Source organism: Anser anser (assembly GCF_964211835.1).
Source record: "Anser anser genome assembly, chromosome: 1".
NCBI classification, from domain to species: Eukaryota; Metazoa; Chordata; class Aves; order Anseriformes; family Anatidae; genus Anser; species Anser anser.
Window position 1 is genome coordinate 1,867,556 of NC_139720.1, and position 137,136 is coordinate 2,004,691.

The 137,136-nt window shown below is 48.4% G+C and overlaps 1 protein-coding gene across 1 annotated transcript; it reads right to left on the minus strand.

Annotated features, from left to right (window-relative positions):
* Window positions 1–8,638: 8,638 nt before the first annotated feature.
* On the minus strand, window positions 8,639–121,277 carry LOC310879930 (uncharacterized protein). The gene is made up of 90 exons (XM_083794990.1): window positions 117,026–121,277; window positions 103,495–103,634; window positions 100,032–100,212; window positions 99,415–99,574; window positions 98,426–98,519; window positions 97,216–97,389; window positions 96,155–96,315; window positions 94,884–95,013; window positions 93,314–93,430; window positions 92,865–93,020; window positions 92,244–92,360; window positions 90,157–90,303; window positions 89,843–89,962; window positions 88,501–88,659; window positions 87,625–87,753; window positions 87,160–87,309; window positions 85,881–86,018; window positions 85,290–85,436; window positions 84,258–84,377; window positions 81,037–81,183; window positions 80,690–80,890; window positions 80,217–80,356; window positions 79,581–79,704; window positions 78,146–78,289; window positions 77,666–77,856; window positions 77,046–77,177; window positions 76,586–76,660; window positions 76,213–76,293; window positions 76,096–76,122; window positions 74,734–74,778; window positions 73,871–73,939; window positions 73,666–73,761; window positions 72,950–72,976; window positions 72,686–72,739; window positions 71,244–71,315; window positions 70,591–70,650; window positions 70,350–70,385; window positions 67,454–67,489; window positions 67,132–67,167; window positions 66,078–66,110; window positions 64,748–64,819; window positions 64,015–64,074; window positions 63,286–63,321; window positions 62,629–62,709; window positions 61,695–61,730; window positions 60,987–61,031; window positions 60,654–60,725; window positions 59,941–59,976; window positions 59,782–59,817; window positions 59,363–59,404; window positions 57,734–57,787; window positions 56,232–56,270; window positions 55,888–55,923; window positions 54,759–54,893; window positions 54,057–54,176; window positions 52,071–52,175; window positions 51,680–51,809; window positions 47,434–47,513; window positions 47,272–47,322; window positions 46,617–46,652; window positions 46,455–46,499; window positions 45,801–45,845; window positions 45,414–45,449; window positions 44,999–45,034; window positions 44,170–44,229; window positions 43,497–43,622; window positions 42,725–42,796; window positions 42,512–42,547; window positions 42,195–42,254; window positions 40,422–40,466; window positions 39,128–39,163; window positions 38,045–38,080; window positions 34,800–34,856; window positions 34,550–34,621; window positions 33,114–33,185; window positions 32,547–32,582; window positions 26,177–26,257; window positions 25,301–25,354; window positions 24,866–24,919; window positions 24,052–24,114; window positions 23,539–23,601; window positions 22,335–22,451; window positions 19,742–19,819; window positions 18,460–18,513; window positions 17,447–17,495; window positions 16,549–16,587; window positions 14,086–14,250; window positions 11,150–11,221; window positions 10,442–10,612; window positions 8,639–8,962 (listed from the first exon to the last, which is right to left on the minus strand). Exons 2-90 carry the CDS (start codon window positions 103,562–103,564, stop codon window positions 8,949–8,951), a joined length of 7,542 nt encoding a protein of 2,513 aa, XP_083651116.1. The 5' UTR covers window positions 103,565–103,634; window positions 117,026–121,277; the 3' UTR covers window positions 8,639–8,948.
* Between the last annotated feature and the right edge of the window lie 15,859 nt (window positions 121,278–137,136).

Here is a 137,136-nt window from a genome sequence, read left to right on the forward strand (position 1 = left end):
CAGGTCCCCGGTGCTGCCGAAAACCTTCAGCTCACCTTGCGTGGCGAGGAAGCAGTGATGGATGGGAGCTATTTCCAAAGGGTCCCTGGTGGTGGAGCTCCATTAAAAATGATTTCCCTTTGCTCTCGTTGCAGATAGGCGAGTGCTGATTCTCAGCAACCTTCGGCTCCCTCAGGTCGTGTCCTGCCTTTCCTCGGCCTTGGTGGGGCGAGAAGGGCTTGAGTCAGCACCGGTAGCTGGTGTCTTAATGAGCATTGGTGGACCAGGTGGTACCACAGCCCTGAAGCTTGGAAGAAGTTACCTAAAGCTTTTTAAGGTGCACGCAATGCCTCGGTTGGACTGAGCACCTCGGATGAGGTGGCTCCACCTCAACCCCTGTGGAGGAAGGCTTTGTGCCTGGGGTGTTTCTGTCCCCTTGTGCCTCCTTGGAGAGATGTGGTCTGCATCTTCTTGCTCCCCGGAGGCTTCAGATATTGGCTGCGGTCCCTGCAGAAAGCTCAGGAGACCCTTGGACCCTGTTGGCCTCAGACCACTGGCAGGCCTACATGCTTCAGACTGGGTTAGGGACAACCCTCCCACCTCCTTCCCCAATTTTGTGGGGCTGGGGATGAAAGAAAAGGGTTGAGCTTGTAGATGCATCTGGGATGGGGGCTTTGGGTGCTGACATGGCCAACGGGTTCTTTATGAAATGTGTGGGAGCACTCGAAAATAGGTGGCCCTCTGCCTCAGAGGGGGATGTCACCATCCCAGGTCTCGTTGAGGTAGAGGAGAGTTTTAAAAGGGCTGGGGGAATCCGCTGGAAATGTCCTGGGTGGCATTTTGGGCTCAGTTGTCACCTGTTTGGGGATCATTAGGGCAGCATTGCTCCTGGCATGGGGTTTGGGTATGGCATCCCCTAGGTCTGAAGGTAGGGAAAAAGCGGGCACCCCAGAAACCAAGGCACCCCTCTGACATGAGGACCTCATGGCCCTGATCACCTCCAGCAGTTTCAGGTCTTCAGGTCAAAACTGAAGCCCTGCTACTGCCAAAACCTAGGAACCCATAATTCAGATACTCGGGAAGGGAATATAGGATAGGGAAAGGAGTGGTGTTAAAGTAGATCGACTAAGCCATCTTAAAGCCCACTTTCTCCCAGAGGTGGTGGGGTCTTCTCAGGGCATTTCTGTAGTGAACTGAACTATATGAAGACTGCATTTTGGGAGGGGGCAAGGTCTGTGCAGCTGCCTTCACAGCAGTGATGCTGCTCCACCTCAACAGGTCTGTCCCTTGTGGTGGGGTGGTCGTCCCCTCTCACTGAGGGTTTCTTGGGGCTGAAAGGAGAGCGTGTGTGATGGAGGGAGAACACGGCAGCTTGTAGTTTGTACCCACTGCAATTACTTCAGGCTGTGCCCATGGGTTGTGCATGCTCTGAATCGTTGGGAATGGGTGGTCAGCTCTTCTTGGTTGGCGGCTGCAATGGGGCGGCTTGGGGACACTGGGAAAGGGCTGGCCCCCATGCCAGGAAGTCCTGTGGGACCCTGAGGGAGTGTTTGTCAGTTTGGCAGCTTTGCATGGGAAGGTGGCAAGCGTGGGTTCATCTTCATGCACTTGGGGTTGAATCTGTCCTTGTTTCGGGAGATATGGTGGTGGTGGATCCCAAAGGTCTTGGAGGAACAGGACGCAAGACCAGACCAAAAAGCAGGGAAGGACTTAGTGCTTAATGCACTGATTTCCTGGGCAGCCAGGCTAGAAACGGATCATCCCTGTGACTGCAAAGGTGCCAGGTGAAAAGCAATCAAGACCACCCTAAAGCCACACAAAATTTGAAGGAAAGGGGCTGTAACATGGGGCTTCCTCAAAAGTCAGTCCTGCTGCCCAATGACCCCATCTAAATGCATCTTTCCTTTCCTTTCCTTTCCTTTCCTTTCCTTTTTCCTTTCCTTTCCTTTCCTTTCCTTTCCTTTCCTTTCCTTTCCTTTCTTTCCTTTCCTTTCCTTTCCTTTCCTTTCCTTTCCTTTCCTTTCCTTTCCTTTCCTTTCCTTTCCTTTCCTTTCCTTTCCTTTCCTTTCCTTTCTTTCCTTTCCTTCCTTTCCTTTCCTTTCCTTTCCTTTCCTTTCCTTTCCTTTCCTTTCCTTTCCTTTCCTTTCCTTTCCTTTCCTTTCCTTTCCTTTCCTTTCCTTTCCTTTCCTTTCCTTCTTCTTCTTTCCCTTTTTCTTTCTTTTTCTTTTTCTTTTTCTTTTTCTTTTTCTTTTTCTTTTTCTTTTTCTTTTTCTTTTTCTTTTTCTTTTTCTTTTTCTTTCTTTTCTTTTTCTTTTTCTTTTTCTTTTTCTTTTTCTTTTTCTTTTTCTTTTCTTTTCCTTTTCCTTTTCCTTTTCCTTTTCCTTTTCCTTTTCCTTTTCCTTTTCCTTTTCCTTTTCCTTTTCCTTTTCCTTTTCCTTTTCCTTTTCCTTTTCCTTTTCCTTTTCCTTTTCCTTTTCCTTTTCCTTTTCCTTTTCCTTTCCTTTTCCTTTTCCTTTTCCTTTTCCTTTTCCTTTTCCTTTTCCTTTTCCTTTTTCTTTTCCTTTTTCTTTTCCTTTTTCTTTTCCTTTTTCTTTTCCTTTTCCTTTTTCCTTTTTCCTTTTTTCTTTTTACTTTTTCTTTTTTTCTGTTTTCTTTTTTTCTTTTTATTTTCCTTTTCCTTTCCAGGAAGGAAGCTGGAGCATGAGGGCAAATGCATTTCCCATCATCCTGCAGGTCACCACCAGAGCCAGGCAGGGAAACCCACCTCCATCTCCTGTGCCATCAGCAGATGATGGGGTGTATTTCTGTAGCTATTTACCCATAAAGTGCTTCGCTTTTCGGTAGGGTCGGTGCAGGACAGTGTCCTGCAGGAGGCAAATCTGCATGCCAGACATGGAGTCTTCACGGTGATTTTATTAGGGGAAAATAGGAAAGAGAAAACAACACTAAAGAAAAACAAAAAGATGAAAGAAGTCAAACTGTCTGGTACATCTCTATCGGTCTGCTTTAAACGCTGTTTTCGCTGTCCCCGGCTGGCTACCACAGCTTGCTAATCCCTGCTTTGCTTTTTGCAGAGCTCAAAGCATAGATTTTGCTGCAAAAATTAAAAATATCACAGCATAAAAATAACCTTTGACCCCGGAGAAAGGACACTGTTGGGAACTCATCTGAGGCAGAGTGGAATATGACCCAAACTCCCCGAAGTTTCTCCCCAAATTACCAAACTTGTAAAAAATGCAGGCTTTGTCACGAGCGTCCTCACTGGTACCCCTTGTGCGTCTGTCTCTCCAGGAGCAGGACACCTTCCCACCTCTCCGCAGCCTCTCTTGCAGTTGCCGAGCTCAATTTCCTTCTGTGAATCATCATTTAAGTCTGAATGTGGGCAGCTGAAGAAGATCTTATTAAAATTTCATCACCGCAACCGTTCCACTACTGGGAAAAATAAGACACAGCATCTCGTGGTCATGGTAGACCAGAAGCCTTGAAAGCAAAAAGCACGCCCCAAATACCAACACGAAACTTTTGGCTGGCTCAGGGAGGCGAAGGCAATGCCGTGCGTGGTCCTATTTAATGTCTCCATCACCATGGCTGCAGAGAGGAGTGGGACATGGAGGCACTGTAGGTCCATAGATGGGCAAAAAGGGACTTTCTGGGTTGTTTTGGCCTGTCTTTAATAACCTCTAAGACTCAATGTGCATTTTCAGGGCTGTGGTGGCTGGAAATTCAGGACTGCCCCTTCTCCATCTCACCATAACCCTGTAGCAAACAGCTCTTCCTCTCCCCCAGAGCTCATTTTTGGTGGGTTTCTCTGCCCCATGACACAATTTTAGGGGTGGTTTCACTCCTGCTGGCAGCTCAGCAGCAGCAAGTTCTTGCATTTACCTCCAAAGGGGCTGTAGAGAAGGTGCTGGTGGCTTGGAAAGCCCCATGGTTTTGAGCTGGGACCTTGGTAGAGAGGTGAGAGGAGATAAGGACTGGGAAGGCTGTTCATTTTGCAGGGTCAATTCTCGTTGAATTTGGTCAATTCTCGTTGACCAAGCCACCTTCTCAAAAACTACCAGACTTCACCTCTGACAGCCCTTTGGGCATGAAATAAAACTCGGTTCTTGATGCTTTCCCTCCAAAGGAAGGAAAACATGTAGCATTGGAGAAGAAGAAAATCTCTTAAATCCTCCAAATGGTCTTCCCCACAGGTTTGCAGCAATGCTTTTATTTTCTGTCTCTATCACACCTTCTACCCCTTCCCCAAGGAGGCACTTGCACCACGTGCATGGTATGTGCCTGCAGCTACGTGGACACCACACCTCCTGTTGGAAGGAAACACCCAAAATCAAGAAAAATACAAGAAATATGATGGTTGCTTCTCCACGGCTGGGTTATATTGCTCCTCCAGCATTTCTTTGCTGCAGGGGTCATGGCCAAGTTTTGGCCCTTTGGTTTCATGAGCCACATGGAGGTGTTTGGGGTGGCTTTAGGGGCAGGGTGGGACACGTCTCTGGGACATGGGGACCTGCTGGTGGGGCTCAGGGCGCAGGGTAGGGAATGCCCCAGGCAGGAGATGGGTGACCCAAACCTTATGGATCAGAAGGGATTTCCTGGGTTGGTTTGGGGTGAAACAGGGCAGGACAGACCAACACAGCTCTTGCAGGATCACCGGCTCCTGGATGGGGAGACTTTCTCCTTGGTTTTGCTCCTAACCCACGCAGCAATGATGCTGGGGGGCAAATCCATCCCAGTTTTTGCTCCAAAGGATTTGGAGGCTTCTTTAGCATTTCCCCTCGGGTGCCACAGCCATTGGGCTGCAATTCCACCCTTGCCGTGGACAGGGGATGGTGCTCACCAGCAGCCTCCTCACTTCTACCAGCGGCTCCAGCAGTGGCTGTGTATACCAAAACAATGATGCAGTAACGGCTCTTGCTCCCAAAATGAGCCGTTCTGGGTGCTTTTGCAAGATGTGTCCTGCCAGAGCTCAGGTCCAGCCCTGCATCAGCTCCACGTCCATTTGCCTCCGCAGCATCTCCAGCGCCTAAATTACTCCTGCTCTAAAAATACCAGGTAATTAATTTACCTAGCCGGATGCAATTCAGATGGGTGACACGGCGATGAACTTTTCTGTTGCTTTTGACTCTGGCAGGAGTGAAGACGAGGACTTCTGTCAGCTCCCTCCCCGGCAGCCTGTCCGCTCCAATCTGCCGGCGCAGCCAGAGGAGGCTGGATGATGCTCGGGGCTCGCAGCCATTTCAGGGGCCGGATCGTTATCGAATTACTCAATTACTCCGGCCCAGCCTCTTCATCTCTCGCCATCCATTTTCTTTTGTCAGGGTTGCCTAGGAACTACCCGCTGACATCGGATGCTGCGGTTGGGAAAGTTTCTCCTTCCCTCACCTCCTCGCAAGGCTCCGCTGGCCAGATGTGCAAGGCAGCGCTGAAATCCCAAATATAAGGGGCTTCAGTTATAGGCACACAGCCATATATACAGTCCCACATGCTCAGCTCTGCAGGATCCATGTGAACGGGGCTTTGGGGTCACCCGTGCCCTGAAGTCCCCCTCCTCTTTGCAAAACTAAGGATTTTTGAAGCTGGTTTTACGTGCATTAGAGCCCCAGTGTGTGCCTCTCCTTCTATGCCTGGGGCTTGTAGCCACGCTCCTCGCTTTTTCATGGCTTTTCTCCAGCGTGTGATGTTCAGGAATCTTCTGGCTTCGCCCCGCTTGGAGCAGCCTCAGCTCCCTGCACCTGGAAAGCAGCCGGCTCCCAGCAAACCGCTCGGCCCTAAAAGTCTCCCCTACCCTGCAATCAAATCATTTCAAGAAACTCAATTAGAGTGACGTGACATTTCCAAGGAAACACCAAGGATGCGTTCCGGTAATATTTTGGCCCTGCCAAAACGGTTCAGATGGCAAATCAATAATGAACATTTAAGGTTAGACGTATTAAAAAAAAATCGAGTTATCAATTTCCCATTATGCCCAAGCTCCCAGAGCTCTGATGGGAAATTCAAGCTGCATTTAATACACCTAGCAGAGGACTGAACAGCTGGATCCTGTACACTCGCCTGCAGTGTCGCTTCCCACTTGACAAGTCTTCCAAGTGCTTTGCAATCCTGAATTAAGTCCCCCAGCTCCCCCGTGAGCTGCTGCTTTGGCTGCCCTTGTGGGCATGGTTTATGGTGAAGTGTCCTGGGCCAAATCACGCTGCAGAGGCTCTGCACCTCTCCTTCAGCTACGGCTTAACCACGAAACCAGGTGGCCAAATCTGCTCCCCAAACTTGGCTTTGGGGCACTCTTGGCCAAGCTTGGAGCCCAAAGCTGCCAAGAAATTCCCCACGTGGGGAGGTGAAGCCCTATTTAAAGTGTTGGCAGTGAGCTTAAAAGGAAAAATGAACATGTTATCCCATTCCTTCAGTGTCCTGGAAATAATGAGGCCGAAAGAAAAATTCCTCGTGTTCTCAGGTGGGTCCCAGGACCATGGTCCGTGCTTCCAGGTCCACTTGCTCACCTCCGGCTGCCTCCAGAACTCACTGTGCTGCTGATTCACAGCCATAAAAATTATCTTCAGGCAATTACTCTTGCTTGTCATCTCCTCAGACTTCATGTCAACTTAGCATGCCTGCCAGGTGCCTCGCTGGCCTGCAGAGATGCACCATCCTCATCTCTGCTGCCCTAATAAAGTTGATAGCTGGAGGTGGACAAGGAAATGTGGGGCTGGGGTCCCTGAGGGGGCGGCGATGGGATGGAGGAAGACTTCCTGATCTTGTTTTTGGTAAAGAAACGCCACCTGGAGTTATTAATGAGCTGTAGGTGGCAGTAGTCCCGGGCAGGGCACCATGAATTGGGGAGAAGCTCCTGGTGGAAACCCCACATTGCAGCACACAGGGAGGGCAGGGATAGGGCAGGGGCAGAGGAGATGTCCAGGGGGGATTTGGGGACCCAAAAGAGGCAGGGACCCAAAGGAGGCAGGGACCCAAAGGAGGCAGGGACCCAAAGGAGGCTAGCATGGGGACACATCCCATGCCACCAGAGATGGCACAGCCATGTGTGGGCTCAGTAGGAAGAGGCAGGAATGAGAAACTGTAAAAATGTTCATTTTAACTGTGTTTACAGTGGGTCCCCATGTGCCCACATGGATATTTTTGCACCAGTCCAGCCACGGACTGGTTTGCATCAGGAAGTCTCATTTGGGGCATGGGGAGGTTGCAACCAGAGATGTCCCAGCTCAGGTTGACGTGGCTTGAACCTTTCTGGGGATGCATCCCTAGCCCTTCCTATGGCTGAGTCCCTTTTTCCCAGCTCTTTTAAAGCTCTGAAAAGTTGTTTGCTCTGCAAAAGTGTGGGAGTTCAACAACTTGATCCCCCGGCAAAGTCCCTCCTAAAGAGAGATTTTCATACGAGGGTCATGGATGAACCTGGGGGTCATGCACTCTGTTAGGTCTCATTCTTGATTAGAAATTTCTGTTTCTCGATGCCATGGCCTCACCTGGAAGCACAGAAAGACTTTTTTTGTTTTGTTTTGTTTATTTTTTTTTGGGGGTAGGGGTGGGGGTGGAGGTGAGCCTGCAGCCAGCGTTTTGCTCAGCCTGGAATATTTTTTTCTTTTCTGAGGGAGTATTTTTCTTGCTGTGAAGCAGCACCTGAATGTTTTTGCTTGCCAAAGTGCATTTTGATGCTAACCATCCTTTCGAGAGGAGAGGCTGAAAATGGCACCTGTATCATTTCCAACGTTTACCAATTTCCTTTTTTTTTTTTTTTTTTTAATTTTATTTTTTTTCATTTAGAGGGAATGAAAAACCCACAGAGCTCTGCTGACCCCTCCTTGGAGCATGGGACATTGTGGGCAATGGGAATCCTGCTCCTGCCTGTACTTCTGCCTGTACACCATACTGCCTATACAGGGTAGCACTGAGGCAACCCTGCTCAGCCAGGAAAACCTGATCTCAGTCTTACCAAACTGTGCATCCAAACTTTTAATAAAATGAACCGATAATTTCCTAGCCATCGCTTCCAGCCCTGCTCCACCACAAACCCTCATTTAACCACAACGTTCCCACCAAGGCTGTTTGGGGGAAGAAAGGCGATTCCCAGCACGACCCCTGCAGACACGATGTGATGAGAGGCGTCGTGTTCAGACCCCACATTTCCCGCCTGGTTGCGACACAACAGCAATTTTCTCACCTGTGGGGAAGTCACAACCTTTCACTTCTGCTGTTTCTCTGGCAAATTCTGAATATTTGAAGACCTGGGAGGAAAATTTGTGCTGTTGGAGCTGCAGAAACCCTTCCAGGGGCTGATGTGCTGTCCCATGAGTGCACTTGGAGGCGATGTTTTTAGCCAGGACCCCTCTCAGCAGGATCCATGTGGCCACCAACCCTCGAGTTTTACCCTCCCACCTGATGGACCTCCACACACCTTGAAGTCTTGGGGCTGGCATTTTGCAGGGAGAAGCCAGGCCTGGTTTCAAACCCCATTTTTTTTTTTCTTGTCATAAAATCTGGGACTCAGTAAAGGCCCTGGGGAGGTCAAGGCTAAGCTGAAATATTTTATGCCACCAGGATGGGGCTCAGCCTGCCCACAACACGGTGCAATGGAAACCCCCAGCTTCCCAACAGCCTTTCTTAAAAGGTTACTGGTTCCACGTGAATTATGAGCTTGGATGATACACAGCAGCATTAACACACTTTTATTTTACAAAAATAAACTCGGGGGTGGGCATTGTCTGGTTTTGCACAGTAGTCTTCTGAGGAGAGCAGTGCAGTCATGAGCCTCCAGACGAAGCTTTCCGGAGCAATCAGGTGCTTCGCTCTCCTCATATCGCTTTGTTTCCTGCTCATAATTAGTTTTTGATTTTTTTTTTCCCAACCTCTGTTGCTTCTTCATGCTAAATGGGTTGTCTTGCTTGTCCAGTCTCCAAGAAGTCCTGAAGACACTTCTTGCAGCTCTGTTTCTCTTTGATTTAGGCGTGGATTGCAGCGGATCACCTCCCTCGGTCTGGTTTTTGAAAGGAAAGAGGAAACAAAGGGGATGTTGGAGGCTGGCTGTAACTTGGGCTTCTTCTTGGACCTCCCACGTCTGGACTGGCTCAGGAGGCCCTAACACCATGCGTTTGTCTCTGCCTGGTCATGTCATGACATGTCAGGTACCCATAAAGCAACTATCCCGATACGGGCCAGCTCTGGACACTCTCTAGGGCCAGCAAGAAGAAATGGGCATGTGGAGGACACATGGACCTGGCCTAATTTTGGATGACTCCCACTCCACAGTGGCTGCTTCGCCCCAGAGAGGGGGGTGCAGATGTGGAGCTGCACCGGGGCAGCCAATCTCCCCGTCCTGGCTGGTCAATACATACCTGTGCTCCCCAAGGAACACTTCAGCTCTCTGGGACGGCATTGGCTGTCCTAAACTGGGCTTAGAGCAACAAATATTTGCACTGCCCTCTTCCTCACAGAATGGGAAGCTCAGGCTCTGCAAAACCCCTTCCTTATCAGGAAGTTTCAACTGGATGATAACACCGTGTGCAATGGTCTTGATTTTAAGTACAGCAGATGCCAGTCTAAAAACCAACCAATCAAATATGGACCACCTGAAAACTCCAAAAGGAACCTGAACTCATACATCCCCACCTTTAATTGCCTTTTCTTTGTAAAATGCCTTTGAAGACAGAGCAGGTAAACCTCACCAGTATTTTTTTAATTTATTGTGGAGAGCTAATACATTTCTCCTGCTGCCCAGGGGGGTTTCTTCCCCGCAGAGAAAAGGCTGACAGAGGGATGTCTTTCTAGGAAAGTGTTTCAGCTCATGCCCTGCTCGGCAGCAGTGGTGTTTGCATTACTGCCAGGGCCAGCAGGAGCCCATTTCCCCTGTGGCAAGCTGCCATGTGCCTGGAGAGTAGGAAGAACCAGGAAAACCAACCCTCCAGAGCCTACATCACGCAACAGCAGCCCAACTGGTCTTCCAGGAGTCAGTTTTGCCCATTGAACCCCTGGTGAAACAAGAAGCTCATGCAGGGGTGTTTGGGACTGCTTGCAAGCTGGGCTAGATCGAGGCAGCTCCACCAGCTTCAAACTCAGTCCCAAGCCCTTGGTGGCTGGAGAGGCCAGAGAAGCACTTGGATGGAGCAGTCTGAGGATCGGGTTCCTGCAGAAGGCATGGGGTGACGAGCTCGAGGCATGCAAACTATCAAGACCCAGCAAACTATCTGGACCCTCTTCATCACCCACAGATCCACCCTTGTCCCCTTTGCATCTGGCCTCTTCCCCTTCCTCCCCCTTCTGCTCCAAATCATCAGCATCCCTTTATCATCCCAGCTTATCAAAGAAAGCAGAGCTGCCTTTGTCCTGCTGGGGCTTGGAGCCCTCCTGCCTGGTCCTGGTGGGGCACCACCGGGCGATGGAGGTGGATGGATCACAAATGGGTTTTCGGGCTTCCTCCTGAGGAAGAGGAGGGTTGGAGAGCCAAGGGCTGCCTCACCTGCTGAGGTTTTGCACCTCCGCTCGCACTCCCTCTTGCTTTCAAAGCGGTTGCTGTTCCCTCGGCACCCCCCGAAGACGAAGGGTCGGCAGGAATTCGCCGCGGGGTGGAAATACCAGCGCAGGGCGTAGTGCCGGCAGGAGCCCTCGTCCATCGGCTGCAGGCAGGGGGCTGCAGGGAAACCCCAACACCACTCACGTGTGAGACCCGGGTGGGCAAAAGCCACCCTGGTTCCACCTTGGGCAAATGTATGGGGATGGTGCAAAAGCTGCCCCTGCCCTTTGGTTGGCACCTTCTCCCAAAAAATGGGGCTGGGGGAGGAAAGGGGGCAGCAAGGACCAGCGGTGTGGGCATTTGGCAGTGGGTTCCCAATAGTGGGATGGGCACAAAGCTCCGTGTTGTTCCACAGCACTGACTGCCCATCACAGTGGTCTCTGAGCTTTGCAAGGGGGAAATGAACCCCCAGTTCTTGGGGTGGGGGTCTTTGTAGTGATGGTTGTATTAGGGGACATTGCACAGGGGAATCTCACCGTGGTTTTTTGGGGTGGGGATAAATGCAGCTGCCTTAAGCCAAGCTCAAATCTGAGATTTGAGCCACTACATGCTGGAACCTGTAACACTTTCAGCCCCGCATCCCCTTGATCTCAAGGCCAGAAAGCATTTAGGGAGCTGACTTCGCTAAATGTCACTTAATTCAGTGTATTTCACCTGGTAATTGACTGTGGGCTTCTCGGCGCTTGTGCAGAGAGGGCCCCGTTATCTGCTGCACGCTGGAAGCTGCTGGAGAAGCAAATGGAAATTACACGTAATGAGGGCACGCAAACAAATTAGCCATCATTTAAATATTGATCATTGGAGCCTTGCATGGCTTTCCTATGGCTAACAAGTTCTCTTAATAAATGTCACGGAGCGACTGGTGAGGCAGGGGGAGGAACCGGCGGCAATAAAATTCTTAATGGTGTTAAACAACTCAGTCAAAAAGGTTGGGTGTTAGTCAGAGAAAATGGAAGTATTTGAGGTTGTTTGCAGGAGATAAATGTCAGGCCGGAGTTTTGTAAATCTGGGAGCTTTGAAAAGCCAGGAGCGATTGTAATCTGGCGGTAATAACCCTCCGACTGCAGAATCCTGTTAACATTTCGAGCGCCTATCCGCACTCATCACTTAGCCGAGCGATTTATGAGCCCTCCTGCCTCAGACCCAGGCTTTAATGGGATTGTCGGCTGGCGACGGCGGCAGCTGTGATTCGATAACGCGTGGTACGCTCCATCGATCTGAAACCGCCCAGATCCCGAATGCTGCCTTGATATAAAGTGAGTTTAAACCCAGATGGATGACGTCTTCGCAGTGCTACGCAGACGTTAGGTGAGAGTTTGAGGGATGGGCAGGAGGAAGGCGGCGATGGTTGGAGGCTGGCTTCAGGCTCAGCTGGATTTGGGGGTTTGTTTGGTCCTGAGCAGATTATATGGGCGAAAAGTTGGGGTCATTGTCAATGGGTTTGACTTAAAACGCATCCCAAAGCTCAGGGAAAGTGCCATAGTGTAATAAAGGTGAACATATCTAAACTGCAGTCACTGGCCTGTACAGGCTACCACTTGTTTTGAGGTTTGAAATGATGTAACATCAGGGGTCTTGTATGTTAAAAAAGTGCAATGTGATTTTTATTATTATTATTTTTTAATATTTTCCAAAGTAGCAGAGCTGATTGGCCCACTGATGTTTTGGCTGGCCAGCTGGTGAGCTGGCTGGCCAGCTTTCTTGTTGGTCATCCACTTGGCTGCTGCATGACCAGCCTGCAGAAAGCTCCGCAGCTGCTGGGGGACCAGAGCTTGTGCAAGGCTGCTGCAGGGGCACGGGACATTGCATTTCAGATGGCTCCTTTCTGCTGAGATGTTTCTGGCCTTGCAAATACCTATTTCTCTGAGCTGAAGCACTGGTGCCATCCCCTACCCATATTGGATTGACAATGGCCATCCATCCATGCTACCCAACCTCCTCCTCCTCGTGACAAAATCTGAGCAGTCGTGGTGTAAACATCTTAATTTCTGATTTGCTGAATTTCAAGGAATGAGACTGAACTCTCCCTCGTTTTGAGTCCTGCCCTTTCCTGCAGTGTGTTTGGACTCTGAGAGCTCCATAAGCAAGCCCCAAGTCCCCTACTCCTGCCCACCAGCCCTTCTGCACCAAGCTTTCACTCTGTCTCCCACAAATCAAGGCTCAAATCCAAGAGCTGAAGATGAGATCAAAAGGTCCATGGATGTCTGTGGTGTGAGTTTGAAAATTAGGTGGACGTGGGGAAAGACAGCTCACAGGAGTCCTATTGGGTGAAGATAATTTCCAGGTTGCTGTCTAAATTCAGGGCAGAGGTAGCCAGAAACCCCTCAAGCTCATGGTATCAATGGCTTCTGGTCAAATCCATCAGGGCACAGGCAGGCCCTGAAAAGCCACCCATGAGGGATGGAAGAAGGAGGATATCCGACTGGTAGTTCCTATGTGCCGAAGGGACTATATCAGGTCATCAGGTCTGCATGGTACTGGGCCAAGAAGTCCCCCAGAGACTCACTCCAGTGGTTCACGGTCGGAAGAAAGGTGGGATGATTGGAAATGCAGCTAAACTGCCCCATCCTGTCCTCTTCCTGGACAGTAGGCCATTCTCAACCAAGCACTAATGGATTTCCCTGTGTCCATCAGACTCATCTCCTGAGCTTCTCCACCAGGACACCGTCACAGTGAATCCCAAGGGGGTCCTGGAGCCTCCTGAGGAGCCACCCCATCGGTTGTGCCTGCAGAACAGCCATAACCTCCCTCCAGCCCATGGACAAGTAGAAGCACATGGGTCACCCCTCTACAGCTGAGCAGCCTTCATCCTCCCCAAATGGTAGCTACATCTCAGTTGCCCAGCACTGCTTCAGATCCTACTGGGGAGACTGATAATTCCTAAAATTGTGGCCAATCCCAGGCCATGCTCGGACCATTCTCTTGCCTTGTCCATTAGCCTGGTGTAGAGGTAGATGAGGAGATGCCACAGACCCACTGGTGTTCATGTACAGGCAGACCAGGACTGCATGCATCTGCAGAGAAGGACCCTGGCTGTTCTGTCTCCCCCTCTCTCTTGGGCAACACAAAGAGAGACAAATAGAGCTGGTTGTTTTCCCCTTAGCTGTAATCAGAAATTTTACCCATTAAATGGTTCACGAGGCCCTGGGCAGAAATAGTCTATAACAGCTCAAGTCTTTGGTCTCAGAGATGTAATTTCTGGCTGGCAGGAAGCTTTACTAGAAGTTGCAGAGGACGTGAGTGGGACAAAATCAGCCTGAAAACTTCGGCTGCCTCCTTCCAGCATTTAGGAATGTGTCCTTTCAAAAGTGGCAGTCATCACTGGGGCCACGTGCATTTGGCTTTTCCCTCACCCACTGCCCTTTGTAGGAGCATTGGATCACCTTGTCTTCGAGCCACAGATCAGCCCTGTCCAGCACAGGGGATCTCGTGTAGGAGCCCTTGCTGGAAATCCCTTTCCTGCTTCCTTTCTGCCCACTGTCAGTGATAGAGATTTAGCACAGGGTTCATGGTGTGCTCTAAGAGAGGTGAAAGAATTATTTTCTATGGTAGAAAAGACCAACAGCATGCATCCAGGCAGCTGCACCTACCTGCAACAAGTGAAGGGTTCATAAAAGTCTCCGATGATGTTGCCAACGTGGTCATGCTCTGGGTTTTGTTGAGCATTTCTTCCTGGTTCTCACCATCCCTTCCGGGGTATTCCTGTTCCTCAAAATACCCTTGGAGCCGCCTGCTGATTTCAGCTGCTTCCAGGCCTGTGGATTTAATTGCCGGGTCAGTGAGGATGAAATCTGGCACCATGGTTTTACAGCTAAGCCCCCCGTGCTTGGAAAAATAGTTCAACACAATGCCATGTTTTGTTGGCCGTAACCTCCAGACCATGGGCTTGTGGTCGAGGTAGGAAACCATTCCCAAACCACATGTACTCTTGAGAAAGACAAGCACTTAGGGGCAGATCACACTGTCTATTGTCTTCTCATCAAAGTCAGAAGGATATACTAAATTTATGCAGACCAGAAGCTGGTTTTAAAGGAAGCAGTTCCCAGCCAATGTGGTGCGACTCCTTGGGATTGCCATGGGCACTGCATGGACACATTTGCAGTGATGCTTAGGATGGAGCTGTGATCAAAGTCCCCTGTATAATTAAATTCTGTGGGACCTGTCGCATCTCTATGGGGTGGATCCTCTGATGTGCTGAGCATTGCAGCCTTCTCAGATAAGACCAACTAAGGAAAAAAATGGTAAAATATTGCAACCTCATCTGTATATCTGGATTCCAGTGGGGCTGTGGCTCCATCACCCTTCAGACAGGGTCTGTCTGACACCTAGTGCCATATGGGATAGCTGGGACCTTGACCAGGACTGGGCTGGCAGGCACGTTAGCGAGGCAGATATTTTATGAGTTTTGGCTTTATGTATGTACAGTGTTTATGGTTACAGGATGGCAGATCTGGTGGAGCCTGGATGTGCAAACCCAGAAACATGTTTTGAAGTGATTTGGACCAGCAGATTGAATCCATCCCAGATTAACATTCCGTGGCATGTCCATTGTGGTTTTGATGCAGCTCTGCTTTCCTTTGTAAATGTAGTGCTACATCTAAATGATGCTCTGAACAGGAGTGGGGGAGAGAGGACCATGTGCTCCTGGCTGAAGGACTGACCAGCTGGATAACAGGCAAATCCCTTGGGTAGAACCTGAGTCATGAATGCAAAGCACTTCAGCAAGGGCTGTCTTTTATAGAAACATGAAGTCTTCTGTGTCCGAGAGCATTCACTGTGCAGGATTCATTTGCTGTGATTCATGGACATTGCGGAAGCAAGTGGAGGCCAGTGCAAGGGCAGGATCTCAGGTACGGGGCCTTGGAGAGACACCAGGGAGAGATGCTCTCTACCCTGACAGATTTGTTTTCTAAATACAGAGCAGGAGGGGAAACAGAGCCCAGAAAAAGCTATATTGTGTCTGGTGTAATGTCCCATGCCAAGGGAGTTCCCAGCTACGCCGTGTGTCTGTGATTGTACTGTCTCTTTATGTCCAGAGCAAGGATGCTGCCAAGTATCCCAGCTATTTGCTTCTCAACCTATTTCTCTCTTTAGAAAGTCTCTGCTTTGTGAAATGCTCTGCTTTCATATACTATGAAAAAATGTGCTATGAAGGCTTAAAAAAAATAAAGCAAATCCATTCCTGAAGAACATGAGTTCATTTTAGAGGTGAGTTGCTGCTCTCAAGTTCCTCCTTTGGTTATTCCTGTTTAAAACATTAAATACAGCTTCAAGGTAGGAAAAGACTAACTGTGGTGGCTGCAGACAAGAGGGTTTGGTGCCATGCGAGTCAGCAATGTCCTCGCATCAGGAAGCCCGACAACATCCCATGGAGATGGGATCCAACATAGAGAGTGTAAGACACATCCACCCCTTACCTGGGGTGGGGTGCATCACCTCGGGCACTGCACTGCACACCTGGAAAGCAAACTCCTCTAACTGTCCTTTAATCCAGCACAGAGGTTGAGCCCTTGACCAAATGGGTCTACTTCAGCACCATCAGATTTGCCCTCCATGTTCCATGGACCATAAATATTAGGTGCCCATAGTGGGAGCTTAAATGACACATAGACACCCACAGTGCAGGCATTGAAGCTTTTTGTGTTAAGGGTTTGGGATGATGGAATAACAGGATCTGTTTCATGGGTATGGAGAGGAGCTCCTGTGGCTGCAGCTTTTAAATCTGGGTGTTGGGAATATTTGTCAAGAGTAGCTTTGATTTTGTCCTGCAGTACAGGGTGGAAGCAGGAGACTTCTTGGTGTCTCTCTTAACCCTGTTTTTTCATCTTCCCCTCAAAAAAAGTCCCCCTAGGAGCCAGGGTCTAAAAAGCATTCGGTGATCCAGGGGTCATTTTCCATGCTGAATCTCAGAAAAAAAACCAAACCAAACCAAAACAAAACACACTTATTCTTAACATCTTTTCACTCAGTTTCAGACTGTTTGGGGTAGGGAGAACATCCTTTACTCCACTGCACATTCACATTCATTTCTGTGTGTGTAGTAGTAGCCTTACCCCTTTCCATGAGCATCCTTCCCAACTCACCTCCACAATCTGTAAACACAAGACAGGGCAAAAGTTTATTCTCTACTTCTTCCTTCCCTATGGAAAGTTTATTCTTCCAATGAAATCATTATTTTTATAGGTAGCACATGTTTTCATGGATTATTTTTCATTTTTTACCCCTTAAAGGCATTAAAACGCCTCCTAATATCTCTAGGCAGAAACAAATGTGAGTCCATCTTAATTATGTTGGCAAGTGCAAGGGGACAAACCCAAACCCTCTTTGGCCACAGGAAGGCTCCAGGGAGTGGGGCACAAGTGGTGCTCAGGAAGCTGGGCAAGGAAAGCAAGACCACAAAACCCTAAAACCTTGTGATGTGGGGATTCTGGGGTAAAAATATCCCCAAATGTGTTTTTCCTTTTTTTTTTTTTTTTTTTTTTTGTTACTGCCATGGCCCTGCTTGGCAGTTATTCACTGCTGCAGAAGAGAGGTCTGTGTGTCAAGAAGCACCACGAAGTAGACGGGAATTAAAAGGTTGTTATTTGGCAAAACGCAGCTCCAAACTTCCCCTCGTGACCCAGTGTCTTTCACCGATCAGTGGGGAAATGGAGGTGACCGGTGAGGAAACCTTTACTGACAAAACCACCGGGGAAGAAATGGGAAGACAGAGGGTTCGAAGGAAAAAAATATTAAGAGTTTGAGCACGAGGTCAGGGCTACAGCGGAGACCCCAGGGCCCAGAAACCCACGCTCGTCTCCAAGCTTGGCGAGGTGACATGTCTCCGCTGGCTGCTAATGGGGTGATATTTGCTCTGCCGGGTGAGCATGTGCTGGTGCTCAAATTGCTCCAATTTAGTCACCGGCAGATGTCAGAGCCATGGCCCTGAGTGCGGTTCGCCAGTCAACTTACCGCATCTGCCTCTCATCTCGCTCCTGACCACCTCCTTCACCTCTTCGTCCTATGCCGCAGGGGGAAAAATAGAGGTTAGCGGAGATTTTCTACCCGGGATCCATCTCCCTCTGCTTTATGTCCCCTCGCCCCACCAGAGCTGGTCTCTGGGCCAGCAAGTGAAACCAACTCCGCTTTGGTTTGACCAAGATGTTGGTGTCATAGGGACCTTGGTTCAAGTTTTGTGACTTATTGGGAAAATGATTCCCTTTGCAGATTTGTGGCCATCCTGTCACCAGCGATGGTTTCTTTCTTTCCCTGAGGAACAGACATCTCCAGCCACGAGGACCGTGGGACACCTCAGGCCCAGGCTGGCTTTACAGTGAGTACCAGCACCTTTTCGGCACTGTCCCTGGAGCCATGGTCCCCCAGATGTCCTTGGCCTCTGACAAGTTTCATCAACCCATCTGCATCCATGCGAAGGGGCTGCTGAAATCACACCGTAGACCGACAAATGGGCTGTAGCATGAGGTTTAGCTGAGATGTAACTGCACCTCATTTTGTTCTTCTCCGTTTCTTTTCTAGCTAACACTAATCCTCACACAGTGAGACATCCGGTCTCATGGGTTTTGAGTCTACCCCATGTCCTTGGGCTAACCAACCACCACTCTCAGCTGAGAATCTTCCATTTTGCACCCTACTGCAACTTCATGTGCTCTCCACCTTGTAGGGGTGAAAAATTTTGTGCCCTAAGCTCTGGGTGCTCTCCACCTTGTAGGGGTGAAAAATTTTGTGCCCTAAGCTCTTGGTCATTGCTTGGCCTTGGCATTGGACTGCCCAGCATTGCTCTTGCCCCAGCTCGTGCTTGTCTGACGTCTCTGGGTAATGGCCAACACTCTCATTTCCTGGATATTCTCTGCATGAATTTGTTTCTCACCATTTCCCTCCTCCCTTACACCTCTTAGGGGCAGTTTGTCCTATTTTCTCTATTCAGGCCTGTGTAATAGGATGTCATCTTGGACTAAAGTACTCACAGAAAGACCAGGATCTCCCTTTTCTCCCTTCTGGCCAGCAGGACCATTTTCACCCTGTTAAAAACACTTAAGTCATTACAAAAGCTCAGTAGATTGACCATTAAATGCTCCAAGAATAAGTGCACCTTAGAGAGGAGAGGATGCTCTAGAAATGGAGATGGAGAAAAATGCTCACATGTTTTCCCATAAATTTAAGGGATATCAGTGGGTAGCTCGCTAAGCTGGAAGGAACGGTCTCATCCGTGTGCGGGGAAACAAGAACAAAATTGTGTCTCAAAGGGCTGGGTGCAGGTTCCCAGCTTTTTGGGGCTGTTTTTTGATTTCCCACTGAGTTTGAAGAGCTGTGTGACTGCTCTAACTTATATATGCACAAGGCAGCAGGGCTCTAAGGGTGTTAACAGCTACGGTTTAAGGTCGGTTTCTTTGGAATATGTAAGGGACCAAAAAGGCTGAGGTGGAGGTATGGAGAGGATCTGGCCTCCAGAGAACCTCTGGGAACCCCAACCAGACCACGCAGAAGATGTGAGCCAGGTTTGCAGTCCCAGCACTAGGGAGATGCTGAGTTTTGCCAACAGGGCTTTCTGAAAAGAAAAATTTTCTGCTCAGATCTGGTGAGAACTGGATTTGTTGATTACATATACATAAAAATATTAAAGGAAAAGGAGCACGGGAGGAGTGACCTAAATTAAAGCCTTGATGGCCATTTTTCTCATTCCCCGGTTGCTTACAGATGTTGGAGACTGGGGAGACATCACATTATCCTTCACTGACACATGGAGGTAAAGCAATGTCACCTCCTGATGCAAAAATGTTGTGACTCGGTGTTGGTAGGGCCCAATGCATGTAGGGACTGATCTGGGACATGGGTTGCAGGTTATCTTGAAATTAAGCTCTTGATTGTATTCTCTGATGAGCAATGAAAGGCTGAGCATTACCCCTCTGTACCGAAGTACTGCACTGAGTATTGTTTTACTCCTGGTCTACCAAGCACAGCTGAGGATATATGGCCCAACATATGATGTTTTCCCAAAGAAGCCTAATATAAAACAACCCAGTGGGCTCACAGCAGTTGTCCCAAGCAGAGGATGTAGGCACTGCTCATGTCTGGTGCCTGGCACTTGGGGGTAAAATGCTCTCTGTGCTCTTGCTGTTGCAAAATTTGGAGGGCCAAGAAACCCCACCTAGGGCAGCCAGGGTTCACCCAGCCCTAATGTGGAGCCCTGCGCTGCCGTAGGGTGGTGGTGGGGTCTCACCAGGACAGCAGGCGCACCCCCATACTGACCGCTTCTCCTTTTTGCCCATCCATGCCAGGGGGCCCTCTGAGGCAGAGCGGAGGTCTCCCTCTTCTTCCTCGTGGGCCCTGGAGAGGATGAGGAGAGCTCAGTTAGTGGTGCCTGAGCAACCTATGGAGATCCCACGCAATACAGCTTGGGGTTTTCCCCCTACAGCCCAAGCTGGGCATTGGTAGGAGATACTCAGAGCACTCTGGATCTCAGATGCTCTCTGAGCAGATGTGAGGGGTCGGAGCCCTGGGATCTGCCCCATCTGGGCAACCACAGGGAGCTTCCTACGGTCCCACCCTGCAGAAAGGACGGGTGCTGTGGGGCAGAAGGCAGTTTTCTCTCTCCAGATCTCTGTCTTGGCACTAATTTAAGAAAGGGAGTCTCAGCGGGAGGAGAAGGGCTTGCAGTCTAAGATAACGCCCTCCCACATCAGAAATGGGGGTGGCCTCGCTGCGGTTCAAACCTTGGGACTTTCTCTTTTAATTTGGGGAAGAGACAAGTAGCAGTGTGGGTGTAGAAAGCGGCATCTCACAGTCCCTCTTTAATCAGTGTCCAGACAAAAGCCATTTATTATCTCACACATGGCTTTCTGAGCATTCACCACTTGTAAATGCTAACATAAAAACTTCCAGCCTTTTAAACATACATGAGGGGAGCTTGTACTTTTGGCTATGATTCTTTTGATACATTTTTCATTGCCAGGTAGAGCCTGGGGAGCAAGGAAAAGAAGAAGAGTACTGCTGCTACGGTCTAAGCCTGGATCCAGTCCCTGTTTTAGTGTTCTGGAGAGGGGGTCCTACACCTTGCCCACCCTGTGGGTAGAGACTTTCCCAAAATGCGTTGCTCTTTCTCTGTGTAGGGTGAAAATTAGGTTAATAATTGACAAAACCTACATAGATGCCTTTACACCACCTGACTCTGAAGCCCCTGCAAGGCAGGGAGACCTTTGGTTGGGCCCAGGAGACCTGATCTAGTGAGGTCCAGATTCAAATGAATCTGGAAGTTCACACCAAATTGGGTCTGAGCTGTCCCAAATTCTCTCCCTGACAGCAAAAGCAATTTTCACTGGTGTATCTTTACCAGCACAGACCTGTAAAGTCAGATGCAGCTACACAGCAGCTCCATTCTCCATCCTTTAAATGTGCTCTTAACTTGGCAAAGACCACTCACTGACCATCAGAGACGCATTATTTGGCTAAAAAAATTCATCAGGGCATAACAGAGGAAAATCCTGCCAGGGTTTCTGCCTCCTTTCCTCCTTTCCAAGCAGCAGCATGATCTACTTCCCATCTGGCAGCAAACTCGAGTATTTTACAAACACATGGATGTGCATGCACATGGTGTCTGCATACTAATACACAGACACATGTGGATTAAGTCCTCATGCTTACTTTTATAAGGATACATCACTCAACCAATATCTGCCAAATATCTGCCAGCCTTGCAGGAGTTAAAACAGGGCTGTCCCTGAGATGTCTGGTGGGACGCAGTTGGTCTTTCAGGTAGTTACCCAACTTCAGCTTTTCTTTTATTCCCAGCTCTTTCGTGTTAATTTTTGCATTCTCCTGTGCAAGCCTGAAACTCAGCCAGTCCCACCAGCACAGCTGAGAAGAGTATTTTCATTTCCAGTACTCTTTCAGTTGAAAAGTTCTTCGTTACTTAATGGATGCTGTCTAAGGGTGGGTGATTAACATTAATCTCTAGTGTCGTCCCTCTTGCATTGTGTTGGCAGCAGCAAGACACTCTTCATTACCATAGAATCTGGGGGCAGCATGTTCCTGCTTATAAACAGTATTAGCATGTCTCATTTCCAAGTCTTTTTGTTACATTTCAAAAGGTGCCCAGCATGTCTTGCATGCAAAGACACCTATTAAGCGTAGGCCACAAATGGGGTTTGAAAGCCACCAGCTCCTTCCGAAACTTTGGCATCCTGCTCCCTAGATAATTAGCAACAGGAGGGGTGCACTCGATGCCCTGCTAACGTGAAATTATCAGCCTTCCTTTCTTCATTCAGAGGTCACAACTTATGCTGCAGATAGGAAAAGGAGAGAGGAAAGGAAAAAAAATATCTCTGGTGATAAATACACTGAGAGATGAAGTATGTTGACCAAGACCCCACTGAAAACTGGGTAAGGGGGGGCATGTGTGCATGCACGGTGGCATGGGGGGGACACTTCTGGGGTGCTGTGTCACATGAGGATGTGAGGTGCAACCACCTGGAGGGCAGCTGGGGAAGGGACTTCTACCAGAGCTCCCCACAGAAGGTAAATCCATGAGGTCTAGAGCATCTTGCTCTTGGAGGAGGGTGTCTGTCAGTGAATCCTTGCTAGGACAGCCCCACTAGCTCTGGTATAGGGTTTTCTAGAGAGCAGAGGGACCATGGTCATGTTTGCCCATGTGGGAGATCCAGACCTGACTACACGGAAGTGGGAGGAGAGGATTTTTCTTTATTGATGGATGTATGATATAGCTACAATGGTAAGGAGAAAACTAGATCTCCTAGAAGACAGCATATTAGAGTTTATCAATCAAGCCATCCTCACACCAGACCTCATTAGGGTTAACAGCATGCTAATGACGCTTGTTGCTCACCTGTGGCCCTGGTTTGCCCTGGGGCCCTTGAGGTCCATCTGGTCCAGCAGCTCCAGTCTTTCCAGGCCACCCCATTTGTCCTTTGAAGCCTCCCAAGCCAGGAACTCCCTTGGCCCCCTGAGAATCAGCAAGAGAGAGTGGTTCAGAGCTTTTATCAAGCACAGGTGGTGTGCTATTAGAAATTGGCCAGTCAAGTATCACCCAGATATTTCCATGGACACTGGCAGTAAAGGGAGACCCTGGACATTCTCCTTTGTCTGCTCGCATGGGCAGAGCATCAGTAGGATGGCTGAGATTAAGTTTTTGCTCTCCAACATTTCTCTTCCAGAAGCACCTCCCTGTTTGGTGACATGGACATCTCCAGCATGATACCCCCAAACTTCTAAAGCCCAACTCCCCTTGCACATATAAGCAGAGTCCTTTAGTCTGTAGCCCCAGAAAAGCCAATGATTCCTGAGGAGGAAAAAGGGAGTCACCAAGAGGTGGCCTGTAAGTTTCCTAGTCATCTGCACCATTGGGCTTTCTCCTGGAGCTGCAGTGAACAGGAAAGTCTCCCATTAAAACACAGCAGGAGGAGATGCCTGCAAGACTCAGCTAAAGGTGAATTTCTAATGTAGGTAAAAATAAGAGGCTGTCCATCTCCCCTGGATGCAATATTTTCTCTCTTTTCCTTCTGCTTCTCATCCACATCTTGGTCTCCAAAGCGAAACACCTTCTCTGTTCTTAAAGAAGCAGATGTTTTTGGGAGAGGAGAACAGGAAAGGAAGGAAGTGATATTTCCCCAGAAATAATCTCCCAGCCTCCAACCATTTGCAGCTCAGAAACTCACTGAGCCAGGGGTGTTTGGCAAGAGAAGGACTCGCAGTATTTGACACAAATAACCATCAGGGAGTGGGGACCACAACAGTTATCGATAGAAGCAAAAAACTTTTGGACCAAATGGTGGAGCTGAATGCAAGAAGGGGCTGGAAAGTGCAATAAGCCTTGATGTTTCATGCATTAGCAGAGGGTGAATTTAAGGAGACCTCCTTCTCCTGCCCTTTCCACCTGCAGTCCCAGCCTCAATGCTCCAGACAGTTGACATTTGCCCGCTGGAAAGGGTACCTATGATGCATAAAGTGTATAATTTTGTTAACTCGACCTGATGGATGTGCGATTTATTCTTTTAAAAATGGCAGCTCAATGCAGTGTGGCGAGCACTAACCTTTTCTCCTTTCTCCCCAGGAATCCCCGTGGCACCATCGTCACCTGACGCTCCTTGTTCGCCCTGTTGGGAGCCAAGATAAAATCATGGCCAATGCAGATTTGGCATGGTTGCATTTGTTGAACAAACCTGTTTTTCTTCATATTACAATGTTATTTACTGAGTGCAACCCATCAGGGTCTCTCAGCCTGTGCACTGACTCAAGGAGACTGAAAGAAATCTTGTTAAAAAGCCCCAGTGCTTGGTACGTGCAGTACTGCATGAGGAGCTTCAGGGCTGGGTGGATGAATTGGGCTGAGTCTCGCAGAGGCAAGAGAAGAGTTCCCCACCCCCAGATGTCCAAGCATCTCCACCCAGATATATGCTGGCTTCTAGGAACAGGTTCAGAATAGTCCTGGATTTTTTTTTTTTTCTCCAACAAAAATAAGCACATTGCCAAGGTGAATTCCCATCATCTGCAAAGCTTTTAGGAAACTCCCTATTTGCAGGCAGATGTGCAATTTAAATATTCACCTTTGGTCCAGGTGGCCCATCTGATCCTGGGGTTCCTGGTTTTCCAGGACTGCCAATTTCTCCCTGTGGATGCAAAAGCAGTGAATGGGCTGTAAGTACACACAGTGCCTAAAATATGGGGAAAACTGACTTCAAAATGTCAAGATGAGTAAGTGGTGCTGTGGAGGACATGGACACGATGACACTCCTGGTAACAGAAAGCCTAAATACAGGTAGATTCCTACTTCAGACCAATATAGACTTTAGGCTGCCCCGACTTCAAGCCCACCCACGTGAAAGTAGGTGGGCAATTCACTGAGTAGTACTTAATTTACCCAAAAGGCCAAGGCAGATGAAGGACAACAATAACAAAAACAACAATAATAACAACATAGCCCATTGGCTCAGATATCAAGCGCTCCCTTGCTTCTTATCAAGCTTTTCAAAACCCTTCATAAACAGACCATTAAGGGCCATTATCCCTGTTTATAGAGGAAGGACCAGCAGTGCTGACAATCAGGGCGATGTGCCTGGCAGTAATTGTGCATCAAGCCCAGGCAGTTGCTAAGCCACAGACCAGGAGAGGATTTGGGCAGGGGTTCATGAGGAAGGGTCTGTTTTCCTTTTTTTAACCCCAGATTGTCCAAAATTGGGGATCAATTCTGACAGTCCCCAGACTGTGCCCACATCTCTCTGTGCTGCAGCCTGTCGAGAGGGTCTTCTTCTGCCTGAGTTAGGGTGGCTTCTTCAAGCATGATGTTACCCTGGGGATGTGTTGGAAACACTGCTGGAAATGGGGCAGACAGAGCAGGAGGGAAAGCTGGGCTCAGCTCACCTTGGTGCCCTTGGCTCCTGGTGTGCCAGTGCGTCCTGGGAGCCCATGTAAGCCCTGGGGAGAAAGCAGATCATGGGCAATGATGTTAAATCAAGGGGAAGGCAGACAGGATGAACGTTGCGTGTGCACAGGATTAGTCCCAGTGTAGTGCTGCAATAGCTTCCCTTACCCAAAGCATCCTTACTCATCGGCCCCACTCCAGCCTGCAGCCTTAGCTCTCTGCTCTGCTTGTCCCAACCTTTATTTCACAGAATGACAGTGGTCAAGGCTGGAAGGACCTCTGGAGGTCATCTGGTCTAACCACTCTGCTTAGGGTCTAGGGTCTGCTAGACCCTGCTCTAGGATCACCTAGAGATGGTTGTCCAAGACCATATCCAGACAGCTTCTGAGTATCTCCAAGAACAGAGATTTCACAGGGTCTCACCCTTCCCCTACCTTTGTTCCTTTCCGCCCGATGTCACCAGCAATCCCAGGATCACCTTTCTCTCCCTACATGAAAACAAAACAAAACAAAAACCATATCATACGTAGCCTGACAGGTTAAGAATGCAGCTCTGATGATAGCATCGACTTGCATCTGTATTGTCCTTTTAACCACTGGGGGATCCTAGAAAATTTGCAAATCATAGAATTGTAGAATCACAGAACAGTTTGGATTGGAAGAGACCTTTAAAGATCACCTGGACCAACTCCCCTTCACTAGATCAGGTTGCTCAAAACCAAGCTGACTTTGAACACTTCCAATAACGGGGCACACACAATTTCTCTGGGCAACCTGTTCCAGTGCCTCACCACCCTCAGTGAAGAAAACTTCTTTCTTATATCCAATATAGCCTTCTTTCAGTTTAAAACCTTTGTAACCTAGGTTTAAAACCTAGTAAACCTAGGTTTAAAACCTAGTAAAATGTCTTTGTCTTTCTAACAAGCCCCCTTTATATACTGAAACACTGCAATATAGTCTCCCTGAAGCCTTCTCTTCTCCAGGCTAAACAACCCCAACTCTCTCAAGTAACAGAGGAAATCTCATGGTGAATAACATGGGAATAACATAAAGGTAAGCTCTACCACTATAGAAATGGACTACTGGTGGTTAGAGATGGTCACCTCCCCAAATTTGGTCCAGGATGTGCATTAGAGACTTGTCTAGAAGGTTCAGGCAGCCATTTCATCTTTCTTTTGGAAAGACTCATCCTAAGCAAGAATCTGACTGCAATAATGAGGAATGTGGGAGAAGAAATGAACTTGGGTGTCAGAAAGCGACGGAGCCTCTTTTTGCCTTCCAAACTAACCGCGTCCTTCCCTGCTACTCACTGCTTTCCCCTTCTGTCCCTGAAGACCTCTGTCACCTTTGGCTCCCTTGTTTCCATTCCTCCCATCGAGGCCTGCTGCACCCTGCCGAAGAGGAGCAAAATGAATTTCTGTGTTAGCAAGGCAGTGGCTGAGGACAGTCACCAGGATAGAAACTCAATAGTAAGAGCCCAGGCGGCACCTGGCCACGGTCAGAGATCAGGAGCCACCCTAAAACTAGCACTGAGACACGAGGCTGGGGTTTAGCACCTATTCTTTGCAAACTTGCAACCCACATGTGTGCAACTTGCAAGTTGACCTTTTTATAATTACAGCTCAGGAAATTGAGACACGTGGCAGTTAATGAGTAGTCCTGGGGCAAGAAAATTGAGGTGGTGATGGCTGCAGTTGAAAATAGGGGTAGAGGCATTAGCAGGCAGCATCACGTTGTGTGAGTTCCTTCATGGGATGCCCACAGTCCTGGGCACTGGGTCGCAGCCCAGTTTCAGCCCCAGCCAGTGGAGCAGAGCAGAAATCCAGCAGTGAAATTCAGTTTGGTGAATGACCGCCCTGCTCAGTGAGAGTGGCTCCGAGCACGGGGCTGCTCACAGTTGCAGTTTGGAGATCTCCCACCTGGGGAGTCCAGAGCCAGAAAACAGAGCCTCATCCAGCCCAAACATGTGGGCAATGAAGGACAGAGGTGCTCTACCATAGCACTGCACCTTGGAGGTCCTCAAACCACTTTGCTGCTTAGCTCAGCATGGGACATCAATATCACCTCCAGCATTAGGGTCTCTTTCTCTGGGGTCTCACTGTTTCAACAGCAAACTGAAAGTTACTTAAGCTGTCTTTTTTTTTTTTTTTTTTTTTTTTTCCCCCAAGGCCCACTTCTGCTAGTCTGTTTTTCTAATCTGATGATTTTGACTGCAGTTTTCAGAACCTGGGTGTGAGGTGTAATTGGATTTAACCCCACTTGAGAGACACTGATTGCACAGGGCTCGGCTCTCTTGGAGGAGAGTGAGTTGGCTGCTTAAGCAGATCAGGAGATGAACAAGTGACATTATCTACTTGGAATTAATTTACAGTAGGTTATTGAAAGGAAGCATGTTTATTAAAAAAAAAAAAGGCAAAAAAAACAGCCACCAGATCTGTATGTCAAACAGCTTCATCATCACCTCTCCCATTACTCATCCTCTCCGTGGCTAATGGACAATTCAGTGATCACAGTGACAAGCAAACATCCCAGAGATACGTGGGTGGGACGGTGCTGTCCTTGCCAGCAGGTCAGCCTGCAAGACCCATCACCTCTTCATCCCCAGATATCAAAAATTCAGCTTCCCTGGGGAGTGCTTCCTCAAACCCCTCCCCAAGCCTGGGCACCTTTTATGTTTTGGAGTAAGAGGAGCATTTGAAAGCAGGCCACGTGCTCCTTCATGGCTCTGCCGGTCGCGTCTGGAGGAGGTAAAGTCCATGCTCCTCAAGCCCTGCCTGCACGATCAGGCACGAACATCTCACGCATGATCTTTATTTACTAGTAACTATTTATTGACACAATCAATATGAAGTTCTGGCTGAGGAAATAAATGGGCCATAAAAAACACAGCTAACTAGAATTTCTGTTTACCAGGACAGATTGCTTGTTTGGAGGGCAATAAACCTTTTGGTTCAATGGTTAAATCTCAAGAGCCCAGGATACCTTCAAGTGCCTGGCATTTTTCAGATTGCTTTGAACTAGGTACAGACCCATCTGGCCAGGGATTTATACACCTGTGCCCGAGAGGATGGGCTAAAGCTTATTCCTGAGCACTGCCTGAGCCTGAAGGAACCTGACACTAGTTAGTGATTTCCCAATTAGCTCTAATAGTCCTCTTAGCACCTGAATTTATTTGTCCAGAGGGGCTCCTGTGTCAAAGAGAGACCTTTCTGTTTTTTCTTGTGCTTCCCCCATCTGCCTGTGTCCAACTCTCATTTCTTCTGCTAGCTTTAACCTGTGAGATGCTTCTTGTCTGGTGGCTCTGGGCCTGAAAGGAGCTCAGGTGGATTCAGAAAGAGCTAAGCTCATGATATGTACTGGTAGGCAGAAAAATAGCTGGTCTAAGGCTTGCCTACTCATCCAGTGAATATGTTTTTGACCTTGATCTTATCTCACAGTAGGTGCTCTATCTGTGACAGGCTGAACAGACTTCGTCCTGCATGCTAGAAGGTTTTTTTTTAGTGAGACTTGGCCATGTGAGCGGGTCTGATCTCCCTTCAGAGGCTGGGGTCAGAGAGATGATGCTTTTCAAGGCCGTCTACACCCAGGGAAAGAAAATGATGGCTGAAAGGGTCAAGAAGGAACAGGATTTAAAAACAAGACAAAGAAAGAAAATGCTCAGGCACTGGGCAATGGAAAGAAGCCGAATGGAAATTTGTTCCCTCAGATTTACACTCTGTGTTTTGCCAGGCAAATAAAAAGCTAGTAAAATGGCAGTTTAAAGGCAATTAATGGTGGAATACTGGAAATGGCTTCTGCTGTTTGGTTCTGTTATTAAAGTGTTGCTGGAACAGGCTTCATTTAACCGCAAAGACACCAGGTACCACGAAGGCATAGCAACGCAGAGGCTTAGTCATAAGTCCCGAGCGCTGGCCGTGACGCAAAGATGCCTTTGAGCAGCCGAGGAGCTCTGCTTCCAGGCACAAATTCCTGCGAAGATTTGGGCTGGAGCCAGGGAAGAGCCTGTGTCGTCACCAGGCTCATTGTCTCCACTCAGATGAGGAGCTGGGGAATTAGCTGGGTCACCCTGGGCAAGCATGAAATCCGTCTGCAGAAACATGTCGCACCCCGAAAGGAGCAATCTGTTGGAAGCAGCAGGGAAGACGCATCAAAGGGCTAATGCATTTCCAAAGCATGGCGTAGGTTGCTACCTCTGCTAAAAGGTTTCCCACCTCCTGGGCTTCGGTGCTCAATATTTGATGGGATGATACATCTGAAGTAGCTGGGAGCCTCAACCTGAGAGTTCCAACTGTGTTTTTATCCCTTCCCTGCTGCGTCTTGTGTCTAGATGATCCTGCCCGCAATTATTTGCTGCACTCCTGAGTCTACTCCCCCCAAAAACCCTGTCCTGTCTTGGTGTGGAAGCAGCAGCTTGTTCTCATGGCTGTAACGAGCATTCGTTCTCAGGCAGTGCATCTCACAAAGCCTCCAAAGTGTCTGGGCGGAGATTTCCACCTGTGGCTGGAAGGTCTGGCTGGCTTCTCCTTGGCCACCTTGGACTCATGAGAAGTGCTCAGGACACATCAGGACACCCTTTTAGGCCAAAAACAACTCAGACGATGGCTCTTTGTGCTCCAAGTGGCCAGGGCACCTCTTGTCCAGCACAGGACAGAGGCCTACACCCGGCCTTTCCTCTCCTCTTGCTTGAGGTGGCCCCACTGCTCAGCAGGCCGGAGAGCTGTGCTGCCATAGGGGTTCACCTAAGTCCTCATGCAGCCGCTGGAGGGAGGTGGGACCCTCAGGTTGGTACCCTGAGTAGCTCTTCAATGACTCTATCTGTATCAAGAGCTCTAGGGCTTTTAATTAGTCTGGTAAAGTCAAATTTGTGCTTGTATTACCACACCTGCCACAGTCTGGACAAAGGGGCCTTGGCTATTGATTAGTTTTCAGGCCCTGCAGAGCACTGAAGAATAAAGGGCATCGGAAATGGTTCTGGGAGCAAAAGCAGAAGGCCCAAGGATCTGGTGGGTCTCCCACCCTCTAGGCAAGTTTCAGGGGGACACTGGGAACACACACGTGGCTGTGTGGATGGTGTTACCACATGGGGCCTGGCTTCCTCAGTTATAGGGCGAGCATCCGCAGGCTGCTGGCCAACTATAGAGCCCAGCTCACAAGAAGATTTGAAGAACTCATGAGAAGAACTCATGAGACCCCATTTGTACGCTGAGTGAGGAAGACTGTGCACCAGGATGGAGAAGACCCAGGAACACTCATAACCGCAGATCCTGGAAACCCAAGATAGGGAGGAATGGCAGGGGATATTCATAACAGAGCTTTAAGGAGAATAATGGGTTAATCTGCCAGTATTTTAATGCATGAATTACATCTGGGACATAAAGAAAGCTTAAAGTCTTAATACATAATCAAGACTACAACTTAATAAATGTAACACAGACTGGAGTATTAATATTAAAGGATGAAGTGGGGCAGGAATATCAATGTAAAAGAGCACAGTGCTTTTAGAAAAGAGGAAAAAGGAGGATGTGTCTTGAATATCAAGAATGCACTCATTTGCCTTGAGGTCCAGCTATAAACTCATCTAGGTCCATTGAAATTCTCCAGGTAACGATTACAGGGAGAAGACACAAATGCTGTCACTTGGTTGGGAACTCCTACAGATCAAATCAAAAGAGTAAATGGATGAGACTTTTTACAAGCTGGTTAAATTATTCAGAGTGATTTGTGGGGGCGCTGGAACTTTTGTCTCCCCAGATATTAACTGGGAGGGAATTCGGCAGGACAGAAAGCAAGTTTTTGCAATGAGTTGGTGGCAATTTGTAGAAAGGACAGATGAAATCAGGGGGGCCTGAAGGAAAATGAGAACTGCTAGGCAGTACCTTGGAGGTTTTGCATAGGAATGAGTGGGTACAGGTAGACTGGACCAAGTAGTGTCTGTCTTCAAGAAAAGAGGAAAAGAGGACTTGAGGAATGATAGATGAGGCAGCCTAACCTCCCACTCCGGAGTAACTCAGGAGCAAACAATCAAGGTATCTGTGAGCATTGTGAAGATAAAGTGAGACACCATCAACCTGGTTTTGTGGAGAACAAGTCACGTCAGGATGTCATGTCCCATCACAGCTGTCTGAAATAGATGGTGTGAATCACACTGTAAGAGTACCCTAAAGCAGTCTATAAAACACTCTGAGTCCAGCCTGCTCAGATGTGGAAAGTGAACATGGCAGACATCTAACCGGAGGTCAGATGAGTTTCATCCAGGCTGTTGTATATCAAGGCTCCTCTGTCAAGGCCCCAGCTTTGATGTGAGAGTTGCAATTTTAGAAATTTAATGAAAAACGAAAACCAAGCTTTGTTATCTCAAATGTTTGTCTAGCCCCAAGCACAGCATAGCGTTCCCTGTACCAGCAAAATCCTCAGATATTTTCCAAAGAAAGATTACGTAGCTTTCCTCAAATACTGATTGACAAGATAGCAATCTCTGGCAGTTAATTACATTATGCACCAACCCCTGTGGGTACCAGTAGAAAACAGCACACCTCCCAACCATCACTGGATGGCTGCTGGTCAGGATGGCCAATTCCTGCTGGAGTCCAGCTGAGCTTCCTTTGCTGCTCAAAACCCATCCTTGTTCTCCCCCTTGCACTACCAAAGCAGGAGTTGAAATTCTTATTTGAATGAGGGCCTTTTCCTCGGTGAGCGATTACCAGTTTGGATTATGGACTCTTAAATACCCACATACCCGTGACCAATAATCATCAGGCGGCACTGAGCAGCCGTGGAGCCTTTACAGCAACAGGCAGTTGCTGAGAACCACCTGCTCATGCACGTGGAGGCATAATGGTGCAATAGGTTAAGAAAATGCTGATATTTCTTATTGCAACGAAACAACCAAACATGTTCATATTTCCACAACCAGTTGCCTTTTGGTGTTGGTCCATCCTATTCCTTCCTTTCTCCAACGAAAACAAATCAGTGGTGACTTTTTTTTTTTCAGTTTGAACAACTTTGGAGACCCCCCCCCCCTTTTTTTTTCACTTGGGGTTTCCTCCAGGTGAAATGGCAAAGTTGTAAAGCATGTAAACACTTTTGTAAAACATTGCAGCAAAACCAAAATTACTTTATTATTATTATTATTATTATTATTATTATTATTATTATTATTATTATTATTTTTCCCCCATTGCTGCTTGCCTGGAAATAGGATGTACTATCCAGGTCCTCCAGTGTAACTGCTTTCCCTCTGGCCAGCAGCAGTACCCACTAAGCACTGGGAATAGTCACTTGTAGCCCAGTCCTTTAAGGATATATACGTTTCTCATGTGATACACAACCTATGGTCACAATTCTTAAACCACCTGAACATGAACCATTGTCTTTTCGTGTCTGGCAATGCTCCCTGAAATGCTAAAGGCATTGCAAATAATAATTAAACGCACATTTCATGTGTCTCCTGATGCAAAAATTTAAACTACCTATTAAAACTTACCCTTGGTGTTGCCCCCCCCGCCCATGGCTGGTTTTCCAGCAAAGCCTCTTTGAAGATGGGCTTTATGGAGCAGCACTGAGCCACAGCTCCTTAACTTCCCCGTGACCCACATGCGTGGCCATGGGGCGAGGAGGAGTGGTGCCAGCCCTGCTCCATGCCCAAGCCTCCCAAAGGCAGAGAAACGTGCTCCAACTCACTGCAGAGCCCGGCAGGCCTCGTGCTCCTGGCTCCCCCTGCAAGGAAAGAGGTGATGAGTGACTGTGAGAAAGAGATGCCCTGACTCTGGGAGTGAGGATTGCTGTAGGATATTCCTACAGCTGTGGAAGAGGAGACAGGAGGACATTTGGGGGTCAGGGACTCTCTGCAGCAGCAGCTGGAATGTAAGATCCTTTAAACATCTTGGGTGGGCAGATGAAGGGAGCCCTACATCTCCATTTTGACTATAACTGGAGCTTAGGCAGGAATTCATACCTGGCATGTAAATACTGACATTTCAGCAAAATCATTGTTGGTTGTCATAACCCAGGAAAGACGCCAGGAAAGAAGCTGCTTTATAAAATGGGACTAATCTTTAGGGCTGTCCTGGTAGAGCACAACTTCTGCTCTCTGGTAGCCCCGTAACATTTCAAGCAGCAATTTTGAAGAGGGAACACAGAATTCTATTACGAGGAAACCGTGAAAGGATTTTATACATCAGTTCATGCATGATTTTACACCTCGGTTCTTACAGAGGATGCCTTAATGTAGGTGCTCGCTGTACTCACCTTCTGTCCCACCGGTCCTCTTGTTCCAAAAAGCCCCATGACTCCCTTGGAGCCAGCTTCACCTTTGAGTCCCTACAATTTTAAAATCCTTGTCAAATACAGCCTAAGTACCCTATGCTCTTGAAGCGACCCACCCTCAGAGAGAGTAGAGGAACCCATGGAGATGGCAGAGAGAAACACCAAAAGCACCATTTCTATAGCAGACTCCAGGCCCCCAGGGACCCCAAATGTCTGTATGGCACCCAGCGCTAAGGAAGAAAGCCATAGCTGCAGAACAGCTCAGCAGAAAGCTCAGAGCACTGTCCTGGAAGAGAGTTGGTGCCCGGTGATGGGGACTGAAGGAACACAAGCAGAAAAGGGTCTCAAAGCCTCTAAATAGGTTGTCTCCTTGCAAAGACTGAAGAGCAAGACCCTGATTGAATTACTGGTGGTGGAGATACTACCCTGGGGCTCCAAAGTATCTCAGATATTCAGCCCAAAGGTGCTGTGCCTTTAGGAGATGTTTACGTATTATTTTCTTATTAGAGAGCAGTCTGACAGATACTGTGCAGGGGATTTCATCTGACAAAAATACAGGTACCACCCATGGGAGCATCTCCATGGGTTTCTTTTACAGTCACTGGGGACCTAATCAGTGCCAGGACGTGATCTGCCCTTTCACGAAGAAGATGCCCACACTGGCTCAGGTGATTCCCATCCTGAATCCGCCCTGTGGAGTTATACAGATCCCCATGGGAAGCGACAGCAGCTCAGACAGGGATGCTGCTGTTGTAGGTACTTATATTTATTCAGCTGAGTCTCTGTCCTGGGTCAGGCTTCTGGAGCAAAACCCATTAACATAATATGAAAATAGGGATGATTGGTATATGGAGATTTAATCCGTGACTCAGTCCGAGAGTGGGAGAGTTGCGCGATTCCTCCCAGCAGAGTGATGGGTTGAAACCTGAGACCACCACGGGGGGCTCTCAAAGAGCAAAGACAGCCAGAGGGGCAGGTGGGGGACTGCCCTGCATGAGGAGCAGCTCTGGACAGGAACAGAAGAGCCAGCCGAGCCTTAAAACTGCCACAGGATCTGCAGGGTTTGAAGGAGCACGGCCACCTCGGAGGGAGAAGGAGATACGGGGCCCCCGGTGCTGCAGCAATTGAATGAACACTTCACCCAAAGTGGTCTTACGCTGCAAACACCAACTTCACATGGTCCCACAACTACAAGGCTTGACACCCGGCAAATGGGATGAGTATCACAACCCCAAGCCCCAGCCCAGCAGCGTTCTTGCCCCATCTATGGGAAGAGCTGGGTGAGTGTGTCCTCGCATCGTGTTCCCCAGCAGGAATGTGGGAAGGGAGGATGCAGAGACAGTGTCTGCATATAGCCCCCTCCTCACACAGCCAGTGCCTTTCTGTTGTACAGCTCAATCACATTGGGATGCTCATACCTTTTCTCCTACAGGTCCATCCTCTCCCTTCTCGCCTTTGTCTCCATCGAAGCCTGGCAGGCCCTGTTCACCCTGAAGGACAAGACAGAAATTAGTGGGTTGTGCCTCTCTCCTGGAAGGATGCAGCCCTCAGCCGCTGGCTCTGGACCGAAGTGCTGGTTTGCGGTGGTCGTCCCAAGCTGTTTCCTATGTGGATGTTACCAACATTGGGGAATGGATAGCTTAAAAAGACAATGAGAGTAAAACTTACGGGATCTCCTTTACTGCCTTTATAGCCCTGGGGTCCAAAACCGGTCATGGGATCACCCTAGAGAAAGGAGACATAGAAGAGATGTAGATGCCCAGTGATTTCTGAATTCACAGCTCCCATCCGAAGGAACCACGCTTGCTATGATGGGCAGAACAGCAAAAGGGGAACACATATCTGCAAGAAAGGTGAGCATTTCCCAAAAGTTGGTCCATATGGATCCAACTGGGGAATGTATGGATGCTTCACAGAACAATATTAAATAAGTTTAATCTGTTCTTAACTAAAAGATGGGTGATAAACATGTAGAGAAGACTGCAAGAAGTCCTGAGTTTTGCCAGTGACCTCTTGCTCCAGAAGATGTTGGGGCCCACTTGTCTGGATGTCAAGGCTGGAAGTGGAGCTGTGCATGGGAAGGTGGGACCCCGAGGTTCAATTCCTGACCTGAGGCCATCAGTGATGGGACAAATTCACACCTGGCATGGTGGCTTGGCTCCTTCATCTCTGCATGTCACTCAGGGTGGCAAGGTTTGCATCTCCTGCCAGGAGCAGGACCTGGACGTAGGTGGGATGGTGAAGGGGTCTGCTCGTGGTGCCCTGCTTTATGGGCAGAGATGGAGCTCAGGAAGGTGAGTGGGACTTTGGACACCCCTCCAAGGGAGTTTTTGAGGGTCAGCCACCCCTGGTGCCACCCTGGTATCTACAGGGCTGCAGTAACCCATGGACATGTCTGTGCCAAACGTATTCATCAGTGGTTGTGTCTCCAAGGAGGAGATGCCACCCGTAGTTTGGAGGGAGGAGGGTTGAAGCCACCTTCCAAATAGCTTCAGGGAAAACCTACACCTGGCTGGAAAGGTTCCCTCTGGGCACAACCCGAGCCCCTGGGCATACGGACAAGCATGAGAACGTGGCAGGCTACCTAAGAAGTTTTTCATTTTGGTCTTTGGGATTAGGACAAGTTTTCTTCACCCAAGTCTTTCACAGCCTTCCATGGCTGTGTCAGCTGCGTGTCACAAGGTAATACTTCTGTTTCATCCTAACTCAGCTAAAGGCTGGTTTCACGGTAATGGGATCACCTCCACACCCTCAGCATCATCGATTCTTAAAACCAGGGCACTGTGACCTGCTGACGTGCACCTGCTTCCAGCATGCAGCAGCAAGGAGGACGTGTGGAGGTGCAGCAGGTATGGGTTTTGGCATTGGAGGCAGGACAGACCCGGTAGGGAGGGTGATTCCCTTTTACTGGGGGCAGGACAGAGGCAGAAAGGAGCACTTCTCGCCTTTGGAAGACTTCCACATCTGATTTGGATGTTCAGTGCAGCTTGTTAATATTTCACCGTTGCTGTTAGCAGCATACAGCACTCATGTATTCATTTTTTCCCCCTTAAAGATAAATTAACCCCTTACAGGCTGTTAATTCTCCTTTCTAGTCCTTTGTGGCAATTGTAACCCCCTTGAAAAGGCCTCCATTTACACCAGCTCGCTTCAGTATTGCGAATATCCCTGTTCAGGCAGACTGTACATTGCTGCTAGAGTCTTAACAAACATGAATTAATATTCTCCCAGATTTGATAATCTTTTGCAGTCTTTTGCAATCTTTATACAGCCGTGATGGACCGTGGGACCCTGATCCAGTTCTATCTTAATATACCCTCCTGCTTGCTTTCTCCTTAGTATCTATAATGCAGATGGGGATGGGCTTGATCAATTTTGCGAACAAAAGGGAGCATAAGCATTCTGTAGTTTAATCCAATATATGGTATTGGCCCTGAGGTGCACACAGATACTCCTGTATTGATGAAGAGAGATTTAGAAAGAAAATTGAGCTGCAATCATGTAGAACAAACCCAAACCAACTCTCTCTCCCTTCCAGTTTTATCTCACACTCCTCCTTATATTTTATTAAGGTATTCTTTGGAAAACAGATTACACATTCCTTCAGCTTGGGAGGTGTTTTGGGGCCTCCTCACGAAGCAGATTAAGAATTGATTTGTCTCTGGAGCGAGTCCCTTTTGAAAGTAGCTTCCTCAGAGACAAATCGGCCATAATCATTTAATACTGCATGACTCAAAGGCAGAATCATCATGTCGGTTTTCTAAAACTCATTTTCTAACAAGCCATTTCATCCAGGAAGGAAGTTAACAAAACACTGGGCAGAAGTTCAGCATTTTCTGTGCACTTTCCAGAACCACTCTGGGTGTTATTTTCGCATTACCTGCTATGAGCCAACTCAGGCTTCTTCAGATTGTGGTATGCTTTGGGGCGAGCTGGTTCACCAAAATCAGTGGAAATTTTCTTCCTCCCTTAGAGCACAGGAAGCATTTTTGTGTGCCCCAGAAAAGAGTTGCTGAAGTGACTTTTTTTTTTTTTTTTTTGCTGTTTTTGGCTATGACTGTTGTAGGATCCTATTAAAACTATGGTGCAAGCCCCACCTGGAGCATTGCGTACAGGGCAAGGAAGACACCTACAAAGTGGATTGAACATACTGGAGAACCCCATGAAAGAGGGGGAGCATCTAAGCATTGTCTTCCATTGCATGGGTGTAAAATGCAGAGAGGAAAGACCCCAAGTTTTCTTGGAGGTGCACAGTGAAGGGACCAGTTGTTACACCCATCAGACAGAAGAAAAAGCTTTTTCCCCTGGGGGTGGCCAAACATCAGAGCAGAGGCTCAGAGAAGAGCACATGAGGACATGAGCACTGTGATCTGCTTTTGCAGCTGGCCCTGCTTTCTGTGGGGCTTGTACCAGAGATGTCCACAGGTCCTGTTTAAGCTCTGATGTTATTTTATTTTTTTAAATTAAAATTTTAAAAGGTCTCACCAGGGAGCGGTTCCCCACATGGTACAGCTCTGAGACACTGGTGGGCTCAAATTCTGCAGATTTCCTTGGCAAAGGGGTCTTAATCCAGGCATGTCGTACTTACTAGTCAGTTCCCACTGAGGATTGAAGATAGGATTTAAAGTCCCCTTCGATGTGAAGCCTTTGCACACCGCCAGGTGGGATCCTTGCTCAGCACCCTGTGCAGGCTGGGCTACGCTCCCCCATATGTAACAATACAAATCCTGTAAAATCACTAGGACCTCCAGATATCTGAAAACACATATCAGTATTTCTTATCATTTACGTCTCTACCTTGTCTGATCACTGACTCACTAAAATAAACGTCCATCTGCTCACAGGTAACTATAAAATCCCAGCAGCCTTTCACCCCATCTGCCCCAGACAGCCACAAGCCGGAATGGCCTTACTCTTTCTCCCTTGGGTCCCAGCAGTCCCCGATCACCCTGAAAACAGGAAAGAAAAAAAAAAAAAGACAGTGAGTGATTCCCTTTTTACTCACTCTTCTTGTGCTGCTCAGTCCACCAATTCGCACGTCAAGACACTGACATCTATCACAGCTGGGAGCCAGTTCCTCTGGGCACTCTGCCAAATGACTAGCTTACCGCAAGAGATTGCGCACCACCAGAATTTATTGCACCGACAAAAAAAGAAAGATCCGGGACTGGAGTGGTTTGGTTGACTCCATGCTCAGCACATCCACGGTGTGGAGCTATCCCTGGATTTTCCCCATCCGGCAGGACATAATGCCTCCAGAAATGTGCCCACGCTATATCTAGGGTAGGAAGACATCCTACATAATGTAGGATTTCCCAGATTTCCACCCCAAAACTGGCATGTTGTACTGAAATTGTATGAAATACCAACTGTTCCTCAAGGGTTTTATCTAGGAGGTGGGATGTGAAGCTGAAGGGCAGGACTTCATTGCTGATGGCATCTCATACCCCTCTTCAGTGCTCGGGACTGTTGTGGTGACAGCAGAAGAGGAAGGCTACTACAAGGGCCAGGTGGGGACAGGAGATTTTCTCTTCTCAGCACTGCACTTTTCAGCTTTTCAGGGCTTGCAAGTGGGAAGTGGCAGAAGAAGACCAAGGGACTCCTGCTCAGAGATGCAAATGGAAGGCTATGCGTTGCCTGGAAGGTGGTCTTCACCCTGCCTGTGCTGCAGGAAAGCTGCTCCCCAGACCAGCCCTGCACATTTGGGGATCAAATGGAGTACACCAGGAGTCCCTTGCTGTCCAAACTCCCCGATTTCCTTCCACCTCCCCAAAAAAAACAACCACCCAACCAAAAAAAAAAAAACAGGCTTGCAGAAAGACATCATGCACCCAGGCCCCATCTCAGCCCAGCCCTTATTGGGGGCTGCAGATGTCACTTCACACTTGTGCACACTGACCGAAGTGTCTTTCCCCCCTCCCAAGTTTGCCCTGATAAAGACTCCCCACAACACCTTCCTTCTCAGGTGCTGCATAGGTAAAGTGATTGTTGCTTACTCTTTCGCCTTTCATGCCCGGGAGGCCTTTTAGACCCTGCAAGAAGATAAAACAACACGTAAAGAGAAATACCAGACAGGGAAGGTGTTAGGAAAGAGTCAAAGAGCAGCCTCCACTTGAAGGCAGGGCTGCCTCCAAGGAGAGGCTCCAGCGTGGAGAAGCTGGTGGTGGGATGGGTGCAGGAGACCAAGCTCTCTTTTCTTTCCCTGTGAGAGCAATTTGAGGAGAAGTGAGAAACAGCACAGTTGAATCACACTGGTGGAAAGAAAAAAATTAGCCATAGGTTTCTGCCCAGCACAGGATCGTGGCTACAACTCAGGATCTCCTGGGAGATGTATAAATTAAGCCAGATTGGCCAACCTGCCCCATTTTGCAAGCCTCATACTGAGGTTTCTGTATGCTTAACATTAACGAGATGAAGCCCCAGCCTCTCAGAGAGTGTAGGGTTGCTGCCAGAGGTCTTCTCCTGGGGGGTCACCCCAGGTGTAACCCCTTTTTGTGATCCATGACCTCGTACAAATACACACAGGGGTGGCACCTTCCCTCTACAGAACAGACAGCTCATCACAGTGGTGGGCATGGACAGGATGGACTGGGAGGAGATGGAGAACAGACATTTCCCAAAGGCACGAAACCTGCTTTCTACCAGCCCCCTGTGCCCTGTGCTGCTGCTCTGACCACTGGGCTACATCCTTCTGCAAGCCCTCATGGTTAAGGGATGGCCTGGCTGAGAACAAGCCCTTCAGGGATGAGACCCAGGGTGCAACCATGTGCTGCAGTCACCCTTGGCCTTCTGAGGAACTTCATAAAGGCCTATTCTGCTCACAATAAGAGCTTTGTTCCATTCGAGACAACGGCTTAATAAATAAAAAGTTGTTTGTCGAAATAGCAGTTGTGATCTGCATCTCTCCTGACTCACCCCTATCAGCGGAAAGGGAATTTAAAACAGAACAAGGCCCTAAAACTCATGCAGGCAAGCAGACCTGACGAAGAAGAAAAGAGAGGTGGTGATATTTTAGGAGGGCTTCAGAAGCTTGTAGATGAGTCAGCCAAATGGACAAGAGCCTAAAGTGATTACGCTTGGCACGACAGCTTGTGTCTCACAGCTGCCTGCGGGATTTACGCTCATGCATCCCAACACAACCCTGGAGTTCAGGTTCCCCGAGTCTCTATTTCCCACTAAAACCATCAAACCATTGACATTTTTTTTTTTCATTATCTGTGGGGATTTTTTTCCAGCCCTGGGCCACTATAATGCACGTTAATCAGTCTTGCATGCTGTGTTAACACTCACCATCATGCCAGCGGGGCCACGGACTCCCACAGCGCCCTCGCCACCCTGTGAGGAAGGAGAGGGTTAGTGATGGCCACCAGCAGACAAACGCAACATGTGCAGTCCTAACTCTGCAAACCATCCCGCAGGGCACAACAGGAATTGAACATGCAGAAGCCTAGATCCTCCAGGGAGTCGTCCTTTCTTGTCCACTTGTATGGCCTCGTGGATTAGGTGCCTTAATGCTCCAATGGCTCTGGGTCAAAGGGCCTGGAGGGCTCGAGACCATCCACGTGTCACTGCAGGTGGACAGTGTGTGCAGTGTTTAGAGAATAATACTTTGGTCAGCCTCAATCTTCAGCTTCTCCTCAGCCCCCAAGTGAAATGCACTTGTAGGATGATCTGGACCTGATTTAGCACGATATTAATCACTCGAAAAAAAGGTGCCTCTCCTTCTCTGATGCTACAGGGAGGCCCTGGTAGGACTGGCCCAGAAGAAGCCACCTAAGGTTGGGTGACCCTCCTTGAGCTGCATTTACACAAGACAAAGGCATGGGAAGCAATGGGCAGAGATCTGAGACGTTCCTGGGGTCCCAAGAGATTTCTCACCCTCAGTTAGAGGGCTCGATAGCTTCTATGCATGTTCATAACTCATTGCTGAGCTCGATTTCAGTAGGCCTCACCACAGCAAAGGAATTCACCTGGAACCCACACCACTGACTTTCGGAAGGAAGATACCACCAGCCAGCTGCTCAGCAGTAACTCTTGCCTTTGGAGACCAGCGTGAGACTTATCTTCACACCTAGCTGTAGTTTTCACCTGCTATAGAACTTCTTCTGAGCCTCTCTTCAAGCCTGCCATTGATTTTTTTCAAACCTTACTATGCGGGACAGGTGTGCTGGTGGGTTTGTGAAGTGCTTTTATGACCTCCCAAGGTAGATCCCCTGAGATTTACCTGTCTTTAAGATGCCTAGACTTAGGCACTGTCCTGTGGGGCCAAATTCTGCTCTCTCCTATGTAGCCAATGTAATTTGAGATTCTGTGATTCACTCCAGATATATGCTGGAGTCAGAAGAGCAGAAACATTATTTCATCATTTCCTTCAGATAATAAAGCTTGAGCGAGGCTTACCCCAGACCTTTCACAGCTGTTGACATTCTCATTAAGTGTTTTGTCTCAGGGGCCTCATTGAACCGTTCTGCTAGCAGATGGGGAGTTTGTCTAAATGGATTGCAGCATAAAATCAGTTTATTCGCGGAACAGCCACAGACGCAGCAAATTGAAACATGGCCTCTGATTACAACTCCAGAGGGTCTCCCTGGGGTCTTTGCCAGAAGGGGACCAAAACTTCTCAGCAAAGTGAGGAAAAGTGAGCATTGCTGTCCCAAGGATGACAGGGGCTGTTTCCTGGAAGAGGGAAACGAGGGCAAAAAATCTGGATGTGGATTTCTGAAGGAACGAGCTTGCAGGTAGCATCCCCAAAGCATACAAAATGAGCTGGTTCCTCACTGAGCTGCTGTTATTGAGACATGCAGATGTAGAGGTGTAGTTGCTGCCTTTGAAGCTCCCATCCAGCCAGTGAGGGCACAGGCATGCAGCCAGCCAGTGCAACCTGCAGCGCTTGAGGGCATCTAATTGCAGAGGGAATGCTAATTGCAACCATTATTTAATTAATAAAGAGGGCTCTTCTGGCATCTTCTGTGATGAGTGAGCAGGAGGTGATGGTATAATGTTGCCTCCAAAAGGGGGTAGTTTGTACCAAGCCAAGCAAGAAGCATGTTTGGAAGGACCTACCTGAGGGCCAGGCAGTCCACGAGGGCCTCTTGGACCAGCAGCTCCAACCCCAACTTCTCCCTGCAGAACAACACCAAAAAGGTCTCGCTTGGAGCAAGGATACCACATGGGATGATTGCTGATTAGCTTGACTCTGATTTAAAAGCCACAGAAAGAGTCAGGAGACACTTCCATTTACTTTCTCCTGCTCTCTCTGGAGGATGCTCTGGCAAACATGGGGAAGAAGGGTGTGAGGGAGCCAGGGGAGGGCAGTGGATGTCCCATTGCCACCCCAGGATCTCAGCTACTTGTGACCTGCCTGGCAGGTTGGCACTCACCTTGTTGCCTTTGGGTCCGGGTGTCCCAGGAATCCCCTGTAGGATGAGGAAAACAAAGCAGGAGGGAAGACTTTGTTTTTGCATGTCCTTGATGTTCTCCTGTCCCACTAAGAGGGTGAAAGCGCACCCAGCCCAGGCACCAGGGCCTCAGCCCCTTTCCCCAGACAACCCTATGTCGCTCAGAAGACAAAGGGGTGATTTATGAAAAGTCACCTCCTTTCCTGGGGATCCCGACGGTCCTGCAGGTCCAGCAAATCCATTCCGGCCTCTCTTCCCACGCTCACCCTTGAAAATAAAATACTTTAAGGAGAAAACCCTAAGGGAAAAGCCCTCCTTCCCCACAGCCATCCTGAAAGCAGGAGCCAGTGTCCCTAAAGCTCTGTGTAGGGGCAGCAAGCAGGAGGAATAATCACTGGGGTGTTCCCAAGGGGAACTTCTTTGTCACTGGGAAGAGGGGACTTCAGCTACATCTAAGACCCTGAGTTTAGACACGTTGCTGTCCCCCATCCCACCTCCCACTAAGACTCCTTGTCCTTGCAGTGACAATCATTGCTTCTTCTGTACCCAGGGGCTAATGACCCCTAGCCCCCTTGCTAACACCCTCTGCCCCATAACCACCCCTTTTCTTCCCAGTCACCTCATCAGGTCACATCACTAGGCTTCAGTGGAGAGCAATGGGTCCCCGCCTTGCTTGGAACCCCATTTCTTTTGTTTTGAACTTGAAGGACATCCTCCTGGACCAAACCCTGCCTGTTTATTTTTTTTCCCCAACCACACCAATTCGTCTAATCAATGCTGTTACCACTCATTTTGCAACCAGGCTTTGTCTCTGTTTCCCTTCATGGGCTATGCATAGGCTCAGGAGAACTGGATAGGTGGGGGTCTGACCTGCAGTGGACACCTGGTGCAGTCTCAGGAGGACCACGCTCGTTCTCACCTTGTGTCCAACACCACATGCCCAGTCCCCTCACCACACACCACCTGCCTTCTGTCCTGGTGTCCCGGGCAGGCCTGGAGCCCCTCTGTCCCCCTGTGACCCAGGAGTGCCAGCGTTGCCTCGAATGCCCTGGACGCCCTGAGCTCCTGGAGGTCCTGGGGCCCCTGGCTCACCCTGTTGAGTGAATCACAAGGAATTTAGATCTTAGGTGGGATTGACGGCCTCCCAAAGGTCCTGGAGAAAGCCTGGGGTGTTTCCTTGAATTCTCATGACTGGTACGTAGATCTGGGGGCACCCCTTCCATCTCAGGCCCATCAGATAAGTCCTAGGGCTGGAGAAGGGCTTGCTAGAGTGGGGAACCCTCACCTTCACACCCACAGAGCTGTGCACTGAACTCAAACCCTGCATGCCTGCAATGTCCCAAGGGACTGCAGAAACATCCCTCTGCTGAGACCACGATTCCCTGATTTTTTTCACAGTCATATTTATCCTCTGGACCACACCTGTTCTGAACTGGTCCCTTGGAGGACACAAAGCTCTCCCTCTGTCCCCAACCCACGTGGTGGTGTTCCTGCCTCTCCAGGTTGGGACTGCCTTATCTTTGGCATCCCAGCCACCTCTGTGCTTCCCACCCAGCAGTGGAAAGATCAGCAAGGACTCCAGAGAGTAATACCCATAGAAAAACAAATGAGATCCTATCAAGAGGAGAAGACAGGTTTACCTTAAATCCTGGGGGACCAGCCTGACCAACAGGACCTCTGAATCCAATTCCTGGTTCTCCCTGAGAAGAGAAGAAGGTCAAGAAAAAAAGCAAGACCACTTCTTCCACTGTGGGTCCATCAAGAGCTTGCTCCATGCTGCTCTCTGGATACCCAGCTGAAGTCCCTCAGGACTGATCCTATGCTAAAGTGTCTAAAGAGCACATCTCCTCTAGATGATGGGAAGTCTGGAGAGATAAAGTTGCTGAGAGCATTTAAAGAGCTCAGCTCAAACAGGGCACAACCTGGAGCCCAGGAGGTTTGCTCTGCCCACCAGAAGCACTTCTGTGCGGGGTGGGTGCTGGAGCCCTGGCACAGGTACCCAGAGGTTGTGGTGTCCCCTCCTTGGAGAGCTTCAAAAGCCACCTGAACACCAGCTTGGGGTGGCCCTGCTGGAGCAGGGATGGGACCAGAAGGACCCAGAGGTGCCTCCAAGCCTCAACCTTCAGTGATTCTGAGCTTTAGAAAAGAGGGAGCTGAGTTGTGGGAATATTACTGGAGATGGTGTCAGAAGACTCCGTGTGAGACTCATACCTTCTGGCATTAGTCATAAGGTGTGTGTCCTGCTTAGAGCAGCCACCAGGACTCCCTGACAAGCCAACAGACAGAAGCCGTGTCTCCCAGTGGGTGACCCATCCCAGCCACGCTGAGCCCACATCTCAGGAGGCCACCCGGACACCTCTCCCTGAGATGGGAGGTAAGATGTCAGGAGCGAGAGCAGTCATGGAGGACACAAGGTCTCCTGGTGTCAGAAGAGGCACCCCTGACCGTGGTACCAATGCTGTTCTTTACCTTTTGACCATTTTCCCCTCTGTCTCCTTTGGTGCCCTGAGAAATGAAGAGAGAGTTACCAAGGCTGTAGGAGAGGAGGAGTGAAGTACAAGCTCCGTGCTACCCTGAATGAGAGCAAAGGTTTCCAGTTGTGCCCACCACAGAAATGCCTCTGATGTCCCCAGAGGAGGTGGGGAATATTCATGTGGCCAGGGATCAGCCAAATGCCCCAGCATGGGGCCAAAGTGAAGGAGTTGGGGTACTGAAGGAGGTGGGATACTGAAGGAATTGGGGTACTGAGCTGACCCAGTGGGCATTGGGTCTGAGCAGGGTACAGGGTTTTGGCTTCCCCGTGGCAATCCCCAGTGCTGGATTTTGGCCACCTAGCTGGTACCACTGTCCTGCTCCAGCTGCTGATCCCGACTCCTCAGCTCACCTTTTCTCCAGGCTTCCCCATCTCCCCGGGCTGCCCCTGTAAGACAAAACCCAAATATCTTCCAGCCCTTCTTCCATCTCTGTCTTTGTGCCAGGGCTGGCTTTCACTTGTCTGTCACTTGTTCAGTTCACCGATCCAGCAGAACAAACATCAGGACCCCCCCCTGAATTTTCTGCCTTCCCCCTGAGGCATGGCAGACGCGTGTTAGCATTGCCGGGAGAGAGGGAGCAGAACCACTCAGCCAGATCGAGGGATAAAGGTGGGACTGCAGCAATCCCAGTTTACATCAGCAGTCTCCCATGGACCCAGGATGTCCTCTCCACCAGTGTGTCCCCAGCTTCCTCCTCCAAATCTCAGAGACTCAGGCCACAAAAGCACTATTGCTACCTTTTCTCCTTTGTCTCCACGGGCTCCTGGAGCTCCCGTTTCTCCCTGGAAAACAACAGACAGCCCCTTCAATTGCAAGCATGAGGAATTTCTCCTTCCCTCTTTGGGCCATGTGGGGGTTGCCCTTGTTTCCGTATCACCTTTTGGCAAACTGCAGTGAGGGCCACCTCCTTTCCACTGCTTGCTGGTGGACCAGGGCTATCCTAACCAGATCCTAACCAGATCAGGGTTGTCCCTGAACCCATCCCTCCTATCCTTCACTGTGGAAATGCACAGAGAGATGACAAATTACGGAACTGGGGCCAGAGATGAGTGGTAGCTGATGGTGTCCCTGTCCCAGGATACCACAGATGTTAAAAAATGCCATGAGTCTGAAGGAGACCGGAGAAGTTCATAGAGCAGAAAACTACTGAGGAGGCACAAAACAACTAAAAGCATGTCTGAAACAGCTGTGAAAGGTTCCAGCATGGGTCCTCTGCTCATTGCCAGTGGCCAAAACCATTGATTACCACCTCTTGAACCCACCAACCTGGCCAATTTTCATCTGTGATTTCTCAGCCTCTAAATGAGACTGCCTGGGAAGATGCTCTGGGATCCCATCTCACCCCATCACCACTGGGTATCTGCATTAAAAGGTGAACCAAAAGCACTGACCTTTTGGCAACACAAGGGTGGATCTGGCCGGCCCGTTTCCTCCTTCTGTAAGAAAATGGGTGCAGGTACAACACAGAGTTGGGATTCCGCAGGAGAAAGGACTGGCCATGTCCTCATCACATGTAGCTGGGGTGAGAGGAGCCCTGGGGCTTCATGCTGTACCTTAATTCTGCTCGGGTGCTGAGGGCCTGGGTATGTCTTGAATTGAAGAAGAAAAGAGAAAAGTGTGAGAGCAGGTGGAGAATATTTCGCCCCTTGAGCCATGGGAAAGGAGTCTCGAGGACTCATAATTTTTCACCCTTAACTCCTGGAGATAGGTCTTGCGCTCTTAAATTTTGTAAAATCAACTCTTTGCACTTTCCATTTCTGGCTTATTATGTTAAAGTTGGGCATGTAATTGTGCAGGTATGTCAGAGATGTATGTGTTTGTAAATGCACTCAAGTATTCTCACTTTTACACACACATACCAGTATCTTCTATTCTTTCAGGACACCAAATACCCCTGTCTCATGCTGCTTTCTCCACGAACCAGGTAATTATATTCCCTCATTGATTAAGTTTGATTTTCGCCACTTCTGTGTTGTGAGCTTCGCGTTTCCCTTGCCAAATACGAGGAGAACACTCTGCTCTGCCAAGAAAGACAGCCTCACCTGCAGCTGCTTCTTGCTTTATTTATTAATATTTATCACTAAACTTTCACCCCCCACCCAGATTCATCATGATTCATCATGATTTTGCACGGTGAGAAGAGGCAAGTAGGGTTTCCCTTGCGTCCATGTGTTTGAAGACAACCTTGTACCAGGCTGTCTCACTCACCGCAGATCCAGATGGGGATTTCAGAGCTCCTGGGGCACCGGGGGGATGCACCTGTGACAGAGCCAACAAGGAAGGGTCACTGCTCCCTTGGGGATTACACCGGTGACTCTGCTCATATGCAATGGCCAGCCCAAAGCCACCGCGGTGAAATAGGGTTTTTACCTTGTATCTGTCCTGTTGGGCTGATCTCCTGGCCCTCACATGCCTTGGGAGTGCAGAGCCATCATCCAAATTCATCTTTTCCTGCAGGAAAGGAAACACCACCCTGCTGAGCACCCAATGCTATTATTTATTCAGGACCGTGCAATTAACTTATCGCTATTTCAGAGGAATACCTAAAATCTTGCAACTCTGAACTCTAAATGCTTCCCTGAAGCACCCATGCCTGGGTAACACATCTGCTGAGCATTTATTGTACCCGATATATCTGACTGCAATAACACAACTGTTGATGCCTGATCACTCTCCTCGGTCATCTGCCTCTTGCTGATGTTTGCAATGCTCATGGTTTTGGCCGGTACATATTTGAGACACACACAGTAAAGCTTGTACAAATAGTTACTGGCCCGAATCATAAACTGCTTGTAATTTTCCATGTTAGCAACAACAAATTATCTGCTTGCTGTTGTAAATATTATAATATTCCTAGCTGCTGGATATCTCAGTGTACAGCAATTATTCCCCGAGCCACACGATGGAGGCACTGCAGATCAGCTTTGGCAAATATTTTGATACGAAGGCAAAAAGCAATGGGGTGATCCATAACAAAAGAAGGCTGGGCACCTCCTTGCACCCCAACCTCAAACCTGAGCCCTGCCAGGAGCATGGGAAGGGGAGAAGAAAATCAGGATGGGGTGCACCCAGCACTATTTCTGCATTATTATCATTTTCAGACTCAGAGACCTAGACTGATCTCACAATTTAATCTAGAAGTATATTTTGAAACTTTCAGATGGCTAAACTTAAGGAAAAGTAAATCCTAGATAAAGGACTTGTAAGAAATGCTGGTTAGTCCAGCCCCAGACATTACGTTGGCAGGTTTGCAGGGCTGATAGCCTTATTTTTTTGGATTCAAGTAACATTCACTAACTGGCTAATAAACCCAGGAAGTTTCTGACTCACCGAAATACGTAAGGAAAAAATATTTTGGACCAATTAAAATTGAAATTCTTTACTGCAACATAGTGAGGTGTAAGGAGGAGGAATTAAAGGCCCGTTGATGATGTGCTGGCACAGATTGCTCATGAGTGCCCATCTTGGGTGGCTTTTGTCCATCCTGCACTGGGTTGCGGCTGATCTGCATGCAGAGCATTTGTAAAATGCCGCTGCTGTTTCGCACGGGTCCACGTTCATTCTGCAGACGTGCGAAGAGCGTCACAAGGAAAAGGCGAGGCAAGCCCGTGGGTTGCCAAGACCTCGCCGAGGTTTGGATGGCGACCCATGTGCATGTGATCTCATAAAGCTGCCATTTCCAGGGGTGGTGGGAAATTGCTGGGGGTAATAACTCTCCTCCATTCTGCTTTTCCTCCGCAATTTTAGCAGTTTCCAGCGCTGAGATGCCAGCAATAAGGCAAAAAAGAAAAGTGGAGAGGCTGCTGCTTTCTAAAGCAGTGATTTGCTGATGGCAGGTGGCAGTGTAAAAAAAAAAAAAGAAGAAATAAAAAGAGACAAGGGAGAAAAGGAGGAGTAAAAGAACGGATACAATTAGGACAGGAAAGAGAAAAATGGAAATAAAAGGGGGAGGAAGAAATTCTCCTGCAAAGAAAGAGGAACAGGAAAGATAGAAACAGCAAAGAAAGAAGATATCAGGTGAAAAAAAATTAAATTACTTTGGTTTTATCCACATGGAGACAGCCAGGGACATTTATCTGAATTAACCCCGAAAATGAGTAAGTTGAACTGCAGGGAGGCTGGGAGATGGAGGGGGCAGGAACTGACCAGACCAGTCCCATAGCGCCAAAGAAGTGGCTCATCCATGGAAAGAGCAACTGGGCACTGCTTCTGGCATGGGCACGTGTACCTGGGCTCATCCTGCCTCTTTATGCCAGTTAATTTGCTTCCCCCATTAACTCCTGCCAGCCAGAAATTGCACCTCTGAGATGAAGCTCTTGGGCTATTACAGAATGCTTTTCTCCAGGGCCCCATGAACCTTTTAACAGGTAAAATTCGTGATTACAGCTGCTGCTGATGGGGAAACAAGCGGCTCCATTTCACTCTCTTTGCATCACCCCGCGATGCGCGCAGGGATCTGTGCTGGGGGGAGAGGGGCTGTTCCTGGCTCCCTGCCTTCCACCCATGCTTCCTCCTCCTCTGGAGGATGAAGGGGATAAGTGGGGCAGGAGATCATCTCTATAAACCCAAAATGTGAACTTTTGGTTAAAAAAAAATCTGATCTTAGGTCTCTGGTGATAAATGAGCCTGCAGTTTTGTGGCTCTGCTCCTCTCCTCCCACTGGCTTTAAAAAAATGAAAGTGGTATCTCAAATGGGATGCGAAGTCTGCTTTTCATCCTTGGGAGGCAGGCATTAAAAATTAATTACGTCCCTGATTGCTGAGGACAGTACTGCTTTTTTTTTTTCTGCCTCAACCCCCTCATCCTTCCCAGCACCATGGCCACAGTGTTTGGGCACATGGATGCTTTTAGTTCCCTGAAACCAGACAAACGGGGGTCACTCCCTTTTCATCAAGGAGGAAAATGCTGGGTCCGTCATGGATCTGATTTATTAAATCACTCCATGCAGGGGGCATGCGTGAAACCACGAGGAGCACAGCTGAAGTCCACAGCTTCAGATGGAAGTACAGATTTCGGATGCCCCAATTCCAGGGTGCAGGTCCCTAGGGACTGAGCTCTACCTGCTTGTGAGAGCGGGGCATCAGAGAGCTCCTATCTCAGCTGGCGTCCTACACCCAGTCGAATGAGAAGTGAGGGCTTTGGTGTCCATCCTCTGCATTTCCAAACCTCTCTCCAGCTTAGCCATGGCCAGCAAAGGGAAACGGCGCATGCAGGAAGAGAAGCAATACAGAATGTGGGATGTGGGCTGTAAACTGGCTCCGCGAGCTCCTAAATCCCTGCCTTGTGATAGCAGCTGAGGGATGCTCGTTGCACAGACCACAGTCTGCAGGGCTGCAGCTTGCACACACACACGCGTGTGAGTGCTCGTGTGCGTGTGCTTGTGCCGGGAGCCCTCTCGTGGCTGCTGCCACAGCAATTGTTCCAGCTTCGTGAGTCAGCGCCGCGGCAATTTGCAAAGCCAGGCAGGAGACAGCTGAAACGACGGAGCAGAGGCAAGTTTCCAGCAGACTGCTCAAATCAGAGCAAGATTTCCTCTTGACAGGGTCTCCCCGCTTTGAGCTACCTCCCCCATCGCTGTTCCTAGAAATGCCCTTGCTAATGCTGTTCCTAGCAGAAGCTGCACTTGAGGCTGAAAGCAAACATCCAAGGGATTTTTCCACTCAGGTTGTGGGCATCCCGCCTCCAAGTATTTTCAAAAATAGCCTTCCTTCCATCACACAGCAACATATCAGATGGAAAAGTGTTAAAGCAGCACTGAGGGAGTGCGTTTGCCCTCTCTCCTTCCCTGGGGCCGGTGCCACTCAGCGCACGGTGTTGGGGTAGGGTCTCCCAGCCAAGCTGGACTGTGCTTTCAGGGTTAAAATGCTGTGAAGAATGAAGGGTGCTGGGTTTGGTACAAGTCATTGAGCATGGAAGGGCTCGCAGAAGAAAATACATGCCCAGGAGGGCAGAAATAAAGAGTGAATTAGGATGTTAGGGCTCAGACAACCACACTGCAGCAGCACCCCAAGTTAGTGCCCATCCTCTGAGCTGTGACAACTGCTGCTGCCAGCCTGGATGTGCCCTCTGGCTTTGCTGCAAATGCTATGGCGTGACTTAAAGGGCACGTGCATGTGCCCTTGGAAGGCTGCTGCACCTCCTGACTATGGAAGGAACCTCTTTCTGTGCTATCTCCTCTCAGCTGAGGTGCAGTAACTCATCTCCTGAGCTTTTTAAGAGGCAAATGTCCTGCAGACCTTGGAAGAAGAGTTAAAGTGAATCATTCTATACCAAGTTTCCTCTGGGACAGCCACCTTGGCTCAGCTGCCCCACAAAGGATTGCTAAATTACAATTCACTCTGGTAGAAATTGGCCTTTTTTTTCAGCAAAGTGGGTAATTAACCACCAAAACAATTTTCCAAGGGCTCTGGGGCGGGGGGGGTCCCGCTTCCCTGGCCATATACAGAGGACAAGTTTGGCCATCAGCCTCCTGCCCAGGTCCCATGTCCAAGCAGTGGTCTCCTTTGGGGATCTGGGGATCTCAAAGCACTGGGTGTGAGACGAGCATCCCAGTCCCTTCCAGTCTATCACTTGTCTCCCCACTGGTCTAGCACCCGGTGCTACTAGGGAATACATCCATGGCTGGTGTCCTCCTGTGGCTGTCCTTCTGTCCTCTCCTCCAAGGACTTGAGAAGCTCCATGGATTGGTTTCCTCGAAGATCATCTTTGGGGTGTGTGGAGGGCACAGGCAAGCTCTGCAGGGGATGCTGGATGAGTGACAACACAGTCTTACTGATTACCAGAGTGGAAGTTGGAAAGCAAAGACTTTTCCAGCCTCTGAAACTGATTCATGCAGAACTCCTTATCCTCTCCCTAAATTAGCTTTTCATTGCAGCAAAATAGAGGCTGAATGCACAGAATTGCAAGGGTTTGTCCACTCAAGCTCTTCAAAATGTAATCCCATTGCGCCTATTAAATCAGCACAAATAGGAATGTAATTAAAAGTCACTGAACAGGCATTTACATACACTGCTGAGAGAAGTGTTTGTCCCTTTCGAGTCTCTCTCCTTCCTTCTCTCCTCCAAGGACTCGGGAGTGTTCCCCAGGGGCTGGTACTCACCAGCAGATGGACCCTGGGGAGAACAAAAGCAGTTACTGCTTTTTCCAAGTCAAGACCTCATCCACAACACACTGTTTTTACCAGCACTGCAGTTTATTCAATAACACACTCACAGACAGCAGGACAAGGCTGAAGAGCCAAGTTACCATGATCCCTCTTGCACCTTACTTGGGAAGTGCCAATGACTTTGGGCTGGGGCATGCTGTAGGGGTCCTGATGGCTCAGAGGACTGCCGAGGGGCTCTGGCCCCTTTGCTCCCAGCTTTTCCATTGAAGGCAACCTAAACAGGGTGGTCCAGGTGAGAAGAGAGTGTCTCCAACACTTCCAGCCAGATTTAGGGGGGCAGAGAGGAGGAATGGTGCTCCCAAAATAATGTAAGTGAGCCCAGTATTTTGACAAGGAGAAGGGGGCAAATGTTTTGCCTCTTCTCACCTGGAACCCAAACCAAGGCTCTCACAAGGAGGTGATCAGTCCCTTCTCACCCTGCCCTGGCTAAGTGGCCCAGGCCATATAAGCATACTCCAAACCCCCATTCATGGTGGCAGAGACAGTGACAACATTTGTGGAGCGCCCTGACCCGCAAAGATGAGCAAAATTCCATTATTGTCATAGGTCCATGCTGGTATCTGAAAAGCCGTGTCTCCTCTAGCATATCACTGAGTACACCACAAAGTCCTGTAGCTTCTTTCAACACAGAATACATAGCACACGCTATCTTACAAAGGCCATCTAGTACATGGTGTGACCAATTTCCAGATGCTGTCCCTAATAAACCCAACAGAGCCAGCTTTGGTGTCTCCATATCCCAAATACCAGCATTGCTGGCTCCAGGCTTGCTGGCACATGTCTATTTTCAGTCTCTTGAGCCCTCTGGTGCAAACACACTTACTGGTGAGCACTTCATTCCTCTCAAGACCCTAAGATACAGTCATCCAGGTTGCAATGATCTGGAAAAGTAAGGTGTCTCACCCGAGATCACAGTAAGAGCCTGGACAGAGGGGGGATGAGCCTGTCCCGACCTAAGTGCCTGAGCAACTGGGTCATCGCTGAACCAACCACAGAAGAAGATAAAATCATCAGAGCTGCCTCCAAATGCTCCCGCATCTCTTGTGCTCCAGATACAGACAACATTTCCTACCAGTGACCAACAAGGGTTTATGGAGAGTGAGTCACTTCTTGACTGTCATAAAAGAGGATTAAAAATCCTCACCTCAGCTGCTGTTACTGTTTACTGGACTCTCTCTTATCAGGACTGTCTAGTATGGGCAAATTAAGAGCCAGGACTCATCCAACAGCTATGAGAGGTGGCCTGGATACAGCCTTCTAAATTTATTCCTGGAGGTGTGCTGTAACACACAGGAACTTGGGTCCAGGACGGAGTCTTATCACTAGAATTTGTAATTCCCACAACCACAATCTGTTACTTGCAATTGCAGAGGATGTAGGTGACTAGATTATCTCTAGCAATTAGCCTGGTTACTCAAGCAAATGAGGGCTGTGGAGTCATGGCAGGAAATGTTCCTTGGGCAATCTCAGCCCAATGTGACAGCAGGATCGGATCCATCCCTGCCAGGGCAGGAGACACACATAGAGTCTCCACATGGGGAGAAGACTCAGGATGAGTTCAACAGACATCAGGCATGGGGAATAGCTTGAAACCAGCCAAAAACCTGTGGTCAATTTTACTCAGAGGACCAGAAGGAGCAGTGCTTGGGTGGAGAGGAAGGGAGGATGAGGGATCAGCAGGACGATCATTGCTGGAGCATGGACTGGGAGCTCACAGGCATCTGGCACACATCAGATGTGTGAGCTCTATTATTGCTGCAGCAGACTGGGTGGACAAAGGTACAGATCTATGTGACTACACTTCGTCAGCTCTGCTGCTTGTTGTCACCTTAGTGGGTCCTTCAGACACCAGCACCCTAAACGGAGGCTCCGCTGCCAGGCTCTGTGCTTCTTCTGTCACCTCACTGCTGGCCAGGGCATCACGAGAAGTATCAAACACCAGTGAACCCTGTAACACCAAAAACAGTGGCTTGTCAAACTCGAGCTCCCAGGAACCACAAATGCAAAAAGCTGGGTCCTGATGGCTTATTTCTGCCCATCACCCCGGCATGCTCTGTCCCACTTGCTGGCCTTCCTGTACCAGGATGGAGTGAGCAGGCAACCAGCCCCTACTCGCCATTTCCAGGCCTTCTTTCCCAATTAGTTTTGTGTCCCTGGGATCCCTCTCACTTTTGAGGCCACCCTCGTGGTCTCTTCTTGTGCTTTATTCTGCTTTTCTCCTCTCACACATCCACCAGTCCATCAACCCCCAGTCTCTCAGGGCACGAGGAAGCTCACAGCTTCAGATGAAGGCTTCTAGCTACCACCATCAACAGCAGGGGCTGACTGATTCTTTCTTTTCCACTGAAAACCAGGTGCTTTGCAATCTCAGCAGCTTTACCAGTAGATCCAAAATCCTGGCGAGAGCCCCCAGCCTCTTCCAGATTAAGATGGCTGCAAGTCACCATAACCTGCTTGATGACAGAGGTGACCCTGAAGCCTTCACTGATTCATTTCCTTCTAGGGCCCCCTGAAGATGATGGATACTCACGCCATGTTTAGCAGTCTGTGGAAGTGTCTGCTTTCTCCTGGAGCTCTTGCTTTTCCTGGAGCTGCCCAGCTGCTGCACCAGCCCATCCAGCCCATCCCGCAGCAGCGCGTTGGAGAGATCCTTCAGCAGTGCCAGCTGCCAAAGGCACAGACCGTTCAGGCAATGGCCTGCTGTTACTCTTCCATCCCCAAGACACAAAAGTCCAAGAAAAGCCACCCCAAAAAGATTTTTGATGAGTTTCCAGTCAGCTCACAGGGCATTGGAATGGGTTGCCCAGGGAGGTGGTGGCGTCACCGTCCCTGGGGGTGTTCAAGGAAAGGTTGGACGTGGTGCTTGGGGACATGGTTTAGTGGGTGACAGTGGTGGTAGGGGGATGGTTGGACCAGATGATCTTGGAGGGCTTTTCCAACCCTAATGATTCTGTGATTCAATGATCTGGCCCTGACAGCCAACAGTTGATTTAAATATAGATGTTTATGGTTTGGGCATCTAGGAGCTGATTGATGGTGCTTACTCAGGGGCTCTCCCCACTGTAAATAAGATCCCCTACACCTAGTTAAATAAGCCAGTTCCTCACCTCCCTTGGTCACATCTCCAGAGCTCACAAAAAGGAGCTGAGGGCAATGAGCTCAACAATAAGGGCCTAGTTGGTAGATACTAAACGCTGAGGTTCATCACAGTTCCTGAGCTTGATGGCTACCTTGAGACTGGAGAGGGAGGCCACCGACCTAGCATGGCTGTATTGCACAGTGATAAGTCATGATTATTTGTGCTGTCAGCAAAGGAGCAACCCAAAGTGGCCTTTGCACTAAACAAGACGTACAACATGGCCAAAGCACCAGAGGAACCTGGGGGTCTCCTCTTCCTGGCTGTGCAGACACAGTGCTGCGGTACACTCCACAAGCCAACCCAGGTGGCAGCACCAAGCTCTGAATGGGTATTTGGCATTGCCCAGAGAAATTGTGGATATCTCATCCATGGAAGATGGAAGCCGTCATGGAAGACATCATGTCTTCTTGTGAGTGCTGGACTCAGAGGAGCACACATCATCTCCAGAAGACCAGAGTGGATAGACGGAAAAGCTTAATTGCAATCACCTTGTCAAAAGGAAGGTCAAGGTGTTACCTACCTTAATACCATTTTCTTCAAAAAGTCTCTCCAGATCCTACCAGAATAAAGAAAGATAAGGACATGACTAAAGCCCAGACCCAAAAAGCAGAAGAAACGCCCCCTGCTGAGCAGCAGCCTGACTCCAGTGCCCTGGGAAACACAGCAGGGAGAAGAGCAAATGGCATTTCCCAAAGGACTGAGCACGGTGATATCTTTCCTCCCCTTTCCAGCCTGAAAAGCTGGCTACACAGGTGGCAATGGCTAAGCCTGGAGGCATACACAGGGTCCCCTCTGCCATCCCAACCCCATGCAGAGAGGGAGGTGTTGCTAACATTAATATGCTCTAAATTTCTTTTTCTTTACCTTCATTTCCACTCCTTTTCCTGGTGGACCGGGCTCTCCCTTCAAACAAACAACAACAAATAATTAAGTCATTCCAATGAGCACCAAGAATGGGCAGAAGTCTGCCACCATCCGGCTCCATGACGCCAGACAAATCTCTGTTGGCTCACAGAGGGGTTTGAATCCCACCCTGTTGCATGGGCTCCTTTGCTCCTCTACCAGACTCAGCCAATGTCTGTGTTTTTAGGGTCGGGCTGGACCGCAGCTTGACTTGAGTCATCACCAAAGAGGAGTTTGGACTGGAGCTTTGCACCATCCCTGTATGGGGGGTTGTGGTTTGCTCCAAGTTAGGAAGAACAATCAGGCCCGGGCTATGCAATTCTGCAGTGAAGGGAGGGAGAGAGACCAGAAAACTGATCTACTTGTGCAATGCCCACTGAAAAAAAATATTTAACAAGCTCCTGCGTTTCCACTTGGCACGTATAAATGCAACCAGAGGGTGACCCATTGCTCTGGAGGCAATCCTCCTTGCCACAGACTGAATCCACTCCTCCATTTCTCAGCTATGCACAATGTGTGAAAAACAAAGTGCAGGTGGGCCCTCAATGCCACCGGTGCTGCCACTGCCATGGCTGGAAGTCGTGTGGTGGTGGCAGCAAGGCAGGGGGTGGCCAAGGTGCTCCCGGGGACGGCGGTCCCTTCTGGGGGTGGCTGTGGTCCTGGTGGCCCTCCACACCACCACGCACAGTCTGGGTCAAATATCTCTGATGGGTTTAAGTCCCAGGGATGGGTTTTCCGTCTTTCCTTGACCAGCATGATGTGGGTCTCCAGATGAGTTATCATGAGCCGCTGCCATGGATGAACTGCTGGATGAGCTGCAACAGCTTGGGAAGTCCCGTGGCGGGGCAAGGAGCATCTGATGGGACCAGGGGCTGACCTGCCTCTCTGACGGGCTTCATTTCACTGAAATCTGCTTTCTGCACTGACAGATTCCGGTGGAATGAAGGGCGCCAGGAAGGCCCCAGTGGTGCTGCATCTCCATGCCAAGGCGTGCTGGGGCAAAGGAGCTACGTCGTGGGGACATGCTGGATAAACTGGGTACGTCAGGACATCTACCTGCACTCACTAATGTTTCTTTCTGCACCATTTGCCTCTTCATTAGTGGAGCAGTTGGTCCCACCTCTAAAGATCTCTGCGTGTTGTGGCAGAAGCCTTTTCTCTTTCCATTCCTTTCTGATGTGATCTTCAAGTTGCAGGAGGGGAGGAAAGAAAGCAAATACCCCAAGCATTTTAGAAATGTATCCCATCCAGCTCCTGAATAACATCTTCCTTCCTAAATGTCATATATTTACTAAATGGAGTTGTAGGGCTTACATCACTGTTACCACAAGTTTACGAGCCCAGCTCATAACACCTGCTTTGAGAAACACAACTTTTTTGGGGGTAAGAAGAGATCTGAGATGGGTGCTCTTCCCCTCTGGCCAGCCCAACACAAAGATGCCTCCACACATTCAAGCACCTACCTTTGGGCCTGGAGGTCCCCTTTCACCTTTCAAACCATCCTTCCCGCGATCCCCCTGCAAGCCAGCAGGAACACGTTAGTTCTTCGGCCCCTCTAAAATTCAGAGTGGTTTCATCATGCTTTATGGCGTTTCCCACCTACTGGCCTGTGCTGGCCTCATTCTAACAACATCCCCGTCTTTTCCACATGAACCAGCCAGCCTTTTCTTGTAACTATCTTATTAATTCACGTAATTAAGGTAAATCTGGAGCAACTCTGCTCTTCACTTGAAATATGCTACCTAAGTCCTTAAGAAGGTTTCTCATTCCTGAGAGCTTTTCTGTTTATTCTTTTCCCCTCATACCTACTTGGGCTAATAAAACAGTATTACTCCTCCTCACAAACTGAAATTCACCTGGATTTCTTTGCCATCACAGCTTGGCCGATGAAGCAAAACCTGGATATCTTATGTAGGGTTTGGGGAGGGGACAGACCCATGATGACACTGCCTGTGGCTCTTGTTCTCCCAGTCTTTGCCTGTGACCGAGTCCTGTGGGTGAACTGGAAAGCCCAGACCTGCCTACAAAGCAGCCATCTAGATAAACACTCTGCCTCTCTCTGAACAAGCCTTTCCTCTCAGTGAAATCTGGCAGACATCGAAATTTGGCAGAAATCAATGCTGTGGCTGCCCTGCCTCCCCCCTGGCTGCCTCATCTCCTCTCCTGACCCCAGCTGCATGGTGCATAAAATAAATGACCATCTCACAAACTTCATTAAACTGAGGGATTTAAATGCATTAGATACATTTTTCATCATATTGGGCTTTTTGATTACTCAAATTGCTCCATGACCCCACCTCTGTTCCTGCAGTGGGTAGGACCTGGGGCTGCACGTGGCACTATGCTTTGCAGGCAGCTTTGCCATTTGCTTGGTCTATGGTGTAAACAGACCATAATAAGTGGGGCGGGAGGGGGTAAGGAGCTGCTTTGCTCTTGATCACTATTTGGGCATTCCGCAGATAGAATTTAGGCAGATTGGCACGAAGTCATGAGGGGCTGGGTGATATTTTCAGCGATCTTTTTCAGAGGGCTGATGAAAGGATGGAATGACTCCAGCTCTGCTGCATCCTACCGCTGATGCCTCTGGGCTGGATCCATGCCACCGTGATCCCTCCCAGCACTGGTGCTGGGTAAAAGCTCCTTCAATCCCTCCCAGACAGAGCTATTGCTACAGCAAGGGAGCTTCTGTAATAGCAATAGACTTGTGCTGGACAAGCTACTGGAGTAGCAGCATCCAAGTCATCTTATTGCCTTTCAGCAAAACTATTGTGCTGGCAGAAAACTTCAGTGTCTGACTGGATCTTTCTAATTTCTGGGCTGAAATGTTCACTCTTGTTTTCCCTGAAAACACAAGAGGACTGGGAAGAACTGCAGCTCACCTTGCCCTGGCATCACCAACAGTGCTACATGGAGTTTGGAGCAGCTTTGCTGTTGGGGGCAGGAACAGCAAGAATTTGCTTAAGGAACTTGCAAGTTTCAGGCTGTGTTTGCAGACTTTGACTTATAAAAGTAACGAAGCTACAGAAAATATGACATACATGAAATAATCACATATTCAAGACAAAGCTTCTTCAGCAAGAAGGAGACTTTACCTTTTCGCCTTTCAGGGTCATGGTGTTTTCCAGAGAAGACACCTACAAAAAATGGAAGAAACGTGGTGAAGGAAGACGTCTTTGATGCGAGCTCTCACCTCCAGGTGCCTTTTATCCCAGGTAGCCCTTACCCATGGGCACCGAGCCAGCACCTTTCTCTGAAATTAACCAGCAATGTGATCCCCTTATCTCTGGGCTCAAACCAAGCGGGAGCCAGTGTAACATCTTTGTGCTCACAGGTCAGAGATTCAGGGTGCTGTTTTGATAAGGCTAAGAGGGAAATCCTCTGTACAGCACACACTGCTGAAAGCAATAATTTCTGGCAGTGTGTCCCCCCTGGTACCCAGGATTCATGATAAATCTCGACATATCCCTTTCCTGACCAAATGTGGAAGTCAGTAGAAGAAGGCATTACTCACAATGCTTCCAGGAGTCCCAGGCAGACCAGGCTTACCCTAGGGAGATAAAACACCCCCGTACCCCCCACCCCCCAAAAAAAGTGAGTGGTGCAATTCAGCATTTCGGCCTCCAAACAGATTCTTTCATGCAAGGTTATAAACGGGAATGTGCAAACCTACAGAATCGCCCTTGTCTCCCTTCTCTCCAGTGATTCCCTAGGAGGGGGAGAGAGAGGCAGAATGAGAAGAAGCCTTGGGAGGGGAGGGGGGCTCAGCATCTTTTTGCTAGCTCAGCATCCTGTGGACTAACAAGCCCTTCCTAGAGCAACTGAGATAATGAGAACTGGAATTCAACATCACTCCTGCAGAGGGGCTCTCTGAGATTTAATAAGAGGTGAGGTTATTAGCTTCTTCCCCAGTGGGTAGGCTCGTTAGGGACTTTCTCTCCCCCAGCCAGATGCTCATTTTACCAAAGTTTGTAGAAATGCTGTGCCTTTGAGACCTCTGTCCCTCTGAAAAATGTAGCTTATGCCAGCCAGTGTTTTCCTAAGCTATTAGAGGGAGATCAGACAGAACACAAGCGCATCCTTTCCCTTCCCTCCTCACCAGACTGAGACAGGGCTGAGCATTTTGTTTCCAGCAGCGTGGGGCTGGGGAAGGTTTGCATGCTCAGCACCCCCTGGTGCACAGTCCTGCTATTTAACTTGTGCTCCAGCTAGTCAAACAAGAAGGGAGAAACAGTCCTAATCCTCCCTTTGAAGAGGAGATCCCTCCCCAGGAGAGAGGGAGGGAGCTTTCTGTGCCTTGCATACTGTAAGGCAGAAAAAATATAGTTCTGTCTTGCACTATCCTAAGCCCTCCCTCTCTCAGCTGCTCCTTTGGGCATTCCTTACGTCCTTTCCAGGTTGTCCTGTGTCGCCTTTTATGCCCTGCTCTCCAGGTCGTCCTGGGAATCCAAGTGGGCCCTACAAGAAAGGATTCGGAGAAGCAATCGATCAGAAATAGAGCCTGTCCAGCAGTTTCATAAAGTAAAGCAAACAAGAAAAATGCTTCCCCCCAGGATTTTTCACTCAGGGAATAAATAGTTGCATGTGGGAACTTCTAAGTGGGGATTCTTCCTGGGCTGGAGAAGGAACTCCTTTCCTCCTGGACAGATCAGGGGGCCCAGGTGGTAGCAGAGCAGAAAACTCAGCTGGGCAGAAAATCTTAATAATTACAGTTATTACCCTCATTCCTCTTTCTCCTGGTTCTCCAGGGGCACCAGCTTCTCCCTAAAAAAAGAGGAGCAGGAGCTTTAAAAAGCCTCTTCAGTTGCATTGAACCTTCCTTGGTGATACTAATGTTACTCCATTTACACCTGGAGGAACCAGTTTAAAAGGAGAGAAACAAGTCAGCTACTATTCCAGTGGTCCTAAGAGCAGATAAGGGCACCTCTTTGGCATTGCTTAATGCCTGGAAAGTTGGTACAAAGCCAGGCTTATGGTGATGTGAAATATCAGCTGTTGAGTAGGGGCGATGTTTCAGAGCAGCCCTAGAGCTGGAATAAATGGGATTGATGGTGACAACAGCCTGTTCATACTTATGGGGGAAACTGGGTTATTTCCACCAAACCCTACTATGCTTTGTTACAACCTGTTTTCTGCTGCACAGCATAAAGAACTATCTCCCAAAGAAAACACATGTTGATTCTTTTTTGGCTTTTGTTTTTCAGTCTTTGGCTTTGGAAGATGAAACCAAAGCTGAAATAAAAGAAAGAGAAGCCGTGGGAAAGATGCAGAAGATTCTTCATAGTCTCATCTAACCCAAGGACGAGGCAACAGGTAATAAAATGAGCAGGGGTCAGCTTGAAAACAAAGGGACTGGTTTTTCAGATTCTTTTTAACTAACTCATGCAGTGCTTTGCCTGAGGTCTGAGGGCACTAAAAGTTTGTTACCTTGGTCCCGGAGGTGCCTTTCTTCCCTGGTTCTCCCTAGAACACAGTGCAAAAATGCAAGGTTACATTTTGTCTTGCAGCAAGCTGTTTTACCCTAATTTCCTGCTCAGGCTAAGAGCCCTTGGCCTGATTCTGAAATCACCGGTGACTCTGAAGTCAGGGGGATTGTGCAGCAGTGCTTTGGGATCAGAAACACACCTGCTTTTTTTATTTAAGCCTCCTCTTGGTGATCCTATTCCACCTGATGCTCAGGGATCAGCTCAGCCCTTTGAACTGAAGAAAAGTCTTCACTGACTGCTGGTAGGAGAAGTTTTATCTGAAGCCAGTTGTGAAGCTCTTGGGAAGAGCCACTTTGATTATAAGAGGGAGCTACTGTACCCTAAAAACCAAATCAAGCCCTTCAGGGCTGGTGTGACTGCACACCATGCTAGTGCCTGCATAGCAGAGAGGCTCAATTGCAAAAAAAACCCAACCCAACCCAAACCAGACCAAAACAACAACAAAAAAGCACAGTGTTGAATAAGAGGTAAAAAAGTATGCTGCATCCATACAGTGTAACATAAACACCACTCTGCCAGGCACTTGCACAACCCTGATCAAGGGTGAAGAGACCTCACCCCAAAACCTAGCCTGAAGCACACCCCAGTGGGATCTACCTTCTCATTTGCTGTGAAAGGACAGAGCAAGCAGGAGGGTGGATCCCTTGATCAGCAAGTCATCATGGCTAATTAGAGGCCATTTGCCTGGACTTGTCTTGTTGACCACTGTTACTTCCCCATCCAGTCCTACATAGGATGTTTGTTTCAGACTGGTCCCACCTCGTCATTTGTTCCTACTTTCTGCTGCAAGGGTGTAACGTGGGGTTGAGAGCTTGGCACTGAGTGATCAAGGGGTTCAGCACGATCATCTGCCTGGATTGTGAGCTTCTACTTACATCTTTACCTCTTAGTCCGGTCTCGCCTGGTTTCCCAGGTACTCCTGGTTCACCCTTCTCTCCCTTCAGACCTATTTCCCCCTAAAGAAAACAAGGCAGTTGTTACGTTTCTCTTCTGTATTTCGTAGTCCTTACATTTAAGACATTGCGGGGCAGTCCCTAAAAGCATGCCAGGCACCGTGGCCATGCAATTGCTTCCTGGCTGAAGTCTGGGCTCAGAGCATCTGCCCTGCTCTAGGAAAGGCTGTGTTCAGTGTATATGCTTAGCTGGGCTGGTCCATAAGTGCAGCCCCTGGGGAGCAGTGCTGTGAGGCTCAGGTTCTCCGAACAAACACCACGTTGGGATGGTTTCCAACCTCTCTTGACCAGTTTTGAGGCTTTGCTAGGAGGACTCCTACAAGACAGGGTTTGCAGAATTTTTGAGGCCTCACTTCTTGCATTTTTTCAGTGTTTCTCTGTTCAGGGCCCTGTGTGTCACGTGGAGACTCCAGCAAAGCAGGACCTGCTCAGACCTTTCAGCTTCTGAACACTCCCAAAATTTTGACACTCGCCCCACGGCAAAGATAAAACCGCGCTGACTCAAGTTGCTTTGGGTGACACAGACATCAGTCATGAGATGGTGCTTTACATGTTGCAGTCACTGCATCAAATACTCACCTTTTGACCTGGTTTCCCAGACAAACCTACATTTCCCTGCAGAAATATAGACCGTTAGTCACATGGCAAGAAGGACAGAGGTAGAAAATTTTCAGATGAGGGTCCTCTGTGTTATCTAAAGGGTGTAAACATCAGACCCAGTGCTGCAATGCTGCCCTTTGCAGGCGGTAGCAGCTGAAACAGCCTAGTATGATGCAGAGAAGGGGAAAATATCTGGTCCTAAGAGGGGCTGCTATAAGCATGCATTGTCTAGATACATGTCTTCATCATTTCTGAAATCATTAATTCCATGAATGACTTTGACAGAGGGGTGGGGATCTCAAATTTGCTAGTTTTTGCAAGTTTTAACTGGATTAAAGTGAAAGAGACAATTAATACCTTCACAGGAGGAAATGTGAAGACATTAACCCTTACTAGGCATCAGTGAACACACACGGGAGCGCCTTAAACACAAAAGTCAGGAAGATAAAGCTCAGGTTTGCCTTCAATTGGGAACGGGGCTTCCTTGGCTCTGTTCCTCACAGCATCACCAGCTGAGCTTTGACTTCCTGAGCTTTACTCCAGATTTAGGAGCGATCCTCTCTCTGCATTTTGGAGGAGACCCCCTTAGCATTGTCTCCCACAGTCGGGGGCAAAGACCCCCGTGGCAGCGACTGAGATATTGCCTCTGAACCTCCCAGTGTGTCTGTTAGCCCCCCCTTTCCACACCCCATGTGTTGCCCCACTTACCCTGTCCCCCGGGTCTCCCTTCAGCCCAGGCTGACCAGGAATGCCAAAACCTGGGCTTCCCTGCAAAAAACAAACAAAGCCGATTCATGTCTCGCTGCAACACCGAAGAGCTTTTCCTCTCTGGCTCCATGTTCCCTATCTTGCCACATCCCTCTGCCTCCTCACCACACTGCTTGCCACCTCTAGGAGATGCTAATTTTCATAAAGCACTATTTGGTGAAGCCAGCGAGTGCCTCAGTTTCCCTGTCCTGGTTTTGCAGATCAGAGATGTGAGCCCACTCGGCTCTTCACAGCATGTCCTGTGCCATAGCCATAGGTACCTGTCACCATCCCACCACTATTTTGCAGCCCCTCAAGGGTCAGCCTGCTTCTTGTCCCAGCTATAACTGATGGTATTTTGTTGCTAGTGCTGTGTTTGGTGCTAGGCAGGATGCAAATGGAGATATAGTGTCTTCCAGGAGCAATTTCCAAGCTCGTAAATCTCCCTGTCTGAAGCTAGCAGGAAAGGCCAGAGCAGATCCCAAGAATTTTCACCAACCCCAGGCAGCCAGGTGAGCCAAGCACTGATAACTCCTCGTCTCTCACAGACTTCTTTGCAAGCAGCTTTTGACTTCTCCATGTGAGCACAGGTTTTCCCTTGGCTTAGAGCACAGGGGTGTCTGACACAGGAAGGCAATTGGTGAATAAACCCTTCCACCCACAAAGTATGTGTTAAGAAGAGCAAGTGCATTACCTTCTCTCCTTTGTCTCCTTGTATTCCCTTGTCTCCTCGTGGTCCCAGGGCCCCTGTTGGTCCAATATCTCCCTGTGTATAAAGACATACCAAAAGCAAGTAATATCATGCAGGAAGGCCAACCCCTGTTCATGTGGCTTGGCTACAGCTGTATTTTGCTATTTCAACCCACTCTGAAAACTATTCCCTTGGGAAATCCATCCATCCATCCATCCATGGGTTTATATTGAAGCTTTCCTTGTAGTACCTGGGCTTCTGCCGTACAAAACCCATCAGAGCAGTTACACCCCTTCCAGCCACACAGCTGGCGTCGTATGTAACTTCACACAACTGTAAGGTGCTGTGTGTGCTCTTATGGTGGTGTCAAGCACAAAAAATCAGGTCCCAGGTCACTACCTAACTGCAGCCAGCCTAAAAGAAGAGTGAAATTTTTGCTAACTAACATTAAGCGGTCTGGAGGATAAGACCAATGAAGGGAGGTGGCACAAATACCCAGGCAGAACTCATTAGCTCCAAGGGGTGAGGGAGGTCTGGAGGGTATTTCATGAATGCCAGGAGTCAAAAAGCCCAGAGGAGTTTCCCCTGCAGTAAATACTCCTTACAAGCATAAGGAAGATCTTTAATTTCTCTGCAGATTGACAATAAACTATAAAGAATAAAGAAAAACAAAAACAAAAAACAAAAACGTACTCCAGGCCATGTACCACCATGAAGACTAGACTGTAAAAGTGAACTATATGTGTTGCTCTACAAAGCAGATGTAGAATATGGACATCAATCAGGGAAAAGCTCTGTCTCAGACATCTCCCTGATTTGAGAAATTCAATTTCCTCTAGTCATGGGGAGGCCAAACTCTAGGTGAGGGGCCCCAGGAGGTGGGGGACTCTCCATCCTTGGGGGTGCTCAGTACAAGGTCCTGAGGAACCTGACCCAGTTTTGAAGTTGTCCCTGTTTTGAGCAGGAGGTGGGACTGGTGACCTCCAGAAGTCCCTTCCAGCCTCCGCTATTTTTTGACTTTGTGTCAATGCCTCCCTTGGCTGGAAATTAGCTTCTGTGAGTGGGACGAGTCTTCCACGAACTCTACCTTCTAAAACTATCACATGAAATACCAAATTTCCCCACAGACTGGAGCTAGAAAGAGAATGACAGGTACAAAATGTTAATAAAAGCAAAAGAAATATCAGCAGGGCAAGACTGTTGCTAATTTTCCAACCTCTCCTCTCCAGCCCATCACAAGGGATATATGATTCAGGCAGTAAATAGTCCAGCCTTCAATTTTCTTAGGCTAAGTTTCATCGATGTTTCAAGCAGTGCTAATTAATAGACTTACCCTCACACCTTTCTTGCCTGGTGGTCCCAAAATCTGAGGATAAAAAGAAATCACAGAAATACTCTCTTATTTGGGAAAGGACCTGCCTTTCAAAGAAGGGTCTATTCACGCTACTGCTTCCAGAGCAGGAGAATCTCAGCCTTGTTATGGGATAGGAAGTGCATTGCCTACACTGGGTCATAAAACACCAGAAAGGGCTCCGAGACAAATGCCAAGCCCAGTGAAACTTGTGAAGGGATCCCACCAACCTCAGTAGGTTTTGGCTCCAGGGATAGGACTGAAAGATCATTCATAAGCAAGGGGTAGTTGACAGATATCTGCTGTTGCCTTGCTAACACACACCTTAAAGTCCAAACGACTGACCTTTGGACAAAAATAAATGCTAATGACTGCACTATGACTCCGCAGAGCAGCCCTGAGCTGAATTTTGGGACTACGGAGCTGTCTTCCTACACTGTGTTTCCAAAACAATTCTGCCAGTTTTGCTCAGAAAGAAACCTACGTTGCCCTTGCTCATTCAAGCATCCTCCAGGACTCATCGGCGTCTCCTGGTGGTGGGTCTCAGCCCTTGGTGCAACTTCCAGCTGCTCCCACAGCCCTTGCAGAAATGCTGTGAAGCACACACAGGTGGCCACCACCCAGGTTTCTCCTGAAAGTTGCCCTAGCATTTGCAGGGACATGAAAAGGATGCTCGAGGAACCTGTTTCCACTTGAGAACAAGGCAAATAATCAAAAAAGAGACATCAGTAGTGTCTCTTCAGCAGGAACCAGAGCAGCATGAGCAAGGGGAAAAGTCCAGAACACAGGGCTTGAGCAGGGGAGAGGTTTTATCCTTCTGCTTCTCTGAGGAGCCAGTGGGCAACTGTGGCACGGGGCTGGGAATACGAGAAGTGGAGCAAGGGAGCAGAAGACAAGGTTGGTTGGAGGGCCAGGGATAAAGTCCCTTAGTTCATCCCACACTTCAGTGGGACACATCTGTTGGTCCTTGGTCTACTGGCACCACTGTTGATGATGCTGTATGGCACAAGAAGGGCTGTAATCCACTCATAGTTACCCCCATAGCTGGAGCACCTGGAAATCCTGGGTTCCCCTGCAAAGCAAGATGACATAAAATGAATAACTTGGGACAATGAAAAAAATAATCTCCTCCTTAAATCAGCTCAAAACCCTGTTTAGAAGCCAAAGACAAAACCAGAAATGAGATGCTGAGCTTTCAGGGATGCTCAAGTGACTCCCTGCTGGTTTCTTCTCTGTGTGGCCCCCCCATAAGCACACTTGACTGCACCAGCAAGAGCTGCACACACCGTACAAGCTGGGGAAATGTGGGACACCTTCTCCTGAGCTAGTCAAACATGCCCTTTCACTGTTTGACTTACTTGGTCTCCCTTCGGCCCTGGAGGTCCTGGGAGTCCCTGTAAGAGAAAAGCAAAGAGACAGGAGACAGCCTTAAGGTTATGGGAGCTAGCAGATCAGGTCAGTGCTTTGTCTAATCCAGCCCTGGGACTCTGCTCAGAGCTGGAAGCTGCAAGCACGCATACCCACTGTGCTTACAGCACCTTAGGGACCTAATAAAGCATATAACCTCGAGGTAACAAGGACTGGTCCATCACTGCCAGACCCTGGACATCCTTCCACTATCAGTGCCTGTCTCAGAATCCATACTCCTCTCCCACAAAAGGGGCTGCAGCCTGGTCGGTCAAACAAGAGGCTCAGGATACAGCCCATATATCCACTCCAGGCCAATGACTCGAGAAAGACTGGCAGCTATTTCCCCTTTTCACTACCGTAGCTATTCTTAGGAAAAAATCCACAGTCTCTTTTGATCATTGAGTTTACAATCAGCTGGGGGAGCACTTGTTCAAGCTGCAAAACTGAAATCAAGCTCAATAAAATAAATCTGTCAATGCACAGGATGGATTGGCAAAGAGCAATCAAGGGTTGTTTGTCGTGCTGTGTTTGCTGGTTGCAAACTGCCCAGGATATTTCCCACTGATGCAAGGTCTATCACATGCACAAAGGCTCCTTCAGCAGCAAGAAGCTCCTGAACCCTGTGGTTACATGGCACATAGCTACATAGCCTGGTCATCTACATCCAGCCTGCAAGAAGCCTTTGGGGGGACCTCAAATTCCCCCCCTGGATCCCCAACCTGATATTTCAGCTGCTCTGTTCTGAGCCTGAATATGGAGCCAGGGCTGTTTTCCCTCCTGCTCTGTGCTCCATTGCTGGCCAGTCTCACCTTTTCCCCTTTAACACCACCTTGCCCTTTGTTACCCTGGAAAACAGAAGATGCTTTCGTTAAGATGAGGCTCTGCTGGCAGAGCAGGCTCAGCCTGAAAGCTCACATGCTGCAGAAGAGCACGCTGAGCATGTTCCCTCCACTGGAGGTTGTGAAAGCCAGGGGGAAAGCAAATAAAAAATTAAAGAAAAATGAAGATTTTCATATATATATATATGTGTATATATATATCACATATGGGATATAGCATAAATTATATACATAGTCCATGTATTTATGCATTATATATTATGTTAAGTACCTCTATTATTTACAATTTATAATTTATATTTATAATTAAGACATTTATAATCAAGCATGCTATTATCTATACTTTAAATATACCTAATACTAAATTGCTTGCATATTATAATATACAGTTATTATATACTAAACAGTTATATCATGATCATTTACTATATAATAAAATACACATAAGCATATGTAATTATAGGTATATATCCGGACTATCCTGAACTTGATCAGACTGTTTCCTCCCAAGGAGCTCAAGAGCTCAAGATGAGATTCTTGGAAAAGCTGAAGTTTACAGCACAGATAACGTGCAGGTCTGGGGCTGAGGGACAAGTCCAAGCTTTGCTCAGAGGCTGAGCAGGAGCAAGTTTCTATATTTACATGTAAGTTTATTTATTTATGTATTTATTAAAGTCTTCGTTTAGAAAAACTTCCTTCTGATTTGATTCATTTGGAGGCACACCCTTGGCTTGATTGATTCTCCTCCCCCAGGTGGTCCTGGTTAATCCTAGATGAAGGAGAGCAGCAGTGGTCGCCTTCTGCACCCTCTGATATCATCTGAGAAAGAGCTTATAAGTGTATGGCCAACCGATTACCCCACTGGTGAGCACCCTGCCAAAATTTGCACTTTCTCATTGAAATACCTGGCGACAGACCCGTGTTTCTCAGGCCTGTGCAATTCAAGGAGGTCTTTGCTCTCACAAAGAGCAACACACAAGCAGCAAACTGACTGTTACCACTTGTAAAGACCTCACAGATTTAAGATCCATCTCCATTTTATGAAGGTTAAAAAAAAAAAAAAGACCACTGCAAAGGAAAGCAAAATATTTTGTTTCAGGCTAAATATACATTTCCTTGAATATTATTTTTTTCCTTTATTTTCTACCTCTCCTGGAAGTATGACAATAATTTATTTTGGGGTCAACATGGACACTTTTTTGACTTTATCAGACCTGAAATAAATCAGTGGCTCATATTCATTTGGCCATCAGCAGTAGCTCAGAGTGTAACCTGAGTTACCTGGAGAAGGGGATGTGCAGAGAGCCATGCAACCCAATCCTACGTGGTTACTCCTCCAAAAGCTGTTCCAACCTGAGATAGCTTTTGTACCACTTAAGCCCATGCCTGGTGCTTCCTGTGCCAGGGAAATTCAGATCCTCTGAGATGAAAACTGATTGAAAATTGCTGAAAATTTGGTGTGCTGGACTGCAGTTTTTCTCTAGTGTCAACTTCCAGCGTGAGCTGAAGCTGGATGCTTCAGGAAGATGCAAAAAGCCATTCAAAACTGAATTTAGAGACTTTTCTCCCAGCTCAGGAGAAAGTTTCCTGGTGGTCCAGAGGAAGGTGCCCAAAATGCAAATGTGAGACAATCTGTTCCTCACATCTTAATCCCTCCTCATCCCATCAGAGTTGGGATTAACCCTGGTGCATGAGATTTCATGTTCCTCCCAAAACACATTTAACAGCAGCTATTACAGTTCTGCAGGTTCTCACTGGCCACAAAAAATGGCATTTATTATATTATTGAGATAGTGCCTCTCACTGCCATTCCTGGTCTCCGCAACATCCCACAGCAATGACTTCGACAGGTCAATGGCCGCTGATGCACAGAATTATTCCTTTTCATTGCTTTTGAGGAAGGGGTCAATGTTTCTACATCCCATGATGATGGTTAGGGCTGGATGCATCCCTTGACACCTGAGTACCAAGCACAGTGACTCAGGTTCAGGGTTTCAGTACCCACCTTTGGACCTGGTACTCCTGGAGGGCCCATCACCCCCTAAAAAAAAAAAAAAAAAAAAAAAGAAACAGTGAAAACTCAAGCTTTAAAAGCCCAAGTCTTCCCTTCTTTGTCCCTTTCCTTTGAAACCACAGGTTGTACCCACCAAGGAGAAGCTAGAGGGGAGGTCCTGGAGGAGACTCTGGAGACACTGAGCCCTCCAAGGGGACTTCAGCAGAGGTGTCACTGCAGAAAGGCCACCCACCTGCTCTCCTTCTTCCCCCTTCGAGCCAGCAGTGCCAGGAATGCCAGTTCCTGCCATCCCCTGCAAGGTAAGCACAGCATTGTGCTCAGGAGAGCTGAACCCCCGAACTGCAAAGCATCATACATCCTACACTGCAACCTGCTTCCAAGCTCTCGTCTTAACCATCCTGCAAAGGAGGAGGGGAGAAATGTGCTCTGTAGCCATTTAGCTAAGATAAATGTCCAGTCAGTAACCTCAGGCAAGGTGCAAGCAATGACTGGGAGGAGAGAATCGAAAACGAGGGTATATGGATATTTTCAGTGACTATTTGAAGCACAATGGGGGATTCAGAGGAGCAGCCCCATCCAGGGGACAGGAAGCATGCAGGGCTTGGGAGGAAAAACCATTCCTGACAGCAGGAACTGCAGAGACCTTCCACTGGGTGGAAGCAAGAAGACTGAGAGGAATACAAGGGCTTGGATGGAGACGGAGCATCTATGCCACCATGCATGAACTTGAACATATATGAGCAGGGAGCAGAGGGGAATGGGGGAAAATCCCTACATGCCTCCACTTTATTTGCAGTCATTCTATCCTGACATTACTTTGTCTCAGTTATTCTCAGCTCCCTCTCGGGATGATGGATCCTGCAAGCACCTGGTATGAGTAATGACCTTTTCTCCCCGTGGTCCAGGCAGTCCAGGAACACCGTCTAGCCCTACAGGGCCTGGCAAGCCAGGTTTCCCCTGGAAAAGAAGATACGTCATCAAATCTTTTTCTTCCAAACTGTTTGTTACCAATTGTACTAAAGAGAAGATCTATTAAGTCTGCAGAAACACAAACAGAGAAATGTATTTCCTGATGAGTCTGTCTTATTGCAACTGAGGATTTACAGACATTCTTATTTATACCCAAAATGTCTCCCCTTCCTGCCCTCCCCAAAATAGGCTATGGATCATTGGCTTCACTCAGGAAGAGAAAACCAGACGTGTTTGCTTGTTACATGGGAAGACAGAGGCTGGGTGCTCGTGTTGATTTGGCAGTGGGTGCCTTCTGCAGTGGCACTTTAGGGCTGTGTTGCTGTAAGAGGGTGATCCCAGTGATGCTGCTGATGTAGAAATGGTAAAGACTGAAATAAGGAAATGTCTGGTCTATGGGATATAGCTTTGCAGTAGGGTAAAGGTTACAAAAAAAAGCACTTCTGTAGGATGATGGACAGCAATAGGCACCTTGGGAAGGATGTAAAAACAGGATATGCATAGTGTTCTTGAGTAATCTCTCAGCCTTGAATCATTTCTAATGCAGGGACTTCCCAAACCAGACATGGTTTCATTATCCTCAGTAGCCCTCCATGGACTACTTCTCTTTTTTTCCCTTCCAACAATGCAAATATTCTTGTGGGGCTTCTTGTGTGAAGAACCATTTCCTTTTGTTTGTCTCGAATCTGCGACCGGCTCTGTTCATTTACTGTCCTATACTTTTGATCCACCTTCATGCCCTCTTAATCCACCTTCACGCCATCCTCTGGACCTACCCAAGACTTCTCTGTCTTCCTGAGACAGGGGCAGGGGTGGGATGTGGGATGTTGGAAGGAGCAGGGTTGCACTCAGCTGCTCCATGGCTGATGGGATCAGGAGGGGTTCAAGGTGGAATCACTGCCACTTTGGAGCAACCTTCATCAAGCAATATTTGTTATCATCTGCCAACATGACTGACTATACCCAAGGGTTTGTCATCATGGCGAGCACGGTGATGGACGCAATTCTCACTGCTTTGCTCTGTGCCATGAGGATGAGCATGTCCTTGCTTTTAGCAAAATGAGTGGCTGTTATCTTGTGACTTTGTTGACTTTCTAACATTTTCCTTTTGGCTATTTGTGAGTGATGGGTCAGCAGGACGAAGCTGACAAAGTGAGAAATGCTTAACTGGCCATGCTTAATCTGACAGCCCTCATCAGCAGAGCAAAGCGTCTCAAAGTGACGGCTGATGAGAGCTGGCAGTAGACATTAACCCTCTACACTCACCCCAAGTGACAGCAGGTGTCCCCAGGCCAACAGCCCCTTCCCACCATGGCCAGTGAAATTTCTGCAGGACTGGCCATCGGTGGACAACTCACCGGCTCTCCCATGCCTCCTCGGTCCCCCTTGAGGCCGTTCCTCCCACGAGGGCCCTACATGAAGCACAGGACAGTCTTACCATCTGTCCCAGCAACCCTTTTGGGTCTTGATTGCCATCTGGTAAGTACTGAAAACAGAGCCTATTGGGCAGCTTATAAATAATAATAATTATTATTATTATAATAATGATAATAATGATGACAATAATAATAATAAAGGCTTGTCATCACCTGGTAAAGTGAAAGACAGTCTCAGGTACTTACTCTGATACCCGAATCCCCTGGTTCACCCTGAAACAAAAATGACAAGGAGTATTAGTGCAGTGTGGTAATTTAGAGAGGGGTTCCTCTCTAAATTTAGATCTTGGCCAAAAGCTCCTGCAGGCTGACAGCCTCAGAGACCAAAACCCCCTACCTCCAAGGGAAAGCAGAGGTTTAGTAGAGGTGTCTGTTATCTTTCATGCTTCAGACTCCTCAACTTGCAAAATCTGATGTCAAAACCCCCCTTAGGGTAGACAGGAGGGGAATTGAGGTCTCCTGATCTCTGCTGAGACTTTTTGAAACCTCCCAGTACAAGGAGACATTTTGCAACAACCATCAGTCCAGTTTTAGCTGTGCACAGCAGAAGTGATCTCAGTTATTTCACTCCAGCCACTGAACAACCTTTGTATGGACCTGGAGATGTAAAAGTCTTAGTGGCCATTGAATCTGGTCCCATGTCAGAGAAAGCTGACTGCAGCCTTTTCAGGCTCCATCATTGATTGCCGCTGTGTTGAACAGCAGGGTCGTGGTGACAGGCAAAGCCATTTTGGAGAGAGTGTCCTTTTATAACTTGATGAGAGAGTCCCATGACAGAGAGAAGAAATGTGTGCTCTTAGGGCCCTTGAGTGACCAGAGTGCCTAGGGACCCTGGGCTATGCCATGTTCCCACTCTCTGTGGCACAGCATCACAGAGCCATGCTGCAAATAATCTTGCTCACCTTGATGGAGATGCCTGGTGGCCCCTGTGGTCCTGGTAAGCCTGGTAAACCCGGCGGTCCTGCTACCCCAGGAACCCCCGGCTGTCCTTTCTGTCCCTGCAACAACAAAAAAGAGAGGGACGTGGGCTCTCTTGCAGCTCCCTTTGCTGCACTGTCAGTGTCACAGAGGCCGAAGGGTCCAGCACACCTGGAGGACAATACTCACAGGGGGGCCAGGCTGCCCGTTTCGGCCAGGAATCACCTCCACTCCTCCCAGGACATAGCCCGGTTCACCCTGTGTGCAAGAGGAGGAGGACACGTGTTCATCTGTGCTGGGAGGTCCAGGCAAAAACAGGCAGTTTTGTGACTTAGAGGCAATAAGCAAATTTTAAACAAAGCAACCCCTGAAAGGCTTGCACCTCCCTACACTGCAAAACCAAACCACTTGCTTCCAGAAACTCTTTTAGAGGTACTAGAAACCACAAGGCCATGCCATGAGTTCTGCTCACTGGCATTGCAGAAAATTAATCCTGAGGAAAAAAAAGGGGGTTGGCTTTCAGCAGGATCCGTTCTCTGATCCAGGGCACTGTGTAGCCATACAGACAGCTTGGGTCCATGCAAGGAAGGAGGAGAAACATGAATTTGGGGATGATGGAAGGACAGGAGGACCGCTCATAGGAACTGCCTACAACTGGTCTTGAAGCCTTATCTTTCTGTGTCCTAAAAGTGTGCAAACAGGCTTCTTCATAGGGGAAACTCTCCAAAATGCAGAATGATCCAACCAGCTGCTACCTGCTTCTGCAAATAACCAGCTGAAATGTCCCAAGGACCTGTGATAATAACTGAGCAGTTTTCTCCACAGAGATTTTAAATGCCTCCTAGCAAAGCTGAAGGACAAACCCCTAAGCAAAAAACGAGTGGTGTAGGAGGGCTAGTTATGAGTAGTTCAGAACGTCATATTCACATATTATGAATATGAAGTCACAGGTCACTGTGCAAATGCTTAGAAATAAGAGAACAGAGCAAGACAATAGTTTTTTGTTGTTGTTCTTTTTTTTTTTTCCAGTGAATCCCAGGAATGGAACTCACCCGGTCTCCTTTTGGCCCCATTGGTCCTGGATAGCCAGGAGCTCCCTGGAATTAAAGATAAATCACACAGCGTTAAGCAACAAAGCACCCACAAGACCATCATTGTGGGCTGTTCAAGTCAAAGACTTATAAAACTTCATTCAGTTTTTAAGTAGTCATGTGAATATGTTCCTAGAAGTGGGTTTTGGTCCCAACAATGATGAGAATCATGTGTGTGTCATTCCTGGGGCCAATGTTTTTCTACACATTTTATACTTGTACACTGTGTAATTCTGGAGCATCAGCTGGAGGTTTGGTGGGATAAAAGGGCATCTCAAACAACATGAGAGAACACTTTAAGCAACTGAACTGAGCCCAAAAGTTAGAGTTAAGTTCAAGATGATGACAATGAAATGCTGTTTCTCCACTAGAGCTGCCTGTTTACATCCTTTTGCAGCCAACAGAGATCAAAAGCTCAGTGCAAGTACACATGCACTGGTGTCTTGTGCCATTTATGATGTTATCTTATACCTGCCTGGCCCTAAGCTCTCACTTCAGGAGTGTCCATCAAGTCCCATATTTTATCAACTCTACACGGTCGCCTAGGAAAGTCTAGGGCATCTCAAACAACCTGGGCACATTGGTATCTGCCTCTTCTTAATACAGCCTTCAGAGGCAAGGGTGATTTTGGCGGTCAAACACTGTTTTCTACTAGTAGAGTCCTGGTAAAACACCTGTGATGGCTCTTCTAATGAGTAAAGCTGTGCCATCACCAATAACATTGACAGCATGCAGCAATTAGCAGCATGGCTAGCAAAAACAAGCGCACATGAGGTTTGGCTGGTCTGGCTAGACATGTTTTCCAAGCAACGGTATAAATAGTTGCATGAACAGTTTTGGTATGGGAAGTCTGTGAGCTAACGATGCAGCTGGTGATTATGCAGCAGGACGGGTATGCCACTGAAGGCAGAGTTCACAGTCATTGGCCTTTTTTCTGGAGAGGTCTGGTTCACTGAGGATTACTTAGCTAGAAATATGCCTGTGTTGTATTGCGTTATTGGCCAGATCTCCAAACATAAAGAAATCTGAGTGGCTGACTCCAGTACACAGCCAGAAGTGATAGTCCTGGCAGGGGATGCAGAACCCAGAAAAAGAAAAAAAAAAAAGAAGGAAAAAAAAAAGGAAGGAAAAAAAAAAAGAAGAAAAAAAAGAGTCAACAGACTCCTCCTTGTCTTGGTCTGGAGCTGTTTGGTGACAGAAGGGTAGAACATGCCACCTGGGGTCTCCTGTCCTGCTCAGCACAACTGGCCTTTGAAAAGCTTAAGAAGCAAAGCTTTAGGGTCCCACTGCATTGATTACATTTGCTGCATTCAATATACTTACAATATCACCTTGGATGCCAGGAAGACCCTGCAAAACAGGAGAGAGAGAGACTTGAGAGCCATGCTGATTTCTCCATTAAATGCCATTATTACAGAGTTTGTTAAAACAAATACATACCATGAGCCCTGGGGGACCAGGAGGACCTGTCCGCCCCGGCCTACCCGGCAGCCCAGGAATGCCATCCTTCCCAGGCAGGCCCTAAACACGTGGAAAGTGATAGTATGCAAGTTATGGCTCCAGATCTGCAAGCCCAAACATCTTCAAGCAGCACTAGTTTTCTGCACTGCTTCAGAGAATCCTTCGTTGCCAGCACAAACACACACATATGCATCTTTTCCTTTTTGCCTGATTTTCAAAGCCAGCATGAAGATATATCAAAAAGTCAGCATAAAAGATCTGAGAATGATTCTTTTCTAGATCTCTTCATTGTTACTAATAATTTAGTTGTATATTAATTAACCAAGTGGATGATTCATGAAAATGGACTCACCCTCTCTCCTTTCTCTCCCTTCATAACAAACCCATACGAGTCGTAGCCTCCACGAGTTGGTGAGCCCCTGAAGCTCTTGAAAGGAAAAGAAAAAATGAACAGATGATCAGAAAATCATTATCCATCAAACACAAACCAGACTGACCACGAAGCACTGACTAGCATACCCCTTATCTTATGCAACAGAAGTAAGGCTGACCACCCAGGAGACTGATTCATTTCCTCACTAAGGGACACGGTTTAGTAGTGACACTCAGTAGGTCAGGTTGATGGTTGGACTTGGTGATCTTGAAGGTCTTTTCCAACCTAGATGATTCTATGATTCTATGTATTATTTATAGCGTCTTCAGTTTGCACTGAAATTTGGAGAATGGGATGGAGAACCTGATCACCTGTCCAGAGCAGTGATCAAGATGTTTTTCTGAACTATATTCCCCTGAATCAGTGAACGAATTCTTACCTTCAGACACCAGGGACCACAAGCCTCCTCTCCTTTTTGGGGGTGTGGTTGAGCTGATGATGGGGCAGGGAGGTGTAGCTTGCTCTCCATGTCATCGAACGGCAAGTGCTTGTTGGCTTCATGTGTGGCAACCTACAGCATGGAGTTCGAGTTAGATTAGTGATCCTCCAGGTTTTGGGGCCAGGCATCAAAAATTGTCCCTCAGCATGTCTCAAGAGGTTACTGTGCTTTTACATCACCAACCTTTTCATTGAAATAACCATATCACTGTTGGGGATAACTACAGACAAACTCGTATCCTTTCCAAGGACCAGAGTTAGAAGAGGGCAATATATTTTTAATACATTCAAATGCTCTGCTCCTGCAGTGGCCTTACGCAACAAAACTTTTGAAGCTCTGTTCTGGCTTCTGCAGTTGCCTTGATTTGAAAATTTTTGTTATTCATCTCTAGGGCTGGACAGTAAGTGAAGTCAGGTTTGGACCCGTTGTCCTAAATCTGCTCTGTCCTTCCTTTCAAACTTTACTCGGGGAAAGAGATTGGCCTCATGCATGACCCAAAGGAATGGTTCCTTCCCATGGTAAGGAATCTCTTTTATTCAAAGGCCTGTGAAGCAGCTCACCTCCCCATTAGGTAATTGGGCCCCTGAAGGCTGAGGATCAGAGCAAATGACTTCTATCAGCTCTCGGAGGATCTGGGGGAAGTCATCAAATGTGTTGACGTAGAAAACGTTCTGGAGGTTCTGCTGCAGCAAGATGCTGTTGAGCTCAGCAGGGTCGGCTCCCGACACACCCACAGCAATGATGCGGATTCCTGGAACACATCACTCCCTCAGTGGAAGCAGAAATGTCTAAGATCAGTGTCCAAATCCCTCACTCCACTTGCCTTGAGAGAACTCACTGACAGCAGCGTGTGTGAGTTATAGCTAAACCAAGACACTCATGCTAAGAACAGGAAGAAGAAAGGATGAAGAAGTGAAGAAAGCCAGTGATGCACTCAAAATGCACGAGTGGTGTAACCTTCAACCCTCTGGAAATTCAGCCTCAGTCTGTACATGAAGGAGAGCCAAGGCCCTAGGGAAACACAACAGGGCAATTCTTACCCAAAGCATGGGCTACTCTGGCTGGTGGCAGCACATTGTCCTGGGATCGCCCATCAGTCACAAGAACCAGCATGTGAGGGAACTCTGGTCTCATCCCTCTGGAGGACTGAAATAACTCCTTTAGCATGTAGGTTATACCACGACCTGGACAAACAGAGAGAGGCAATATGTAAACCTACAGAAGTGTTAGGTCTATAGGGGGGACCTGTGGGGTCTCTTCCATGCATGGAGGAGAAAAGGTATGCAGTGTGGTCCCATAAATAGATTGGAGATCCTAGCAGGGGCCAATGCTTTTTGAGGGAAGACAGCAGTAAATCAGATTGGCTGAAATGGTTCAGGCTGTTTTCAGCAGTTTCAGTTTCGGAAAGAGAAAAAATACATTTAGGAGATTTGAAGCATTTTCCCTATATTTTAGGAAAAAAAATCACAGAATCCCCAGTTCCAAATTCCTTTAGAAAGATCAGAAAAGTTTTCTGAAGAACTCTCCCCCAAGCTGAAACGGTTAAGAAACCCCAAAATAGCACAGAAGTCTCCTGTGAGCAGTAAAATGCCTTCATTGACACAAACTCCACAAAAAAGAAGGACTAGAGGCAAGGTTACCTAAGAATTTGCAATCTGACCTGTCTCACGCCGACTTTCTCTAGCCAGTCCTGTCTGAATTCTTGTATTCTGACCAGCCCCATTTCTCTGTGTTGCTAACCAATACCACTAAGCCAGGATGGGATATACAAGCCTTCGTTTAACATATACAAGTTCCTTAATGCTTCGCTTTATGTTGACTGCCTGGAAGATATTTAGGTGGGCCACTTAAAAAAGATAAAGTTAAAACTAACTATCTTCAGTTTCATATTACTGCTGATGTACCTTTGGGGAAGCAGGAATACCCCACCATCCTTCCGGGAATGAGTAGGTGGAAAGTGCTGTTTGAGTTTTTAACCCTGTAAGACAAGTGTCTGCATTTCTGAGATGGTGAGCTGATGAAGAGCTGTGTTATTTGTACAACAGTGAGAAACAAAGGACATTTATGTGATGACACTCCATAAAAATAGGACCAGGTATATTGTTTTGTTGTTAGGGTAACAAGGCAATAACCATTGGCATTTACTGATTAAAATGTGCATAGAGTGGGTAATAAGGATACTTCAGCATCAACTATCCTTATCTAATGTTTATGGGTTTGGTCTCCAAGCCAGGTATAAAAACCTCCCTCAAGTATAGGCAAGGTTATAAAAAAAATGAAGAGAAACCCAGTAGCAAAACTAGGACATGGATAAAGGACACCAGGCCATCCCTGGGAATAAAACCAAATTCAGCCCTGTGTTCTCAGATTTTACAGAACTTTGGACTTCCTAACCAGGTAAATGGGTTCAAAACGTTCGCTGTCCCCTTGCCTCTGTCTTGGGTCTACCCCACATGTGGGCTTGCACTTGCACACCTGTTTTTGTGTTGCCTCCAGTGTAGTGCAGCTCCTTGATGGCTTTCAGGGCGCTGTTGCGGTCCTGGTGCTGGTGGAAGTGGAAGGCTGCCCTGGGCTCCTCGCTGTACTGTGCGACAGCAACCTGGCAAAGAAAAGGGAGGCAAGGGAGATAAGAAATGTGGAGGGATCAGACACAAAGCAAAGGTGCCATCACTCAATAAATCTCCTTGATAATACAAATATTTGAATTGCAATAGAAGTGGAACGAAGCTGTGTTTCTTAGAGACTAAAAACAGGCACAAAAACATCTGTCAGGTTGGCAGACAATACACAGGACACAATTCAGATGCTTAAGCATGGGCAAAGTGCTATTTTCTGCTCTCTAGGGCATCAGAAATTTCTGCACAGGCTGGTAGATAGAGCACAGAACCAAAGGGAAATACACTTCTGGCAGCTCACGGCTGGGTGGGAGCATCTCCTGGTGCAGCATCTCCCATGGCAGCATGCATCCCTCCTGAACTAAATCACCTTTAGGCAAAGTGCTTATCCTCTCTGAACCTCAACGTGAGTGAGCAGACTGCTGTCATTGCAGAGGTGAGCAACAGGTAAACACTTGGAAGGAAAACATGTTCAGGAAACAGAACAGATTCTTGCCTGTGTCCCTTCAGGCCCAATCTTAGGGAAATAGGAAATGATCCGGAAGAGGAAATCCTTCACTTTGTTGAAATTGCTCTGTCCAATACTTGAGGACTCATCCACCAGGAACCCAACGTCTGCTTTGAACTTGCCACAGACTGCAGAGGGAAGAGAGAATCTCTGTAAGCCGTGTGGTCCTGAAGCAGCATGTTTCTTTGTGCTCAGAACAATAAAACAAATCCAAGCATGGGTATCTTCTGTGATGCCAAGTGTCAATGAGTGAGCAGGGAGCACCTTCACCCCCCAGGATAGAGGTGAGTGCTTAACTGCGTGATACATGCTTTGTGTCTTCCATTTCCCCAGTGCTGGCCACTCTCACTTCTCAGTGAACAAAAATTAATTTTGACTCCTGACACCAGAGAAGACCATGACTCCTGGTGGTTAGACCCCCTTCATCATCATCATCAAGTCACACATAGATGCACACTCACTTGGCCCAGGGAGAGTTGTCAGCGGTGCAGACACTATGGTGGTGGCTGGCAGGGTGTCTGGGGTTGGTGCTAATGTTGTGGCCGTGGCTAGTGGGAGAGGAGTGGTGCTCACATTGCTAGGAGCTGTGACTGGGGATCTCCTTGCAGCCAAGTTTGCAGAAGTCACGGGAGAGACCATTGCAGTTGAATCTGTGTGAGGTCCTGCAGCAAGAGGCAAAAGAGGAAAAGATGTTTGTTAACCCCCTCTTAGTAATGACGCAAAGCACCACAAGGGTAGAGAAGACAAGAAACTAGCCTCAATAGCAGCTACCTGGGAAAACTACTACGTAACCTTCCTGCCTTCATACCTGTTTGTGCAGTGAGTGTTGTCTCTGGTCCCTCTGTATTTCCAAAGACTGGCCTTATGGAAAACAAATACGTCTCCTTGGAGCTCAGCCCTGTCACTCGGTATGATCTTGAAGCTGCTGATAACAGTTCCAGGGAAAGATCAGAAGCTGGAAAAAAGGAAGAAACATGCATTAACTGGGAGGCAAAGAAGCTCAAAAAAATCCCATGTCAGGAGCATCCCATCTGCTACTGACACCACCTTCGGCAAACAGGAAATTGAGAAGCAGATGAGTCCTGGGCTTGGTAAAATGGATTTGCAAACTGCAATGGTCAGGCCCTAAACCAGCTGAAATAAGGTTGTTTGCATCTCTCTGAAGTTGAGAGGCATGGAATAAAGCCTGATGTTTGTGCAAATGTTTAGAGAGGGCATTTGGTCCAGGTGCTGAGCTCTGTGACTGTCCAATGAAGGAATACTAATTATGGTTTGCAAAGGCTGGCACGTATAAAAACAGGATTCTTTTTGTTAATGAATAGAAAGCTTGCTGAAAAATAGAAATAAACATAACTTGAGAAAACTGACTGCATACAATAGATAGTTTTGCTTTAAAGTGATAGGAAAAATCTGTGAAAATGTCATAACAATGTTTTGACATTTTAAAAGTGTCTTATTTTGGAAATACTGAAAGATGAGTTTTGACATTGTTCAAAGTGAAACTTGTACCTTTTCATTCTGAAATAGCATTTTCTCTTAAAAGAAAAGAACGTTAGTTTCTAGGGAAATAAATTGAATTGTTGTAAATAACTTGTTTCAACTGTATTAAATGTTTTTCATTACCCCAGAATAAATTTTGGAAGGGAGGTTTTCTTCCTTTAAATATATATATATATTATTCCCTATTGCAGTTTGACTGAAAATCTTCTACTCCTCTCCATTTGGGTAGGCAAGTCAAGATAATAATTATCATAGGTGTGTTGCTATGCTGCCTGAAGAGATTTGCCTGAAGAGAAACATAAGCTGAGAGCTCTGCTGAAACACAGATCTAAGGCAGCCCACTCCTCACCCCTGCCTAACACCCCCAAAGAGGTAAGTTTAGCTACTTTTCCATTTCCTCTGTGCCATTGTGTAGCACCAAAACCCTCTGTTTCACACGATGGGGCTTTCCCACAATCAAAGTGTATGGTTACCGCGCTCATGGTCTAGAAGAAGCAGAAGACTTTGTTGGTGGATGGAGGCAGGAGAGACCTGGATCATACCCAGGATGGGATGCACAGCCCAAGGCTGCCAAGCACATGCAGGAAGAGGTCTGCAAACACTGGAGGAGGCAGATGGTCTTTGCTGGAGACAGTTTTCGAAGAAGAGTGAAACTGATGCTTTGCAAAGGAGAAGAGATGTGAGGGTCAAGGAGCAACTGGACGACTAAATGAACTTCTGGATGTTGATTGAGTGGATGCAAAAAACCATGGCTTTGGTGGTCTAAGAACAGTCAAGAGAAGGTAGGAAGAAGAGAGAGGAGGGCAAGATTTAGGTGAACTTCTCCAAGGTCCCTTCTGTCACACGGGGGATGAAGACTGGCTCTGGATGGAGCCCTGTTGAAATGTATAATGTATGGGGTTGGTTTTATGTAACATGACAGGGAGATCTACAGCTGGGATGACCTCCAGCTGAGTAGAAGAGGACCCAGTCTTTTACAGGGCAGGCTGGTGAGGGTAGGCAGGTAGGGAGGAGGGCATTAAGCGAGCTTAAAAAGGCAGAAAGGGAAATGGGTAATGAATGAGAATTCATTTAGCAAAAAAGCAAGTTGCTGAGAAGAAAATTAATCAAGGCAGCAAGAGAAAAAAAAAAAGACAAAATTCTTAATTGCCTTTATACTCTAATGCTGGCAGCTTGGATAATTAAACAAGAGAAATTGGAATTACTCACTTATGAGCATAAATTTGATCTTGTTGGTACTATTGAAACTCGGTGGCAAGATTCATCTGATTGTAATGTTAAATCAATAGTTATAAACCTATTTCAGAAGGATCGATTGAGTGAGGGCACAGTGGGACTGTCAGATGTGGTATTATCCGTTTCTGAGCCCCTGACAACTCTGAAACCAATGATTTTTGAATACTTACAGATCGATATTTTAACAGCATGGCACAGGAGAGGAACAGTTGCATTAGATCACTTAAGTCACCCTAGAGAGCTGAATGTTCAGTTCCCTAATCACTTACCTATAATATGTAGAGCAAAAAAATGATGTTATCACAGGAGACTTCATCCTGAGTGACATATGCTGCAAGTCTTAAGCTGCCAATACCAAAACGTCCTTGGAATTAGAAAAATTAAAGCTGATGACCTGGTAACTCAGAAAGCACTGCAGGGAGCACAGGGGAATTGCATCAGATGTTTTCCTTATTGACTTGTGAAGTTGAACTGATCCCTAGCAAAAAAGTTAGTGGCTGAAGCAACAATGACAGGAAACTTGCTATATCCAAAGAGGTTAAGCCCGCTCCAGAAAAAAATGGTATACCTGGTACCTTAAAACAGTAAAACTCAGTAAGGCCAAATCAATTGAAAAAGAAAACAAACCATACACTAAATCTGTGAGCAATGATTATGAAAGTTTTAAAAGTTCTTTACTAGATAATAAAGCTTTTAAACAGATAAGAATTAAGGCGTTATGGATGACAAAAACAGACTTTTTTTGATTCACTGCAGCTATTCCTGATGGACAAGCAGGGCCTCTAGAGGAAGAGAAATTGATAATGCCAATCAGGCTTTTTTTTTTTCTTTTCTTTTTTTTCTTTTTTCCTAAGCAATTTTCACTTCTCCTTTGTCTTCCTCTGAGGATTTTGCAATGGTCACATCGATCATCTTGTGAACCTCCTCAGTGAGACAGTTTTCTTTTTTCCCTCTATTTTTCACCCAAATGAAATTGAGATTAATGGATATGATGCATGGAATACCTGCACCCTGGTCAAACTGGGCAGCACTTGGAAATAACAGTCATGATACTAGAAGGAATCAACAGCCACTTAAGGCTGGTGTTGGAAAGAAATTTCCCCTTTATTACCCGCCCCTTGCATCTTCTGCTGCGTCAGCTGGCTCTAAGACCAAGTATTGAATTCAACACTCCAGAAGGTAAGCCAGACTTCTCCATGGTCTGTCCTCAGATCCTCTTGGGTGATGGGGCAGCTCACAATGGAGGGGTCCAAATTACAAACCATCTTCCTTTCCCCACCAAAAAATGGTTACCTGAGGACAAGCGCCACGTTAATAGGTACGTGGATGCGCCAGGAACAGCCGCCCAAGTCAGCAAAACACTGGTCTCTGCAGCTTCCTGCACCATGAACTCGGTCACTTTGGGTAAATCCACTGTTGGAAAAGAGAAAGAAAGCAAGCTTAGGGAAGGTAGAAGCTCCCACCAAGAGCCTGACTGAGCTGAAAGGAAACAGATGCATCCTTTGGGAGATTCTGATCCAGGCCCCACTGAAACGAAATGCAAAAAGTCCAGATAGAAACGATGAGCACGGAGAATATCTGCTCCACTTGCCCACAGCTCCAGCTGCTGGTGAATATCTGTCCTAGGGTAAATATCCCTTAAATATCCCTTATTAGAAATATTCCTTAGCCTGTGACCAGTTTTCAGAGCCTTTTTACCTCTTATCTATCATGTTTCTGATGAGACAAAGGAGTCCCTGCAGCACTTTAAGGGTTTTCCAGAAAGCTAAGGCAGATCCGATCCTTAGCTAGTGGGAATTGGTGGCATTTTAGCAAATAACCATCGACAAATCTTCAGCCTAGCCTGATGGGTGTTTCTCTAAACCATTTTTTAAATTCAAGCTGTTGGGATGGGAAATGGAAATTTGTGCCTGCTCACTTGTGCCAGATGCTGGTACTCCTTGAAACCCCAGTGCCATATCCACACCCCCGACCTTCTCCAAATCTGCCTATTCTGCAGCATCAATCAAATTGCATGATGCCACAGTGTCATGAGAGGTTTGCCTTTATCTTCTGGAAATGGTATAGATATTGTAATTCAACAGGTAATTCGAATACAATGGGTCACAAAAAGGGCACCTCTCAATGATTTTTGGTAGGTGAAGACAAGCAAAGCCCCAACATTTCTCAGTAATAAGATGAAAGGACCAATATACATTTTCTGGCACACTGGCTGGTGGGTGTCTGACAGCCAGCATTGCTCCCTGTCCATCCCCACCTGCTGTCACAGCCCCTGGCATTGCTGTGGCACTGCCCTTGTCCCCCCTCGGTGGTCTTTGTACTCACGGGTTTTGGCTGTGAGGATCGTGGGGCTTCCCTCCTGGCCCCCGATTACCGCAGACACGCAGACGGTGTAGGTGGTGCCCTCCTCCAGTTTGGGGATCGTGAATGAGATGGTCTCTGCTTCAACCAACTGTGAGGTTTCCAAGCCACCTAACAAAAATTGCAGCCACACCAAAAAAAACACAATGCTACATAGAAATGGCAGGGTGATTGCTATTGACAGTTATTGTTACAGCAGTTTCTGCACACAGATCTTATAGGTCCTGGCCAGGGAGGATGTTATAAGCTCATTTTACATACAGAAGAACCAAGGCGTGGGCAGCTGAGGGATCTGGTCACAACGGCATCACATATGCTGCTGGAAGGGAACCGCTTCCCTGACTCCCCAAATCCAGCTATGCCTAAATCCGACCAATATCTACTTTGCAAACTAAAACCTGGCCAAGTTTCAGGGCTTCAGCCTGTCCCCAGACATTATAGTCCCCGTCTACCCTGATCATCTGTGGGAAAAGAACTGAGCTGAGCTAAGCTCCTGTTTTCTGAGGATCTTTGTGCTCTGTCCTCATATTGCATCTAAGAGAGGAGGATGCTTACCATTGAGTGGCACCCAGGATATCTTATAGTGAGTTACCCCTGGAAGCCTCTTCCAAGACAGCTTCAAACTATTTACACCAGTGTCAGTAATCTTCAGATCCTGGACGGCCTGGATGGGGTTGGAGTCTGCGAGAGATGCTGCAGAGATGAACCAGGATGAGATGTTGCTGGGGTTTAACCTGGCAGACAGCTGAACACCACACAGATGTTTGCTCAGTTCCCCCCTGCCCCGCAGTGGGGTGGAGAGAAAATTGAAAAGTGCAAGAACTTCTAGGTTGAGATAAGGACAGCTGAATAAAAAAGAAAAAGAGGGAAGGGAAGGGAAGGGAAGGGAAGGGAAGGGAAGGGAAGGGAAGGGAAGGGAAGGGAAGGGAAGGGAAGGGAAGGGAAGGGAAGGGAAGGGAAGGGAAGGGAAGGGAAGGGAAGGGAAGGGAAGGGAAGGGAAGGGAAGGGAAGGGAAGGGAAGGGAAGGGAAGGGAAGGGAAGGGAAGGGAAGGGAAGGGAAGGGAAGGGAAGGGAAGGGAAGGGAAGGGAAGGGAAGGGAAGGGAAGGGAAGGGAAGGGAAGGGAAGGGAAGGGAAGGGAAGGGAAGGGAAGGGAAGGGAAGGGAAGGGAAGGGAAGGGAAGGGAAGGGAAGGGAAGGGAAGGGAAGGGAAGGGAAGGAAAGGAAAGGAAAGGAAAGGAAAGGAAAGGAAAGGAAAGGAAAGGAAAGGAAAGGAAAGGAAAGGAAAGGAAAGGAAAGGAAAGGAAAGGAAAGGAAAGGAAAGGAAAGGAAAGGAAAGGAAAGGAAGAAAAAGAATAAACAAAGCAAGCGATGCACAACACAATTGCTCACCACTCACCAAATGATTCCCAGCCTGTCCCTGAGCAACAGTCACCCCCCACCCCAGCCAGCCACCCCATATTAATTGTTCAGTGTGATGCCATATGATATGGGATATCCTTTTGGCCAGTTGGGGTCAGCTGTCCTGGGTCTGTCCCCTCCCAGCTTCTTGTGCACCCTCAGCCTCCTTGCTGGCAGGGTGGTATGAGAAGCTGAAAGTCCTTGGCTTAGTGTAAGCACTGCTCTGCAACACCTAAACCATCAGTTTGTTATCAGCATTATTCTCACCCTAAATCCCAAACACAGCACTGTACCAGCTACTAGGAGGAAAATTAACTCTATCCCAGCCAAAAGCAGGACAGATGTCAGAAGCAACACCCCAAGAGAGTGCAGGGCCAGGACCATGAATCCAGCCCTGATGTCCCAACACTAGGATGTTTGTTCCACCAGGACATACCTGTGCGGTGAGTCAGAGTCACCTCTGGCCCCTCGGTCTTGCTGAAGACAGCCCAGATGCTGACTTTATACTGGGTGTCAGGCAGCAAGTGGTCGATTCGGTGAGCCAGCACCCTACTGCCCAGGTACTCAGTCTTGGCAACCTGGTTTTCTGTGAAAGAAGGGATACTTCAGAGCTCGTAGCTCACTAATGAGGCTGGTGGCATCTCCTCCAAAGGAAATAGCCATTCCTTGCTGTACTGTGGTTTCAGAGCTTTGGGGATTGGTTTCATAAATAGAAGAGCATGAATATGGAAAGAAAAATATATCACTAACGGGTAGAGGCTCAAGACCATGTTTCTTAGTAGTGAGATCTTTTTCCTACCCTGGGCAGTAGATAAGAAGTTTGGAAAGGGCCCTTCCATCACCATGGCCACTGACATGGGTCTGTGCCAAGAACATGTATGTGCACCCTGTCTCTGCTCACCTTTGCCTGCTCCCACAGGGCTCCAGGTGAGTTTGAATTTGGTGGCAGCTGCTGTGGCACTCCATACCAAAGACAGGCTTGTGTTGGTGCAGGATGTCACCTTGAAATTGGAGACATAGCCAAGAGGAGCTGCAAGATGGAGACAGTATTAGATGGTGCACACCATGTTCAGCATTGCCACATTGCCCCCCTCAAGCTGCAGCAACAGAGGTGGATATACAATGGTTCACCATGGAGGGACAATCTCTGGCTACCAACTGGATCACCATCTTTCCCTATTTTAGGTGAAGAATTTGCATCTGCTGCCTCTTGTCCAAGCAACCTGGTCTCCCAGCACATCCTTTTGGAGTCCCCATTCTTTGAGGCAGGAGACAGCTGCCTGTAACAGGCGTCCTAACACGGTCCACCAGGCATCAAAGACCATGTTGGAATGTTCCTCTCCCTGCATCTCCATGTAGCAGAGTTTATCAAGGTCTTTTCTCTTCCAGCTGAACTGTTTGACAGCGTAGAATACTTTGGCCAATGGTATGGATTTTGGGATGCCTGAAAGTTCAGTGAATGCAGATTTGGTGGTTCATATTTGAAGCTTTGTCCAAGCCCAAGGCACATGAACATATCTACTGCAGAGCATGCTGACTCCAGTTTGCATTTGAAGACTCACAAGCAGAAAACCCAGAGCCTTTGGGATTCCTGCTCTCACCCATAAGGTCAGCCGGGAAAAGGACCACCACCATGGTGCCCCTGACATGAAGGAAAGGCGATGGCAGTGAGGTGCCGGAGGCATGGTGTAAAGCTTTGCAGGGACACACCAAGTTGAACCAGACACACAAGCGCTGTGTACTGTAGTGGTTATCTGAGTGCTCTGCCCATACTCACATGTCCTGGCTGAGGTCGTGATCCCTGGTCCTTCCACTGAGCCAAAGAGCACATAGAGGGAAATCACGTACTCGGTGTCATGGGCCAAGTTGCGGAGCCTGTAGGCTGTGATCGACTTGTTGAGGGACAGCTGCCGAGGACGGTCTTTGCCAAAGAATTCTTTGCAAGAGAGGGAAAATAAAATAGAATAGGATAAAACTAAAGAGTCTGGAGAATGCCATGTTTTCCCCAGCAGTCCATCTCTGTCTCAGCTGAAGTTCTGTTGGAGGATGTTGTGGTTTAACCCGGCTGGCAGCTAAACACCACACAGGAAAATTAACTCTGTCCTAACTGGAACCAGGACAGAGGACATCTGAGTGTGCTGGGGCACGAGAGAGTTTCTGTGTGGTTGTGTATTTGAATTTGGATTTGAATGACTAGGAACGAACCAAACTAGCCAAGAGGAACCAAAAGAATCAAACCAGACATATTGTGTTTATGTGGCAAAGTTTTGGTAGCGGGGGGGCTGCTGGGGTGGTCTCTGTGAGCAGAGTCCAGCAGCTGCCCCATGGCAGATCAGAGCCAGCTCCAACCAGCTCCAAAGGGGCCTGGCGCTGGCCAGAGCCGAGTTGAGTGACATTGGTTAGGCCTTTGGGAGGGAAGAGAAGGGAAAAATGAAGGGGAAAACCCTGCTGCATTACAGCAGCTGGGAGAGAGGAGTGAGACCCAGCCCTGCAGCCCCCAAGGTGAGCGCAGCAGGAGGGCAGGACGTGCTCCAGGCACGCAGCAGCAGTTCCCCTGCGGCCTGTGGAGAGGCCCCTGGTGGAGCAGGCTGTCCCCCTGCACCCATGGGTGCCACACGGAGCAGATCTCCACGCTGCAGCCCGTGGAGGAGCCCCCGGTGGAGCAGGTGGATGTGGCCTGGAGGAGGCTGCGGCCCGTGGAGAGCCCCCGCAGGAGCAGGCCCCGGGCCGGAGCTGCAGCCCGTGGAGAGGAGCCCAGGCAGGAGCAGGGGGGCTGGGGGGAGCTGCCGCCCGTGGGGGACCCGTGCTGGAGCAGTTTGCTCCTGGGGGATGGACCCCGTGGGACGGAGCCGTGTGGGAGCAGTTCTTGAAGCCTCCATAGGATCAGTATGGGAGGGACCCCACCTGGAGCAGGGGCAGAGAGGGACCGTGAAGGAGTGTCGGGGACAAAGTGTCAGGGACTGACCACAGCCCCCATTCCCCGTTCCCCTGTGCCTCTTCGGGGGAGGAGGTGGAAGAGGGTGGTTGGGGGCAGGTATTTTTATTTTGTTTTTAGTTTCTCACAGTTCTAGTCAGGAGCTGGTGTGGTTGATACAGGCTGGAGGAGAGCGGGGTCTTACCTGGTGTAGGACCCCATGCCACTCGGTACCCAGTGGCCCCAGCAACCGAGTCCCAGGAGACCAGAGCACCACTGATGGATATTTCACTCACTTTCAGCATCTGGACAGTGCTTGAAGCCACTGCAAGAGAGCGGAGTTGCCCGGTTGCATCAAGGTCCCCACAGCTTCTAAGTGACCCCCAGACAGCTCTCTGCACCAAACGAGCAGGGTGGTGGCCACAAATGACACCAACTCTGTGCTGCCAGCACATCCTCACCCCATCCATGTCCTTTAGGGCTGGTTCCCTTGCTCACGCCCTGCTGCAGGGCACCCACCTGTGGTTGCTTTTGCGCTCACCACCGGCCCCTCGACATCTCCGAAGATGGGGTTGATGGTGACATTGTATTCTGTGCCAGGCTGCAGCCCCTGGATCATGTAGTAGGTGTAGGCGTTGCTGAGGTTCACGTCCTGGATGCTGCCCTCTGCAAAGGGAAATGATAGGTGAGGTCCCTCAGGTCAGGCCAAGGAGGACCCCCCATCTGGGAGGGTGGTGGGCAATCACACAGACACTCAAGGACTATCTCGGTTGCCTGAGATTAAATGGCATTTTGTCCTCCTGGCCTGCACCTGTGCCCATGAAGTCCTCAAGCCGAGGACAGTAGGGATGGTGCTTAGCACACATCTTGGTTGAGGAGGTAATGCATATACAGATAGAAATATCCCACAAGCATTTGGACAGACCTCAGTGATCACCAACTGATCAAAGTGGCTTAGGACTTCGCAGGCCAAAGAAAATAACTGAGGTAAAAACACAGAAATTGATGTACATGGGGCTGTGAGCAGTCCCTTAAGAGGGTCCACACACTGCCCAGCTCTGGGTGACATGCTGCTGGAGCCATTCTGCCTTCCCTCCTGGACACGGGAGACAACTGATGCCACAAACAACATTTTCTCTATGTTAATCCTATTTTTGTATCATGGACTAGAAACCGCTCAGCAGAACCTCTCAGCATCACTCCAGAGGGAATCACGGACAGAGAAGAGTTAAAACCTAATCCTTGGGGGTCAGACCCCCCTTTTCAGAGGGGCAGAGAGGTGCAGGCAGCAGCAGGTTGGGATTGGGGGGGGGGGCTGCCATTTACAGTTTGGTCACTGGAGGGTGCCATGTCTCCATCTTCTGCTTCCACCAGCACCCTGCGCCCCATCCCCCTCTCCGACCCCCCCCTCCACAGACCTTCTCTCCGTATCAGGCGTTCATTTATTTTTATCTATTCTCTGTCAGAGAAGAAAAACCCACATCCTCCAGCACCTGGGATGGCTGCATGGGGACGGAGAACAGGTGTCCAATCCCAGTGCCCCTGCACCCATAACACAGGCTGCTGGGATGGGATGGGATGGGATGGGATGGGATGGGATGGGATGGGATGGGATGGGATGGGATGGGATGGGATGGGATGGGATGGGATGGGATGGGATGGGATGGGATGGGGCGGGATGGGATGGGATGGGGTGGGATGGGATGGGGTGGGATGGGGCAGGATGGGATGGAGCATGGGAGAAGGACCCCGCAGTTGTGAGGGAGGACTGTCCCTTGGGATTTTTGTCACCTCTGGATTTGGGGTGAACCAGCATTCAGTAAAAGAGCTGCTCAGCTACCACAACCCCAGAGCAGAGGTGATGTGTTGTTGCTCCTTCAGCTGAGGACATCGCTCATTGTCCCCTCAAGATGTGGCAGGCTAGGCACATGCTCCATTTCTATTTGGGACATCAAGCAAAGACTGGCCAAACAGCTGAGTTTTGGGGTGTGCCTTGATTTTTATTTTTATTTTTATTTTTTTCCAGAGAACCATTCACTACAAAGCAATAAAAGCAGTGTTATATCCTCCCCATAAAGATTTTTCCCTTCTGATGACCTTCAGAGCTGTTCTCCAGCTAACCCCCCATGGGAGATATCTCCTTATTTCATTAGCATGGGAGCTGAGCCAGAGGAGAGAGTGCTATTTTTTCAAAGCCTGTGACGGAGCCCAGGTGTCTCGACACCCATCTCCTCTTTGAACCACAGAGACATCCATCTCCCAAGACCAAAATACGCCATCGGGCCTGATTTTTTAACTTCTACTCCCCCACACCAGCAATGAGAATATGTTTGGGTTCAGTGCAGGGGAGAGGCTCCAGCTGCTAGTGCAGATCTGTTTTCAAACACTAAAATCTGAGAATGAGGATGCATTCTCAGGGGGATATGGGATGCTGGAGGCCAAAGTCAGGTCTTGATGCAACAGACACAGAGAACCTGGATCTCTCCAGACTCTTGTTGCACGGCTGGCACGAAGTGGGCAGTGCATCCAGTGCCTGGGGACTTCTCAGCTCGGGCCTCCCCAGCTCCCTGACCACCAACGCCTGCAGCCGGCTCCCCTGTTTTTACCTGCTGATGTCCAGGTGAGCCTGTAGCCTGTTGCTCCCCGGACAGGGCTCCACCTCGCCTGCAGCGTGTCAGTGGTCTCGTTCTGCAGCAAGATACTTTTCACGGGCAGGAGCTTCACTGGAAGGACAGGGAAGAAATCTTTCAAAGCACCTACTGAGCAGCGGAGGATTTTGCTGGCTGCCCTCCTTCTATCACTGTCCCTGCAACCTGTCTGTCAACAGGAAAGGGATTTCTAAGGGCTCCTGCTTTGCCTGAAAGGTCGAAGGCTTCTTGTAAAAGCGCTGGCACAAATACCCAAATCTGTGGCCACTGCTTTCCACAACCAGTACCTCTAAGGCACCAACCTTGCTTCTTTTCTGCAGTGTGGGTGCAAAACAGAGGGGTGAGTGGCCGATCTTCCACCTTTCCACCCCAGCAGCGTGGTGGTGTTCAAGGATCAATGCACATGATAGGGAAAGAGCACGGCTCAAAAATGGAGTTAGGAAGGACGCGTTGAGCACTGCTCTTTTGATGCATGTATAGATGCCATTCCCACCAACCATGAGGTGCTTATCAACGGCAAAGGGTTTGAAAGAAAAGCCCAGGGCAAGAAGGGGGCAGCCAAGGAGTCAAACCTCTTACATGTTCTCCCCACAGCAGCCACGGGCTGGCTTGGCCCCTGGGGGTACACGGCGTAGATGCTGACGCTGTACTCTCTGTCCTCCTGCAGGTTATCCAGCACGTGGGAGGAAACATCGCCCCGCAGAACTTGCTCGTAGGTCATTCCCGGTCTGTTGGCTGCAAAACAAGGAGAAGAGGGATACTTGAGTATGAAAAACATCCAGGGTAGATCAGGATATGATGGTGCATATGGTTATAAGGCATCCACAGCATCATGCCCACCTTCTCCTGCAAAAGAAGGTCCTTCAAAGGACTCTCTTCTTCCATCCCAGGGGAACCACAATGTCTGGAAGAAGCTAACCTGGCCTCCTTCCAGAGTAATGCCAGGAGCACTGTGGTGCAGTATTCCTTGGATAAAATGGCACTTTTGCTGCTCCTCTTAAAGCAAACGCTGAGAAAACTGAACTCACCTCTGGGGATGTAGATCTTGTAGCCTTCCAGCTTGCCCAGGGGAGGTGTCCAAGCAACCTTCAAGCTAAAAAGTCCTTCTTCTATCACCCGGAAATTAGTGACTGGAGGCACAGGTGCTTTGGGGTACAAAAATAGTGCAGAAATGGATAGGACAGTGCTTTAATAAAGCCCCACATCCAAGACCCTTGGAAATATTTTTGTCTTCAGAGACAAAGAGACACAACAGTAAGCAGCGCCATCTCTCCCTATTGCGGCAGCTATATCCTCAGAAGTAAACTTCCCCCTCTATCGCACCCTTGTCCACTTGAAAAATGAGCAGAAAACCCCCATGTCAGCGTGCCTGGGGGCTTCCTCTTTGAACGGTGTTGCAAGCTGTGAAATATCTAACCATCCATCTATCATGAGGGCATTGCCTCGTGAGCAGATAAAACTGCAGTGGTTTCAGGCAGGTTGAGCAAGAACATAGGAATCGAACATTACTTGAGCCCATGGATGTGGCTCTTACAAAGAGGAGCCCATTTTGATCCAGCCAGCCATGGCAGACAGATTTATAGCTTCTACCTCTGCCTTCATGTTGGGGATAATAAGAGGAGAGATCAAATGACTTTATTTCTACCCATAAAACCATTCCATCTTCTTTGCGGCAAGTACATATGAATCAACCTCATTGAGGCTCTTTATTTATTCATCCTGTCGGAGATCTTCCCTCAAGAAAACAAGCAATTTAGACATTGTGGGGTTGGGGAGAAGAAACAAAAGGAAAGGAAAAAGGAATAATTATTTTCAAAATGCCATGGGCAAAGCAGACTTGGTGCTTCATGCAAAACAGGGAGAAAAGTGGAATTACTGTGCCCCCTTACCCCTTAAAGCCCCTGAAAGTAGTGCAGAGATTTCTGGGCCAAAACCTGCTCCATCTATCACATCTGACCCAGTGCCTTGCACTTCAAGAGTGAACTTTGTTTCCAAGAACCTTGTCATTATAGCCAGCAATGTGAAAGCAAAGGAATTCGGCATGGCAGATCACAATCTGGAGGAAGTCCAGATCATTTCATGGGACCAGAGATCACTTCTTGAGGCATGTCCTAGAAGCCATGATCATACCACCTTGGTGTTCTCCTTGTGTGAAGTGAAACTCTAAGTGTGTACACGTACATAGTGCCAACCCAAACCTTTTGGACAGTCCCACTTCCAAAACAAGGTGTTTAGAATATAAATCTCTCCAGAACCCCAGTGTTTGTGTTTCTAAACCCACGGTCTCCAAAGGTTTCCTTCATCCCAGGTACGTGGGAGGTACATTAACTAAATCCCAACCTGAATTTTTTAAATCCCACTGGTTATTAAATCAGATGATATGAGCTACACCCTGTGCTTTCAGGTGCTGCGTGGGTTACTCTGCACCTGCTCAAGAATGCTGCACATCATACCAAGAACCACATATGCTGTTTTACTTGAGATATTCCTCCTACGCCTCCATCCCTCACTCCTTGTGCATATGGTTTTTGGGTGGTTCTCTTCCTGTGCCCACATGGACAAGTGACGTGTGGGGGTGACTGCAGAAGAGATACTCACTAGTCTTCCCCTTGACAGCTGCCGATTCCCCAAGGGCATCTGTATAGACAGCTCTCACCGTGAAGACGTACTTGGTGTTGGGTTTCAGATCAGGTACCAGCACGGTGCGTTTGTCGCCATCCACCGTTATCTGTCACACAGAGGGACAAAGGACATCGTTACACCTCTGTGATGGTCGTAACACCCATATTCACAGCAGGTTAGGAATACAAGGCTTCTCCTCTAGTGCAAGGTGCTTCCATCGGCAGGAGTCTCTTAAAATGTACTAATGGATTTTACGTACATTGCAATCCTCAAATGATATCCGGGTTCACATGGGACATGGCACTGACACGGGACAGTGCCAAGGGCGGGTTTCATGGGATAGCTCAGAAGAAACTCCGTGAAAACAAGAGCATGCACAACGGTGAAGGTGTTTCCCAGTACTCACTTCAAAGACAATGGAGGAAAAGCAACTATTTTTGACAAAGAGGGTTTCTTTTGGAATCATTTTCACAGAATCACTTAGGTTGGAAAAGCTCATATAGGGAGATTTCAACGTAGCCTGAGGGCAAGAGAAGTAGACCTAACTTTTGGGTTCTTACTATGTTCTTATGAGATTCTGAAGCAGTCAAAAAATGATCCTTCTCGTTAAATGCAACCTTAAAAATTAATACAATTAATAATCTTAACCTTAATACTTTATGCTTTCATAGGTTTGTTCTCTTATTGGAAATCAGAGCTCTTAGGCATACATCTTCCATCCTTCAATCCTGCTTTCACACTCTGTGCAGTGACCCAGCTGACCCGGAGCGAGCTGGCACACGTGGCATCCTCCCTCTCACAAGGACATGGCAAATCCCAAACCAAAACATGCAGAAAATTTACCAAGGCAAACAAACTTGGTGGCAAGAAGAATAGGAGCTGCTATTATGGAAGCTGGCTGGACTTATTTGAGATGTGGTATCACAGAGGTAAGGAAAAAAAGGAGCAGTTCCTATTAACCTGTTCTTATTGATCCTAAAGGAGCTTGTGACAGTTTGTGCCATATTGTCCTTCCACTCTTCCTTTCCAAATGACACACCAGCAGACCTGATGGTCTACCTACAGAGCTTCCCTTCAAACAAGCAGCTCCGGCAGTTTATGGCAATGAACTGGGCTGTGACCGGGGTGGCTGAGGGACACGGTGCCATCTCCAAACCAGGCTGTGCCATCAACAGCCCCAGAATAGGATTCATCTCAAACACTGAGACCCACAGCTGGGGCTCCGCAAGACGGGAAAGCATCTCTACCTGCCGCTGGTCCTCCAAAACTGGCTGCCCTGAAGGCAACAAGGGATGCAAGTGGACCCGGTACCCCGTCACCCTCCCTGTAGCCGGCATCCACGTGAGCCGCAGTGAGCTGTGGCTGTGCTCACTGACGTGCAGATCCCGGGGGCCAACGATCTTCTCAGCTGTGAAAAGAGAAAAGAAAGGTCTTTGGTTTGGACCATGATGCACAGGCCTTTTGTCGATGGAGTCACTATATTCAATGCAGAAAAAGCCTCTGTTTCCAGTCCAGAACCATGCAAGCAGGTTTTTTGACAAATTGCTTGACAGCACAAGAAGGGAAAACAAAACTGTTTCTGGCTACGCTTGCCCTGTGAACACCTGCTTAAAGCATAGTGTATCAGCTCCTTTCTGCCCTTCTCCTTCCTGCCAGCATAGATGGTTCTGCCAGAAAGCTCAAACTCTCCATGAAGCATCACAGGAAGCCCTGAAGAGATACAGAACCACAGAGAAAACAAACAAAAAAAGATGTTCTAAGGACTTGGATAAAGTTCTTCCAAACTCTGCCCTAAGATTTAAACTTAAGTTTGTGTGCCAGGAAGGGGGCAGGAATTCATTGCCACCACCTCTATGTTTGCTGCACCTCTGTATCTCTTTGGTGAGATCCAGATCTCTTTGGACATCTCTTTGGCTGCTTTTTGCATCTGTTTTGAGGATGAAATTCCTTCTGACATGGAGCTGTGCTGCCAGAATTCACCACGGGAGGCCCATCACGAAAACCCCGAGGGGCAGAACTGCTGCCCCATTGCCCCAATGGGCAGCGAGAGCATCGGGACCCCGTATCACCAGACAAACCACGGCAATGCAGATACAAGTGAAAAACACAGGACCACTGCCCCTAAGCGACAGGTGCTCCATGGAGCTGGCTGCTCCTCTAGGGTCATCCAACCCATAAAACTCCCTTGTGATGGGACCAGAAGGGACGTGCGAGGTCCACCTCCGTGGCGTGGCTGGCACATCCAGGGACTGGGAAGTGGCTGGTTTGAGCAGGTGGAAAATGGGATAAGGGGAGAACCCCAAAATACCTTGCACAGTCTGCTTGATGGGCCGTGGTGGCTCTGAGGCAGTGAAGCAGAGCCTTCGAGAGAGCTTGGGGGCCACGTTGTGGAGCAGGTGAAAATCGTCAACGTAAACCACGTGCTCTGCTGTGGGCTCAGAAGCTATTTTGTTCAGTTCCTGCTTGTCAGCATCCTTAATTCCTAGGCGAAGAAAAGAAGAGGAAAGGAGAACACCAGAGACATCAGTGGGGTAGGTGAGGCATTGGCAAAGGTCTTGCAAGAGCAAGAGGGAGCAACGTGCTGCCCTTTGTGCTTTATGCTGGCTTTATGGTCACGCTGCCCACAGTGAAGGCTGAAACAAGGAATGGAGACTCAGTCTGTATGGGCAGTGGTGGAGCAGTTGAAGCCTCTTCCATTAGGGAAAAGAAGCCAAGTTTTCCTCCCGAGGCATGTTGGAGATTGCCCTAGGGGACTTGCCACTGATGGGATGCTTACGGTGGATAGTGAAAGGGAGGGGGTAGGATCTGGCCTCATCCTTCCCGTTGGATACAGAGATGTTTCTGCCCTTATGATGGATGATTAGTCAAAGGGACGGAGGCTGTGTGAAAATTGCTGCATCTTCCAGTGGTTGAATCAGAAAAGGAAAAAAGAAATCACTCATAATTTTCAGCTTGCATTGGTCCAAATTTGCCTGCTCGCTCTCTCTAATGGAACACCACCACCACCTCCTTTTTCTCCCCAAAATACTTGCGGAAAGGAAGGGTTTGGCTTGTAATAAATGGCTGTATTTAACCTGGGGGCAGAGGGGGCTGAAATTTTTCCTTTCCCGTGAAATTGTTCTGATGGACACTTGAAGTCAGCCTCTAAACCCTATTAAGAGAAACCTTCAAAAGTAAAACCATTTCGTTTTTGAAAATGTCACATCAAAACATTTTGACTTTTATGGAACTGTTTATTGAACTCTTCCTGAATTCACAAGTAATTTTGACAGATGCAAAACTGCAGATTTCCGCTGCATAAATCAGCGATTGACAACAACAACAAATATCCAAGCACAGCACAGATGTGTTTTTCTCCTACGTGCAGTAGTTGCTGGTGGCTGAGCCTAGAGATGGGTGCAGTGTTTAGAGGCGGGTGCTTTGTGCATCTGGAACCTTCCCTGGTGTGTAGACCGTGCGGTGGTTCACACACAGTAGTTGGTACAATGCTCCACATAGCTTTTTGTGTCCATACGTACCTACAGCAAATACTGTCACTCCCCGATCCTGCAGGACGTGGGCTTTGTCTTCAACTGAGTCGCTGGATTTCCCATCCGTGATCAAAACAACTACCTACAAGAGTTGGAGTCAGAGCCAGAGAATGAATGAGCACAACACGAGGGGCTTGAAGAGGAAGCTGCAGGATTTTCAAACCAACAGCCCAAGCCTTGGATGAAGTGCATCCCCCTAAATGCAATGTATGATCTTAGGGCAAAAGAAAAGGTGCAGCACTGAGCTGTAAATGTGGGAAGGCCCCGGGAGGCAAAAGCTGGCCATGACAGTTTCAGACTCAATGCATGGGGTGCAAGGCTGCCCCATTCTTGATTTCAAGGCTGTCTACTGGCAGGGCAGAGCAAACAGCCTTGCGCGGTCCGCAAAGCAAGACAGAATGCGGTGCCTTCTCTTTAGCATCCTCAGAATTGAAAACCACTCAGAAAGTATGAACTAAACCACTGTTAAAAAACGATCTGATGGAACTGATGACCCAAAACTTATGCCCAAAAGGTAGGGACACTGCCACATGCCTACTTTTTAAATAAGATTCCGGTTGTGTACTTGAGCTGTCCCTAAGTGGAGCAGGTGCATGCATACTGTTACCAACAGCACGTAGGAGGAACCGATGCTGCCACGACTTGTTTCCTTGTCTAAATCACGTCCTGAGCCTGCTCAGTTAGCTTGAGCAGTAAGTGCTCTGAATTTGGATACTTAGCTGGAGGCATCTGAGACCAGAACACTCTGAGTATCTCCATAAGGTGAGCCAGCCCTTGAAAATCTGCATGTGCCTGTCTCTTTCTATCACAGACCTGAAGCCGAATGGGCTCCTAAATGAAGTACCCCAACTCCAAGTCAAAAAGCAGATGGGGTGACTACAACCCAGCTGGCTCATTCATTCCCATGGGTGGAGAAGTCAGAGGTCTGATCCCTGACAAGGATTACACCAGGGAAGTTGTCACAGAAGGTCGCTTACCTTTGCTGCATCCTCTCGCAACGTGGCTGGGCGAGACATGGCATGAGCTGCAAACGCCAGGGCAGCCCCCGTTTTTAGGTTGCTTCTTTTGAACGAGAGCTCCTGAATTGCCACCAGTATTTCTTCGATGGTCACATAATCCGTCAGTTCAATACTCATCCTGGGGGTGAGAGATGGGGAAGTATGGGGGAATAAAGGACAATAAAATGCTGTCATTACAGCAAATTTGCATCATTAATGATAATGACCAACAATGATGATGACACTTAGATGGTCACACTAGGCTCACAGGTAGTCAAGAATTCTTCTTCACAGTGGTCAGGGGAAGCCCAGAGTCTTCTTATTTTAAAAATAGTATCTGAAATTGGACAGCAGGGAGTTTCTTGTGGCTGCATTAAGTGCTACCCTCCCTGCCCTGGAAGAGTTCCCCATAGCCAAGCCCCTCTAGACTCTGGTGGCATTGCTGGGGGCTGAACTCTTGCTTTGCTCTTCCAAGAGTTCAACCAAGCAGCAAGAGCTCTTTAACCAAGGGAGATGGTTGCTTAGCAAAAACAGTCCCCATTTAGAGGTGTAGGGCTATCGAAACCCACGTGTTTCTGGTAGATAGATTGACCCACCTTGGTTTCTCTCCATAGAGTGCCACTGCCAGCCGGATGCCTCCTTTGCCCATCACCACGTTCTCAAAGGAGCGGGCCATGCCGCTGATGAAGTCCTTCACCAGCCGCGTGCTCTCTGTCTCTGCGCCCTGGGACTGTCCCACGAGGAACAAGACATCGGCCACCTCTGCTGTCCTGCACACTGAAGGAGAAGAGCTCATCTCACATCATGAAACCAGCCAGGAGATAAACCCCTCTGAGCCACATGAACCCTTGAGATATTACAGCTAAGGGAGAGAGACCATGCTTCAGCCCAATGAAGTGGGTAAGCATGGGCCTCCCAGAGCAACAGGCTGCTTCATTCTCTCTAATTTCTCTCTAAGTCGCCATTTTGCTGTTCCCACCCCGTGAAGTTCCCCATTTGAAGCACAAACACTGGGGCCCATATCCATCAAGGTGGTAGACCACGCTGGCAGCAAGGGGACGTCTAGGGGTTTCGTATGCTCAGAAGCTGACACCTACAACATGCACAACTGAAAATTGGCAATGTGGCAGCTCTGTCACCCTATTAACCACCCTGGTCTTCTTGTCATTAAGGTCTCAGAGCCGTCATGAGGCACACAATGCAGACATGGGGCCACACATACTTCGCCAGTCCTAAAACAACCAGGTCCTCCAGTCTTGCATGGACACCCCATGCATTCAGATCTGCAATACTCTCCTCTTCCCAAACTGTCAGCAGCCCTGAGCGTGGAAAAAATGTCACATGTGAAGAATGAGCAACGTGAGAGTGCTTTCGGTGCAAGCCAGAGCTATCCAATGACAGCTGGCACCGAAGGGGCAGGTGTATGGGGAAATTTGTTTAATGAACATCAAGGCATATTTCCCTTTACGCTGCTCAGTCTTTTAATTTAATTTCACTTTCTTTAGGAATCCAATAAATATATTTCAAGGGCAGAAATCTGTTGACTTTTAGGCATGGTTAAAGTAATGAAGTCTCTAAAAGGGAAGTTCAAAATTTGTATTTTCTTTGGCTTTTCTCTCCATTGCAGGTAGATGCTGAGTTCTTATTGTAAAGCTGCTAAAAAATTGACTGCACTGACTGCTGGAGGAAGACTTTTGTATTCAGGCTTGTTCACCATGAGTGGACTCAACCTCTTCATATTTTTTCGCATTTTGTGTCACTATTGCTCTGGACTTGCAGTGCAGGTTTGGAGACCCAACCCACATCCAACCAGGCTGGAGCATTTGCTCCAGTTTGCTGCAGAGATTTCAGGGTTTGCTGCAGAGATTTCAGGGTTTCTCATGCTTCTGCTGTGATGGAAAGCCTGCTTTAGCTCAGCCTTTTCAATTTACCTGTCTTTTACCCCACTCCTATGAGCAGGTTCCCCAAAGGGCTTGGAAAGATGCAGGTTTTGTGATCTCCTTCATTGCTGCGTGTCCCTGATCAATCCCCTTTGGCCACGCAGCAGGAAAGAGGGTCATTTACTGGCAGCAAACAGATGGCTCCCCAAAGCTCTTTGCTGCCCAAGTTTTTTGGTTTCATCATTTTCCTTTGTGCCTCCTGATCCTGAGCTCTTTACAACTTAACAATTCTTTACTGCAGGAAAAGTAATGACGGGATCTTTTTGGTTTAACTCACCCAGCTGTGAACACAAAGCACTTTCCCCTGACAACAATGGGAGATAATTATTTCAATTTCCCTTTCTAGAGCTCTCTTTTGAGATCTCCCTTTCCTTCTCGACCCTCCGTAAGTCCTTTTCAGCTGGGATGTCAGGGCTGTCTTGGAGGCAGCTCCGCTGCTAACAGCAGGTCACCATAAGCTGTGCTCCTAGGTGCTGTTGCTGTTCTTGGATCTACCCCTTTGCCCTAGCTTGGACCTTGATGTCCCTGCTACCCCAGAAGGATTTTAAGGGAAGGCAATGCCAGTCCTTGTGTTACCACAAGAATATCCCAACAAGTGCTGAACGAGATGGAGAACGCTTTCCAACAGCTCTCCCAAAAATCACCCACCTCTTGGAGCTGCTCAAGGCAGTGCAAACAGCTCTTCCTGGAAAACCTGCATTTTTGGACCTGATCTGGAAAACCTGCTCAAAATGCTGTTGGTATCAGAGGTCCCTTCGCTACCCCTCCACATCCCATTGCCCCAGGAGCCTCCTCCATCCATGCCTGGTCCATGGGAGCCTTTCTCACCCTGCACAATGCTCCTGCCCCTGTTTGCACCCAGGGATAACAAGGAGAAAGACAACTGAGCTGCAGGAGCTCCACGAGATTAAAATGGGAAGCCTGGTGCCCTTTTCTCTATAAAGGGGCAACCAGACCCCATGTTGTGAGATGCTGAGCCAGGTGCTCAGCACCTTTCCAGTGGGGCCCAGCTGGGCAATGAAACCCACATCCATTTGCTGCCTGGATCAGGTACCTGAAGCTGTCACTGGGAACATGTGATGTTAAGCATATTTGGACGGGTACCTTCTGGAGAAAATACCAACACAGACAGCTATATTAATCACAGGGGGATATGATTTTATTTGAAATTTTCCATGCACCTCCAAAATTACCACGTTTCATCAATCACAGGTTTGCCAGAGACATCTGTAAACGTTGATTTATTGCACTGTTCCCAGCTTCAAATTAAATAGCATTATAGTTGACTATATTGGCTTAATTGATGGACAGGAACTTAATCAAGTTAATTCTGTAGCTGGTGCCAAAGCCTCCATTAACTCCTTGTTGAATTTGCTGAATTTACGCCAGGTGAATTCACACCCCCCAAAGCCTGGGGGGGTGTTGCTGCAGAGGGATTCGAACAGGAAGGACCCTTTGGCTCGCAGCCAGCCCCACGGCATTCCTGGGAGATCGCAAGGAGCCTCCCCCTCCTGCAGGACCCCAAAGCTCCACAGATGTGGGATGGATCACGCTGTAACTGCGCAAGGCTTTTCCCCAGGGTCTTTTTGGTTCCAGCCACTCGTACCCCAAAAAATCTGTGGGCTTGCACAGACAATGGGGAGCCAGGCAGGAGGCGAGCCCTCACGCTGCTTTGCCTCTCTAGACAGCAGCAGGAGGTTTCAAGGCTGCCTTGAGGTCCTCTGTCTCATATCCCTTGGGTGGTGGCTTGTCCCAGCTCTTGGAGATCAAAAGAAGAATCAGGAGAGGGCAAATTTTCCTTTTCTCCCCACCTTCCCCTGGAACAGCTGAGTAGGACAGTGTCAGAGGCTGGACACCAGGCAGACCCCTCATTTCCCCATAAACCAGGGAAAATCAGATCCTGCCCAGGGACCAGCTGGGATGCTCTCTTAGCCAGCTGCTAACAAAAAAAAAGGATGCTAACACAAAAGTCAATGGCATCAGCACTACAGCTCACCCTGATGTGACGTTAGCAAAATAGCTGCTTGGAAAATGCCTTTTATTTTTTTTTTTTTCCTCCCTGATGTGTCTCAGCATCCTCCCCAGCTGCTTCATTCACGGTAGCCCACTTGCCACGTACCTTCATGAATGGCCATGGCTCTGTAGTGTGCCATGGCCGCTGCCAGGGCAAGGAGCTGGGTACACAGCATTTTCTTTTCCCTTGGGAGGAAGCCCTTCCTCAGTCCCTGGAGTCAGCACACAGCCTGGGCAGTCATTCATCTGCAGAAGAAAAGATGCTTTAAGGTACGCCATCCCAATGGTATGCTCTGTCTGCCTGCTGTGGCAAGAGAAGCTTTCCTCTAGCTCCCAAAGCTCATCTTGACTTGGGGAATCAGCATTAAACTCCATAAACCCTCTCACTCCTCCGTCTCTTTGCTGAGGCTGGCTGCAGGGGAGAGCTCAGCTTTGTTTCCCAGCACCTTTCCCTAAAATCACCCTTCTTCAGGCAATAACGACCACAGGCAATTAAGCCTAAATGTGAATATTACTGCTGCAATGGAAGAAGGAAACATCTGCTGTCTCCATCATGCAGGGAGCAAGGATCAGCCCACGAGCATCACTAGGAGATCGCTGCAGACAGCAACCACCCATACTCAAGTCTTTATTAGTCTGCCTTGTGACCGACCTTCAGGTTCCTAAATCTAGGATTAACTGCCTTGCATGTGGCTTCCTTGGAAATGCAGCCCATCATCATGGATCCAAAGGGGGCTGAAAGCTCTGGTTACTACTCATGGATGGTTTAGTGGCTCCCCAGACGACTGCTGACAGCTCATTAGGCTACAGAAGTCTCCCCCAGCGAGGCAGGGACTTCTCTCTGTGAAGCACTAACTGCAGCAGAAGTGATGTTGCCAGAAGGGGTTTTATTCTTTTGAAATGGACAATAAAAAAGTCCTTCTCCTGGTCTGAGCCTCACCTGCTTGGCTGGGACTGAGCAGATTTCACGGGGAGACATGGACTACTTCCAGGGTGGAAATTCAGATGTGGGGAAAAGACGAGCTCAATGACTTCATCCAGCCTAGCTCTTTTCCAGGGTCACATTTTTCCTTCCAGTTAACACCACGCAACCTCAAAACCACACTGCCTTATATATGGAGCTGGTCTGCTTTGGAAAAGAAGGCTGGGTTCCCTGCTCAGCATGGGACAGTCCCACCTGAATGAATCCCCCCGCAAAATAAAGGTCAAATGCCCACAGCAACCTGATGTGTCCAGGCACAGGGGCACCAGGGCTGCTGTCACCTTGCCCGTCACCTAGTGGCACTGAATTCTGAGACCCTCAGGGATGATGTCCCCCTAATGTGCTTTCTGTTTCATATTTCCCCTCTCTCTTCTCCTAATTGCTGGGTGTACTTGGATGTAATTGAGATCTTTGCCGTGCAGTGGTTACCCTGTGCTGCATCCTTCCTTCTTACCTCCTGCAAGAACCTCTGTGCAGCGCTGCCATTAGATGCTATGGAGGTGACTGCAGAGTGAAAACAACAACAAAAAGAAAGAGGAAAAGAAAACCACCACCAAATGGGGTTTTTTTTAAACACTGAAATAAGGATTTAACAACAGTAGTGAACAAGCTTCTAGGAAATTAAGTATTGCAGCACAAGTGCAGAGCTAAGACCTAAGAACACTGTTTTACCTCCAGCTCTTCTGCAAGAGTCACATTGTCAGCTTTGGCGAGGTCACCCCATCACCCCTCAGCTCCAGCATCCTTCTTACATTGCTGAAGGATCCCCTTTTCTCTTCCCATTTAATCCTCTGCTCCATAGGGCAGGGTCTGTCCTGGACCACGAGCAAACCCAGCACGGAGCATGAAGGCACTCCAAATGCGTTTCTGAGCTCTGTTAGTGCTATTACAAATGTACATCCCTCCAGAAATGTTCCTGCAGAGACCTTTATTTTTTTTTCCCAAAAGTTCTTCCTTCATTTCCTCCTTCCTCCCGTCTTCTCTTCCTCCTGTCCTTCATATCCCTACAGTTCTGCCCAAAATATAATCCAAGTGAACAATATTAGTTTGTAAATACAACAATCTCTTCTGGGATTATCTGTACCTAAAATAACATCAGAAATGCCATGTAGTATGCACTGAGATAGCTAATGTAGGTCCTTCGAGAGCAGACGTCCATCACAATGGCTGAGACTGAAGCCAGCCCTAATGGTCTTACTGGTCTGTATGGGGAAGGCTCCCCGGTTAGAACCGTGGGATGGTTTGGGTTGGAAGGGACCTTAAAGCTCACCCAGTTCCAGCCCCCTGCTGTGGGCAGGGATGCCACCGACTAGATCAGGTTGCTCAGGGTCTCATCCAACCTGGCCTTGAACACCTCCAGGGATGGGGCATCCACAGCTTCTCTGGGCAGCCTGTGCCAGGGCCTCATCACCGTCTGAGTGAAGAATTTCCTCCTAACCTCTAATCTAAATCTCCTTTCTTTTAGTATAAAGCCACTGTTTTTCATAAATATTTCATATTCATGTACAGGAAACATCCCTGCTGCTTGAGTCCTTGGGATAGACTGAGCCCAAAACATGAATAAAAAATAATCAGAAAAGTTTAAATGCTGACCAATCTCCCCAGTTCTTTGTTATTCCAAGAAAATACAGGTCTATTCTGAAAGGAGAATAAGGAAACCCCTCTAGGATGCAGGTGTTATGACAAGACACCTGACAACATCATCCTACAGCAGGTTCACCCAGGGGATCTGCACCGCTGGCCAGGGCACTGAGCTGGGACAGGGGTATGATGCGCCGTGGCGATGCCCTGGGAGCGATGGGGAGCCAGCAAGGGGCAAAGACCAGAACTAAAAGCACATTTGAATCTTCAGCATTTGCTGTCCAAGTTCACATGTATGCAGGGAAAAAAAATAAAAAAAAATGGCCCAAGCCACAAAAAATAATTCTGAGTTTCTGCAGCCACTTTGGGCGGCTAAGCCAAAGCGCATTTTCGCAGATAAACATCTGATATGCGATTCTTCACTGTTTTTCCTGATATTATTGAATGTTTCAGCACTGAACAAATACAGTAAGAAATGCATATTAACATAGTCTTACCCAGCCATGGGAAAACAATCATATAAGGAATAAATCCTAGGAGGCTTTGTAGAAACAAAGGAAAAACACAGTGAGCCCCAGGCCTTCGGAGAGCAAATGCTAATGTCTGCAGATGCGAACACCCTGTAGGTGTAGAGAGGCTTTGGCTCAGAATAGCTGTGCCTTGAATTCACATTGCAGAGGTGAGGAAAAGGCTGCAAAAGGGTTTCGTAATCCAGATCCCACAGATTTCCCACAAGCAGGCATGAATTCATACATACATTTGTGCATATATGTTGAACTTTTACATGGCAAATCTTTGACTGTGTTGAGCTTCTTAATTTATTTATTTTTTTTTGCATAGGCTTTTGACATTTTAGTTAAAGCTGTGCTCTGCCTTCCAGCAGTGAGCTGCAGCTGTGAAAACCCACCCAACCCCTGCTGCTGTGCCGCCAGCGTGGGCCCTTGATGGATGACTGCAGCACATCCAGATTACAGATGATCCCCAATTCAAGGGCGTTATTCTCCGACGTTGAAAGGAAAATTAGTAGTTTTCTCTCTTGCTTCTCCTCTTCCTGTGTTTTTTTTTTTTCTCTTTTTTTTTTTTTTCAAAATCCTGCTGTGATCCTAAATGAAATGTGGGGTGTAGGCAAGACAGGGCAGTGTTGGCCATTTATACGAGCATGAAGGGATGCTCTGCAGCTTCCATTGCAGCTCCCTCCATCCACAGCCCACCAGCAGGCCAAGATCACACCTGGGCTTCCTCCACCCGTGCACTCCATCTTTTGGGATGTGATATTTGGGGTGATATTGGCCAAGGCCAATGGAGGACTGCCATTTGCAACCCAGGTCTGCCCGGGATGGAGTCCCTTTCCCCGCAGCAGCCCCTGTAGCGCGGTGCTCTGTGCTTGTAGCAGGGACAGCATCGATATCACACCAATGGTATGAAAACCTCCATCCTCCCCCCAAAAATCTACATGTATCGAGGCCCTGCTTCCCAACATGTGGCTGAACATCACTTGTTTATTGGAAGTATGATCTCTTTCCTTCCATGTATCCTTTGCTTGTATTTTTCCCCCCTCTCTTTTCTTTTCCCATTCATTAAATTATCCTTATCTCACCCCACGAGCTTTTTTCCCCATCATATTTCCCCTTCGAGGAAGGGGAATTAAAAGGGGTTGTGAGCTGCCCCTCAGGGTGAAATCAGCACACCAGGGCAGCTCAGGTCACTCAGAGCCAACAGTTCACTTCGGTGCCACTGCACCGCTCATTTTATACGTTAAATATTAGCAAACTTCAACCTGGCAGGTCTCAGCTCATCTTTGCAGACACTGGCTGCCATCTGCCTTGTCAAAGACCTCCTAAACCACTACAGAGAGCTTTAGAGAAACCTGGTAGGGGCAGGCAAATGACCCCATAAACCTCAGGGTTTTGCAAGGAATCCCAGCAATGTCCTTGATCTTTTACTGCCTCTGGTAAATAATTTATAGGGGCAACTTCTCCAGGTTTTACAGTTCCTTGAACAAATTGCCTCCAAAGTCTGTAAAGTCGATGGAGCAGGTTCTCCCTTTCCCACACCTGGATCAGATGACAGAGCTGTGGGAAGCCTGGCAAGACGTAAGAGGGGAAAAAAGGAGGTCTCGCAAACTTGCGGCAGTGCCAGAGGCTGGGCTGTTCCTCTCCGTTTATTCTTCCTGTGTATATGCTTGTAATAAACTCTTTTTCCATTTTTGACAGCGCATTTGGGGATAAATAAATAACCCCACTCAGCAAGGTCTGTCTAAAAGGGATGGGACCCAGTGGGTTTGCAGTCTCATCTGGCTGGTGCCTGCCTGTACCTCCAGCTGGACCCCATGCTTCTCCCATCCGAGGATCCCCCGTGCCAGAGGCTAACTCCATCCACCAAAGAGCTATTCCTGTTGTATACAGACGACAAACCAACGTGACAGTGCAGCATCTGAGCGTGCACAGCCTTCCCAGATGATCCACGTAGACTCACGTCCCTACACCCACCGCCGCATGAAGCATCACACAACCAAACAGTTCCCCCCCACCTCACAACACAGAAAAATCTTGACAATTTCAGCCCATTCTGATAGAGGAAAACAAGACTCAGAAGTATTTTGCTACTGAAAACAGCCAGCTGGGCAGAGGAAGGATATCCTGTTTGCAGCTCCCTCTGAAGGCTGAGCACAACTCTATATTAGCCAGCAGAGAATCCACGGGGACATCTACTTATGAGTGCTCTTGGAGCATCATCGGGAACATCACAAAATCCTACGGAGAAAGATCCCAGCAGCCCCTCGAGAGATCACGCCGAGATGTATAACAAATATTGAGAGTGGCCTAAATAGAGAATTAATGGGAATTTTGGGATGTGGAAGCAGGAAAAGGTTATGAAGAAGGTCCAAGTTTTGATGGAATCAGAGTTAACGGGTCACTGAGATCCTTGCACATCTACGTATAATTTTGCAGGAGATTTGGATGGGGAAAACAAAGGGACAGACAGCGTCCACCCAAAAGCAAAAGCCAGACTCAAAACACTGAATTTTGACGTCAAGATAAAAAAAATAAACACAAGGGCTCGAGGCTTAACACAACAGCAAGGAGACAAAGCAGGGAGTAAATCCTAATGGCTCACAGAGGTGGAGAGAATAGGTCAGAACTACTGCCAGCCCCTAAATGGTAGGAAAAACACATCCAAAATAACCAAGGCCAGAAAAAACTCAGGAGGCAGGGTAAAGAGGCAATAGCTGGTGTCAATTAGAGGGCCCGTCAGCTTTGCAAGCAAATGTGTTCATAATTTTCTGCAGAGGAAATGCCAGCTCTTCCCTTCAGCTTTGAAACGTCCACACGGAAAAGCCTGGTCAGGGGCATTTCCGCAGCCCCTCTCCGACGATCAGGCACCATTTGCTGCAGGGAGTCAGAGACATTTTCCAGGAGAAGTTAGGTCTGGAGGGGAGGAGAGATGGGGTTAAATACGGGTTGTTCCTTGCTTGGGAGAAATAAGCCTCAGGGGGTCAAAAGTTTGCAGCCTTTTTTTTTTTTTTTTTTTAAAATGCAATTAATAGATTTTTATGGTAATTGATTTTTCTCTAAATCCCTTGAATACGAAATTCGAGCTGTTCCATTAGGAAATATGAACACACTGACTTGTTGGTGTCTGGAGGAACGCTCTGAAATGCTTGGGACTCCCCAGGGGCAGCCTGAGGGGCTGATCCGTGGGGAGGAGATGCTCCCTCTGCAAGCAGTGGCCCAAAACAGCACCAAAACCCAGAGCTGGGGCTGGGATCGGCCCAGTCTTTTTGAAAGCCCCTTGGACGTCTTCTTCAGGCTTAACCGGGGTTATGCTTACACAGTCCAAGCCACGCAGGATTAATTGCGTGATTCAGGAGAGCTAACTCCAGCTGAAGATGCTCAGAGCCTTCCTCTGGCATGAGCTGGGAATGGACCAGTCCACCCATTTCAGACCATTCCTCCTGCGCAGGTATTCACATCCCTTTGGGACCATTTTCCCCATGAAGTTCTGGCCACAAGACCAGGAAGGAAAAACGGGATTTTCCAAATTCTTGAAAGCACTAATGGTAGGTATCGAAGGAACAAATTTGCACATCCGAACAGGGCCATCCTTACTGCATCCATGTCAGACCGTGGTGCTAAGCACTCCAACCAACAGTCCTGCAGCCAGTAGAAATTCCTAGGTGGTGCATGGAGGTCTTATTTTTTCATTCCTGCCCACCTGTGGTGCTTTGGGAGCTAAATCCCCACTAGAAAACCAGTCGATTCAGCTCAGCACTCAAAAGCAGCCCTACAATAAACACAGGGAAAGCAAGCTCATACGAACGGAGTAGCTGGAAAATGAGTGGGCATGTGGCACATCATCTCAGCACGAGATTTCCCCAGCTAATTCCCATCTCACATTTCTCCTTCATCCCACGCATCTCCCCTGCTCCAAGATTTGGGGTGCCAGATGGGATTTGTGCCTTGATCCCAGCACGTGGGCTGCCTGAGGAGTCAGGGCAGGGTGCTTTAAACCTGCTCTGGTTACTGAGATCTCTGACACTGGACTAGCTGTTAGTAGGAGCTGCTAAGAAGCGATCAGATATTTTTTTGCTCCCAAAAGCAACCTGCAAGCCTTGCAGCTACTCTGTTCTATCCCCAAGGCATCTACTGTCCCCTGGTGTCATCTGCATCCTAGCCCAGGGCTAGGTTTTGCGCACATCACAACCATGCCCTGATACCCCAGGTGGCCGCATTCAGCCACACAAGGCATTACAGCAAAGCTTTAATTCTGGTCCAGCACCATCCTGGGGCAGGGGATGCTCCAAATGAACATCCCAGAGGAAGCCAGAAGAGCCACGAAGCAGCTAGAGGAGCGTGGGTCAGGACATCCCACATGGCAGAAGCCATCAGCAGTGGCACAGTGACACGATGTGTTGGGTGAGAGACCTCCTCAGAGGTCCAGCAACAGCCACGTCCACAGAACTGCAGCTCCCCAGGATGCATCAATTTGTCCTCCCCTCCCAGAGGACCTGCCCTGCCTGCTCCAGGTGAATCTGCCATGAAACGGGAACATTTTAAAGCAACAAAAAGAGCATTTTCACCCCCATGCTGCAGCACGGAGCCTGTTTAAACAGCAGCGTCAGCAGCCATGAGAAACTGCTGCTCCTTGCAGAACGGGTAAACGGCTCCCCTCCCTCTCTCAGAGCAAGAGCTTTGAGAAAGTGTTTTGTTGGTGTTATTTTTTTTTTTTTAATAAATACCATTGATTTCCAGATTTAAAGGGGCTGCGCTGCCTAGCAGTGTTTAACATACGATGGGGAGAAAAGGGAGGGGATCCTATGAGGCTGCTCAATAAAAGAAGATGAAGCAAGAGCTGGAGGAAGCCTATTTTCTGCTTCAGCACCCAACTGAATGTGCCTGGTTTGTTCCAGGCAGTGACCAACAAGACCTGCCAACCGCCCAGTCCCACCAGCTTGAGGTTCGGACCTCAGAGCTGATGTTTCCCCAAGAAATGTCACCGGGGTGGGGACAGCCAGGTATAAAAGCAGACATTAACATCTCGGTAGGTGGGAGCATGGCCAAGGCTGACTTCAGCTCTCCCCCGGGTGGCAGACGTGGTGTGGGGAGGTTTTTTGACCCATCCTCTCCCTACCCACCAGGTTGTAGTGCAGTGCTGTTACGGTTTAACCCAGCCAGCAGCTCAGCACCACACAGCCATGCGCTCACCCTCTCCCCTCCCTCTCTGGGAAGGGGGAGAGAATTAGAAATAAATGAAAACCTGTGGGTTAAGATAAAGACAATTTATTAGGACAGAAAAGAAAGGAAAATAATAATAATAGTACTACTAATAATAATGTATACAAACAAGTGATGCACAACGTTCACCAGCTGCTGACCGATGCCCAGCCTGTCCCCGGGCAGCCGGCCGGGGGAATATGGGATATGGGAATATGGAGCCATACGGGATGGAATACCCCTTTGGCCAGTTGGGGTCAGCTGTCCTGGGTCTGTCCCCTCCCAGCTCCTGCTGCACCCCCAGTATGCCCGCTGGCAGGACAGACTGAGAAGCTGAAAAGTCCTTGGCTTAGTGTAAGCACTGCTCTGCGACAATTAAACCATCAGCGTGTTGTCAACATTATTCTCATCCTAAATCCCAAACACAGCACCCTACTAGCTACTAGGAGGAAAATTAACTCTATCCTAGCCAAAGACAGGACAAGCTCCAACATCCTCCTCCACAGCTCTTGCAGCCGTTCACAACAAGGTCGCACAGCACAGAGCAAAGCACGGGTTATGATTTGCACAGAAGCAGCCACTTGAGGGCAAAACTTCCTTGAGGAGAGGCCTCAGTGACCATTTTGGCCATTCCCCACTGGGGACAGGGCAGTAAGGTTGATGAAAAGGTGGCAAGTAGCTGGAGGTCACTGGCCAGTCACATCTTTTCCCCAGTACAGGACAACTTGTAGAGTCACATCCCATTGGGGCTGGTTTTTTCCATTCCCCCCCTCTGCAGAAACTACTCAAGCAGCACCTCGGATCACCAGACGGAGCATTTCAGCTTAGAAGCACCAAGGAGAAAAGCAGAAAGATGCCTTATAAACCGGGAAATGAAAGCTAGACCCTCCCTCTGCTTTCCTCCACGCTGTGGTGACTCCCTCACATAAGGTTTTCACATTAACAATAGTAAAAATATCTTAGCTAAACCTAGAAGACTTTCCAAGCAGAAAGCTGCAGTCGGATGGTGGCTATGAAGACCGTCTCCAGCCAGGCTCCTTCCTCCTCTCCAAGAGGCCCTGTCTGGAGGGCAGTGATGATTTTGCTTGTGTAACCATCACAAGCAGCGAAAGAGGGTTTGCTGCCTGCCCCCAGCCTCTCCTTGCCCCCCAAAACAGGCAAAGAGGGCAGTAAAAGTTTGGGGTGGGTAACCCTACAGGAGAGCTTTGCTTGGAGACCACTGCTCAGAGTCCACATGAAGCAAATCAGTGGCCTCCCAATGGGGCTGCTGATCCTCCTCCAGTCTCCGCCAGCAGCACCTAGGTGGGCACCAGACGACAAGCATCACAGCGTGAATCCTACTTAAAAATGAAAAAAAAAATTTGAAAACAGAAAAATGAAAAAAGCCAACTGAAAAAGCTAAGACAGACACATAGCAATGGTCAGTCATTGCATATGCCACCAGAAACAGGGAACCAAAACGACTTCAACTCCTTCCTGCTACCTCCGTCCGTTTTAGCACTCAGCTTGGGCATGCGGATGTAACAGACAAGATCAATAGGTAGGGAGGGTTAAAAAAAAAAAAAAAAGGGAGAGGGTAGGAAGTCAATTGTTCAACTGATTGACTGCTTGGCCGGCAGCCAGGCCTGCATTGCTCAGGTTGCTCAAGCTGGCTGCTTTCCAGGAGGCCGCCGGCATTGCAAAGTGCCCCTTTGCACGACCGAGTGGAGAGGGGACACAGAAAAAAGATCCTAGCCCAGGTCCCGCATTCTCTGTAAGGGGAAGTCTCTTGGTTTGCAGCAGGATAAATTCTCCAGGCCGATTCCTGTTGTCGTGGGGCCAACGCTGTTTCATTGCCCCCAATAGATTCGCGTCGCTCTTGGCAAAACAAAGATCACGGCTGAGTGTTTTGGAGCAGTGGAAGGGGGACTTGTGCATGGGACTTGCAGGCCCCTGTCCCCCATCCTTCACTGCACACCCCCATCTCCTCCTCGGGACCCCTGACCCTGCCAATCTCCTCTTCCAAGCCCTCCTACCCTATGCAGTCCCATAGAGACCCCCAGGACCTGCAGCCTAACCCCATGCCACCCTGGTCAGGAGACAACCTCTGTGGGGTCCCATGAAACCAGGTCTCCCCCCCACACTATAAAAGATGATCCTCTACAATGAGGATGGGCCCTGAATCCTCCCTGGGGTCTCTTGGCATGACCATGGTGAAGATACCAGCCACCATCTTGCGCTGACAGGCCCTTCTGAAAAGGATGGAGCCACCACAAGTCTCAGCTTCAGTTTCCATTAAGTGGACCCCTTAGCAGACGTTTCTTCCCACATTCCCATGACACCTCCGTGCTGCTGAGGTGGTGAAACTGCAAGGCCATGTTGATTTGAACTTTCATCCCCTAAGTCTCACGCCCAGCACTGTTGGAATTGCTGAGGCATTGAAGCAAGGGCGTTGTGGAAGACAGACATCTCCCTGAACAGGCAGCACTGGCATAATTCATCATTTTCCTTTTATTTATTTATGTTTATTTAATCTCTACATCTTGCCCTCTGGTGCAATCATATTTTATGTCCACCATAAACTGGTGTTAATGGTTTGGGGAGAACTGACTCCCCGTGTCCATCTAGTCAGGTTTGGTATTTACAGCCTGACTGTACAAACAAAATCCGTCGTTGAGGTGCTGGTGACTGAGGGTTATGCCGATGGGTGAATTGTACAAACCTTCCCAAAAGCACTTCTCCTTGGCACAAGGACATGGGCTGGGCCTTGCCACCAGGGTGTCCTGGTGACTCGGGCCTACCTTCTCTACTCGCTCCTGTGGAACTCCGCACGAAGCTCCCACCAAAGCTCCCACAGATGCAGCTAAACCCATTTGGGATGTTTCTCTCTGCTCCCCCCAGCTCTCACGGAAGTCACTGCTGGGTCTGTGCTCCCTCAAGACCCCATGGAAGAAGGATTTAAAGGACATACGGATGGTGAATTGGAGAGGCTGAACCAGAGGCACCCATTTCCCATGCGGGGCAAGAGCACCCAGTCCTGGAGCCCTCAGCAACCAACCCGTGGGGCCCACGGGGAGATTTGGACCCAAACCTCTCACCACTACATGAACTTCTTTACTGCTTTCTTTCCACTTAACGCTGAGGCCCAAGATGAACACATCACCCCCATTTTGCCACCACATTCACTACCTCCTGAGCACTGCAGCAAACTCAAAACATAACCCACCTAACAGTCACACACAGCAATTATGTTCATCAGTCCTTCCCTGGCTTGCTTGACAAGGTTTCCCATTCATGCAGACCTGCACTGCCCCAGTCCCTGCCAGTTATGGTGTCCCCAGGGGAAATCCTTTTCCTTTTCAAAAGGCCTCCCAAACTACATCTTCACCCTGGCTCCCTCCAGCCATGGTTCCAGGCCTGCAAAGCCTGGGATGACGATGGGGTGACCTTTTCTATAGGCGAGGGGACACGGTGCCCACACCACAGCCTGTGGCAGGGGTCCCCATGGCCTGACAAGGAGCTGGAGATGTCCTCCTGCATTTCTCCTCTTTCCTTTGTCCCCTATCTAGAATAAGCAGGGTCAGAGGAACAAACGCAGACCTGAGAACAGCTGAAACATGAGAAGTCATGCTTGGGAAACTAGGTAGAAAAAGCAGACAAGCTTTCATGCGCATAAGCTCTCTTTCAGCCAAGAGCCCCAGCACACCGATATTTAAGACCAGGGAGAGCTGATGGAGCTGCCCCAGCAAGAAACCCCTGCATGGTCACTGTTCAAACAGCCTCTGAAGATGAAGTATCACCCCAACCATCCCCAGTCCTGCACCGTATAAACATCACACACTCCTAATGCCTGTAGGAGTGGGCCAGGACCTGCAGGTGAGGATGCATCCCCATATGCACACGCCATCTTTTCAAACAACCCCAAGCACCTCCCAGCCCAGAGCATCACCCCATGCACAACCTGACCTGATGCTGCTCGGGGTAGTGGAGAAGAGGAGCAAGAGGTCTACAGAGGGGCCACTTTGCAGGAGCATTGGGGAGCCCAGACAGCATCGTCCATCCCCTCTCTGGGCAGCACTGCTCCTTCCAACCCGCAAAAGGATGGCACGCACAGAGCAGTTTCTGCAGGCTCTGTCCTACAACCCAACCTCCTTGTTAGAGCCACACGGACTTCTCAGACACCCCACAAATCATCTGCTGGTGGCTAATTTTCTCCTCTCCCTGGAAAAAAAAAAAAAAGGCCCTTCCTTGTAATTCCTGATTGCAAGCAGAGATTACATTATTTTGGGCCTGCAGTGAATAGTAGCCAAATGAAATTGTTAATCACTGCCATTCCACACGAGATGTCATTTCAGCAGCTATAGGGGGAAGTGGTGGACTGGTGCTGAAGGATCTGGGTCACCATAGCCACTAGGGATGGAAAGCCTGGGCTGGGACCTGTTGCTGGTCAGGAAAAGAGCAGACCCACAACATAAAGCTGCATGTGCACAGCTTGCATCCCGGTGGTCACTGCATTCATTGCAAGTTCTTGGACCCTACAACCTCTACATCTTAGCAGACCTGGTCTGGTCCACCTGTAGGAAAGCAGAACCCAGCCCAGAAGCAATCAACGTCTCCCTTGAAAGGATCTGGCTTCCCCAGCCAGGATCGGCCTCAGCCCAACCCCTTCTGCTGTTTCTCCCATAACCCGCTGAAATATTCATTTTGTCTGGAGTTATAACTAGTCCCAGAGGGGTCTGCTCTGTTGTTGTTACAGCTTTGATCCAGGACTCGCTTTCAGCACTTGCTGTTTTACCAGCATCCACCTCACACAATCCAATTGAACAAGATTAAAGGAAAAAATATAGCTCCTTATTCCACAGGTGGGAAGTTTATTGGGGCTGTATTCTGCCCACTACAGTGCTTGGACCCCCTGAGCACAACAAAGGAGGCAACAAGGACCCAATTCCTCCCAGAAAGCCTCAAAAAAAAAAAAAAAACAAATATACAAACAAGACAAGCCACCATGTGCTGCACATGACAGCGCTTCTTCCCCACCTCTCCCTGCTTCCGAGACTGGCTGATGCCACCAAGCGAGCCTCTTCCCATCACGGGGAGCCCAAAGTCACCCCAGAATTCACTCCGCAGACAGGTTTTGGCCATCTCAGACACCCCGATTCTCTGGGTTGCTTGTGCCATGCTGGGAAGTTTGGGGGAGCAATTTGCAGCCCCCTCATCCTCCCCATCGCCCCCAGCCCGTTCTCACGCCGCGTCTCGTTCAGCTGCAACCCGAGAACGGGAAGAGTGGGGAAAAACACAACCGAGCGCGTGCTGAGCCTACAAAAACCCGACACCTGGGCAGACAGACAGACAGACAGCTGCAGGCGGCCAGCACCACTTACCTGGGCAAAGCCGCCGCACGTTGGCTGCTCCCCATGGGCAAGAGGCCCCCCGAAGTGGGCGACCGCGTCGGCTGCTGTGAAACTCCTCGCAGGCTTGGAAGAAGTTATGAGGCAGGAGGAGGGGCTGCTGCGGGCATCCCCCCCTCCAGCTCCAGCTCCTTCTCCACCGGCCGGCAGCTGGGACTGACGAGCACCGGGTAGGGGATGCTGCCCCGCACGCTTTCGGGGCAGGAATGCGCGAGAGAAGGAAGGGGGAGAAAGGGAGGGGAGAGGAAAAAAAAAAATCTTTACCTCGTGGGCACAAAATAATAATAAAATAAGTGGGATGTTTGAAAAGGAAGGGGCCGGCTTGGGGAAAGGGTTGGGGAAGGGGGGGGTGGGAGTCTCTGTTTGCAGGCGGCCAAAGGGTTTTCCAGCCCTGGAGGGGATGGAAATGCAAGGGGCAGGGTGCAAAGCTAATTTGTGGTTCAAGTGCAGGGGTCTGGCATTGCTGGGGGGGGGTGCCGGGATAGCACGGAGGGGCGTGGGTCAAGACAGCTCAAACAAAACTGTGATTGCACTTGGTCCCATCACGCACCACCACAGTTTTCTACAAGACAGCCTTAGGTGTGTCCTTCTGGAGGATGCCGGCATTGCTACTAACAGGCAACAGGAAACTGAGGCACAGGGAGGCAAAGGGAATGGGGCTGTTTTCAGTGTTCAGCACCCGGATTTGAATATCTGGGAAATGACCCCAAAAGGGGCTTCAACCATGTCCTGCACCCATCAAAGCCAAAGGAGCTGAACCCCACAGCAATCCAGCAGCAGGGTGAAACCCCCCCCTCCAGCCAACCCCAGAGCTCACAGCACACAAATATAGGAAATTTTGGCTCAGAAGACACTCAGAGGAAGAACCAGTGCTCTCACACCCCACATCACAAGCTGTTTAGCTGCTTGAAGCAGGTGATCCCCAGGTCTCCTCCCTACACCGATGGCTATTTCCCAGTGCCTGGTGTCCCAAAAAGTCCAGACCCAGCGGAGAACGGGTCTCACCACGGTAGGTGCTATCCGTTCCTGCAGCTAGATTCCTCCCAGCCAAGAGATAGCCAGGCCAAAAAGCTCAAAGAGAGAGGGAGAATAAAAAGAACCCTGCTTTCAGGTGTTTAGGTACAGTAAGGACAAAGAAGTAAGGACAGGTACGGTGCGGCTTTTCCCATCCTGCACAAGCTTGAGCCTGCAGGGTGATATTTCAGCTGACACTTCCCTGCTCCAGGAAAACATCCCAGGGATTAACTGCTTCGTGTGCATACTTTCACAGATTTCTTTCCCCCCATTCCTGCCACAAAACATCACCCCAAATTCTCCAGGATTACGCCACGGCAGGACTGCCTGAAGACTGCAGACTTCAGAGGAGCACCCCACAAGGTTTAGGCTTAACAATTGAATCTAATTGAAGCACATAAAGCTCCTAAATCCCTGAATGCCTCGTTATCGGGCTGAATAGGCTTAATTGCAATTGTAGCTACATTCAGCAATTAAATCTATTCGCATCCCCAGAGTGAGGCAATCAGAAGATGCTTGTGCCACGCAGCTCAAATGCAGTTTCGGCACCAGCAGGACTTTGATTGCCATTTGGAGATGGCCAGGATGATGGCAGACCACCAAGCTATGGGACCACCAGGTCCATCAGGCCTTCTCCCAGGCATATTTGGCTTCTTGCTGCTCAATAAAAACACAAGGGTCGACCAAAAGGGATCTCAGTGACAGTGTACTCAATGTCTTATTGCAGCATCCACGGCAGCTTCCTTCCAACACGCAAAGCGTTGAGCTCTCCCCTGGTTGCAAGATTTTCCTCCTCAAACCCAGCTAATTTATCCTCTCAAATTCTGGAAAATATGAAATTTCTGAAAAAAGAGATACCACCACACCATCTTGATCAGATAGCCCTCGTTCCTTCAGGCAGCCGGAGACCTCCCAGCCTAAGTAACCCACCAGGCTACGACAGCAGGGAACAAGGGAGATGATGATGAAGTGGTTGACAGATGAAGACTCCACTTCTAAACTCATATTTAATGACACCTGAAAAGAGACCGAGTGAAGTACTTTGGATATCCAAGTCTGCAGGTAACACAGGAGCAAAGCCACAACACCCACATGCCTTACCCCGGCTTCAACTCGCATTTTGGAAATCGAGCCTGTAAAATGCTTTTGTGTTCAAGCATGGCAAGGCTAAGGAAGGAGCTCCCAAACTCACACCACCTGATTTATTTACATGCTACGTATAGGTGTTATCTGGGTTAATAATCCCAGCACAGCACTGTGCCAAGACAGCCCAATTTTCCCATTCTAAAGCCTAATTTGCTGAGCACAAGCTCACGAATCTCTGTAGGCATTTACACCATGTTCAGGTCCCCTGTCGTAATGCATAGAGAAGACTGCCCTGAGCAATGAGAAGAAACCAAGGGTGTCCAGCACCTCCAGCTCAGCACCAGGCTGCTGAGAAGAGGCCCATTTAGCCTGTAACCCGTTTACATCGCTGGCAGCCTTCACCCAAGGAAACAAGGGGCAAGGGTGTAGGGTGAAATTGGTTATCTGATACTAAAAAAAAAAAAGTGGGAGAGAAAAATACACCAAGCCCATGCCAAATGCAAATTGTAAAAAAATAAAATAAGCTGCACTGAAGCATATTTGGCAGGTTCCCAAGAGAGTCTTCTCAGCTACTCAAGCCGTCAGCAATATTTTAAAGCAATCGAGTGAAAGTAAGGCAAAGCAAACAAAGAGGATCATTCATGTGCAGTTGTCACTTGCCTTAATGCCAACCTTTCCGGGGAGGAAAGACTTTCCATTTTCTAAAGTTCAGGCTTAATATTTAGCAAGACATCTTGGCACCCACACATAATTCATCAGATAAAAGCCAGGAGGGCTCCAGCGGCGTTTTCTGATCCGCAGCCGCTCCTTGCCACAAGAAACCTCCAGAAAGGAAAGCAGCCCACGTTTCTCATGCCCTTCTCCTTCACTAGCCCATGGCCTGGAAAGCAGTGATGGGGCCCGTAAAGACCCAGCAGTGAGACCCATAGGGCTGAGGACAAGGTCTCTGAAGGCAATCAAGAGCTGAAATAAAGATGTTACACGAGGTCTCATCCAGATCAGCTGTACCCGTCCCATCCCATATTAATTGTTCAGCATGACCCCATACGGGACGGAATACCCCTTTGGCCAGTTGGGGTCAGCTGTCCTGGGTCTGTCCCCTCCCAGCTCCTGCTGCACCCCCAGCCTGCCCGCCGGCAGGACAGAGCGAGAAGCTGAAAAGTCCTTGGCTTAGTGCAAGCACTGCTCTGTAACAATTAAGACATCAGTGTGTTATCAACATTATTCTCATCCTAAATTCCAAACACAGCACCGTACCAGCTACTAGGAGGAAAATTAACTCTATCCTAGCTGAAACCAGGACAGTCACACATGCTAGGCTTGATTCAAATGAAAGCAGGAGGGCATCTAGTGACATCTGGGACACTGACTTGGTCATTCCTTTCGTGGTTCTTTGCACTCCCGCACAGCCAGACTTCTTAAGAAGGCTCTGGATGGAAATAAACTTACTTCTTATCTCAACCTCAGCTCCTTCAAGGAGAAAAGCCAACAGAAGTCAGCAAAGAAGAGGGGCATAGAAATGGAGAAAAGCTGACCTTGTATAGAACAAGTCTACTCCTTTCTGGATGCAGCCTCATAGGATCACCTCCAAATCATGAGGTTGCACCGAGATATAGGGTGGCACAGGATATCTGCAAGGAAGGCACCTACTCTACAAACACTCAACACCTTTAGCAATACTGATAGAATGGGTACAGCCCTTTTATAGCGACCATGCCCAGGGCAGCTGCATCTCAGCTCCCTTCCTCTTCCACCAGCACCTGGGAGAGCTGTTACCTCAAACTGCCCCCAGCTGCTTTGTACCAGTCCTGCTTGTCCCTGCTCCCAAGGGAGCTACTCACGAGAGTAAAATTTAATGCTTTTTAATCAAAAGATTCTGGTCAGAAAAAAAATGTATGTATTACTTAAGCTCAACAGATGTGGGTAGTGCAGATGAGGCAACTCCACGGATCTTCATCGAATTATGGCACCGCTTGTCCCCCGTCCCCCAACCCCTTGCAGATCCTGACAGCCATGGGTAGGGGCCAAGAGATGCTAGGGGAATTGGGAAGGGTCAGACAGGCTTTTCGTGTGAAGAGGGTGGAAAGTGCCAGTCCCTCTCCATGCCCATCTCTTGCAGGACCGCAACAGCCACAGACCGTCTCGTTTCGCTGCACCTTGATTTCCCCAGGGGTGGAACGAAGACAGGATATTTAGCTTCCTTTGAACACGCACCAAGGCTTCTTAATGAAAAACACTGGGGTGAAACATGAAGCATTGCTCAGAGAGAGCAAAACAAACACGGACGGACGTATAAATGGTATTACAAGAAGTGGATCCTTCTGACCACTGCGGTTTTAACGGGTTCTCCCTGCAGATACTTCCTACCCTTTCAGTTATTTATTGCCAAGCTAAGATTTGATCATTTTGCAATGAAAAATGCCAGTAGCAACAAGAAAGATCGATCCAGCACCCGGGATGGACAGGTTAAAGGGGACAGGCTTGGTATGCGACACCAGTACTTGCCAAATCGTGACCCACATCCTGTGCCCTATGCAGAATGTATGGCGGGCAACTTTAAGTGTTCCCTTTCTGTAATATTCATCAGCTTAAAAATAAAAAGCAAAAAAAAAAGAAAAATCATGCAAAAAAATTTCTTTTGACCGATAGAACCTAGAAGGGATTTTGCAGTGTAAGCACCACAAAGGGCTGTTCCAGTACCTCTACGGGGTCCTCTAAACTTGCACGACCAGGAAAATAAAAGCAACCACAAATATACCAAAATATACCACACCATGCAGAATGGGAGGGCAAATTTCCTGGGCCAGCAGACTCCTCACATTGCAGGCTCCAGGAACAGCAGCAGCACATCTGCATCACTGACTGCCGGGTCCAGCTCCATTCCTGCCAGTCCCAGAGCTAACTGGGGGTACTGGTGCAGAGCTTCATGGCAAGTCAGAGATACAGCCCAACCAGGCGTGATGGGCAGAAATATTGCTGGGGATGAAAAAGGGACCTTGTTCTGTTAGCTGCGCACTGAAGCAGACTGGGCTCTGAATTTCCAACCCACGAGTGATGCCCTCTGTGCAATGCTTTGTAGACAAAAAAAGGTCCTGGCCTCAGACCTGGTGCACACACCCGACGGTGTCCTCCTAACAAAGATGTTCCCTATAGGAAACAAAGTGCCAGAAGAGACAAGTTCAAGAAAATCTGTGCTCTTGAGACATTTACACAGAAACCACCAATGCTGCCAGACTCTGGCGGTGAGGTCTGGACTCACCCCATGTCAAGGAGGAGTGCAGTTCACGAGCTCAGTCGCTGCCAGGGCTGCTGGTTAAGTTTGGGTTACTCCATCACGGGGGCAGGACAAATCAGGGCAAAACTCTGCTGTTAAAAAATAATGATAATAACTTTGAAAAAAATCAGAAGACTCAAATATCTAAAGTTTTATCCATGTGACACATTTCCATTCACCATTTCAAAACACATTTTTGAGTCCAGGACAGAGAAATCTATCTATAATCTTAGATGTTCCCAGCAAGCCGCTCCATCCCGAAACCTATGGGAAAGCAGTCCCTGAAAACATCCTCCTGCAGCCCAGCGACACCCAGCAGTGAGGCCGTTAACACAGCGCTGTTTGCGAGTGGTACCTTTGCTCCTTGCTGTTGTACCAAGGTCTTCCTTGCGGAGTTAAGGAACTGAGGCTGATTGCTTTCCCACTCAGGCTGGAGATTAAGACCGTTTTCCCATCCCTTCTGAAAGCTGTTTTCTCAGGCTGCTTTGGTCTGTGAGCTCATTTTCATCTGGCACGCAGAGCCAGATAGTATTACGCTCCAGGAGCGGATATTATTTGCAATTCAGTGCATTAGGGACCACGGTAATTGCAGAGCAGGGTGACCCCTTGCTTACAATTCAGCAGCAATTTCGCCTGTCCTGCTTTTGTAATAGAATAAAGTCACGTGCGGCCATTTATTTCAAGTCATTTGCCGTTAGTCAGAAACATGTTCAAAATTTGCCTTTTCCCTTTTAACCATTTACTAAATAAAAGGAAATAAACCCAAGAAGAGCCTTCAAAGAACCCAGCTATGGTTAAACCTGCAAACACTGTCCAGACAGTGAAGTGCAGAGACGCAGCCGAAAGCTTACCCTTGACTCTGCCCACATCTACGCAAGCACTGCGATATTACGTACTTTAAATGCACAGAAATGTTATGTTTTTGAACCAAAATAACATCAATACAACACACATCATGGTTGTGTGTTGTACCATTTCATAAAACCCAGGGAGATTAAGGGCTTAGACCCAGGAGCAAGGTACCGTGGTTTAACAGGACGCCGTGGTTTATCAGGACGCCGCGTCCAAGCAGATTTGAAGCCTTTCAGCAGGGAAATGCTCCTCAAACCTTGTGTTTTCAAGGGGAAAAGCGCTCGTTTTTAGGCACAGAGGAAGCGGTACGAGCTCATCTGCTTTGAATCACGCTGGCTGTGGACAGCTCAGGATCTTGCACGCAGGAACACACAAGGACGTTTAGGTCCGGCCGATGCGTGACAACTTGCTAAGACAGAGTGGTTTTGGTTCTTTTGCCTAAAAACTGGTGTTGAGTGCCCTACGAGGTGCTGCTGGACAGCTGGGACACGCACACAGCTCACAGATATGTGTGAGGAATTAGGGCCCAAGGCAACAGCAATTTCCAGTTTTGAGCCATTTCAACGTTTCGCCGCTTGCAAACCGGAGTTCCCCCAAAGAAACGCACACAGAGCACAGCTTGCGGCATTTCAGACTTTCTTAAAGAAGCACAAATTATCCTGTCTGATAAAATACTTCAAACTTGGACGCTTTGAAAGCAAATAAATGAGAATACTTTCAGCAAGCAACCACGCCACACTCTTTCATACTCATCAGCCCTTTCCAGCATCTAACCTCCTGAGCCTAACGCTCTGAGGTGTTACAGAGCCACGTGTATTTCTCAAAAGGCGTGATTTTTAAGATGATCGGATCATCTCTGTCATAATTTTGGACGCCTGGGAGCAGGTAAGAGACTCAGAGGGCAAAGAAGGGGGGCTCTCAGCCAGGACACCGCCTGCACTGGTGGTCCTGTTACGCTCCATCAGCAGAAATTATCCGAGGAGCTGGTGGGAGAGGAGACAGACACGCAGCTCGGCTTCTGCGAGCTCAGTGCCTGCTCTCAAGAGCAGCACAGCCCAGGTGGAGGACGGATCAGATGTCTCTGAACTGTAAAATCACAATTTAGGTTGAGAAAGCACCCTTGGAAGCCTGACTGCCTGTCTCTTCTCCAAGCTGACCAGACCCCAGCCTCCAAGCACCTCCTCGCACACCGTTATTCTCCAGCCCCATACCACCACAGCCACCTCTGCCAGACTTGTCCCAATATATCAACACCCTTCCTCTACTGGTGAGCCCAAAGTTGTTCATCACACCCCAAACGCAATCTCGCAGTGCTGGGCAGAGGGGAAGGATCACTTCCCTGGCCCTGCTGCCTTCACTTTTTACTAACACAACCCCTTTGCTGCAAGGACACACTGCTAAGCACAGCATCCACCCGTCCTCGCTCATTTTTTTTTTTTTTACCTTTTTATGTGTGTTTCTTGGAAAGGAGGCATGTGCTGGTGTGTTATAGCACAGCCTAGGGCTCCCCATTCACAGAGATCACATTTTACATCAGCTCCTTCCCCCTCGAGCCGCAGATGCTGCCTGTACTTGACAACCTTCCCATCCATTCCTGTCCCTGGCCAACCTAAAATTACAGTTTCCAAACTCAATTTGGAGGCACAGGGAGAGACAGGGGAGCTCCTGGGCTTTTTCATATTTAATGTCGCTCAGCAGGTCCATTCATCTTCCCTGTCAAACTGCACGTTTCAGCAGCACACAGCGCTCACCAAGCCAGCACCTGAGAGGGAAGCACCAAACTCCTGATCGCTGCAGGATCTCAGAGCCTCCTCGTGTTCTAGGACACACGCGTGGAAGCGGTGGGAAGGGCTGTGCACCTCACTTTCTTCACTCGTCCCCTGGAAAAGGGCTGGGACATGTCTCACGGAGAAGCCAGCCCCTGCAGGATGCGGAGGACAGCTGCCTTCCCCTCTAATTCCTGCATGGAAATCGCAACTGGAGCAGAGCTGGCACATCTCGGGTGGATGGAGAGCACAATCTCTCCTCCCCAGCCACCTGGACCTGACCATGCAGGGACAGACGGGTCTGAGAACAGCTCTCTTCTCTCCATTGTCCTCTTCCAAATTCATTTCTGGTTGCACACTGAGGCCAGAACACGTGCCTGTTGCTACACCAGCTTCTCCTGATGAGACTGGCTCTGTCCCCAGAAGTTCCCCTCTAGTCATCCTCATGACACCATGTTTGCAGACCTGATATATCCATAAAGTTTCAATATAGACCTCCCTCTCGCATATGTATCCATACGGTCTCTGTCCAGCTGAGCTCCCAGCAGAATTCCCACTGCTGGATGTGTTCCCGCGTTGATCCAACCCGTGGCCAGACCTACAAAGCAGACACAGACCTGCCCTTCCAGCTCCTCTCCAGGTTAGGGTGAGATGCAGTCCCAGATCAGTTTGGGACTCACGTTCTCAAGTGCTCCTGAGCTTTCTATGTCTGGGAACACTTTCCAAGTGCCAATTTGAAATACTAGATCCAGCACTCGTTGCCTGGGTGCAACATGATCGCAACCAAGAGACGTTCAGGTCTCACCAGCTGATGATTTGGTCCCCTTTGGAAACATTTAAACCCCCCACTCCAGCAACTCACACCAGGTTCAACCGCTCATGTCCCACTTCATCCATCACACCAAAAAAACTCCCTTTCTCCTGCCAAGTTTCATGGTAAGCCCTGGCCACAGCTCTGCTTTTGAGGGGGAGAGGGCTGGAGGCACCAGCTGTTAGAAATCCCAGCCAGCCCCATCTCGGGGCAGCGCACCTCGCTTCCCAGCCCACAGCCGAACTGCACGGCAAGGGCGCTGATTTAAGACCGTGGCTGAAAGCAGAGAACAAAACCCAGAAAAAAAAAATTAAAAATGTAGGGTTCAACATTTTAATATCTCACATCTTCCCCGGGCATTGTTTGGAGCACATGAACCAAATCCACCGCTTCCATCCTGTGCCAGGTCACAAGTTAGCTGAGATGTTTTCAACAGGCGGTGATCAAAACGCAGCCCGTGCACACATTCTTCTCGTAACCTTTCTGCTTAGGCTCAGGTTATTAAAGCAACTGTAGCATGGCTCCAGAGGCTGCCAAGGGGCTAGGAAATATCCCCCTCCGTGCTATCTGTTCATCTCTGCCGACAACTGAGATGGGTTAGCTTCTACTTGATGCCTCCCATGGTGCCTCCTGCATGCAGATGATGGACCAAGGTGGGATGGTGCCCCGGTATCTGGCAGGAGAGCCACTGAAAGGGTCAGAGAGCTCACCCTGCTGCTCCCTCTAAGGGCTGTCTGGACACAGGCAGGCCATACAGGACTGACGAAGGGCCAAAGGCATGTCACAAAGCATACACTGGGCCAAACCATAGCCTCGGGACCCATCAGTGACTGTGATGGGCTGATCATGGTTTGTCGCCTCAGGATCCAGGCTAACACCACCCAGCACAGACCTCTTTCTGCCTAAAGCACAGCCTACTGGAAGTTTTGTGGTTAGGCTTCATGCGCAAACTTTATTTCCTTAGAGGATATCAGGTTCGTCAGTTAACTCGCTAAAGAAGCTGTCTTTTCAGTGTCAGATGTGTAGGGTTCCAGATTTGCCCTATATAGATATAAAGGGCCACAGACCTCCATGCCAACAGCCTGAATTAGAAACAACGATCCATGTACACCTTTGACTCATGTACAACAGCTCGTGAAGTACAACTGTTAAAACAATCACAGAGTCATAGAATTATAGAATGTTTTTTGTTGGAAGGGACCTCAAAGCCCATCTCATCCCACCCCCTGCCATGGCAGGGACACCTCCCACCAGCCCAGGCTGCCCCCAGCCCCATCCAGCCTGGCCTTGGGCACCCCCAGGGATGGCTGGACCCAAAAAGTCATGGTGAATGGTGTCAAATCCAGCTGGAGGTCAGACATCAGTGGTGTCCCCCAGGGCTCAGCAGTGGGGCAAGTTCTCATCAACTGAGGAGCGGCTGAGGGAACTGGGGTTGTTTAGTCTGGAGAAGAGGAGGTTCAGGGAAGACCTTACTGCACTCTACAGTTACCTTAAAGAAGGCTATAGCGAGGTGGGGATCAAGCTCTTTTCCCAAACTCCAAGTGATATGATGAGGGGAAATGGCCTCAGGTTGCACCAAGAGGAGGTTCAGGTTGGGTGTTAGGAGAAATTTCTTTACTGAAAGGGTTGTGTGCCATTGGAATAGGCTGCCCAGCCTCCCCTAGTGTTTGAGTGACCATCCCTGCAGGTTTTCAAGAAATGTGTAGATTTGGGACTTAGTAGCATGGTTCAGTGTTGGACATCAGTAGGTTAAAGGTTGGACTAGATGATCTTAGAGGTTTTTTCCAACCTGAATGATTTTATGGTTCTATGATTCTATTATTCACATCTTCTCTGGGCAGCCTGTTGCAGTGTCTCACCACCCTTAGAGTAAAGAATTTCTTCCTAAAATCTAATCTAAATCTCTGTTTTAGTTTACTCCTTGTCCTAACACTACACGTGTCAGGAAATGGTTTCTGCCTTCAAACCAGTGCCACCACAAGCACTCCTTTTGCTGGAAAGGTGAGAGATGATTTGGGCCACAGGCCCAAATGGCCCTCCAGCAAATCACCTGGAGTGCCAATGTGGAGTGTCTCTTGGTGCTGATGAGTTTTCTATGCCGAAGAAGAGGGCATTTATATCTCTTCATTGGCTTTGGGCTCTCTCTGGAGGTACCCACGTGCTGCCTGGAAGCCAACAGGGTGCTCTATAGCTCCTATCCCAGCATGATCCCCATCTTCCTACAGGCAACCTTGCATTTTCCTTCCCATCTCAGCCTCGCTGTCTCAAGCCTTGCCCTTCTCTTGAAGTGTCACCTGGAGCTAAAGGGACCAGGCGTTGCTTCCTCTGTTAAAGACATCTGTACAGACATGCTCACATATTTCATCCATCCCTTCCCCTTGTCGCTAAAGGGCCCCGAGTCTTCCCTCAGCACCACAATCTTTCAAAACATTTTTCTTATCACAATTTGCCTGCGGGAACCAAGTAAGCCCATCTGCACATCCATATCTTTGGGGTTTTGCCATCTTTTGTGCAAACTTCCAAATTCCTAGGAGTCTCGCAGAAATCAGCAGCCAGGGAGAGTCTGTTGAGTGTCTCAGCCCCAAAATCCCAACCACAGGAAAAATCTGCGTGTAGGTCTCAGAGAAACCAGACAGAAGGAAAAACTCAACAGGAAAGGCAACATCACTTGGGACACCATGCAGGGGAAATATCCCTTATTAAACTCCAGATGAATTAGGAACTATTTGTACAGTTAAATCCCACAATGTGGAAGGCACATGTGAGAGAAAATGCCTCGAGATTTGAAGAAATCCTCTAAACAAGATGTTACTAAATAAACGTAATTAAGCCTGATCAGAAGGAATAGAGACCTCCTCCATGCCTGACCCTTAGAAATAATACAGAACACATTTCCCTGGCTGTAGCTGCCTGCTCTGCAGGAGGTACAGGGAAATACCCTGCTGGATATATTCCCTCGTTATCATGATACCGTGTCAATATGGGATTGGAAAAGCTGGGCTGGAGTCTCTGATGTACTGGTCACACATCCCCTTTTAATTACCGGCACCATTTGGTAGCCCCGTTCGCTGTCACGTCAGACAACCGGATGCATGGCAGATGTTAGAGCTGCAAACACGGCAGTGGACGTGTCCCAAGACTACACTGGGACAGCTCTGTGGGCATAGAAGATGGTGTTTCCTCATGCATGGCAGTGTCTTTGTGCTTCTTGGTGTCACGCCCTCTGTCAGGGACATCAAATCTAATGTAGTCGTACAGTTATCACCAGCTGAGGATGTGGTTATGGTACGTACCCCCTCTGTTCTGCCAGCCTTTCGCAAGGCAACACGCACACACTTGGTAGAAGCAGATCCTCTCTGACCCAGCCACAAATGTTTGTCCTAATGGTGCAAGATGCTTCGAGTCTAGGAAGTCATTGCCTTTCAGTTCCCAGTGGTCACCATCCACGAAGCTCGACGGGTCATGAAAATGACAGCAGGTGGTAGAGTAGAAGATTAGGGGGTAAATAAGAAGTAGATCTTGGCTCGTCTTGGAAGTAGAATCATGAATTCGTTGAACACAACATCTAAATTTTTCCAGACAGACACGGACCAGCTACCAAGAGCTCTCAGGTTAGACCCCCACCACATTTTATTGAGAGGTCTGATGGCTGGACCTTATTCCTCAAGATCTCAAAATGAATGGGGGCTGAAGATCCCATATCCATCACGAGCAGATGCTGGAATGACTGAAGGATACCGATCTGAAATGGACACCGTTTGGATACCATCAGAAATGGACCTGTCAGCTTAAAATTATCAGCAGTCCAAGGCTGGAAGGCAGCAGGATGCACTGCCAAGCTCCCTCGGACACAAGCCGTGTGTAGCTTGATGATATTTTTAATTATTTAGAGCTGACTTCTTAAAAATTCTGTGTCTCAGCGGAATTTAGGTAAGTTTCAGCAGTTCAGGCAGTTTTGAGAACAGGTGTAGAAGAAATGAGAATCTTTTTCATCTGAGAGTTGGGGGGAATACCTAAGGAATCCTTCATCCTTTGGAAGTGTTGCATCGGGAGTCACTGGGCTAAAAAAAATCATGCCTTTGGGTTATGGAGCATCGTTCCCAGACCATTTGGCACTTTGGTGCTAACACCCTTTGCAGGAGGAAAGCTTACAAAGGATTTGCTTCCCATGCTGTAACAAAGGCACATTTTGTGCATTCTGCAGGAAGCTCCTTGCTCTTGCAGCGGGAGCGTTCAAAAGTTGTGTTTGCAGGGTGGTTTCCAGATGTGGTCATGAGGCTGGAAGCACAAATGGATGTGGGGTTGCAATCTTAAAACTGCAATCTTATAGGGAAAAGGGTGGCCAGCAGTAGTGTACAAAGACCTTGCAGGAGTGAGAGAATGTATAGGGCAGTGCTGTGCATCTGAAGTCCCTTTTATTCTAGAAAGCAAGCAAAAACCTACTTAAAAATCAACTTTTTTACTTTTTTTTTCTTTTTTTCTTCTTTTTTTTTTTTTCCCAGATGACAGTGCCTACAATTTACAAGCCAAGAAAAGCAAAAGCTTTCCAGCGCCTCCCAAGAGCAAGTCAGATACTCACACCTCTGCAAAGTGAGCAAGGAGGAGCCTTTATGCTCAGCCGAGGTGTAATTAGTGAAAGGAAGCCCACGCGTCCGGATATCCAGGCTGGGTAGCTCTGCTCAGCATTGTTTGCTTTTCCAGGAGCAAAAGGGAGCCCCAGAGCAGAGCAGATTCTCATTGATGCTGCATTCACTCAAGGTGTCTCTCAGAAGGAGCAAATCCTCACCTTTCACCTGGGCTGGCATTTTTCTTTCACACTTGCACATACACACCTGTAGCCCAACCATCCTACAGAAGCACTTAAAGGTAACTAGAAGTGATTGATCTATGGATATTTCCCTCAGCAAGGAGGGCTACCAGTCAGTTACTGAGGAGACTGGCAGATGCTGCACTCCTGTACCCAGGAACAAAGAGCTTGCCAGGATACTGGCACATCTACATCATCAAGAAAATAAATTATCAGGAGCAAAGGTAGTGATGCCCTAGCAAAGGGACTAATGAGCTCACAGCCTGAGAGGACCCCAAACACATCAGCCAAACGAATGCTCCCTCGGCCCTGTACGTGGTCAAATCCCACTTCATTCTGGATCACATTGTCAGATCTAGGAAAAGCTGAGAGGAAAAGGAATAATGGGCTTCTTGCCATCTTGTCTACATTTCTTGAACAGAGAAAGGATGTCTGCTGTCATCAGCCCTTCCTGGGGTCACCACAAGGCTCTTTAGCCCCACAGAAAGAAGCCTTGTGTCCGCACTACAGGGAATTAAATGGACAATAGAGGTGAGAAAGGGAGATAACAGCCATTTATGACATGAAACCCCATCAAGCTGAGGCCGTTACTTTAGGAGAGAAAGAAATGGGGACAGGACGAGACTTGCAGCCCCCGTGCTCCCACAGCCTCGATGCCTGTCACCTAACACAACCCTGGTACAGGACCCCAGCTGCAAGCCAGGTGCAGCTCTCGGCTGCGCATAGGTTGCAATTCTGACTTACACAAAGAGAAAGAATAAGCAGCGATCATTAAAAATAACTAAAGCCACTCTAATACACGAGATTTTAAGCCTCCACTTCAAATTTTATCTGCTCTGTAAATATTAGACTGCAGGATTAGATCTAATGCTAGGGGGCAAGTTATCCCAAAACGTGCATCATAACCAGCACCTATCTCCCGAAACCAAGCTTCCCAGAGAATATTTATTGGACCTCATGTCTCTCCTCATTTTTTTCCCTTTTCCAAATACGTTTTGCAAAAGCAGGATTTTCCAAACTGCTAATTCATTAGGTCACAGCAGAAAACTCCAGCACAGAGACAATGACAAGATACAGAATACCCCTCACTTTCCCCCCTTTGCGATATTTTTGCAGTAATCTGAACCACAAAGAGAGCTACATTACCTCACCTCCTCACTTTATTGTTCCAGTGAACATCTCCAGAGTGCTTGGGCTGTGACCCATGGTGACTACATTATATCCTCCATTTTCACTTACCTTGTCAATAAGAGACAAATTGAAAGGGGAGCATCTGGGATTCGGCACCACGCACCTGTAACGTGTTTCAGACTGCTCCTTCCTCTGAAGCCTCACCAAAGATGAAGACAGAGCTTGAACAGGGAAGAAGAAAACTCCAGCCTCTCTGGAGGACACAGTGAAAATCCTGCAGAGTCTGGGAAAACTAAGATAGCTGAGAGTCAACCCCGCGACTCTTGTTCTGCCAGAGAGCTGCAGCTGGTGCCAGTGAAATATTTATGCAAAGACAGCAGATGTTGCGAGCAAAGTATGAAGAAAAAACACGAGAGCTGCAGCACTAGGTCGGGGCATCCAGTGCAACGCGTGCTTCCTACAATGCCCACCATCAGATGGTTAAAGGAGGATGCAAGAACAGGACAAGCCCATGGAGACATCTCCATCTTTGCAGTCTTCAGAGACCTGAGGCTAGGGACTTTCTGACACACAGACTGCATCCTGGAAGTGCCCTTGCATTCAGAACCTCGTGTGAACTTTTCTTCCGTGGATTTGCTCACTTTGGAAACCATTTAAGGTTTTTAGCATTCACAGTGTCTTGTGGCAATGAGTTCCACAGTTTTATTACATGCTGCACGAAAATATTATGTCATAGAGTCATAAAATCACAAAATCACAGAATCACAGAATGGTTTGGACCTTAAAGACCATACAACTCCAACCCCCTGCCATGGGCAGGGACACCCCCCGCCACTCCAGGCTGCCCAAAGCCCCATCCAGCCTGGCCTTTCATTAGCTTTCAACCCCTTGTTTCACTTGTTGCCACTCAATTTCTGAACAACAACCAAATAGTTTTTAAAATCTGGGAGAAATGCTGCCTCTTTCTTCCGTATCAGCGCTGCCATTTTTAAGGCCTCAGAACATTTGTCTGTACTTCAACAGACAAATCAGAAATGACATTTTAGCACCAATAGTGCAGCCTGGACAGTTCTGAAGTGCCTGCGCTCACAGAGGGACTGAAGAAACCTGGAATATCTCCATGAGAATTTCTTAACACAGAGGGCAGCTCAGCTGAGCCCAGGCCTTGGCCTAGCAATGGCTGCAGATGTAAGGTTGGCCTAGCAGTGACTGCAGATGTAAGGCTGGCCCAGCACTAAATGCAAACACCCCAGAGCTCCTGGAAATCCCTGGTGTCTGCCTGGCATCAGCCCCTTCTCCAAGAGACCTTTGCAGCAAAACAAAGCCCACGAGAGCACAGCATGGCCGGTGCCCCAGGGGAGGTGGGCCTAGCTGCCTCCCATGTGGGTCAGATGGCGGCTGGGGCCTGAATCTTCAATTTTTTGGTGCATGATGAGAGCAAACTAAGTGCCCTGTGCCAGCAGTAAGCACAGCCCTGCTGAGGAACCCCCAGCGACATTCCCATTGCCTTCAAATCATTCTCCCATTTCTCCACCCCTCGTCTGGAGGCAACCAGGGGTCATCCATAATCCATCCAGCGCAAAACGCCCACCGTAACTGCCCTGTCAAAAAGAGGAAATAAATCTCAAATTGTTCGTTTCGGTAAAAAAAAAAAAAATAAAAGGCAGGAGGGAGCTGCTGTACTGCTGGCTGAAGGGTTAATCGTGGTGCTACCCAGAGACAGCTCCTTTCCGAGCTCATCTCCCAGCTGCTGGGTTCTGGCCTGCTTAATGAAGACGGATTGCCTCGAGGAGGCCACCTCTGTCTAGACTGCCCGTGGCCCCTTTTATTACCCCCACCCACGCAAGCGAACTCAGGATCCAGGCACGGCGAAATTCCAGGCAACAGAGCAGCAAGTGAATAAATTGAGCTTGCTCAGAGCAAACCGAGCCAGGTCTTCCCCCAGCCCTTTCTCTCGGGGGTGGATTCTCTGGGGGCTAATAAGGGCTGAGCCACCGACATCATTTTGTCAATGGGGGCCCGGAGAGCATTTCATTTCTCTGCCCTGACCTGTATTCATGAAGTTTGCAGTAACCTACTGCCTCCAAGACCTCCTGATTTTAGTTATGACAGCGCTGGGAAACTTGTGTCCTTGCTGCAACGGCTTGGCTGCGCTATTGCAGCCCCCGACGTGCAACTTGTGCACACCAGCCTGTGGAAAGGCAAAAACTGTGCAGCATCTCCTGTTGAGAGCACCCTGGAGTGCAGGGCATCTGCCTCATAGCCCCTCCATGAGACACTGGGTTCCGCATGGGCGCAAGGAGAACATCAGATTATTGATGGGCTGGTCAAGTACAGAAAGCCTGCGGGCCATGCCTATGCTATTGAAAACATGGAGCAAGGAAATGTCATAGAATCATAAAATGGTTTGGAAGGGAACTCAAAGCCCATCTAATTCCAGCCCCCTGCCATGGGCAGGGACACCTCCCAGCAGCCCAGGCTGCCCCCAGCCCCATCCAGCCTGGCCTTGGGCACCCCCAGGGATGGGGCACCCACAGCTCCTCTGGGCAGCCTGTTCCACCGCCTTACCACTCTCTGCATAAAGAATTTCTTCCCAATATCTAATCTAAATCTCGCCTCTCATAGTTTAAAACCATTACTCCTTGTCCTATCACTACACTCCCTGATAAAGAGTATTCCAACACTGAGGCCAAGAGGTGCAATAAAGTTTCTGTCCACAGAGCTAAACTATCTTAATCCCTCCATCCCCAAATAGGAGTAGTATTGACACTGCCTGGCCTTTGTTCCATGCTAGGCTGTGCATTATTTGGGCCTGTGATAGTTCCCTTAGGCTAAAGTCATGCCAGGGACTGTGCTAAGAGAGGAACAAATTGTCTGTCCACTTCACCTAGGAGCTCCAGCCTTGCACCATGATGTCCCACAGATCCCCAGGAGTGAACAGAAGTCACAGGTGGAGCAATAAATGAAGTGGACCTAGACACCACGTCTGTTCTCTGAACACACTCTGGGAGCCAGTAAAGGCAGAGAAGGGGGAGGAAGACTAGAGCATAGGAATGGATGGGTAAGAAACAGACAAGGATATATTTCAGGCGGTAAAAAATTTAGTGTAGTAGAAGCTTTCCAGCCCTCTCAGCTGGGATTTTGGGACAACTTCCCAATACCTTGTTGGAGCTCACATGAAGTCATGTCAACTTACTCAGGGAGCGGCACAGTTTCAAAGGTCTTTGCTAGACCATGAAGCTTCATCAGAACAGATGGTAGATCCAATTTTCAAAATCTCACGTGTCCCACGGTGCACTGAAACTACAGCCTGGCACCACGAGGTTGGGAAGAACTCTAATTCCCCTGATGCAAAAGCAACAAAGGTTGGAGAAATATTAATAATGGACATGACACCCAGATAAAGACATGTCAATGGTGATCCCCCCAGCTTTTATTGAAGGAAACGTGAATTTGGGTCCAAAATTTACAGTACATTGAATGAAAAACACAGCACTGAAGAAATGAAGGTCTGGGAGTGGACTGCAAGGCCACAGCTTGCACAGCTGCTTAGTACCTTGAGATGTATTCCCTTTAATTTCCCTGTCTGAAGGCTTTTAAAGCAAGAGGCTCTACCTCAGTTGAATGCATAGTTTAGATGTTTAATGATAATGATTCTCTGATGCCTTGAGGGTACAGAGAATTAGTGCATTCGTTCCTCATCTCAAGGCACAAGGGGGGCCAAACTCAGTCTTAAATCATACAAAAAACGAGTCCTGTAGGTTATCACTCATCGTCCCGTGCCTGCAACCCTTCATGAACGCTCAGCCCTCTCGCTGCAGAAAGGGAGCAGCTGTGTGCAAGGAGACCCGTTGGCACGCCTGAGCGGGGAGGACAAGCTGAGCTCACGAGTGCTGCTTTCCAGGGGCAAGGTGCATTTGAGCAGCTGGTACTGGGGATCAGGACCGAGCATTTGGAGGGAAGCCAGTTAAATGCGAGGCTTCAAAAGACAAGAAAAGATGCCAACGTTTCGATACAGCTAACTGATTCACTTCCTGGACAATAGTAAAAAGAGTAGAAAAAAAAAACAGCACAACAACTCTTTTTCTCCTCTTTGTGTGTGTGGGTTATTTTAATTGAAAGAATATTTCTATGAGATCCCATCAGTCACCTCCGGAAAGTCATGCTCAGTGCTCGCCTAAAGCATTGAGAGACATCTCCAACGCGGGGAGATTCTCAGAAGGGAAAACTGCTTCAGGTTGAAGTTCTTCCAGCTCATGTAAAGAGATGTCAAGTTAATGAACCTAAGGAATGAGGAGGAGGAAGGGGGAGAGGGATGAAAAAGAAAAAAAAAAAAGAAGAAAGAAGCTATTTCCATTTTCTACCCCCAAAATATGCCTGGAGTTTTTAGCCTTTACCATTTTTGACAAGTAGTAACACACATAGGCAGTTCCAGCACCGGTACAACTTGATCAAGGAGGTCTGCCTTGGAAATCACCCAAATAAAACTTGGCAGAGAAAAAAAAAAAAAAAAACACAAAAAAACGAGGGAGTTTAAGAAGTGACAAAGAGGAGAAAGAAGGCCAGATCCTCGGCAGAGCAATTTCTTGCACCTTCTCTTTGCCCAGGGAGCTCTGCTAGTAAGTGGAAGGCTCTGAGAATGCCAGAGAAACATTTGTAAGTGAGAAAAGCAGCTCACGTCCCTCACTGAAAATGAAATGGTTGAGACAGCAGGAATGTCTCCTGCTCCGTCCAGAGAAACGGCGATCATTTCTGAAACGTACGGGAAGTGAGAATGTGCAAGTTGCTGAGATGTGATGCATTTAGCAAATACCTGAAATTGCTGAGAAAATATCTACTGAGGAGGGAGTGGGAGGAATATCTGGGGGACCTGGAAGGTGTAAAACCCAGGAATGTGAAAATTTAAGGAGAGGGGAAAGACCTACCCCTTCTAATGCACCTAAAAATACACCAGTGATTTATTTTAGTCATTTTTAAAGTGATGTGATAAGACAAAGGAAATAGAAATTTTAAGCTGACTACCACAAAAACCTTCCCAACAGAGAAGCAAAAGACTCCTCCCATGGCCAAAGCCATAACAGCCCAAGGGTTGAGGGCATTTCAAACAAAGCTGGTGAAAATCGAGCAGCACTTCTTGAATTTCTGTTGCTGCACATTCTCAAAACAAAGGCAAAGGAGCCGAGATGGAAAGATTTGGAGAGCTGCACAGCAACAAGAGAGCTGCCAGCAGAGCAACTGTTTTAGGACATGAGTTTTCTCTCCCCAAAGTACTTGTTGATACTGGGGTTAGATAAATTTTGGTTTCAAGCATACAAAAGGGATCTGTTCCTTTCTATTCCTCTT

Excerpts from the sequence above, each read along its gene's own strand:
- LOC310879930 (XM_083794990.1), bottom strand. The coding sequence starts at position 103,564 with ATGCTGTGTACCCAGCTCCTTGCCCTGGCAGCGGCCATGGCACACTAC. Across the intron at positions 72,977-73,665 it reads CACCAGGCATCTCCATCAAG|GGTGAACCAGGGGATTCGGG; the intron begins GTGAGCAAGATT and ends TTTTTGTTTCAG. Across the intron at positions 43,623-44,169 it reads CTGGTCCCCCAGGATTTAAG|GGTGAGCCAGGGGCCCCAGG; the intron begins GTAAACCTGTCT and ends TTCACTCAACAG.